The sequence below is a fragment of the Centropristis striata genome, chromosome 7 (assembly GCF_030273125.1).
Source record: "Centropristis striata isolate RG_2023a ecotype Rhode Island chromosome 7, C.striata_1.0, whole genome shotgun sequence".
Taxonomy (NCBI): domain Eukaryota; kingdom Metazoa; phylum Chordata; class Actinopteri; order Perciformes; family Serranidae; genus Centropristis; species Centropristis striata.
This window is the reverse complement of record NC_081523.1, coordinates 14973114-15117292: the sequence shown is the minus strand read 5'-3', so window position 1 is coordinate 15117292 and position 144179 is coordinate 14973114. Positions and strand designations below refer to the sequence as shown.

Genomic DNA, 144179 nt, shown 5'->3' with positions numbered 1-144179 from the left:
AGACAGATTTTTTTGTTAAATTACAAATCAGCTCGAAAGCACAAGCACCCATTTTAACTTGTGTTCTATGCACTCAGACCCAGCTACTGCGAATTAATAGCTGCATGCTTTCTTTTAGGGTGTTTCCACTACAGTCCAATACCCGGAATGAAGCAGGTCTCACTCACCGAAACGCCCCTAATTTGAATATGAGCCATCCAGAGCTGTCTTTTGATGGGACTTTTTTGGCCCCCTTAGCGTCCAGTATGCAAATTGCTAATAGGCTAACAGTTAGCTCTGTAGCAGTACAGTGTGTATGTTCTGCTGCTGCAGGAGGTGTTCACTTAGCGATCAGCGGCAGACTTTCTGCATAGTTAGCAAAGGTGGCCACAGTTACGTCTCCCGTTTTTAAGCCATGACGTATGTGATCACGGTTGAAACTGTTGCTAGGCGATTACGCAATGATCCAAAACCATAAGTCACCTTCGGAGTCTCATAAATCCCTCTGGGGCCTTTTTGTAATGGAGACACGCAGAGTGAGCGGACATTTGAGAGGGCGTGGCCTGAGACTTTCCCAGTGGCCACTCTTCCCCCTAAAGAAAACAGGGCTATTATGAATCAAAAAAGTCTGGATGATGATCACAACAACAAAGACCTGCGTGTTTGAATAGAGTTCTGAGGAATTATTCCGGGTCCTCTCTGGATAATGGGACAGGATGCTCTGGCTGTGTAGGCCTCACCTGCTGGCCTGGCACCAAGCAGACCCCAAAGAAATTATCACGCAGCAGCTTGAATTAAACGGTCTCATGCAGACAAGCTTGTTCCATTAATAGAGGACGACGGAGACAGGCATGTTTCACCGTGCTCATGTTGTGTCTGAAGTTTTAGGGCGCAAAGCTGGATGCCAATTAGAGGCTTTGTAATGTGATTTAGGAGGAAGGGATCTGACGTTTGAGGCAGTTTGGCGCTGCAGAGGGCAGCATTAAATTTGTCAAAAGTAATGGAAATTATGACAATGGTTTTAACTGGTTATTTTTAAGTTATTATGTAATTAATCTCAGCTTTGTTTGCCAGTTAAAGTCTACATTAGTTTAATTCCCCTCAATGCCTCAGGACAACCCTTGGAGATGCATTCATCTGTAGAATACCATAAACCATAATAATAATGAATACAGCTTTTTTAAAAGTCAAACTTTATCCGCAGCATACTAGCCCATAAGGTCTTGTGGCTGCTATGCATTCTGGTTTATAGAGTCTGTCAATTAACATTTTACCACCCATGTTTTACAAGTGAGATGCTCAAACTATGTCCATGTATATAATATGTACACTAATATGTACATGATGTATTGACAGATTAGAAATGTAGCTATAATCTATAACAAAGATTTCAAAATAAACCTTAAAGAATGAAATGGAAACACAACTTTTGTATATTTAAGTGACATTTGCTTTGCTGGTTAACTCTTAGTCACGTTGGTTATTACTACTGATATATACTACAGATATTTATATTGAAATGGTTATATTCAGGGCATTATGTTGCCTTTTCATAAAAAATTAGCTATGTTTGTACTTTCTGTTGAGTTGTTTTAGCTAAATATAATTTCCTAAAAATGATTAGAGCAGTATTTATTTTAACATATGATCATCATATAAAGATTTTGTGACAAATTTGTTGCCAATTTACACATCAAACAACCATTGAGCGAACACTGGAGTTATGTTTAGGCCACCTGATGAATCTAAGTCCAATGTTCACCGTCCTTTTGGCTCTGCTTTGTTTTACCCCAACTTCGGAGAAAAACATGGCTCCTCTGCCATTTACTGCTGGTAGCATATTGTGGAGATATCAGCACTTCTTCTGATGAAAATAGCTGCCTGCTGGTTAGATATGATGCACATGTGAGCGGACAAAGTGATTCAAAACAGCAAAAGTAAAAATAAACGCTAAAATTATCTGTTAAGTTGAGGAAAACTGAAGTTGCATGATGATTCTGAAGCACGTCCTCATAACTTAATGTTCATTTTCCAGTTACTTGCAGTGGCACAGTTTTAAAAATGCTTTAAAAATCACATTAGTCACATGGTTAACAATGTGAAACAATACTACTTTGTTTTGTTTAGGTACCAGAACTACCTGGTTGGGTTTAGAAAAATACATTGGGGCATATTTATGTTGAGTCATGAAACAAAGTCAGGTAATCACATAACAAAACCAACAGTTAAGTTCAAATAACATTGACATTTTGTTGCACATGGGACACAAACACCTGTCTCCTGGGTGAAAGTTCTGTGTTGGCCCCCATTATAGACTTCTGAACCCTTTAAATTCGGTCATTTGAGTCCACCTTTGCTCCCATCAGAACTACTGCGTTTAGAGGTAATCGCCCAACAACAAACATGAATATGTTTGATAATAAGCTGCCAACACTGACGACCTATGCGGCTGTTTTTGGGTGAAGACAGTCAGTAATTTTCTGTGCATTGACCTAGTTATATAATGGATCAATTGTCAACATAAAAAAGAAAATTGCTGCGCTTTTATCATATCAAAATATAGCATATGTGGTACAAAAATTGCTGCTTTACAGTTTGTATTTAACACTGTTAGGGAGGGAAATCCAAGCAGCAAAGTGGACATTCCCTACTTTCTTCTCATGTTGTGGATAATTCCCACTCTAGTATCTTTCTTTATAATGTGAGCCATGAGAACATCAGACAATACATGTGTGAGATAAAACCCAGACCCCGAGGAGCCAGTCCAGGTATATAGAGCTCAAACAAGTTCCAGCATGTGTGAGCGAGGAAGTCTGTGGTGATGATTATGTCATTGAGGTTCATATGATGGTCCATATTTGTCTCTTTAATGCAAAGATACTCTCATACAGTGAACTAAAAATACAAATCGATATCCCTGTAGGGCTGGGAGAGTGTATAGTTCTCTTAAAACCTGAAACCCTGAAGATAGTCAGCATGATAAAACACTGTTCTCATTTGTCACTATCCTCGGACATATGACTGGGTTTTTGTCTCCATTTCTGAGAAGTTGAGTTGCCATTCTGCTGCAGAAGCAGTGAATGGACTCATATTCAAAATGAAGTCATTGAATGTCGCAGCTGATGTCAAGAGTAAGATAGAAGGCTATTAAATCTCTCAAGGGAAAATAATGCAAAGTAAAGAGACTGCAGCACTGAGGGAGCTGATAGCATTTTCCCTGTGGATAGGAAAATGGAGCAGCCTCTGTCCTACACTGCTGGTGGGAACGTCTGTCAGCAAGCCACAGCCGGGTCACATTAACTACCAGTTTTCCCACAATCTGGCCTTTATTAGAAGGGCTAATAGCAACCTTAGAATCAGGTAGATCTGAACTGCCCCACAGAGAGAACAGTGAACACTGCTTAATTCATACAGGACGGCCTAAAAATATCTCCCTGTGTATGACATGATGCCAAGGAAAGCAGTCAGTTCCTCCACTATCACAAAGGATGTTGTTGATGTTGAGTGTGCTGAAAGTGGCACAGCAACAATCTCCAGTTATTGTCGGACTGTTTAATAAAAGGGTTGCTGGTTTGAATTCTTTAAAAATGGGAGCATTGATCCAGAGTTGAGGTGATACATAGCTGCACGGCGGGCCAGATGAGGCTTTGAATGGATTTAAAATGCAACGTGGCCTCTGTCCAGTTTGGTTTGGAAAAGGATCTGTGACTCAACAAGAACACACACCAAACTTTTGCACTCATAACCCAGAGGAAAGCACCGTTCCCTGCTGCCTCGTACCACTTCCACCTTATTCATGTTGAGTCACAAAGCTGCAACAGGGAAGGATATTTCTCACTTTACAAGCAACTCATTGTGGTTTTCTTGGAAGTAATGTTTGACATAGATAAAGTAAACTCCAAACTGTATCACTTCCACACTTTCTTTAAATCAGGCGCCAATTGTAAACTGGCAAATGCTCAAATTAACAGCTCCATGTTGCCATATTAACACTAAAAACAACTTTTAAAAAGCACGTACAAATCCCTTGAAGCTGTTACAACTAATGGCTCATTGTAATATTATAAAGTTACTTTCTGCATTAGTGAAGCAGCAAGGGGGTTAATACTTTTGGTCATCTGCCCATATTTGCAATATGTGTGATATACAGTTGCAAGAATTTACCTAGTTTTCTGCATTAATTTATCATAAAATGAGATCTCCCCATCATAGACAAACACAGCATGCTTAACCTAATACCACACAAACAATTATAATATTTCATTTCTTTACTGAATATATCCATGAAACATTCATAATGCTGGTGGAAAAAGTAAGTGAACCCTTTGGCTAATGGCTCCATTAAGAGCTAATTGAAGTTTGGAGTTAGCAGAAAACTAGGTAATTTCAAAGGGTTCACATACTTTTTCTTGCAACTGTAGATTGAACATGAAGATTTTTATTGTCTCACTGGCCACTTTATTAGGTGAAGTGTGTAACTAATAAAGAGGCAGTGTGGTCTTCTGCTGCTGCAGCCCATCTGCTGACACGTTGTGCATTCAGAGATGGTCTTCTGCATACATTGGTTGTAACGAGTGGTTATTTGGTAAATGGTAAATGGACTGCACTTATATAGCGCTTTTATCCAAAGCACTTTACACTACAGACTGTGCTCATTCACCCATTCACACACACATTCATACTGGTGGCAGAGGCTACCACAACACAGTGGTGCCACCTGCCACCATTGGGTATTCATTCATTCACCGATGAACGCAGCATCGGTGGGCCTTTTGGGGTTCAGTGTCTTGCCCGAGGATACTTCGACATGTAGGCTGCCATGGTCGGGGATCGAACCACCAACCTTTCCGATCAGTATGCAGACGATATACCAACTGAGTATTTGGGTTTCTGTTGCCGTTCTATCATCTCGAACCAGTCTGACCATTCTCCCCTCTGACATCAACAAGGCATTTTGACTCACTGGATATTTTCTCCTTTTTGGATCGTTCTCTGTAAACCCTAGACATAGTTTTGAGTAGATCAGCAGTTTGTGAAATAGTCACACCAGCCCGTCTGGCACCAACAACCATTCCATGCTCAAAGTCACTTAAATCTTCTTTTTTTCCCCCCATTCTGATGCTCGGTTTGAACTTCAGCAGCTTGTCTTCACCATGTGTACATGCCAAAATGCATTGAGTTGCTGCCATGAAATTGGCTGATTAGATACACGGTTGCTCATAAAATTGAAATAAAATATATATTTTTTTACCTCTTTCCATGAAATGATTATGACAATGTGATTTATTCTTGACAGATAAAGTGTATATCTTCTCATAAACATAAATGAAACCGCAATTAACAGAGGATTGTGTCTGAAAACAAAATTATTCCAACTTTATGCGCAACAGTGCATTTGCACTAAGGAGCAGTTGAACCAGTTTACCTCATTGTGGCCGGTGAGTGTATATTGAGGTTCTGTTTTTTGTATTAAATGAATAATCTCTGTACATGACAGTAGTAGTTATTTAGGAATTGACTTTGACATGACTGCAAGAAAAATACAGCTATGAAAATAGCTTCATATTTCTGTAAAAAGTCTGAGTCAGGGAATAAATACACAACAAATCAGAAACAGTATGATAACTGGTTTGACCTGAAACTTTGCATAGTCCAAACTTTTTTCCCTGCTCATTAGTCATTGCAAAACCAATTCCAAGATTATTTTTTTTAAGAATTATTAGGGTCGTACAAGGGAGCATTTGGCTTTTACTAACTGCATGCTCAGTCAACGAGACAGCCAGCATCGTAAAAAAGCCTAATTTGTTAGTTGTGATCACTTTAGAGGACCTTATATTTCTCACTGATTTAATTCCTTCAATGCAGTCTATTTACACCCATCCAGTCCCTGAGCAGGTAGGACAGTGTTATCCTTCATCTTTGAGGGAATCCTACGCCCTTTTACGCTGCCTGCCTGTCGCCGTGACTCCGAGCCACCAGAGACCCTGACTGCTCCTCATACAATGGTTCAGTTTTCAGCATGGAGTAAACAGGGGATGTAGCTAATATTATCTGCACAAAAATAGACTTTCCAGCAAGTGGAGCGCAGAAAAGCAGCTGTGCATCCTGGGAGGACTGGAGAGAGGATGAGTCCCAGTATGAGCAAGTGAGGATTGAACTGCTTTCCAAACACATGGGAACCAACTTAAGTGTGAAAGGGAAAGACTATTTAGTGCAGACTGAAAGGCAAGCTGTTTGAAGTGTTCATGACGGATAGACTCGTAGAGGAAGAAACACAGGATAAACAATGCAGTAACAGCAACAGGAGGAAATGAAGTCAAGTGAACAGGAAGCTGCCCAGCTTCCCGTTGGAGATGTGAATAATTGGTGTTAATGATTCTGAGTGCTGAGAGGGCAGTCGTTCACAGCTTCTTGGTATTTGCGCACATTTATCAGTAATGCTCTCACACATAACAATGTAATACTTTGTCATTTAATTGACATGTTGCCTGTTTCATAAGAAAGACCTTTTATTCTCTCACCTACGCATTTGCTGTTATTACTCCTTCTGCTATGGATTTTTTTTTTTTTTGCCCGAATCATCTTTATTCTCCATCATAAAAAAAACAGACTTTCCACAGAACACAAACAAAGGCGCACTAAAGTGAGTAACAGCAGGCCTCATATTTAGCAAAATAACCAATACTTTCCAGGAAGGTTTACTTGAAAACCTCTGGCACCACACATGGCGACGGGGGAACAGAAAATGAATGCCAGACTTTTGCACCCAATTAAAGGTATAAAAAAAAGAGATAAACTATAGCATAAAAATATCCACTAGAATAAGTAATTACTCTGTAGTGCAGATTGGTTTTGGATCCAGAGTATGACCTTGTGTTATCATGCTTTATTGAGCTATATTCTAATGGCCCAACATGGCATTCGTGAGTAATCATTTTCAGTAAGTATGAGGACATGGTAAGACCTCTTTAAGCTTTTTAATGGCCCACCACTTTCCTAATGTTCTTTATTTTATGTGTGCCCCTTTGCTTCTTTTAGTTGTTCTTTTAATTAGCACTGACCCTGGTAATTATTTAACATTTATGATTCAAATGTATAATCTATTGCGTGCAAGCCGAGAAGACGTCACCCACACGTGATGGGGATTTTTATCCGGCATCGGTCACGGCGACCAGCATCACCTCAGCCGTAGAAGAAGAAGAAGACATGAGAAATGCAAGCGGAGCATGGAGAAATGATGTGACTCAGCTCACACGCGGTTGGCACAATAGCAGCTTTATGGCTGTTCACAGGTGGCCCTTTAAAGTTTGCAAACATCCTCTATAAAGCTGCTAAGTGACTTTGTACTGACTCATCTTCACCAGCACACTCTCTGTGTGCACCTGCATGCTCACACGCAGGCAGACGTTGCCAGGCAGTGAAAGAAAGGCCGCCGTGAAACATGCACACACACAGTAACACTCACTTAATCTGCGATCGACTGAGAAAGTCTTTAACAAATGTTGGAGCGGAGGTGAATTCTGGGCCAGAGCTTCCTACAGGATTAGTGTTGGGCTTATTACAAAGTGAGCCGGGAGCTGTTCTTGTGCAGAAAAACAAAAAAATACAGGGTATGTCAACGAAAACAAATGAGTAGTATTTTATCCAAACAGGCTGGTTATCATCCCAGATGTAACTGTGCTTCCCAGGACCTGAGCTGTTTACAAGCTCATGAATTTCTTAATGGAAAATATTCGCCCCCAACAAAGTCACCGCCAGTGTTGTTGGATGTGTTACTAAGTGCACGCTTCTCCTTTTCCACATAAAACCGCCGTCTCTAAATTGTGCAGTTTTCAGTTAAACCTCCTTTGAATTATCATGTCTCCTCCCCAGCCAGTGCTCTTGGAAAGAACACAGGAGGGAAAAAAACAAGTGAAGAAGAAGAAAAACAGGAGAAAAACAAACGTTAGATAACTTCTTGTGTTGCATGACTTCATTTTATACCTGTAAAACGCTGTTTGAGTGCATGGACACGGATTTTCATTATTCAAACAGCAGTGTTATTACATGTTTTACCAGCGGATTGAACATCAAGAGGGTAATTCTCTTGTGCAATAAGCAGTTTTGTGGCAAAGAAAGACTCAAGTTCAAGTCTCTTTTCTTTTACTCAGTCGATTCAACAGAGTCGCAACCACTAAAGAGAAGGCCAAACTGAAACAACTGCACCACTAATTTCCCTGGGCTACTAATCAAAAGCTTATTATATGCTATTTGAATTAAATACTTTCACATTAGCGTCTACAGGGTCCTTTTTTTTTTTTTTTTTACCGTGATACAATGCAGTATTTCAAAAGAGACTAACGAAAATAGACAAGGATGAATATTTTCTTATTTTAATAACATAACATTTGCTTTAAATTACATTTGAGCTTTTATTATGAATTCAAGTATTTTATAAAATCCTGCCCCCACGCTACTGAATATAAGGCATTAGATTTATGCACGTTGTAAAATCTGTTTGCTCACTTATATGAAAATAAATCTATCACCAATATAAAGGCACCATAGAGAGCACTTCATTATGTTTTCTCCACTCGAGGGGTTCCCTAGAGGGAATTTTATCATGCAACTCTTATTCCAAAAAAAGTTGGGACGCTACGATAAATACAAACGTTTATTGGTTTAAACCACAGACTGTATGAATAATGGCCGTAGTCACCGTAATGTCACCCATTGGTTTGTGGACTGCCAATTTGAGGCATTGAGTTCAGCATTACACTCGTCTCCTTGTTTTTGGATATGGGGAGCAGACCATATTTGGACTGTGGAAAAGCGATAGGGACCTGATGACACTGATTACACGAGAGAAGTTGCTGCTAATTCATGTTAGCATTAACTGTAGCATTAAGTGAGATGTTTTTTTGGCTAGCAAAAAACAAAAACAAAATGTACAATACTTACCTAAGAAAAATGAACAGCAACTCCTTGGAGTGTCTATTAGTCTATTACCAACTAAGCGCTGAACAAGACATTCTTTCTGAACTATATGTTCAAATAAACTGTCATTAAGTGAAAATATAGTGCAAAAGGGTAAAAGTTATGAGATCAAACCGTTAAATGAACCATTTTTATTGTATTTTTTTTACTTTTTTGACACATCGTTATGGATACGCATTGCTTTTCTTCTCTTCTGATTATTTACACTATTAATATCGTATTGTCTTGAGAAAAATGTTTTTCTAGCAATTAAGACCATAGTGATGTCCTAAAAAAAAATCTAGAGTAATAAATCAAGTGAGAAGTTTCCTCATTTTGTATTGAAATGGATGAACCGAAATGCTTCTGCAGCTGCCGACAGCGCCCCCTTTTAGAATTTTTGGTAGAATGCCGCTTAAGCCACTTCCTGGTTTGCCTCACTGCTCAGACCCGGAGGTTACCGAATGGTTTAAACATAAAATATACTGTCTTTTTTTATTATTATTTTCATCTGAATATATATCCCAAGGGTTTAGCAAATTATTGCATTCTTATTTGTTTACATTTCATACAGCATTACAACTTTTTTGGAATCAAGGCTGAACAATAGGTGGAATCTTAGAAGTCACCTTTGGGTAATTTTTTGTTGAACATGGGGGCACCAAGGTTGCAATCGCTCTCTCTGAGTCCACAAGTGCTGAAGTTGTTTTCCTGATCTGAATTGGCACCACACATGTCCCAAATGCAGCGTGGTGGGCTACGGATATTCTTCACATGCTAAGCTGCAGGGCGGAGGTACAAATGTTTGACAATCCTGATATTCAGAACGCTATTTAAAACCCTTGTTGTATGTCATAAAATCTGCAGGAAAAGTAAAGAGATTACGATCATTATACCATAAAAACCAAAACCTTAAAACCAAGCCAACCATATATAAATAATGTGAAGAAAATCTACTTGCCTCAAATCAAATCTAACTATGAATGATGGCCTGCTGCGCTGCCAGCTGCGTGTGTAAACCATCACATCTTGAAACTGCAGGGACCCGAAAGACCTCACCGAGGTCCAGTGAGGACATTTGCAGACACTGTGGTTTACACATTCCCCACTGTGCACAAAGCAATTCTTCAATTCTGCTTTCAGTGCAAGCAAAGCGGGTTTATCTGTCATCCTAGACAAGAATGCAAACACACTCACTAACAAATACCAGAGGAGAAACGCCATGAACGTTACTGGTGGAGTCTGTTGAACTCTAATAATTAACCGAGGATTTTTAATGGACAGCGGTGAGATCATCAATTTCTCTGTGACGTTAAACCAACTTATCAAACCCTTTCTGGAGACTTTAGGTATGCAGGAGCAGAGAAGGAACACACACTTGCCTATTCTGAGCTCAAACACACCTAACCCTATCAAATCTACGATTATGACTTTTAAAGTGCACTGAAGTTAGCGCTACCCACATGTTCCCGAGCAACATGTGAGCCAATTAATGCATCATAGCTCCAGCCCTTTCAAGAGCTCTCCAACTGGGCAGCTGAAATTTAAAATGTCTCAGGGAAGTGAACATGGATTTGCCAAGAATGCTCACATGAAAGGTTACAAGTTAAAAGGACCCCTCTTGTTTTCGTTATTCGTCCCACTCACTGTGAGTGTTCGATGTGGTTTATACTGCAAAGTTATATAAACCCACAGGACCAAAGTGCTACAGAAAAGGAGTCATAAAAACAGCACTCATTTACTTTCCCTTTGACTCACACATATACACCAGCCACGCAAGAAAATACCTTTAGCAAGACTTTCTTGTCCCCTTTCTTCTAAATCTAATGATTGTGGACAGTAAAGAGTAAACTGGTCTCAAACTTTCCAAAACAGGTCTAATGAAAACACTGAGAGATGTTGGGAATATGTGCCAAAGCCACTGGATGCATGGCTTTTAACTCCCTGATCAGGCACGTCCGCCGGACACGGTACGTCCAACTGAGAGATGATAAATCTATAAACAATGAACCATTGACTAATTGTGACTGTATGTGATTTATTTCCATTCATTTCTTACCTTTCATGCAGCAAAAGACCATGCGTGTTTGTAAATTTCTCAACTTGAGCGCTTAAATTTTATAACTTCACTAATCAATAAATCCAGAGTTTAATAGTTAACAATTTAGAGTCTGCCTTCCATCCTTTTCTTGCATTTTAGAAAGGGAAAGTTTTCATTTTATAAAAAATATTATTTAAGCTGTCAAACTGCAACTTATTTTGGCCTAGTTTTAGGATGCAATTTATTTAATCCTAGAATGTTTCTCAAAGTATCTTCAGCTAAGCTGTTTTTTTTTTTTTGTATTTGTATTTTCGGTATTTACAGAGTTTTTCTTCTAAATGTTGTGCATGTATTAAATTTGGTGAAATTGGTGAGATAGTTTTCTTAATTAGCAGTGCATTGAGCTATTTGAGCCACTCCAGTTTTTAGCAAAATAACTTGGGTAAAAAAAACATTGTACTGAAACATAGTGGAGCATTTAGCTACTAAAAACAAACATTTCCCTCAGGAGTTGGTGGAGAACAAAACAGAGCTGAAAGAAGGGTGAATATTGGTCTCGTATTATGAAGCTGTACAGGAATAAAAGTTCAAATGAATGTTTATATTCCTCTGTGTTTGCTGGATGTTTAAAGAGACAACCTTAAGTGATCTCAGTATCCCAGACTTGATCTTGTTCCACTGTAAAAGTGGCCAAAAAAACGTTAAATACTGCTTTAAGTCCAACTCTTAACTGATGCCAGACATTGGAGTAATATGTGCTTAAACAACTTTTTATCACCATGTCTGGAATAACGTGTGGAGAAGCCTATATCATTTTAACGCCCTAGAAAATATCACACCCCTTCAACAGTGGGTGTTAATCCCATTTAAGAGTAATTGTTTTGGTAGGGATGAGTGATAAGAGACAAAACAACTGAGCGTGTCTTTCCTGAATGCATCTTTTCTCTTTGTGTCACCTTTTAATTCGTCTGCCTTATCTTCTATTTGTGTGTTAATATCCGCCCTCCTGCTAACGAGACAAAGAAGAGAGGCTGTGACCCAGCCTTGCCTTGTTTGCACTTCCCTGGCTCTCACAGTCTGATTCAGTTCTTGATGGATCAGTGGAAAATGCATGGCAACTTCACCATCTTTGCCAGTCGATGCAGGAGGATATATTTGGAAGTTGTAAATGGTCTTTCTGTCAGGAGAGTTGACACTGAATAGACGGAGGAAAACGCCCCATACTGTCTACAGACAGCAACTATTACATTTATGGCTTTTAGCTAACTTGGCTTATACAGAGGGGTTTACGAAGAGTGAAAAGACGCAGGTTGGCTCTAAGAGGCAGTTTGACAGGACACATGGCCGTTGATGGACACTTGCCGGCATTAAGCCTGCACCTTTTTGGGTTTAGTCCCTAAACTTCATCCATTTACAAGGGGACAGTCTTCCTAATGTCTTCTTCCCATATGACTCTAACAATTAACAGATGTTTTTTTGAGCACTGCTTGGTGCCTTTGAGACGATGCACAACTGTCCTTCCACTGAACTACACATTCATCTATGTGTCTGCTGGAGAGTCACAGTGGTGTGATGTGACGTCGAAATTGTGTAAAATTCATTTTATATAAATGTATGGATGGTGTGTGGGATGAAAGTTTTTAAAAGACTGGTCAAATTTAAGTGAAACCATACAGTCTTGTGCTTTCTAGAAAAATAAAATGCATATAAATGGATGATGAGGTAAGTTGAGGAGCTAGACATCAATCAAAGTGAGACAGCAGCAAGCAGTGAATAGGTGGCATTGTGCACCAGAGCCTTGGAGAAGATAACTTCATCATGAAGGTTGTTCTCACCCTGTGCAGAGGGAAAATGGTTTCTATTGACAGACTTTATTTATAGCCGCTGGAATGAAAGTCGATGAGAAAAGGATAAAACAAACTTTAAACCAAGTACACTAAATTAAAAGCCTGTTGACAGAGACTAATAGATGTTAGATCATTTTCCCTTTCCCCTGAATAAGATCTTTATCTGGGGCTGTGAATGGAAATTATATAACACTCAAAGTTCGACTGAAATTTTTAATTGCATTTTTTTTGTCTGCTACAACATACATAACTGCTCTGTGAATCACTTGTCCTGTGTTCTCTCTCCAAAAAGGTATATTTCATATATTTTTTTAGTTTTAATGATGGTGCCCCTAGGTTTTGCATTAATCTGATGGGTGAGTATCCATTTACTTAGATGGAGATCTTTTTGTGATACAGCCAATCACATCTTGCATAAAGCAGTTGGCAGGTTAGCGGCAGAGCAAACAGTCACAGGTGCGTTCCCTTCCACCTCTTTTTATGAACAGTTTAAAGTTTCACAAAAAAAAAAACCTGAGTGAAAATGTAAAAAAAACACTTGGTGGAATAGTTGATGTATCTGTGCAATGCAACAGACGTCATCTTCTTGGTTTCTAACTTAAAACACCAAAAAAAACATTCATTAGGAAAAGCCTGCCTTCAATACCACTAACACCATGTTATATGACATGTGACTTTGTCTTTAATGTAACAGTGGCACTATGGCAGCCTACCAGCTGCTGTCAATCAAACACAGACAGGAACTCCCCCTCGAGCTGGCTCCAATTTATCACGACAGAAAGTAGGGATGGGCGGAAGAAACCTGCCAACTCGATTATCTATAACGCTGACGATCAATTAATCGATTAATCTCTGAATGTATACATGTGCGAAATAAAAGATATACATATACATTACTATGCAAAACGCTTTTATTTTGAAAGGAAGAAAAGTGACTTCCTGTCGATCATAAAAACTAACTCAAGTGAGATTAAACTTTAAAGATAATGTCAAGGAATTCAGTGTTTTATGTTTTAGTCCCCCTGAAGAGGCATGAGTTTAGTTCTCACAGTAATTTTGCATATTTAAATGTGTTTTGTGTTGAAAAAAGTTATGGATGAAATTAAACTAAGAAATTCATGCTAGCAAGGTTTGATACAGTAAGCTAGTTTTGCTCAAATTAATACTCTTGCATGTCTGTGTGTTTAATAATTGTTATTGCAGCTTTCAGTTTGCAAACTGTAGCTTTATCCAACCTAATTCTCAGCTCATTGGCTTATTGGCACAGGGCCGCAGAACTGAACGCTCATCTGTGTTTCAGTTTAGTGAGTACTGATACGCAGTCATAGATAAAAATGTAAAATTACACAGATCAAGAGATTAAAATTTCCACGTGATCGAGCAAATTCTTAACGACCATTAGTCGATCATTGATTAATTACTCCCATCCCTAACAGAAAGTGATACGTACATTTGATTTTAGCTGAACTTTAAGACAGACTGTAATGAGGTGTACTCAGGAGAAAGTAGTGAGCTGGTATTCACCAGTTATATTCATCCTTCTTTTACTTCGGTTGTGGTTTCCACCAACTCTGTTCTGATTTTCACTGGTAAATGCTCAGCGATGTTTACCTGCTAGTTGATAACTTTCTCTGTCGTTTGAGCTGTACAGATGGGGACTTGTCATTGCTCCGACATCCCATCGGTTTGAAGCATTAGTATATGGGTTGGATGTCCCAATCGTCCGAAAATACACACAGGAGACGGTGGCTGCAGACATGCTTATTAAAAATAATTATATTTTATGGTTTGACAATGATGTGGCTAAAGAATAGTTATGTTTAGGCACAAAAATCACATGTTTAGGGTTAGAGACGGATCATTTCTTCTGACTATTGGACCATTGCACCAAATAATGCAGTTATTTTATCAGACCATTTTCACTAACAGCTACATCTCTTTGGTTTTATTACTATGACAACCTCTTTCATACATGTCGGATATGACCCATTTAAATATATAAATAGGGATAACTGTGGCCTCAAAACGTACAAATTACAAAAATTAAAAGTTGTAGCTTGCGTGTTGCTCTTGAATCTGGGCACTTAAATGTTCACAAAGGCGACAGTCAAACATCCAACTCGAGCATGAATTACAGTAAATGCCTGGAGGGATTATCTTTGAAATTAAAAAAAAATATCAGGTAGCAATTGCATGCAACCTTGAACAGCTGGGAACTATACCGTCCTCCCTCCTTCCTGAACAGCTGATGGCGAACATCCGTCACAGAAACTGTTGTGTCTATTCTGTTTCAAGAGTTAAAACATGAGCCTTCAGTGCTTTTTTCTCCTCCAGACACTGTCAAGGACATTGCATGCAGATGCAACTCCATCTGTAAAAGACAAGCTTGGGCTGCTGCCATTCTCAACTAAGCATCTAATTTTCCTGATATGGTTCTTGGTACCTCGGGGCCTAACCTGTAACATGGCATATCAGCTTTCTAGCTGCTCCCAGGAGGGGCTGTATGTTGAGGGAGTGGACTGCCATGAGCCTACAGAGGGCCAACAGAGCTCCTGGATCTAGGCAAGCTTCCAGCCCCCAGCACGCACACCAGCCCATCTTCCTACCCCCGGGGCATTCTCACTGATGGCTTAGACTGGCTTTTCACTGTGCCATGATGCTTTCATTAAGCTAGTTTATTCCCCCGTTTTCCATTGCTGGGCATCTCTCCCATCTGCGTTCACTCACAGCGATCGGCCAAGCTGCTCAGGCTCTGGAAGACATGGAGGCTGTATTTCAGTGAGGATGCACAGCGCTTTTACTACAAATCCCATTGCTTTCTCCATTATCCATTGCGGCGGTTGTGTGGTTAGGGTGTCTGCCATGAAACTAGTGGGCTGTGGCTTAGTAAGAAGCTTCTTGCATCTTTTTCGAGCTCAAATTTGCAAAGGCAGGTCAAGGCTGTGCTGTAGAACCTAGATCACTACAGCAGTGAATAAAAGTAGCTTATGTTGCCATTGAGTGAATAATTGTCCTTTTGTAATTACCAGCGATGTTACTATCAAATTCTCCTCTAGTAAGCACTTTGCATAATCCAAAACAAGTTATGTAATCAATCTTAATTAAGCATTGGGAAAGTGAAACCCACACATTTAGCTCAAGCAGCTCAGATACATAAACAGAGCAATGAAACAAGAATTGATAAAAGCAACAGTTAATGACAAACAACTGCGTGCAGAGGTGGCTGCAGAGTCAGCTACAGTGGGCGCAAGATTGGTAGATGTTCTGGAGCGGCATGTTTCTGATGTTATGTGTCATTTTTTTTATTTTTCGCTTACTTTGTCGATCACCACAGCCTCTCAGTCTGTGAGTCTAATAACTTGTAACATCTGTGATGTGCAGTGATGGGAAAGTATAAAACATCCCACTGTAAAAAATATTCCTCTACAAGTAAAAGTCATTCAAAACCTAATTTTAATAACAGGTGTATATAGGAATTCACAGCAAAATTTACTTAAAGTATCAAAAGGAAAATAACTCATTGTGCACTGAAATGTTTTACGATTAAATATGATGTTTTTGGAAAAAATATTGCTGCTGCATTAATGTGTGTGTTGCTTTTACTACTTGATGTTCTAATTGTAACTCCTTTATATAGTGTTGGGTAGTTTAAGCCACAGCAATGCATCATATTCTATAAGATCATCATGTGTTTCTACTATTGCTATCCTGTGAGAACCATGTAAAAGTCAACTTTAAATCGTGTCGAAAAAAAGACAACTTTGTTTTGAGCTTTGTGACCCTACATTTTTCAGTGGATTCAACAAGGGAGGGAAGAAAAAGAATGACCTCAACACATAAAGTAGCACCTCTTCCTTTAGTTTGTCACAATTATTAAAAATCAACACATCTGGAGATCCATGGTTTTCACTGGACAGGTAGAGAATGAAGGTTAACTTTAAGCCTTAATATAATTTAAACGGGTGAGTTATATAAAGCTTCACCCCCTGTAAAGTTGTCATAAACAGGGAAATCAGCAGCAATAGAGTCCAAACCCGCTTTTTCAACCAGGCTGTAAACATGTTTATTTGTGCTGTAAAGTTAGACATTTTAACATAGTGGTCTATGGGGATTGACTCGCTATTGGAGCCAGCCTCAAATGGGCGTTTAGGGGCTGCAGTTTTTGGCATACACGGAGGTTGCTGCTTGGCCTCGACACAGCTTCTACAACACTCTGCAGCTCGTCTGAACACCATTGTCGTAAGAGATATTTCCTCATTTATGTTTTGATGACTGTGGCGGAGAGCAGCGTTTAGTGGGTCACTCATTTGGATTGAGACCTGGTGACTCTGTCGGCTATGGCATATGATTCACATCATTTTCATACTTATCAAACTAGTCAGTGACCCTGATGCTGTAGGGAATCATCTCCACTCACCCAGTCAGATTTTCCTTTAATTTGTCTGCAGAAGATAACAATAGACACATTTGAGCAAAAACAATAATCAATCATGTTTTCTTTGCCAGCATGTGACACAGCACAGTAATTAATGTACATGATGCATATCACTGCTAACACCAAGTTCATTACTATGAATTACTGGAGATGTTTTTGACCATAAGGATGCACTGGCCATGGAAAATTTGGCTGCAGCCAGAGACAGAGATTGTGTACACGGCTGCCCACAAAGCAACAACGCCATAAACATCCTGGCATCTGGCTTATGTTCCCATCATAAGCTATGCTCAAATTCAATTACCAAGTCAACATTCTCTGAGCGATGTTGAAGGGTTCTTGATGGAGTGCTATGTACATAGCCCTGATTAGGAGTTACGCATAGATGTGATGAATACCGCAAGACCATTGAGAAACACTCCATGCATCATAAATCAAAACCAAAACGATCCTCCAGATTTCAAGCTCAGTTCAGTTCTGGTCATTAGAATTAAAGCTGTATATAAAACACATTTAACAACATGGGAATTAGTGTAATGGTGAGACTTATGGCATGCTGGGGAATCTTTATTGACTTTTTCAGCAATACACATAAAAACTCTGGTGCACAACAAAAGCTCCACAAAGAACTTCTACAACTTTTAAACTAATCAAACTACTGGTTTCCAAATGGGAATCAATTTCACTACATAGGACAGACTGTATGTAGAGGTACAGCAGCAAACATGGTTCAGAGCTGCCCCCAATATGAATGGACTATTAAGGTCTTTGTACTATATACACTTCCTGTTTTCCACCTGCAAAGACAACCTTTATGGCCTATTTATTGGGTGAAGATGCTCTGGCCTCACAGAGCCTCTACCCTGAACCAGATTTATTATAAAGCAGTTGCTAATTATAACTACAGATAATCAAACCAGGAGAATTTAATGTGCATCCAAGCCTCGTAATTGCTTAACAAGCCGATGCTTGTTTGTATTTCACTGGCCAACAAAGTGCATTGCTGAATGACACTGCACTATGCACACAAAAGTTGGGCCAGAAGGAACTTTTTTTTTCTCCCGGACGACTCTTCATTTTTGAGGTTGTGCTATTGCAGTTCTGAAGGCGGCCTTAAAACATTTGACAAAAAATATGATGCTGGGAGCTGCTGCAGGACTATTGCAAGATAGATGTGAACGACGGGGACTGGATGCCTGATGGGGAATTTATATGAGGGCTACCACTGTGCAGCTCATATCAGATTAAATCTGCAGTGGTATTAGCATGCAAATTGAAAAAAGGGGCAGTATTTCCTTTGGATTAACTGCCACTGCCTGTGACAATGTATAAGTGCTACACTATAGACCTTATCACACAGCCATGTGAAATACTGTAGCTGTATGAGTACATGCCCATGGGCATCCTGAGGAAGATCTCCACTGGTTCAGTCATAGAAGTCATTAAAATGTGCTGTTGGTCACAATTTAAAATAGATTCAGGTACAAGCGTCACTCTGACACAGCAGAATTCATCAGGATGGATTAATGTGTGAGGATGTGACACACACACACACACACACACACACACACACACACACATACACACACACTACAGAAATGGAAAAGCTTTGTCAGTGATAGAAAAATGCAGCTTGCTAAGATACAAAAAAACTAACATTTGATTTTGCTGCATGTTAATTTATTTGACATATTCTCATGACCTGCAACATATGTTAATGAACAGTTTCATATCATATCATATCATATCATATGAAATATGACAGGTCACTGTCAAACACATTGTTAATGGTAATGTTGTGAACAGTTTCTTTGGGTTCAGGCACTAACACTACTTGTTTAAAGTTAGGAAAAAAGACAGGGTTAGGGCTATAAAAAAAACTGCCCGCAGGACATGAAGGGGACATGAACACTGGTCTTCTGGGACCTACGTGGCCTTTATATTATGTCAACGATCACAATTTTCTTGGATATCTTTGAAATTTCAGTGAATTACTTTGTGTTAATGAGAACAGCCTGTTTATTTGATACCAAAAAAGTGTCAATGTAAAAAATGCATAGAAAAATGTAGAATTGTAGAAGAATGCAAAGCATCCCTCATTCATTTTCTCATTTGCATTAATGCTGCAAATTGGAATAAGCGATGGCCATAAATTATGATTTAGAAATTGGTAACTGATGTAACATGAGTCAGAAATGCATCAATATCAATTAATGTGATCCCAGGGCTTGTATAAAATGTATTGAGTGCTAAAAAGCTAAATTATCTTCAGAGTTTAATGATACAAACCTCAACTACACATAAAGCTAACGCCTTCCTTTTGTTGTGGGAGTTTGTGGAATCGTCCTGTCAGTTACAATATGAGATGAGCTCTCTCTGCATGCTTCTCATCACTCGGCTCTCCAGTTGCTTCATGTTGGCTGAGAGGATATTTGCGGTAGCTCTGAAATCAGCAAACAAATATGTGTTGTGATCCCGGAGTCTGCGAGCTGAGGTTGTGCTTCGGCTTGCAGAGCCGAGAGGCTACACGCTGCTCCCAGTCATCAAGGTGCAGCTCGGCCGACGTCTTGCGTCCTGGTCAACCGTCTCCCCTTTGAAGCAGCTCTTTTAAAGCAGCGTTCACCACCACTGCAGACTAAAAAAAAAAAAAGCTCAATCACTTGGGTTTTTAGAGACATTTAAAATTGAGTAATTGAAAACACTTGTCTGTGTGAACGGATGTGGGCACCCCTCCAAAATGTATTCCTGAGATGCCTGGGCTGGAGACAGATCCAGATGGGTCTGAACTGAAACCAGATGGCTGGGTGAAGGGAACATAGCCTAGGTACTACTGCATGCTGCATACAGACAGACTCCGTCTAAGGTACACGCACTGGGATTTTGCCTGGTGTGTGTGTGTGTGTGTGTGTGTGTGTGTGTGTGTGTGTGTGCGTGCGCGCGTTTGAAGCACAGATGTAAGTGTGTGCTTGGGCGGTGGAATGTAAAGAGGAATTACACTAATTATCTCAAATCCATGAGAGGAAAAAATGTAATTTGATGACATTCATTGAGGTATTACAAAATGTTTACCAACTGATTCAATCAGCTTATCTTAGCATTGGAAAAATGAATGACAAAGCCATACTATAACTTGCATAGATTGCTTTATAAAAGCCAAAACAATCCACCATGTGATTCTTGTTTTTGAGTATTATACTCTGCTGTTCTCAGTTAGAACATGTTGGCTGCAACAGACACTTTGGCATTTAAACATTGGACTGATCCACAAGCATTCAATGTTTAACTGAAGAGCCATGACATTGGATTTGAAAGGTCTGACGCAAAAGATAAATCACTGAAAAAGTTGCAGATTTAAAAATGTGTTTTCATAGTTTCCTGGGTTCACATTCCAGAGTTTGCTCGCCAGACACATCTGTAATACCAGAAGTTTCATAAAAATCATTCTGATGATGGAGTGAGAACATCTAAAGGTGTCAGTCAGCTTTATCTACGGGTGGATGTTACCCAGGGAAATGGTAATATAAATTATCTTTTTGTTGTATTACAACTACTCTTGCTGCTGTTTGGAAACAGTTACTGCAAACACACCTGTGCACCAGATTAATCACAAAAAAACCTACCAGATGGCAGGTGTTCCAAACAGCGAACGCAAAAGTGCCAGTGCAGGATGAAGCTCTCTCTTGGAATGATATTGTGATTCACAGAGCTCTGTGAATGGCTCTGCCCTTTGGGAAATAGTGTGGCTCTGATAAATTAATGCATCTCAAATGTATCTTCAACAGCATGTCTCACGCAAGTACACAACACAATACTTTCCACCATCTTACTTCAAAAGCATTCCCATTAAAAAATGTTTCCAATCAGATTTTAGCTGCTTGCAAGAGAAAACTAGAGTGAAACACGCACACATTATCAAAACCTGCACTTTTTTTGTCCTTGTAAAATGTCTTTGCGCTTCTGATCTGGGTGAGCAACATCCTTTTAACTCCCTGAGTCATTTCAGAAGGTAAAAGAGCAGGAGCAGCTACGGATTCAGTCTTTTCTTACTGATGATGTGCCACGCATGAGCTCTGGTAAAAGAAACTAGATTCTGGAGTCTGATAAGACTCACTGCTCTGTGATGTAACCTGAAGCATGTGCAGAACATCTGGGTAAAGATATATCATTCAAAGGTTATTTCTGTTTTCAGAAATGACATGTATTCATCATCAGGTTATAATATTTGAATAAAATCTTTTCCTGTCAGTGAAACAAGTCCATCACCAAGGTACACTGTAACAGATTGCTGTAAGAAAACAGCCAAATTGCAACAGTAACATACTGTTTTCCATTAAAAAGGCATTATACTGTAGAAAACAATGCATTCTGGGCAATATTTGTAGGTAGCTTGCTGTTTCCCATAAAATATATGATTGATATATACATGATATTTTCCAAGTCTCTTCTTGTCCACATTTTAATGGCTGTATTTATTCAGTATTTGGTATATTAAAATTACTGAGGTTACAGTGAAGACATCGTTAATGCTCTATTTACATAAAATGACTGCATTGTATACTGCAACAATATTGCAACTAGCTTCAGCACTATACTGTGTTTAAGTCTACTGTAAAAATCAAGGAAATGCAGGATTTTACTGTAATTCAGTATATGGTTTTATCACAGTCCATAGTGTAAAGTAGATAACAGTAGAGGAACTGTAGAATTAACAGTAGAATGCTGGAAACCCTGCTGCCAGTATTTTACTGTTAATTTACAAGACAATTGTTTACAGTGTACCCAATGTAAGGAAAGATCAGGTGACAGAGCTTATTAATATTTAGAAAGTCCTCAACTGACTCAGACAAGCTGTCTTTATAACTGTGATTTTAAAAAAAGACCAACAATTAGCAATTTCTATTGATGGCAGCTTTATAAAGCAAACTTTGGCTGTAAAGCTATTGTTGAAATATACAAAAGTCCAAGCAGTGGACAGTTTTCAGTAAAGGTTTTGATTTGAGTATTGCATCTTGATGCCCTAAATCAAACTTTAACTTGATAACTAATTTTAACTTAATATGATTTTTTCATTATGAATGACTGTATGAGCTTAAACACAAGAAGCAATTAAGTGTTTATGGTTAACATGTTTTCAACATGAAGATGGATTGGATTTTGTATTTAAGATCTGTGAGTAGTAAACTGAGGAGTAGTGCAAGCAGCACTGAAAAGGTAATAATAATGAGTTGTAACACCATCCTTATTACATTTCTGGGTTGTTTTTTACTTGACCAGAAGCAAATAAACAGGTTCGTATGATTTCTTATAAAAACTATGCAATGCAATTCGCATCATATCTTGTGAAATAATGGTCACTAGGGATTTGAATAATTAATCAATGATCAAATAATGCTCCTTAAGAATTTGGTCGATCACATGGACATTTGTCGATCTGATGTTGGCATTGAATAAAGAGACAAAACATATAGTATTTTTTGCCCATCTTACAATACATAATATAATAAACTATGCCTTGTTTGTTTTTTGTGTTTTTTTGTTTTTATTTCTTTTTTTTGCCCATGTATGTAACAATTAATCAATTAATTAATCTTTAACTTAATAGATGCTCGAATTGGCAGGTTTCTTCCCATCCCTAATGCTCACTATTTTAAACACGTCACAGTCGCTGTTTTAAACACATGATGATTGCTGCTTTATCGTTGGTAACATCGTGATACAGAACTACTTGGTTAAGTTTGGGCAACAAAACTTCTTGTTTGAGATTGGGGAAAAAAGAACAGGGTTAGCCTAAAAATAACTACTTCTGCACAGAACTAATGGACATGGGCTGCGGTCGAATAGTCAAAAAAATCAGCTCCTAAGTCCTTTCCTAACCACTTTTCCTTAACCTCAATGGAAAACGTCACAAGGTCAAGGAAAGATGAAAAGGAGAATTCATGAGGAGTTAGGAGAAGACGATCGCGGTGTTTAGAGAATCCGACTGCACTTACACTTAGTCTACGTCATCACGCGACGGCGGATGTCGATGACGTCGAATGTCGTGGTGAAACTACAATTTTCCGAAGATGGACTACAAAAATCAGCGTTCTCACGAATATTAGGCGATTACCATGATTGGAAATGAAATGTAACAAAAAAGAATAATAGACCACGCCAGTCACAAAAGTGAAACAAAATGGTGATCACATTGAGAAAGGTTGATCATGCACCTGTCCATTCATATTTATAGACAAAATACCAATAGGTATGATTGAATGAAAACTGATAAATCATGGCACATTTACAACGTTGAGTGCTACAAAGCCACTACTGTACATGTTATTATTATGCTTTCAAAGCATACCTTTATTATTCAGATCTTATTCACATATACACAATCTATAAAATTGCTAAGAATTAAAAAAAATAAAAATTAAATTGGATGAATTGAGATCCTATGTCATTATTCTTCATTTTCAACATATAATTAAATTAAGATGAAAACACATCAGTAACTTACACAACGATCTGCGGGATTTGTCAGTCATTTTGTTCGTTTCTTCTCGTGACCGGTCGGCCTTATATGCTGCTACCGCAAGGAATTGTGGGACGGCATTACCTCCTTTCCTTTCGTAAAGGATGGTCCGGTGTATCCTATGCTAAAGGAGATACTAAAGGAAGCATTGAAGCTCCTTTCCTTAACAGTTAGAGAATTCGAACAGCTCTTATCATGGCGGCTACGATAATACTTCCGGGTCATTTCACTCAGTTAGGAAGGTTCCTAAGCAAATTTGACTATTCGACCGCAGCCATGGTTTTGGTGACAAAGAACACGAGTTAAGAAATGTCCAATTGGGCACAAACATCAGTCTCTTGGGTCAAAGTCCTGGGTATGTTCCATCTACCTCTCCTCACACCCACCTTTAATGCATCTTCTACCCATATGGTACATAAACAGACACAGAATAGCTATTAAATTTGGTGCATTACTTTTTTATTTGAATGCCAATAATGACAACAACCTGCTAGAAGACAGGGTTGTCTATACAGTCAGTAACAAATCAAGAATCAGCATTGTTTATAAAGTATGTAGATAGGAAAGTATTCCTCTGCCATATTCGTTCCATTTTATTGAAACATGATAATTATATCCTCCTATGTCTTCTTGTTTCTTTTCCCCTTTGCAGAGCAGCACCTCATCTGTAGTAACATCTCACACCAGCGCCTGGAGAACGTGAAAACATTTGTAGCAATTAACTTTTTTCTACTGTAATGTTTTGGTCCTTATGTTACAAGAAGCAGAGCTGCAGTGTGTTTTCATTCCAGCCTCCAGATGTATATCCCTTCTATGCTACTCGTATTGGATACACGTTCAGGAATGCAGATCCCCTGAGTTTTTGCGTTTTGTTCGAGTCATGCAGACATCTGTTTGAGGAAAAACACCATCCACCCAGATACTACAGAGGAAGGAGTGAATTTAACGCTGTTAAGAAAACAAACTGAAACATTACACCTTCCATTCTGGTGATGTGACAATGTTTGTCGGTCTAAATCATACTTTTTGTAGGATTTGTGAATTCCACAGGGCCACAACAAAATGAGAGCGGTGTCTGCTAATTCCAGCCTCTATGAGTGGTGAATACCACTTAAAGTAGTAAATGGGTTTAACTGTTCAGTGTGGCCACAGAAACCAAATCTCAGTGTTTTGATAGACTTTCTTCTAACAATACAGATTAAATATGTGGTTTCAATAACATCGAACAGGACAATTTGATTTGTGGAAGCAGTTTTAAAAAGTTTCTAAGAATTTCTCGGCATTCTGAGAACTTTACAAATGGATGTGTGTTCAATTCAAATCTTTTCATGAGGTTTAAAAGTGACTTTGTCTTTCTTTTACCGTCGGGGGGGGGGGTCTCTCAATTTTATGACGGCACCGCTGGGTGCTACATCTAATCCTGATTCTTTCTGTCATTGCTGTGCAGTGCTGCTGCCCACAGCTAACCTCCGGCTCAAAATATTTTCTCAGAAATTAAGTGTTATTCTCATGTGAACACCACAAGCATCTACCGCCTGAAATCAACATCACACATCAAAACACACACGGAAAATTGTAAAATGTAGGTGCAAACACGTCACCGTAGACTGCTTTTACATGTGGGTAACTGTTGTTATAATCCAACTGGGTGTCTGGGATCCTTTCCACTTCTCAGATATGACAAATCATAATGTTTTCCCTTCATCCAATAAGTAAAAAACACCAGAGTGTTTTCTGAAGGTGTTGCTTCACAGTAATAGCTCAGTAACATCTGACAAAAGTCCCTCTTGTGGACACAGGTAGACTAACACTGTCCTTCAGGTGACATCTTGCAAATGCTTTTACATAACTCATTACATTAACTCGTTAAAAAGCTTTAGTGCAGACATTAGCAATATTTGTGATTAATTCTCTTGCGCTTGATAAAAGATCAACCTCCTATTTATTGCATTAATTTAAAATCTCTGGTTCATAATGAGGAATCTCATAATCTCATAATTATAGAGGGAGTTGCCGTCAGGCAAACAGCAATAAACTCAGGGCAGAATTTAACTTACATGCAAAGTGATCTCTAATCAGAGAATCAGTTCATCCACCTCAATGTAAATGAATGCAAAACTCTCACGCTGCAGCAGGCCAGTTTTTTTTACGGTATGTTCACTCTCTGTAAGAGATTTGTCCTTTCCGTGAACTCTGCCCTCTATATCTACAGCGCCCATGCCAATGTTGTCTGTTATATTTCTGAAAACAAGGTGAATCACCTTCTTCTACCTGACAAAGGAATTCATTATCCTTTCCCCCCAGAGGACGCAAAGTGGTCTTCTCAAATGTGTTTGTGGTATGGCTACGCTCCAACAAGGAAGACTCTGCAGTGATGTGCTAACAAGGACGAGACCGACTTCCAAACTCATGAATAAACTCTCAATTCACGTCTTCAGTTTCAGCTGAAACATACCGTACCCCACCCCCTCCGCCCGCCACGCAGCTTGGGAAGGGAAGCAATAAATGCAAGAGCAGCAACATATTCACGGCAAGCATGAATATCAGCTCAACATCTGACTCAAATTGTTCAGATTGTTATTTTCTTCAAGGTTTTTTTTAAGGAGTGCTGACATGACCAATAAGCAAGCAGGTTGGTTTTGACACACTGTTTTCCACATCTAATTTGCAGGGAGGAGAACCAGTCGTCACTTTGGAGACTCCTTTACTGTAACAGAAAGGTAAAAAAAAATGACAGGCCATATGTCTAATGAGGAACGTATGCCCTTCAGGCACTGGGATGTTGATAATGATTGATTGTGACAGCAGATAATGGCACGTTTATTCAGCAGTTACATTCATATTATCTTCCCATTACAAAGCCAATTGGTGCAGCTGGCAGGGGCCCATATTTGGATTCCCCAGCAGAGATAAGGTGCCAACAGCTTGACATAATGCCCAACTGACAACTCTCTGCGAAAATTTAGGGTTATAGCACAAAGATTGCCAAAGACAACCAGAAGAGAGACAAAAAGAGGCCTTTTCTGCGCTGCGAAACACCAGAAGTAGAGACGTGATCTGACATAACATGAAAGGAAAATACCCCAAATCTTTTAATAATGGGGTGATTTATGTTTGGCACACACTGACACCTGAAATTAACCGTATATGTGATGGCAAGAGGCTTGAATCAAAGTTTGTCTGTTCACTTGATTCAGTGCAACCTTCCTTTTTTTCTCTCTTCTTTTTCTTTTACTCCATTCTTATCATCAGGACAATTCAGCTTCCTTAGTGTCTGAATATGTCTGTAACAGTCGAGCGTTGCACTGGGTGAAGAGGCGTGAGGCCTCCATGATTAATGATAGCTTAGAGTCCCACACATCATCCTCTGTATGCCGGCACGTGCAGCTGCAAGTTAGCGGACTCCGAGCCAACATTTCACAGTTTTGGGAAGAGGAGAAAGGAGAATTAGGTCAGTGGCCGCACTTTATGTCACCAGCACAGGTAGTTTATTTCCATGTTTCCAAAATCCCCTAAAGTTAAAGCAACAATGATGTCATCATTCAGCAGCACGGTTCAGGAAAATGCCAGAGTGATAAAAAAAAAAAAGGCATTTGAATATTCTGGGTTGGTATTTGGACAAGGGCGTTTAAGTACAGTATGTGCCACATTTGACTAAAATACACGTAAAATACACTACAGGCTTTGTATTTGTGGCTGTTAGGGACAGTAGAAAAATTATTTGGGGTCGGGAGAACAAGACCCATCCAGTTTTAATTAATATTTTCTTTGGACCTCAACCAAGAAAAAACTGCAGCACTCCTCACATCAATATCTCATAATATATAATAACTACAACAAGCAACTTGTAATAAAAAAAGATTAATTGATATACTCCACTTTAAACATTAAAAATGCTTTATGGAGTGATGATTCTCACAACAGACACCAGTATGCACTTAAGAAAAAGTGAAAATAACACTGCAAATTTATTACATTTAATTTCAGAGAAGAGGTAATATGTTCAAACAAAGCTCCAAATTAAGAAAATTAAGGTGTCAGCCTGTCAAATATGGAGATGTCCTGCTTTTCCTGTTTTATATCATATTAAACTGAATATATTTGGGTTTTGGAGTGACAAAACAAGATAATTAATGACATCAACTTGGATAAACTGAGATGGACTTTTTTTATATAGGCCAAATGATTAACCTAGAAAACAATTTTCAGATTCATACATAATGGTAATAATCATTTGTTTACAACTTAAAAAAAACACATGCATTAATGTGCATTAATGATCTGATTAGTAATATTCAAACATGTCACTTGGCTGTAACTTCCAAACTTAGTTACTGCAAGTTAGCAGCGTTTCATACTGAATTTTACATTCTGAATGATAATATAGACTTACTTTGGAGATAATGTTCTGCTCTGAATAAAGCAAAGCTCACCTTTATTTAGCCATCTGTCACTATTTGATCTTCTATTTAAATCAATTTTACAATAAAAATCCCTTGCCTTTTATTTATGAAAGCATGCTTTCATATCTGCCTGGCTACATAGATATATTGCAGCATGTTTACATTATGGATAATCAGAAAAAAAACACGACTATTCCATGGCAATTATATTTTAACATAACATAACTCATTCATAAAACAATGTATTCCATAAATTTGAGGATAACTGCTGTAGTAATAATAATAATAATAATAATAATGATAATAATCACATGATAATAATAATGCATGTGACTCAGGAAAGACTGGTTGAATCTACTGTGTGGCTCAAGTTACAGTGAAATGTTGATGGAAAAGGTGGAATAATATATATACTATAATAGCTATAGTATATATTTTAGCAGTAACATTATGTCTTACAGTGATTGTAGATGTGATTAAAACAAGTCTATATAGGGTAAAACTAATATATTTTGTTTCTTAGTGTTATAACAGGAAATAATAGCCATAATTCCCATGTTGAGCTGTTGGATCTACAGTGTTGGCCGCTGTTAAATGATTTTATCAATTAGTAGTGGAAAGACCAGGACCACGGTCTTGAATCCTGCGTTCTGATTGGTCCAAACGCAGAACTCGTAATGTTCAGCGCTCCCATATAAACCCATGCAGACTTGACATCGGTGCTATCTGTCATGCAAGTCAAAAGGATAGTGAGGAGTCCAGTGTAAAGACATTGCTGGAAGCTTACTTGTCATAGCCTACATTTATTGTGTTTTCGGGCGCTGCAGAAGCTTTTGGAGCGTCGTTCTTATGAATTACACACAAAGCAGGAGGCGTCTCTTTACATTTAGTTGTATTATCTGTGTTGAGAGGACGATGCCTTTGAGGACCGGACTTTTTCTCCTGATGGTGCTGAACGCATCTGCATATGAACTGGATCAAAACGAGTCTTATTCGCCCAGGAGAGCACGCTTTTCTGCCAATAGCCCTTGTAAGTAACACGCTGCCTCCATCTGCATATCTCAGAGTGCATTGCTTGCTTTTTTTACACACCATTTCCACAATGCACAGGCTTACCTTTGCTCGCTTACTATGTGGAGATTTGTTCCCCATAATTTTCTCTCTTCTTTTGGCCTATGCAGCCTTTTCTGTCTAAACGAGCGCGTTGATTCATGGAGAAGGCTGCGGGATTAACGCTGTGGTTTTTGCCGGTGTCCTGCCGGCAACAGATGAGCATAGAGCTTGGTGCTGACACCTGAGAGTGCAGGCTGTGTCATGCTGGTAGTCTCTTTCTCATGGCTTTGGCTGCTGCATAGGTCCCACTATCGAGTATTATAGTGGACTTGAGGGGGGTTTTCAGTGCATAAAATATAAAGCTTCCCATGTAGTCTTCCTGTGTAGCAATCAAGTCAGAAAATATTCAAAAATACATCACTGGAGCTGTGCTTTTAGAACAAATGCAACCCTATTAGTTCACATTTCTTCTCCATGAAATAAAAGAAAAGCCTGAGTCATAATCCCCCGTAATAAGCATGAAGAAATGACACTGCAAAGCATGAATCTGCATGGCTTCATTCAAATGTTGACTTTTCCTTTTTAACACAAAGGTACAGCCCAGTGATAAAAGGCAGTGGGAGACAGGGATGCTGATTCCCTTCTGCAGGAATTGCTTCATCATCATAAGATTTGCAGCTCACTCTCTGTATTTTGAGAGCAATCTCTGGTCCCTGATGGCAGGCAGACTTTATCTGACTGTGCAGGTCAACATGGGGCCCCAGATTCGAAGTCTGCCAAGCAGGCTTAGGCTCCGCAGTGACATTTCTTAATGGTTATTACAAAGGATTTGAGTCAGGCTGCTTGCCATCTCAGTGGATTCTTGGATGAAGAATAAGGGAAGCCAACTATCTGGATACACTGATTTACAGATTATGTTTTATAGCTCATTCTTGGTGTAATATTTCAAGTCGGTTGCATGGACTTAGAGCTGTGTTCCCTTCTGGCCAAGGTCAGTTTTTGGAAAATGGACTGAATGATGTTGCAGGGTAGATGTTTCATTGGGTTTTTCAAAGATGGGTTACTTGTGGGTTAATCAGCCTAATAACTATTCCAGTCATGTGATGCTCCTGAAATGAATATGGCTGCATTTTGTGAACATGTATTTCATTGTGTAGATGCTCATGGGATCATTTATGGGTATTTAAGTGGACTGTTTTAGTTTATAGTTAAGGATATTAGAGTGGTTTTGGAGTAAGAGTCCTCAAATCCATCTTCACAATTACAGCTTGTGTAAAATTGAAGACAGAGTCTGGTGGCAGCATGCGTTTTGTGCATGTGTGTGTGTGTGTGTGTGTGTGCGCCAGTGGTACAAGTGTTTGTTTGTGTGTGTCTACAGGCACGCCAACAATTTTCAGTAAACTCCTTGGTATTTCTGGTGCTGTTCATCCAAGCTCTACTGAAAAGAACCAAACAGTGGAATATAGGTCCCTGCCAAGAGAAAAGTGCAGTCGTGCCAAATAGCGTCTGAGACTCTTTGAGTTGTAAGGTGTCCAATCTCCAGTCAAGTCACTATTTGCCCCGAGTGACTGTACGTCTTTTGTGAATCACCAAAGTATGAAAATTCTCTTTTGTTCGCTGCATTTTTTAGCTGAGACCCTGGCAACCCTTGTGTAATGAGCTCAGTGAGTGTGCAGTGATTCCCAGTGAACCCACTGTTGGCTCCCCTGCTGATGGTTCATTCTCTGTGCCCACAGCAGATGTGGCACGCTGTCTCAACAGTGCCCTCCAAGTTGGCTGCGGAGCCTTCGCCTGCCTGGAAAACTCAACTTGTGACACAGATGGCATGCATGACATCTGCAAGTCCTTCCTATACAGTGCTGCTAAATTTGACACTCAGGTATACACTTTGATTCATTTCACACAGACTGCATACAGTGTGCCATTCTCTCTATATTTCTACCGTGCACATGAGCTTGTGTAGGATTTTATGGGTGTAACTGTCAGGGCAAGAATGTGTGAAGCACTGCTGTGTTTTTACAGGGTAAAGCATTTGTGAAGGAGAGCCTTAAGTGCATTGCCAATGGCATCACCTCGAAGGCATTCCCCACCATCCGCCGCTGCTCCACCTTCCAAAGAATGATATCTGAAGTCCAAGAGGAGTGTTACAGCAAGCTGGATATCTGCACTGTTGCCCGATCGAATCCAGATGCTATTGGTGAAGTGGCACAGCTACCAAGTCACTTCCCCAATAGGTGAGACCTTCCTCCACTGTGTTTACTTTACAAATGTAAAAAAAACAAGCTAACTGCAGTCATGATCTGGTGTCTTTGTGAAGGGTTTGTTAATTGGCATATCAGGATTAGAAGCTTATAATGTTCAACTTTGAACACAGAGTAGATTTAGAAACAAGGGTTTATTTAACAGTAACCACACAGTAAATATAGCTGTACATTTTAAGTGAATGAGACATATTTTTGAGTCTTTTTTAAAATGGCAGATATACATGACTGGCATGTTGCAGATACTGCATTTGGCCCTGACTTACACAGCATAACAGCTGTCTTAATGTGTATAGGTTTCAATGTTTTGGTTACCATCTGCTTTATACATTCAATACAATGAAAAAACAGGAATCAAGTTTGCATGTTTTTTGTTCCTATTGTTGTTGTAATACATGCAGGATTGCAGTTTGGGAGTGGATACAAAAGGGCTAATAGGGTGAAGGCTTAGCTGTGACTTGAGAAAGGATGGTCACTCCCATATGGATGACGTCAGACTATAGAGCAAAAATATAGAAATACCTGTATTGAACTGTAAGCAGGAACAGCAGGAATGTATGGTTGCCATGCTGTGCATTTGTTTTCCTATTTTTGTTCTAAGCTCTTAAACTTGAAATGTGCAAGTGCCAAAAGGGTGCGAATTATCTGCAGAGGTCTCCTCTACTCCAAGACAAACAGACCAGGTGATTAAAACTGGTAACGACACTGAACAAAGCAGTTTCCCCTTAAAAGTGAGTGTTGCTCCAATCCTGTTCAGCATGTCAGCTGCCAGCCAAACTGAAGCTAACGATTGCTCAGCTTGTTTCTCTGATAACTTAAGATCCAGATGCTCAGGAGGTTTTTTCTTACCAGGGGCTGAATTATGTCTCCACCTCTCCAAAATAAACAGACAAGATGATTTAAACACTGAAGAAAGCAGCTTTACGTAAAAATTCTGTGTTTCTCAAATGCTGTAAGGCACAGTGGTGGAGGGGCACGAGCCAAGCTGCTATTGACGTTTGCGCAGCTTGTTTCTCTGATAACTTAAGATTCAGACATCGGATGACTGAAATCCTTCATCTGATTAAAATATATAGTTAAAACGATGATGATCTAAAAAGAAAAAAAAAACTGTAGCGTAAAACTGAATAAAAATTGAATTAATGACAGCTTCTGGAAGACAAAGGGGATATGGTGCCATTAACATCACAGATTTCTCTGGGTTTGAAAATTGTTAGAAACATTTGTAATAATGGAAGTACTGAACTTAACAAAACACAAGTGTAGTTAATGTAACATATTATACCTTTAATGAGACATTCTGGGATGCTTTGTTTTGTTGTCCTAGGTTTTATGGTAAGCTGCTACAAAGCCTGATGGACTGTGATGAGGACACAGTGGACCGCGTTAGGACCAGCATGGTGTCGCGGCTGGGCCCAGAGATGACCATGCTTATTCAGCTGCTGCAGAACAAGCCCTGCCCATCCACTGCTGTGGCTGCAGCTGCCGCCATCCCAACTGGAGTGGAGGGCCGTGGGAGCTGGCGCTGGTCCATGGGTCCCCATATGTACAAGATCCAGCCTAATCTGCGAAACAGAGACTCTGCCAGTCATTTTGGCAAAAAGCGCTCGGCCAGTGACAGCTCCTAACTTCCACTCAGATTCAGAAACTCCACACACTCCTCAAAAACATCACGAAAGCTCCTCTATTCCCTAGGGGTGATACAAATTCCTCCGCTTGACTGGAAGTAACAGAAATAAGCACCTCTAGGGAATGCCGGAACGCCCATAGAGTCGATATCAGAGTTTGATTGTTGTTATATTGTATATCCTACACTTTAGGCTTGAGAGAATCCCCCTTTCCATCGAGTCCGCTCACAGTTAGTGTTGAACATGTGGCTGTTGCATCTGTGCGACATGGTCCTGTTCACTCCTCTTCACCTCCTCTAACAGAGATGAATCCTTAAGAAGTCTTTTAATGCCAAGTAAAAAAAAAAAAGAAAAGAAAAGAAAAGAAAAAAACAGCCATAGTGGTTCACGCCTCTAGAGCACAAGTTTAAAAGGCAAAAACACAATCTCATAACATAAGTTCATGAATAGAAATCAGTAGCTGGATTGTTATTAGTTCATTGATAGGAATGGGAAATTATCGGTAGATATATCTAATATTTTAGTGATGCGACCAGTCAAATTGTGAGCATGAGATGTGGAAATGAGTTTCATATCTATTTTCTGACTAACAGTTAAATGTACTGTATACTAAGTTATCTGAGACAGCCATAGCTAGCCCTCTATAAAGAGAGTGCTCATACGGAGTGAGGTCTGTAGAGGTTTCATGATAACCTTTGAGAGGTTACCTTAAACTGACCAAAAAACTTCAAACTGCCCTGAATGCTATTCATGAAATACCAAAATAGTGTATAGCTATAATAGCACTTATAATTGTTATTTTCTGATGGCAGATGTAGCCATGGTCATGTGTTTCAAATCATCATCCTGCACATAAGGATCGTCCAGGTCAAGTCTAACCATCAGAAAAAGTCCATTTTGCATATCTTGTATCCAGACACTTGTAATGCATATGACTGTTGAGCTCTATGGTATATGTGGGACCATGTTTAGTGGAATCTGTATCCATGTTCTTAACCGAGCGTGAAGCAGTCGTGTATGTGCAGTAGCTGATTAGCACGTTCACCGATGAGACTGAGAGCAGCCATCTTCTTGGACTGATGATCATCATTCTCTGAGGTGAATAACGTGACATACACACTGGCTTCCAGTGTCAAGATTGAGAGTGACTATTTAAAAAAAAGCCTTGTTGGAATGATATTTATTTTCCTACTTTATTATTTAATGTTTTTTTTTGTTTTTTTTAATGCATTATTGTAGTTTTAATTAGTTTACAGATTTTAAAAAGCAGTTCAGTCATGGCTCCTATTTGAACATGAGCTCTATGCCAAAAAAAAAAAAAGGAAAAAAAGAGAAAAAAAAGTGAGCTGACACTCTGGTGACTGAATGGGACCCATGTCATGACTCTGTGCTGGCCATAGGGGAACAAGGTTGGTCATTCAAGTCAGGTGATCTACTTTATGGGTGTTACAAGGGACCACAACAAAACGATAGCTTCATTTTGACACACACAAAAAAAAAAAGGTCGTCATTGCAGCTGCTAGATGTGCTCATTCAGCGCAGGGGGGTTTGTGCACATTAATGAAGAGTGACCAGGTATAATCACAGTAAAACAAACACCAGCATCAAGACTTTTGATTGTTCTGCACTAGTGCTTCTCTTTTCATGGCCTTAAATTAAGATAGATACATTTGAATAGTAGCTAGTGTCCTTCTCTTGCATTTCTCCCTAGTATTTTCTTTAATGTGTCCATTCTGATACGATACAGTGGAGAAAGAGGAAGGGAAGATGCAAGAGAAAAGATGGGAGTGCACACTGTTCCCTCTGTTTCTATTCTATTATTATTTCTATAATTTGCCCTGTTTTTCTGAATTAATGAGATTATTATCTCAGGATTCTGAGAAACAGGGGAAAAAGGAGCTTTTATGCTTTTACTCATGATCATTTTGATAGATTTTTCCATGAAAAGGAAATTAATCATGCAAAAGTGATAATTCCTTTCCCCTGAAACATATCACGATTGCATTATCCGTCACTCATATACTCTGTTTACTTTTGATTACATAATGTTTTGCTAAGACTGCACTGGGATTTAGCTGCAGGCATGAAGTCAGAGTTAAAAAGTTACCGATGTGTGTAAAGATATTTACAAAGCGCTCTTACCAACTTAGTTCACATTGTCTTGGTGTTACACACGTTCAGATGAAATGAAACCCATGTTAGGCTGCCTCAGTAGGTAAGAAGCTCATGTCAGTTTGTGCATATTAAGGGATCTTGTAACTCCACACCAATGTAACAAAATGTCCTGGTAGACTTCATCCAATAAGCAATTCTCTTTCCAAAAACATCATGTGAAACCTGAATATTTCTGCAGATAAGACTGCATGTTTGAGATCGAGACAATCATTCACAATCAGTAGATTAATAGAGAGTCACTTCATGCTGGTGTTTGTTTTAGTGAGACCTGGTAGATAGATGCTGGTTTGGTGCCGTCAATGAGATAATCAATGGCTTAAGTTGGTTTCTGTTTGACAGTAGATTGCATTTAATGTTTGTGCACGTTGAAAATGCAGATTAACTTGGAACCAGGGCTGGGTTCAGTTCATTTTTGAGCAGTTTGATTCAGAAAACACAATTTCTTGAAAATTCAAAGCTTGCAAATTGGTCGTCTGGACAATAGTTTTGTATCAAAATTATGAAATATAGTTTTGACTTCATGATAGGAACTGAACCCAGTCCTGTTTGGGGGAAAAAAATGAATTTATACATTGTCCTGGATTGATAAGACTGAAGCACAGACCAGAAAAAAAGAAAAGAGATGTCAGTGTCAATTTAACAGCTATGTTAAGAAATCCAAACTATGCAATAATCTCACATACAAAGGATTCACAGCAACACAGAAATTGACCTTTATTTCATTCAGTGCCAACTGATGCTGTGTGAATAAAGCAACAGCGTGTATGCTCTCACACTGCACTCACAGTGTGAAGGCATTGCTCCTCTATATTGCTTTCTGTTCTCTGTGTTTTTTGTAAACTGGTGTTTTCTTTTTTGTTCTGTGAATATGAGCATTTCTTTTTGTGTCATTTGGTGCGAAAGGACAGCAGTTCTGAAGGAATCACTTGTGAAGTTAAGAGCTATAGTCACACTGTAGTATATCCTAGCTTACTATTTTATGTTAAATATGCACTTTGCATCTTAACCACTATAAAGGGCATTGAAACATTCAGCACATGTGCAATTGAGACATGTTTTATTTACCCAGTGAATGGAAATCAGTTTGAATATTTCGCATCCTGAAGGGTCAGGGCTTCTTCATGTACTATTGATACATATGTCTGTATCTTTGTTGTCCATGGGTAAATCCAAAACCCAACAGCTGCTGCTAAACTGTTACTTCCCTGTATGATGCTGTCCAGATGCCCCGCTACTGTGGCCGCTCTGGTCCGTCAACACACAGCGAGCTCAGCATCAGTCCACATTTACATCGAAACATTTGATTGTCTATCAGTGTCTTCATATTTATTTTCTACGAACATTCCTCGTGTCAAATATATTTGGCAAGGGCAAATTGACTGTTTCCTCACCAAGTCAAATGTAATGGTAATTTCAGAGAATGTACCTGTATACTGAATGTCTGTTTCGACGAGGACATGCCCAAGTTAGGTGACCCATGAAGGCTGTTAGGAAAAACAAAAGTGAGAAAAGCATATAAAGTTCTTTTGTGTTTTAGATTTTAATATGTCTAGGGTGCTTAAGGTGGTACTGGAGCATTATTAAATTGACCCATGGTGAATTTCGTGAAACTGTTTCTCCTGTCAACACTAGAGACTAAAGACTCCCTCACTTCTGGCACTTCATGGTACTCTTTCCTCTCAAGACTTGAAATAGATAAATGTTGTGCTTAAACTAAATCAAAAAGCTTAAGTGACTAGTAAAGTTTATTTTGTATTCATATATATAGATATATATATAAGTGACAGTTATTTTACTATCAGATTCAAAAAGTTATCGAGGATTTAAGGAGGTTACTGAAGTTCCTGATACAGATGCTATGTAACGCATGATTGACCCTTGTGAATCACTTGCACTTTAAAATATACCCATATACATATATACCCATACTGTGTATATGTTTGGGTTTTTCCTCTGTACTGAAAAGTCATGAAAGATACAAATGCATCAATTGTGTGTCTTTTGCTGATCAGAAATAAAATATTTATCATATCTGGCATATGGTATGAAATATGTTGCTTTGCTCTTGTTTCACTCATTTGGATCCATCATCGCTTGCAGATTTTTCATCAACGTCAACAAGTTTAAAAAGTCCTTTATGCCTCTCATTCTTCATTGATAAAAAATGAACATTTGCATATCAGTTATTCACTTCATGTTACCTTAAATTCTTGAAGAAAATTTCCTTTTTCTCACATTCCTCCAAGCTGAAGGAAGAACACGTTAACGGAGAAAAACCTTCATGACTTTTAAGTAAATGGGGGTCACATTTAACGACAGCAATCTATATCAAAATATTATTCTACAAACTCTCACACCACTTGTGATGCATAATCCAAGTCTCATTTATCCAGTCATGTGCTCAATACATCCCAAACACATGCATTTTTACTAAAATGTTCCTATTCAAAACACCAGTGCAGGCTCAGCTGTGCGAGTTCAGAGTGGAGGGAAGCAAAAACAAGTTTTCATCAGGAATTCAAGGTAACACAGGGCGAATATTTAATGTACAAATAGTAATTTTGAAGCCTGGTGAGATCATCCTATCATGTGAGCTCAACATTTCTGTTAGGTCTGTGTGATAGTTTGGCCTTTTCCCCATTGAACCTTATTTCAAGAAATTAGGGTGTACCTGGGCCGATCAGGGACAACATCACCGGCCTATTAGGTACTGCGTTGTAGATGATGATGTAAAATACAGGATGCTGCTTGCCAAACAGTAATGGTGGCTCCGAGAGGAACCAGCACTAATGCTACCGTTAGTACAGCTGACATGAATGCAATAACAACCATTAAACATGAACAGGAGTAGTGTGCACTTATAGAGTTTGACAGAGGCAGTTCTACCAACTGGATTCTGCAAAAGCCTAATCTACCAGCTAGCTCCATTGCAAATAAAGACATTTCATTACTCTTTGCACTGATGGAGGACAAATTACATGAGGCATCAAAGCTGGAAGACCATCCTAGCACATGAAGATCGGACTGGTTCGGAGCATAAAGCAAAGGTTGATGTGAACATCTTCACAAGTCCCCTCAAAAACTACCAAAAACATAAAGACAGAAGAAACAAAGTGCGACTCCTTCCCAGTTATTTATGAAAGTGTCAAATGTTGTGTGATGAATACATGAAGTTTGTTTTCTAAAACACTTCTGCAGGATTTTCTAGATTACTCATTCCCTCTTCATCACTACTCCTTCCACCAGAACACAAAATGAACAATAGATGTGTCAAACATGACATCATGATCATATCTAGGGCTATTAGCATTTCTAATTTCCTCAGCAACATATAAAATGGAAACTAGCTCAGTCCTTGGGTCGCCATCATTAAAACACTCAGAGAGCTGCCTTAGTGCACAGCACATTCTAGATTCACCTCTCAAACCTGCTATAAATGCAGAGAGGAGAGTTGCATGTAGTTGTAGACAATTAGGATTGGTTTAAAGAAATACAAACAAGTCTGAAGGTGTATTTCCCCTGTAGAAAAATTATATTTTGTGTGCATATAAACACTAATAGAGATTTCAAACTGCAATTAATGATTTTACAGATATGCATAAGTATTCATTTGGAATCATGAATCTGCTCATTGTAGCTCTGTTAGTTAGTACTGTTAGTCTCCTCCAACTCCTGAGTTGAAATGTGTGTCCCCTTAGCTGCTAAATCTTTCCCACTGTGTACCAACTAGTCCTTCAGTTTGCCTGTCAGCTGTTTGGTGCTGGCCAGGTAGCGTGCAGTGGGATTTTAGTGGTTGTTTTTGCTGAAAACAAAGTCACAAGGGTGATGAGAGCGAGCCAAAAGAAGCCACAATGCTGCATAGAGCTGAAGGGACCTGCCAAGTTGGTGATAATTCCAACGAGTTCTCCAACCTAAAGGCCAGAAGAGATTGTGTGTCAGTACCACAAAGTACAACATGTATGTACGTATCGCCGCTTGCGTTTCATGGCTTGCGGGACAGTGGCGCATTCTAAAAATAGAAAAAAAAAATAGCACACATGCTGCACACTCAGGGTTGTAAGAAAGGCTGCAGTTTCTGTTGATTTATGTCATAAAACCACTGAGGTAGGTTTAGGCCAAAAAAATGATTGGTAAGGTGTTATAAGAAACAGTTTAAACAGTAAATTAATGTACTTAAATGCCGGAAGTGAAGTAGTTAACAGGGTCATGTGACTACCGCAAGTTGCGTAAAAACGGAAGTTAAGTTAAAAAACCGTGATTCACTGAACTTACATAAAATAAGTTTTCAGTTTTCATACGAGGCGTAAACCTGAAAGTGCGCCTTTTGTTCGACTCATCCCGCAACCAAACGCTTTTAAACTTCGCTTGGCTGTCAATCACTACTATGTCAGCAAGGTGGCGGCAGACACATTACAGTGGACAGTGTAATATGTAAATATAGCTTGTTTGTCGCTGCCAGTACACATGACTTACAGTGAAGTTTTTGAGGGGAGAACAGGCTGGATCATTCTCATCACTACAAGGGACCTTGTGACCTTACACATTTATTTCTCATTTCTGGTATTCTTCCGATATTCTAGAGTAATAGCATAGACGGTACGGTAAAGGGACTTGCTTTGTCCTGAAGGTTTATAATTTTCCACTTTGGTAACATTAGAGTGGCTTCTTTGTTGCCCTTCTCTGTTTGTGGCTTTACTTTAGAATGAATGAGCCACATGTGGATACAAATCTATAATTCAGCTTTTCCTAAAGATATTTTATTTATCAATTTCTTTAGTAGGATAACAAAAAAAACTATTTATCATGATACATTTATGGAGTTTCTACAATGCATTGTGTACCTCGAAACAAATTCTTTCCAGCGAAATTATATTAAACACAAATCATGGGCACATAACATTGCTCTGGTTTACCACATCCCTTCAGTACATGAGACAAATCCTCCAGGACCCACAGAGGAAGATGAAGGACACAGAGAGCACCTCCTGATGAAAATGAACTTTCTTAAACTTGAACACAAAACGAGCTGAAACTGCAAAGCGCTCCGTTTGGTTGGAGAGCCTGAGGAAAAGAGGGGGCAGAACACAAGAGGCTCCATGGACGCTAATCTCAGTCAGAGGGAGATATAATTTCATGCCTATTTAGAGAAGAGTCCTGAAGGGCTTTCTCATCAGCCGCTCTCCAGTCTCATGGATAGGTGATGCAGCAGCTCTGCACACAGATTCTATCATCTCCCTCTTTAAAGAGACATTCACTCTCAACTCATCAATGAATTTAGCACAAGCATGATGGACAGAACAAAACGCTTTTCCATATGGTCAGTTTAAACATCTGTCTCTCAGTCGCAGAGTCTTTTTGCTCAGCTACATAGCTGCAGTTATGTCGTGGGCAACTTTTAAAAAGCAATTGGGATAGAATTGCTGCCTTCGACACACAGAAACATCTTGTTGCCAGGAAACATTTGAACAGATTTTTGACCCTGTCTATTCACTTTGTTGCCTGTTGCTTGGACTGCTGCCGAGTGTATCGCCGCCCTGACAATCACAACCAGAGCAATAATGAATAATGACGAAATTAGAATATAATTATGCAGATGCAATTCATACCATCTGCTTGTGTTTTTTCAATTCGATGTTAATGCTTTTTTAAAGCTGGTAATGAAACAGCGCTCCATTTGAGCCATCAGATTCAACGTCATGCTACCTTCTGCTGTGCAACATTGTTTTATTATAAACCTTCTGCACATGCACGCTTGTAAAACACATCTGCTTGCAATGCTCAAAATGTTGCTTGATAACTTGCAATAAATGCATGAATTCCTAACAAGCATTGAGGCGGTATATGCTTTCCTTGCACAAACAGCGTGACCCTGTATGATCACAAATAACCATGGAGCTTCTGCCTACAAGCTGCAAGAAAGCAACAACCCCACCTTTGTTTGTCATTGTTTTAACCTCTTGATCAAATTCTGAGGGTGGAAAGCAATGTATCCATAGTGCATGCATAGTGTCAGCAATTTACTGGGACAAATGAACAATGCACTGTGGTTAGTGCGGTACGGCAATTGCCTCTCCCCTCTCCCAGTGTGTTTTATATTCATTATGTCCTTCTCTTTCCCATGAAACTTGTGGCATATTCATCAGCAGTGTGACAAATTAGATGTGCAGTGAAATGGAGTATGACTGAGAGCAGTGGAAGATTAGATCCACTCCAATCTTACCCAGCAATCACTATCCCTTCATTTCTGTGGGGAAATACCCAAGGACGGGAAAGAAAATTAGATCAAATTTTACTGAAGAAAGCGCTGGAGTGGCAGGGGAAAGAGATGAAACAGAGCATTTTCCATTTCTGCCAAAGCATCTCTAGATTTGCCTTGGAATCAAATGCAATGCAGTTTTTGGTTATGGATATGCTGAATACATTAAACTAAATACTTAGTTAGTTATAGGTTCCATGCATTTTGTCACCATACATCCCTTTTGTTTTATTTATTTGCACAACACTATGCTATTTGTGCACCTAACATCTGCCTTAGCCAATCATGTTGATGGAGCCAATTGAGCATCATATTCAGTCACTTCACTAGTGCAGCTGAAATGCTCTTCAATGCGCTCATATGTTGCTTTCTCTTGCAGCACCTGACTATTTTAACAGCTCTCCAACTGAACGCTGAACACTGAAAAAGATTCACCTATAACAGACAAATTCATGTTCCACATAATATGATTGTTGTTTTAAGCAGAGGTCAATTATGCCTTATTGTAAATCTTTCTGTGAGACATGCTGAGACATCACAAGACAGGCAATAGCTGATAAACTCACATGTAGGATCTTCTTGAGAAAAATTCTAAGTTCAGTTCAACTGTCAAGGAAAGACAATAGACGAGATGTGATCAATATTCATATACAGACTACATTCTGCTTGTGTCTCCTTTGCTCCCAGTGTTAAAAGAGAAAATTGAATTGTTGCAAAGTTGCAGTCGAACATCAAGTGTAAATTCACCTCTGCAGGACACGGAGTTGATAAGTAATAAATTAATGATATTCTCTCACTTATTGATCATCACATGTGGATAAATTCATCCTTTTCTTGAGGCCATTGGAATTAACACAGAGTGGCAGAGACATCTAGTGGCGGAAAATGGGTTATATCCATTTCTCTCTTCATACAGTACACACAGCTGCAGCTAACCATTGTACACCGTCCACACAAAAGGAGAAATCCAGGAGAAATACTACATACTTTGTTTGAATAATAGCATTGAGTTTGTTGTCCCTATGTTCTCAGAATTAATCTTTTGTAATTTGTTTTTTCCCCAAAAAATAACAACCATTTAAAACATGCTGTCATAGAGATCAGTCTGGTATACATTCAGAAAGTCCAAAGATGTTATGGCTGCAAAAAACGGTGCACCTTGTGCAACATACAACCATATAGAAATCACCATAAATACAGCCTATGATTAAAATAAATAAAAATTAAAAAATTAAATTGAACTCTCTTTCTCCACAGGTTCTGTAAGCATATCATTTATTTCAATTTTGACTTTCCAGGAGGTCAGAGGTCAGTGTAACTACTGTCTACATGACTTGGGGATAAAAAAAAATCAAATTGCACTTATTATGACTGATAATATAGTTGAAACGTGATTCACAATATTGAAGGGAAGGATCAGTTTTGAATCATTATTCTCATTTTTTTCTGAAAAACACTATTATAAGCATGGAATTTGTAGCAAACAAATATTTTTTCCTTGCAATTTCTATAAAGTAATTTTGATTAATTGTGCAACCATATCAGTGACAGAGCTTTAGTTAATGTTTTCCCGATAATGAGCATTTTAGCATGGATACTGTGAGGGCTGGTGGTGGTTTTTGGAGTACACCTGTAGGTTTAATTAAGCACCTTTCAACTTCAGAGCCTCTCTATAAACCACAATGCACACCTTGGATAATATAAGGAAACCCTCTCATATCTCTTGACGACTGACTGAGTCTACACTAAGTGAAAAACCTCCACTCTCCTGAAGGGAAATGTCAATGTCACATCACATTTTGTTGAGTATCTTTAGTTGCATATTGGCCATAGGAAGGCTGGGATCAGTTACACTCACTTTAAAACAACACCGTCTCTTCTTTCAGCTGCTATCAGCCTCCTATTTTGCTGTATGATGAATTAGGGGTATTTTGTGGTAAACTGTACTTAGCTAGCTTCTTATGTTACAGTGAGGGGACAAATGGTGGAATCAATAGGAAGGGCTTTGATTTTAAGGAACAGGAGTCACAAAAACTCAGAGGGAGCGTTGCTTCAAGCCTTCACTGAACACTGCTGCAGTGATTAAGTAATTTACTCATCAAACTGGACACCCTGGAATCCCCAAGGTGTCAAACAATTCACAGTTCTCTCTCACAGTTTTTCCCCCACTGCTTTTAGAAGTTCAGGTTTCTAAGTTGGTCAGTATGAGGTGTGCCTGTTTTACACAATATCACAGCTGAGACCTGAAGCATTACAGTATGTTTTAAGTTTCTGTTTAACCATTATTGAAGACGAAACGTTCATTTTACTAAAAGAGAAAAGTCCAGGAAGCAACTAAAGCATACACAGTGGATACAGATGGTGAAGACCACATGAAATAACCCACCAAATGCAAATGGAAACTTCTATTTTCCTTTTTTTTGCCATTTTTTCCCTACTTTTGGAATCAAACTATTGATGCTTAGAACCCTTATTCCACCATGATATGTTTTTTTTAATTATTCATACCTTTAATATTACTTTATTATTATTTATATTAAACTATTTGAACTGTGTAAGTTAATGCCTGGTTTTACCTTCCTTGACTTGTATGGGCTTCTGGCACTTTTGATCACTGGTAAAACCTGGAGATGGGTTAAGCTATTATGAATATGATGGGACTAAACTTTATTATGTTGAGACTTTAACTTCATTAAAGCAGAATTGTCTTAGAGGGCTTTACACCTGTGTCCTTAAAGGAAAAGGGGAAACTTATAAGAGTATAAAATAAAAGATTTCAATAAAATATTTCCTTACAAAATTCTCATAAGAGCAGCCTGACTGGCAGCAGAGGTCAGCACGGAGTCCTCACATGTCAGATGGAGCTGCTGCTGCTGTGGACATTTGGGGAACAGCAGCTAACAGCAGGATGACAGCAGAATCTGCTGTTTCTGTTTCTGTGACTAAAGCAGCTGTTGCTGTGATGATTGCAGGGGGTGCCTTCAGTTACTCATCACTTATGGACACTTTTTTACTTGCTTACTTTTTCGGATGAGCTCACTGAATCTCTCTCCAGACCTGCTGCAGCTTTTAAGCACATAACTGCTTTTACAGTGTGAGGAACAGGAGCTCTTTCTGCCATGTTACAGACAGGGCTGTTTTTTCCATGATGTGAGCAGGTGTTTCTCTTGTTTCTACCACTGTGCTATTATGAAAATGTACTCTTTTCACCACAGCCAAAGCAGTCATTTGGATTGTGTTTGCCATGGCCAGAGCACTTTTCTTGCCGTAGGACAAACATTCGTGTTCTCTGTTTCTGTCCAAGCAGCAGCAGTCACTGCAGCCAGCTAACTTCCAGCTGCAGCAGTGATGAACTCAGGCTGCCCTCATAGTCTTTCTCTTTTTGTTATTCTGAGAATAAGTGTTCATGTTCTGTTCAAGGCCATGCAGAGAAATTTAGAGAGGCAGGTGGTCAAAAAAGGGGCATGGATATAGAACAATATTTTAAAACTTGTCAAAAATGGCAAACTCTTGCTTTAATATTAAGACTACTTGTACTTGTTGTTCTTGTTAGTGTTTGTTGTTGTTGAAACATCTCCAATTCAAGTCAAAATACAGTAAAAAAAAAAAACAAAAAAAACAATGATATCATATGTTACCAGCTTACTATGTTAATATTTGGAATTTTGGAAAATAATACATTTCTTTACCTCCTATTCAGTATATTCAGAGGCAAAATAAAACTTTACATCCCTAGACTCTAAACTCAACTCTGTTTAAGAGGCACTGGTAAAAAGTGAGTCATTCAATTACTGATTTAAATTATGTCTTAAACCTGAAACCCTGATCTTTTTAGCAAATATATTTATATATAACACATGAAAAATGAAAATAAAGTTTGACAACAGAGTGGAAAACACCAATGAAATAGAAAATTGTAAGATGGGTTAGGATACAATGCACATGTCATAGACACATGACTTACACGTGTTTCTTATATATCATATCATCGTAATCATATTAATCTAATAAAATATACAGTACTACAAAGCTCAGCGTTAGCCTGCAGATCAGTAGTGAATACTGAAAAGCTTGATCATAAAAAGCTGATTTAAAGTTCCGTCTTTCAATGGCTGTATCAAGAACATGGTCTTATTACACTGCAAAAAAGCCAACTTGCATTTTTTGGCCTGAAACAGTGATTTAAGTTGGTAAAACTTGGAAACATAAATTATTGATATTTAGGGCAATAATGTAAGTTAGCACAACAAAGCAAGCCAGGTGTATGCTCACAAGCAAGTTGGTGAGTTGTTGTTACTTATAACTTTATTTTGGGGTTCAAAATAAGTGGCAATAGTTCTGCTAACTCTTATTTCTTTGTTGTGAAATGTGGAAAGCCAACTTTCCGAGTTTGCACTGCACTTAGAGTCTCATTGTGGCTGTGCAGCCTCCAGCTGGAGTCCACACAAAAATGACAAAAATCAGAATTCAGAGTTGAGCAAACTCAAAAGCAAAACTTAAAATATTTAGTTTAATTGTCCAACTTAATATTTTATCGAAGTTTGTTGCCTTTTTTTGCAGTGTAGGGTTTATGGCTCATTATAAAGCACAACTTCACTTTAATCCAGGTTGACCAAAGTCCTCAAAGCTACCAACATACCTGCAAAGACTCATTCACCTCACACAGATCAACATCATGAAAGTTCTCCCTACTCTGTTCCTGCTCACTGTTACATCATCTTAACACAGCAGCTTTAGTGTACAGGCAAACCAAACACAGCACAAAATAGCATTAACCACAAGAGTTAAACGCTCACAAACAGACACAGGTGAGCGTCACTGTGAGTCCGAACTATTTATCAGAAGAACCGTGCAGCAGTCAGGAGCGATATCATTTTTGCATAATGCACAATTAGAAAGTGACGCTGCGTGACGCTCAGAAGGATGAATAAAACGCGATAATTAATTGCACAAAACTTACCATCTAAACGCTGTCAGCAGCGGCGTCCTGCGTCACAGTTGCACGTTGAGCAAAACGGAGGCAACGTGACGTCACATGATCCCCTTTCACCCGCCGCAGGTGATCATGTGACGTGAACTAACTGATGGCAGCCAGGTCATTTTATTTATAGCTAAATTATTAGTAGTTTTTAAGTGTTCTTCTTGATCAGGGTTACTGAAAACAAATTAAATTAAATTATAATAAAAAAATACATTAAATCCCCCCCAAAATGATATTAGGACACTTTGAGCAAAGGGGAAAGGGACTGCACCCTTAGCTGCTCAATTTGCACATGCACTCTTATCTCTCTCCAGATCTGCTGTTGCTTTTAAGCACAAAACTGCTTTTACAGTGTGAGGAACAGGAGCTCTTTCTACCATGTTACAGGCACTGCTGTTTTGCCATGATAGTAGTGTTTTCTTTGTTTTTAATGTTGTGCTAGTATGAAAATAGATTGTTTTCAGCATGGCCCAAGCAGTCATTGGCCAGAGCACTTTCTCCGTTTTCTCTGTTTCTGCCAGCAGCAGTCACTGCAGCCAGCGAACTTCCAGCTGCAGCAGTGATGGACTCAGGCTGTCTGAGGGGCAGGGGCTGCTGTCATATACTCTTTCTTTCTATTATTCTGAGAATCAATGTTCATGTTCTTTTCTTGAAAACATGTCATCACATGGTGAGGAACAACAGGCTCCACATATATAATTATTGAGAGGCCTTAATAGGACTACCAGGATTCTACCGACCCCTACAAACTAAGACTCCCAGACTGTCACATGTGATTTTATTGTTCATGTTCACAAGCACATTAATAATTCACTTGTTTGATGAAGTTGCAGGCAATAGGCTAATGATAGACCCCTGCTTATTTACAACGTTTTTATTTTTCAATGTGCATTGATTTATTTACTGCTGCTGTGTGTCTCCTGTCCAAATACACCGATTTGCTTTACACAAATACAACTCATTTACAGCCCACTTTATTTTTAAAATATATCGGTTTTATTCTTCTGTTGGTTTTAAAGGCTGCATTACAGTCAAGGGATTTAATATTCTTGACTAACCTGACTGTCCTAGTTTTTATCTTTACCCATTTAGTCATTATATTCACATTTTATTATTAGCTATTTAACAATCTCACTGTATAAATATGTGGTGAAAGCACCAATAGTCAACTTTAAAATATCGTCACAATATTGATGTTGAGGTATTTGTTCGGATATATTTGATATGATTTTCTGCACGTTGCCCAGCCCTACTTAAAACTCACCAGCAGATTAATTCTAAGGTTGTGAGTTTGAGTCTTAAACGTTTTCTTTTAAGTACATAATTGATAATTAAAAGTATTAATAGTTAAAAAATGCCCATTTACAGTCATTGAAAAAAAATATTAGACCACCTTTGTTTTCTTCATTTTCTTGTTAATTTTAATGCCTGGTACAACTAAAGGTACATTTGTTTGGACAAATATAATGAAAACAACAAAAAAAGCTCATAAGAGTTTAATATAAGTTCTAATATATAGCCATCTGCCATGGTTTTCTTGGTAATAGTCAAAATCATTATCAAGAAAACCATTTTTGTTGTTATCATTATATTTGTCCAAACAAATGAACCTTTAATTGTACCAGGCATTAAAATGAACAAGAAATTGAAGAAAACAAGGGTGGTCTAATAATTTTTCCAATAATGTATATTACTATGAGTAATTGATTAGTTGATTAAACTAAACAACCTCAATCATGCTGCAACTCATGCATTAAATTAGTTAAGCTTGTGTCTGTAACCTCATTATAAAGTGTTAACATTCACCATGCTGCATTACCCATATTTACCTAAACATCCTCTCAATAATTTCAATCAGTGCTTTTAAAAGCTTCCACTCAGGTCTGTAAGTGCCCTCCATATATCTCCCCGTGTCCCCCCAGTGGGACAGGCCCGGTCTGTCCTTGTTCCTGTCTGTGAGGACGCGCGTCTCGGCCTCAGTGAAGCATCGCAGGCTGGCGCCGCCGCCTCTCCACTTCCACAACATCAGGTATAGTATTACTGTTTGTTGTGGCCTGAGAACACTAATAACGCGCCAGGAAAACAATGTTGATGGTAAAGCTGTTCGACATCACCTCAGATCACTCAACCCCCGAGGACCTGTGTGCGGATTAAGTGGCTTTACTGGGCTGACCAGAAGCATGGTGTGAGTACACACTGAATAAATGGCCCTCCTTTAAAAGTGGTTAATTAATCTGGGGCAGTTTCACTTGTTCTAATGGTGCAAAACGGTTGTTTTAACAAATTTTTGGATACAAATTAGATTTTTCAGACTGGCAGCATGTCTAGAAATCTATAAAAAAGTGGAAAGTTAGAAAAAAAAAGACGACATTTTCATAAAAGTTCTAAAAGTTTTTCAGTAAACAACACTTTTTCTGTCACCTTCCCATGATGAATATAAATTAAACAAAAATGTCAAACGTTTCCAATAGTTTTGCAGGAAAATAGTTAATTAACCTTCCCTAATGAACCCTCTTAGTTACACCTTCTTAAACAAACAGAGGGAGAGATGAGTGGATGTGATGTAAGGTGTTCCTGTAAGGTGAGAAGAAAACGAGTTGTGCGCGCAGGCTGGGTGGTGGCCAGTGTTTTGCACAGGGGTGACAGATCTATCTCTACCTCGGCCGGACCCTTGGATGATTTAAATCTCCCCCCATACCCCTCACTCATCAGTGCACGGCAGCATCTCCGGCAGCTCGAACACGGTGCGTAAAAAGGATCCAAACAGTTCTCCAGACATCTGAAAGGAGTTGGGATGCATCCCAGTTCTACGACCACGACGCCCTTTTCTGTGAAGGACATTCTGAAGCTGGAGCACCACCATGACTTCGAGAGTGATTTTTTGATGACTGATCAAGTTGTTCCGATGCATTATCAGCACGTGCACGCTGAGTCTCGGAGCAGGGAGGTTTATGACTGCCAGCCTGAGCCGTGCGTCTCTGGGATGCAGGAGAAGGTCGATACTCACAACTCAGCAGCAGAGGAGGAGATACATGAGCAGGGTGAGAGGATACATACATGGTAATCAGTCTGTTACAGGTACACACACTCTGATGGCTTAGGCCGAGCGACTGAATGGGGCCTTGGGCGCGAGGGAAGGAAAGCATGTCCCATCACTATTCCTGTTCATGTAAATCTCTTAATTTAAAATCAAAATTATGAAGAAGAATTTCTCCTTTAATAATAAGTATAAATACGGTATATGGTGAAGTCTATATATTTGTAATATTTTGCCACCAACATCCAAAAGTGATCAACTGACTTTATGATGATAGGGGGAGGCAACGTCAGTGAGAATCACGATTTTATTATCATTATTATTATTATTATTGTTTTGTCACTTTGATCAGTTATTACGATCTGTATAAATGATCAGGTGCGCACAGTTTAAATTTTCTTACTTTTTTATTTTATTTCAGATGTCCTTAATTCACGAAAAGACCAAATCGTAACTAAGTAAAGGATGACAAAAACCTAGGCTATATACTATTTTGACTTAAGTTTAGCTTTGTAGCGGTTTTAAAACGTCCAAAATATAACTTACTTCCTCTAACTCAGATAGTTTTATTTAACATGTCGCTGTTGTTGTCCTTTATTTTATTTAACAGAAACAAATAAACAAATAAAACTGAGTAACAGGAAGTGCATTTTAATATTTTTGACGTTTTTTTCATTTTACTTTTTTATTAAATCATTATTTTTATTTTTTTAATGAATTAAAAAAAATACGAATGGCAGGAGAAGAAATTATAGTGTTGTTTTTCTTTTTAATGTTAGCAAAAATAATAACATTAAAATACAGGAAACTGCAGAAATACTACAAGTAACGTGGGGTCTCTTTTGATTTAGTACAATCATGGAAAAAGTTATTAGACCACCCTTCTTCAATTTTTTTGTTCATTTCAATGCCTGGTACAATTGAACAGACAGAAATAATAATGATAACAACAAAATGGTTCATAAGAGTTTAATTTAAGAGCTGATGTTTAGCCATTTTCCATGGTTTTCTTGATAATAACCAAAATAATTATAAAATATATATAAAATATATATATTATATTATATATATAATATATAAAAATAATCAAGAAAACCATGGAAAAGTGCTTTTAAATTAAACTCTTATGAGCCATTTTTGTTGTTATCATTATGTTTGTCCAAACAAATGTACCTTTAGTTGAAACAGGCATTACAATGAACAAGAAATTATGACTTTATGTGTAAAAAAAAAAAAAAACAACAACAACAAAAAAACAGTTTTTCTCTTCTTTATTTTTTCTTATAGAAAAATAAAGTATAGACTGTTGCGTTATTTAATAGGGCTATGTGTAGTTTAAAATTAATTACATTTTTTGTTAACGCTTTATATTAAGGTCCTTGTAATAACCATTAATTAACAAGTAATAAGGCCCTTGTAAGTCCTTACAAGATGCTTATTAACATTATTGTGTGTTTATAAGCTTATATAAGTGTTAATAATGGCATTACAAACACCCATGACCCACCCATTATGTCTTTGCCATGCCTTTATTAATCTTATTTTGTTTGCTTATTGATATTGAAATATACTTTATTGCTCATCTATTATAAGTCAACTATGCTTTTTTGCAACTACCGGATCTAAAGCGAGAACAATGCCTTATTACTTGTTAATTAATGGTTATTAAGGACCTTATTATAAAGCGTTACCAATTTTTTTTACTGGGAGACACATTTTTATTACGTTTGAGTTTATCTGACTGATTTTAATTCCTTGTGTCTGCAGACATCAGCCGTCTCGACTGCTCACCTGACTGTGACAGAAACTCTAAAAGCGGACCCAGGCTGCGCAGGAAGCCCCGCGTCCTCTTCTCCCAGTCCCAAGTGTCCGAGCTGGAGATGCGCTTCAGACAGCAGCGCTACCTGTCCGCCCCGGAGAGGGAGCACCTGGCCCACGTCCTCAAACTCACCTCCACACAGGTGAAGATCTGGTTCCAGAACAGGAGGTACAAGTGCAAGCGGCAGAGGCAGGACAAGTCCCTGGAGCTGGCCGGGTACCCAGCTGCACCGAGGAGGGTGGCGGTGCCGGTCCTGGTGCGGGACGGGAAGCTCTGCAGCACAGGTTCACATCCAGCACCTTATAATGTGACTCTGGGACATTATAGTCCCGTGTTTGGATACGGGACCAGCAGCGTGTACGGCTGCAGCTATCACAGTGTGTCACCTGCAGCAGCTCACATGTGTAATAATAACAACCAGCTGGGTGATTTAACAGGTAACAACAACCACGGACACTTCAAGCCTTCATTACAGGGTGTCAGGGGCTGGTGATTATAGTTAAAATAAAATAAAAATGAAATCTATATTATTGCAAATATTTCAATGTAGCCTATTTTTTTCTATCGTATATTTTGTATTGAGGTGTGTCTGTTTGCAGTTTATCTCTTGTTGAAAATTTCAGAGAAAAATAAAAGAAATCAACTGATTGGTTAATTCTCATTGATTATAAAAGTATTTTTTATTCATAATTTTATATATTTCAGCGATTATAGCCTATATACGTCACAGTTTAAATTGATACAATTTCTAAATTAAGCATATGAAATGTCATGTTGGCTCTAATTTTCTTGTTATTTTTATACGTCAATTAATCCACAAAAATACGTTTACATGCTAGTAAATTGGTCCCATAAACTCAAATGAAATTATTTTTTTCTGTGGCATTTTTTTAATTTTAATTTGTGTGTTTTAAACGGCTATCACGTCAAGGAACATTGAGCATTAAAGGTTTACACCTGCAGAAAGCCACAGTTTGTGTTTTAAATAGCCTACTTTTAAAATGTTTTTAAAGGTTATTAATGCATAAACCCTAACTAATTAATGTAAAATGTGTTACTTCTACGTCCTCTTAGGATCTCATTTAAAACAATACCTGATGAGAAAGCCTTCAGTGGTTTGGTGGTTATGGAGCTGCAGTTTTATCAAAGAGAGCCATCAAACAGCTAATGGATGAAGTGACATCTGACCTGACAGCGCTGCTCTATCAAACTGAGCTCATTATTGTCCCATTCACAAATCCGCTGATAAGGCTGGAGAGCTTGTCCTGTCCCGGAGCTCTGCTTGGTAAACAAACCCGCAGACAGAGTGGCTCTTTAACTTTTTCAAACTTTCAATCAAACGGGAAACACTTCCAGTCTGACCTGTCACTCACCGAGGAGCCGCAGATACGACTGAGTCCACATACACTGCAAAAAAATAGTTCTCAATTAAATTGTAAAGCCAACTTGTTGATTTGTTGTTTAACTTAGTCTAGCACCTGAAGGAAATACATTATAAAGAAATGTGCAAAAAGTAAACAATGAAACATTACATCAACAGCTTGTATAAAACAAGGTTTAAAGTTCATAAGTAAGACTATAAGTGCATTGATCTTACAAGGTTTGCATGCTCGACTGTTATTTAATTATATAGCCTATCACAAAAATGACTGAATGAATTGAGTAAAAAGTGAGTGAATCAGTGAGTCAGTTTTAATGGACATGGGTGAAAGGGCCTGAGGAGGAGAAACAGCTCTGAGAGGAGCTGAAGGAGCATCAGCAGAGATAAGGATGAAGCTGTAGACAGAGAGGAGACCAGAGACACTTCAACTGATCAGATTGTGCCGCTGTGCGTGTGTGTGCGCGCGCGCGTGCGTAACAGTTATCTTAAAGGTGGAAAGGTGGGCGTGTTCTGCAAAATCCATGGTTTTAAATTGCGTTAGAATTTTACCTGATATTTCTTATTTACATAAAAATAAGAAATACAATATAATATAATAATACAATATCAATCACGTGTTTGGTCACAAATGTGCAAAATTATAAAATATAAAAAAAAATATGATTTTACAAACCATAATCTGCAGAGAGGAGCCCTGGAAACAAGAAAATATGGTTTAAAAAAAGGAAAAGAAAGCATTGAAAAATCTGTATTTTAAAAAAAATGAAAATACCTTTATCCACAGAAGTTATGTTTTATTGTGAAATCTTTGAAACAGTTTCAGTATTTAGTCATATATTGGCATTTGCACAATAGATACATACAAAAATAGAGGTTAACTGAGGTGCTAAAGTCCATAATTGCCCATTGTTTATTCAGGGAAAATTGACTGAGCATTAAGCTCTTTTACAGCAATGCCCTGAATCCACATTCATATGGGCTAAAAGGATATGCAATATATAATAACAACCGCAATAATGGGATAAAAATTCCTGTGAGCATGCATAATGGCAAATGGATTTGAGTTTCAAAAGGGTTAGGGTGAGATAGAAGGACAACTTGCCTATCATGTCTTATAAACAAAATGTAGGTTGTGTCTTTCCCTTTTCTCTGTGTGTGTGTGTGTGTGTGTGTGTGTGTGTGTGTAAGAGAGATAGTATGAATGAAAGCAGACTACCTAAAAAAAGATGCTTGATTACACTGTGATGATGAGGGTCAGCTTAAACAGAGGATGACGTGAGTCTGGCCATCAGTGAAAGACCCATTATAGTTTACTCAAAAAGGTTTTAAGTCATGCTGTGGCTACGTCATCATTACAAAGACATGGTATGTCTCTGGATGTGTAATAGCCTTTAAACACCACTCTGGTAATCTGGTGTTTATGATCAGTGCTGAGATGATTCACAGACTCAGGATCAGACCCCCTCTGTCACCCTGTAACCACTAAATCATGTAGTTATGAGCTACATGAGGATGAAAGATAACTATTGACGCTGCATAATCAGACTCTCTTCAAACTAATCCTTTGGTAAAACAGCTCATTGTGTGGTTGCTCCTGTAGTCTGAAGTGGCTGCTGGCTTTGTTACTGTCATGTTTGGCTCGAAAGCTCCCTCTAGTGGAAGACTCCTAAAAACTCACTCATGCCAGCATGATATCACACAAATAGGCTCTATAAATACAAAAGACAATGTGGTTTATCTGGGATAGAGAGATTAGCGGGGTTTGTTTTCTATACTTTCCAGTTAGAAAAATGTCATAAAGAGATTCAAAAGGTTAAAACAGACCATTTTGTTATCATAGAGAATTGTCTGTAAACCTACAGTCATGGAAAAAATATTGCTTGCTTTCTTGATCATTTAATGCCTGGTACAACTAAAGGTACATTTGTTTGGACAAACATAATGATAACAACAAAAATAGCTCATAAGAGTTTAATTTAAGAGCTGATATCTAGCCATTTTCCATTGTTTTCTTGATAACAACTAAAATCAAACCATGGAAAATGGCTTGATGTCAGCTCTTAAATTAAACTCTTATGAGCTATTTTTGTTGTTATCATTATTAGTGCAGTGCCCGTAGGGAGTATGTAGTCGTACATTACATGCCACACTACAACGTCTGCAACTCCACAAAACACTTACTTTTCATAAGGTACGCACACCATCCAGCACATACACATTGAACATTGATATTCGCTGGAAACTATTAGAATATTATTGGAAAATCGAACCTTGTAGCGCACTTTAAAACTCCAAAAGATAGGTCGGCTAAATAGACTTGCAGATGAGACGAGTCAGGCGTGGAAATCCAGAGTGAATTAGGTTACTGACCAGGTGTAGGCCTATCACACAACGGGGCGGAGCTCCCCTAAAAGGCGTCCGATCGGAAACAGTGTAATGCCGCAACACGTCCTACGTAAATAATGATATTTTGAAAAATGAATTCAAAAACCTCAAAATCAAGGATGCACACCTTCGTGCAATGCGCAAGCCACATACGAAATCTTAAAACGGTCAGCGAGATATGCTTCTTGTTTTTATATGTGATATTTGTCGAAACAAATGTACCTGTAGTTGTACCAGCCATCAAAATGAACAAGAACTTGAAGAAAACAATGGTCTTATAATTTTTTCCATGACTGTATGAGTGACCTTTTCAATCCGACGACATATTTGTGATGTCATACACTCGGAGTGAAGAATTGTGCAAGAACCCAGGTGTAGGTTATAGTATAAAACAACATTGATGCTGAGCAGATAAAACTACAGTTACAACAAAGTCTTGCTGCTCGTCATCCCCAGACAAAGAATGAGCCGTAACACAGCAGAAGATTGATGGCACAACAACTTTCGGTGGCTCAAAGAAAACATTGTCACCACATAGTTGTACTGCGAAAGACAAATGCCTTCCCAGGCTAAAAGGTCAAAGGCTCTTCTGTGTCACATGTGATGCACAGCTATGCAGCCAAATATCTGTGCAGTGAATGCTCAGGCGACAATAAATAGGAAGGAAATGTCATTGTTTTCAACTGAGAGCAATCATGTGGATTGTCTGAGTATAAAGGCAGAGGATGACAGCATAGTCGGTAGAGTCACTCTCACTGCTTGCGCTGTTTATGCTCTTGTCATTGAGCTCATGTTTCTTATCTGGATTTTGATGACAACCAAACCAAAGCTGAAAAAAATCTAAAAGGTGAAAGCCCCCTTTTTTTTACATTTTATTCCATATTCAGCAGTGTAAAAGTCCCCAAAAATCCAAAGAAAAAACTGTGCCTCGACAGAAAGATAAAAGCTTTCTGTGCTTACAGCTCAACATAGTTTTGCAGACAGACGGTCGCAGACAAAGAATTCAAGGTGAAACGTATCGTCCTGATGATCTTAATACTGTGTTGACAAGACAGCAGCTAATGCTTAAGAGGAACCTCAGTAGATTTAACACAGATGGCTTTTTATGAATGACGATCCACAACACAGGATGGGTCGAAACAGTGATAATACTCACTGTGACATTGTGTTTTTGTGACTGCTTGCTGTGTTGTTGGTGCCAAAGAAGCTGGAGGAGTCAGGGAGGCCAGGGGGCACAGAGAGGATCATGTTTATCATACCTACATTCATGCATTTCCAAATGAAGCATGAACTCCCAGAGGAGCACAGAGTCTGCTAGTAAACGTCTCGTTCTGCTGGAGAAAGTCAGGCTGAACCGCGGAGAACAACAAATAAACAGCCACCGAGGAACGACTGTGTCTGTTTTAGGAGCCGGCACAAATGTGTCCAAGTCATTAGTGCTCCAGTAGGTACGACCACCCACTCTGACCCCCCCTGTCCTCTCTTCTTCCTCTCCCTTCTGCTGCAGAGGCCCTGCAGACGCAGACAACAGGGTTACTACACTGGGCTGATGATGGGGGCATGAAGACAAGACAGAAATCTGTTTAACTACTATGACATTTAATTTGAGGGAGATTATCCACCATGAGGCCTGGAGTCTTTACCTTCTGTTGACATTTTCAAATCTAAATTAATGTCAGTTTTTATGGAAAAATTTTGCTTTTTTTGACATGACTCTTTTAGCACACGATTCCAGTATGATATGTGTCTATTGTTGTGTTTTGGTATGTTTTTTGTTCTGCTGCCCATCTTGTCAGAAGAGATATTGTATTTCAATGCAAACTCTCAAATATTATTACTGTGTGGACACACATATGAAAAGAAAAACTCTTTGAATGTTTTGAAAAAGAAAAATTATTCTCCATAGGAACAAACTTTTGGCCTATGTCATACTGGTTGACATGGTATGAGTAGTAAAGCATATTCAATTAAACTGCAATATACACAGAACATATAATATAATTCCCTTATACAGAGGGTTTTTAATGTATATGTATAGCGTATATACTGTAAGTATACTGTATATATCTGTATAAATCAGTATAATTAGTGAATTTTTACTATATGTTTTATTATAATGACACAATGCAGTTCAATAGTCCCACAAACTAGTCTCCAGTATGAGCTTAATGTTGAATTAAGGCAGTATTAAATCCAGAGCTGTTATATTGGAATGTATTAGTTAAGATGTTTTTAATGTAATTTGTTAATAAAATAATGTCTATTTGAGTATTTTGGTGTGTGGTTTAACCTGCATCAGCCTAGCACTGAGAGTAGAAACACTGTTGTGCAACTTAGTGTATTGGATAAAATCTTTATAAAAAGTGGATTATAATCATTTATGGCAAAATGTGCATATTCTAGAGAATAAAAGTACCTAAACTGTGCATTTTGGAACAAATGTGAGTGTTTTTGTTTGGCATGTCATATCCATAGCATGATTTATACAGATTTTTAAATTATTTAAACATATTTAATGAAAAGGTGTAATACTTCTTATATAATGCGTTATAAGTGTTGAATCTCAGAACCTCTCATCAAGTTGATCTGAAGAGGCAAACAAATGAAAGTTACTAAAGGTAGAAGTATGTGGCCCGCCTCCTTCATTTGCCGGTGCATTCACAGTAAACCCGCCCCTGCTCTTGTATAAATTCAGACTGTATGACTGTGAGGACACACACTGCTTCAACCACGTCCCCTGCTGGAGTCACTGAGAGGCCTCTGACTTGTGGATTATTTGTGGAAATGTCAAAACCTCGGACCTCCTTCCTCATTGAGGACATCCTCTCCATTAAGGAGAGCTCAAGATTGAATGGAAAATGCTGTCCAGAGAAGAAGGAAAGATGTTCAGAGTGGAGAGAAGGATCTGAAAAGTTGCAAGAGCAACTCTGCCCTGAGGAGACAGAGTTTGGAGTGCAGACAGGTGAGCTTCTGCAGGCTTTCTATTCAGACACTGTAATGGATATGTTACCCAGTGAATCCTGACTTTCAAGAGCAGAAAAATACTTAATAATATGGAATAAATCTTTAAATTATGTCTGTAATATAAGAAGTTGTGGCAATGTAATAAAAGAAAATAGTTTTAAGGGGTATTGTATATTCATAGTGGTGTTTTTTTTACCTTAGGATGATCACAGATATCTTTTTGAACCATCACTTCACACCCTGACATGCACTACACCACTCACTGTTACAGAGTTGTTTTCTGCCTTAATGACTTGATCACATCTGCACTTTACAGAGTCTGAGTCCAGCACCTCAGAGTCCAGCAGTTTGTCCTCCACGGGGAAACAGAAGCGCTCCAGAGCTGCATTTACACACCACCAAGTTCTTGAACTGGAGAAGAAATTCAACCACCAGAAATACCTGTCCGCCCCAGAGCGGTCTCTCCTGGCCAGCACCTTAAGACTTACCGAGACGCAGGTGAAAATCTGGTTCCAGAACCGGAGGTACAAGACGAAACGAAAGCAGCAAACATCAGAGTACTGTAAGGACGCATACAGAGCCGAGGGACTGGGCCTGAGAGACGAGCTGGTCCAGTCATCACTAATCAGCTCCTTCTGCAAAGCTTACCAGTACAGACCCTACCTGTGGGACTATGGTAGCCCCTGGGGGCCAACGTTATGGTGAAAGAGAAATGGTTTATGAAGATATGATGTGTAATCATTAACCTATGTTTGTGTTTAGGCTCCATATTCACTATCACAGTTGATTCTTTGTTATTTTAACATTGATTTTAAGCACCAATATGCCATTTTAAATGATTTTGTTCACACAAAAAATGTTTTACTTCATACAAAATCATGCAAATGTTGTGGCAATAGACATGATGTGGATTTGCACAATGAATGTTGATCACTGTCAGTTGTTGCATTGTTGAATAATTCATCATTAAATTAATTTTGATACTTTGGCATTTTACTTTTTTCTTCAAAGCTCTGTGTTTAAAAAAGAAATTCTGAAAAGTTTTCAGATGAAATTGTGAATGAATTAATTAATTAATGAATGGATGATGTGAATTGTTATAACTTGCATTTATTTTATCTTAAGGTCTTTATTATAAATTATTTTTACAAACTATTTTGACACCCCAGGCTAGGCCTGTATGTTTTATTCATGTATATACAATTTGGAATAATCAGAATGAATTTTTAGCTCTATTATATATGACCTATTTTTGCGCTGAGAGAGAAAAACTTTCTCTTGATATGTGTGAAGTATGTTGTATGTTTTGAAATGGACATACTGAAGGACATACACAAGGGGGTTCCTAAAGAGATTTAGCCAATTTTCACATATCCAGTCATACTTTCATTACATATTGTTTTAATACATATAAACGTATGAATATAATAATAATTTGTAGTTAACTGTGAAGCAGCTTGTTGGGTATATATACGCTAAGAGTAACAGTATAATACTGACAATTTGAGTTTTTTCTACTGGCGACATTTAAACTATCTATGTGGAGTTAAAGCAGTAGAACTGCATAAGAAGATAAGACTTGGCAGAGATGAGGGTGATATTGTAAATGAGGGCCAAAGAATGAGATCTGATTCCTTTAAAGAGCTCCTGACCTGATTACATGGAGATAAACTGCTCGACAGCTTTCCTGAAGTGACATCATGAGGAAAGCTACTGTAAGAAACGACAAAACTGTAAATTCTTATCTGAGACTTTTTTTTAAATGACTCAGTGTGGTAGTGAAATAAAGAACCATAAACAGACTAGTTCACAGGGATATTATAGATGATAGGGCTTTAGTCAAAGAACAATTTAGACATAACAGATATGAAAAGACAAAACTTGATCATACATCTTGACATTGGGTGTATAAAGGGCATCTTTATTATTATTATTATTATTATTATTATTATTATTATTATTATTATTATTATTATCATCAAAGTTTCATCAAAGGATGCCAGTTTTGCATGTGCCACTGTGGCATGAAGTCGTGAGGCTGTCACGCAGCTCCTGGATGTGACAATGATTATAACTGCAACAAAACCTGTTTGTTAAGATGGTTTCACTGTGGGTCTCACACAAAGGAGAGAAAGTGATAGGAATAAGAAATTGAAATGTCATCTGACATTGAAGTATAAAAAACCTTGGTCAGTGTTGGTGTTTCTTGAAAAATTATGAATTATATAAATATATTATGACCGAAAGTTGTTTTAGTCATTGTGGCAACAAGGGTTAAACTAGGATTTGTTATGTAAGGGGGGCCTGTTGTGTCAGGGCTGCCATATTTACATGTGTGTGCGCATAGAGATATAATTTGGCATAACAAGGTAGACTACACTCTGCTCTAACCACTAAAATGCTAATTAAAGTCATTTTACAGACTTTTGAGAGAGTGCAATTGGAGGCAACCTGCCACAAACGGTCTTGTGCTAAAGTTGTCATTTGAGAGTGTCATTTTGTGAAAGTGAAACATCATTTACATTCTGTTATCAAACCTGTCCTTTCCTAACATTTTTTTCACTATCTTGCCATCCACCTATCACTCTCTGCCATCTGTGACTTTCTCAGAAAGTCAGATTGCAAACATGGCAGAGTTCACTGAGGTCGCTTCTTCTTCTTTTTTCCGCCATTTTTATATCTGGTGGCAACCAATATTAAAGTGCATTACCTCCACCTAGACTGAGGTCACTGATCAGCTATTGAAGCAGTCTTGAAGCTCTCCCTTTTGTTGTCTTTGGCAGAACCCATGGCGATAAACAGTGACTGCAGGTTTTTTTTGGGGAGGGGGTCTCACTCCCCAATAAGGAGCAAACTCCAGGCCTGAAAAGTGAGGTCAATGCATAGGCATCTTAAACCTGTATTCTTTCTCATAGCCAGCAGGAGGCAAGTCCACTGGTTACAAAAAGAAGTCAGATTGTATGTAATTTAATAGGAAAAAGTATCCTTTTTCTAACTTGATTTGTTACATTAATAAACATTTTCCAAATAAGTTTATGGTCTCAGCTAATTTCAAGTCTTCTTCAACACAGCATAATGTTGATTTTGCAAAATATGGCCTAATATAGGGCGAGGCTACCTTATGATTGACAAGTTGTTATAGTTGAATATTGACCCCTTCACAATATGTTCTCAGATCATCTGAGTGAACTGTAACATTTGGTCCCTCAAAAATGTCTTGTTTAGTGTTCGGTTTGTCTCAAAAACACTCCAAGAAGTCAGATGTTTTAGATAATGATTGCCCTTTGCTCACCTAGCTGGATCTAGCATTAGTTTATTTTATGACATAGCTTTATTTCTGCTTCTGAACAGTTTAGCACATTCACTGGTTGCAAAAAAAAGCCTATATGTCACGGTGACTATGGCCATTATTTTTATACAGCCACGATAAGTGGACATATTTCAAACAATGTACATAAAATGGAGATTAAACCAAGATAGATAAATATGTATAAGTGTACAGTTTGTGTTTTTTCACAATAAAATATTTTTTTTAATGTTAAAATGTCCCTAGTTTTAGAAACTAAAGACCCCATAACTCATCATCACACATCACTGTGTTTGTTTACTCTGGTCTAACCAATAAACTTTTTATATGGCTTGAAAAAAATATATATATATATATATAAATTAAAAATATATATATATATATATGTATATATTAACTCAAATGCATGTCGTCAGAATTGCCTTATCTCATATTTTATTTATTGCCTCTTCCAAAAAAATGCATTTTTGTTATATCATAATTGTCTGCTATGCAATTAAAGTGTTGCTGCACATAATTTTAAATGCACTGCAACTTACAACTTTACTCTCTATCTGTGGCTATGGAGCATCTGTATAACCGAGTCCCGTAGCAATTTAGCTGTTAGCTTAAAGGGTGTCAATCAACCACCTGCAGGTGTGTCAGAATCAAACGATTATGTCCTTGAGCCTCCATGTCACACGTATCACACAGGTAGATAGGCAGATATACAGGTAGATGCATTTTGTTATCTTCGAGAGAACTGAGCCATGTTGTGAATATTGAATGTCATGTCCTTCTGTTATCACTTGGCCATCTGTAAACTCGTGGCCCTCCACAGGAGAGGTCGATGCCTCCTTCACACGAGGCTGAACCTTCAGGTTCAAAAGAGTTTGATTGTGTGTATTGGTGCATTTTCATGGTCCTTTGATGGGCCTGTTTCTTGAGTTGTTTCTTGCTTTAAGTTGTGATGTTCAGAGCATTCGAAGAACACATTTATTCCCTAAAACTACTAAAATATTGCTTTACCTGACTAGTAAAAAAATCCAACCTAGGTCAGGGTACATGGACAGCAACAGAAGGTTACAACCTAATGCCATATTACAATGTGGAAATAACATTAATATGTACTGTATGAATTAATAAAACGTTTCTTGCAATCTAGAGGTGAAATATATCCAAGTACATTTACTCAAGTACTGTATTGTACAATTTTGAGGTTCCTTCTATTTCTACTCAACCACAATTTAGAGGCAAATATTGTACATTTTACTGCATTACATTTAACTGACAGCTTTAGTTAGTTCTCAGGTCGATATTTAACAAAAACATGATCAATATAAAAAATGATTATGCAGTTTCATAAATTAAAGCACACAGCAGTACATTAAGTTGTTAAAATTAGCAGTAAAATGCTGCTACATTTACATTTAGTCATTTAGCAGATGCTTTTATCCAAAGCGACTTACAGGAAAAAAGGGGAACAATCAAGGTATAGTGCAATAACAGCCATTAGTGCAGCAATAAGTGCTAGTGACAATTCTATAAGGAGTCAAATTGTTGTGTGGTGCTACATTGCAAAAAAAACAACTTGTATTTTTTGGCCTAAAACGGTGATTTAATTTGGTAAAACTTGGAAATATAAATTACTGACATTTAGGGCAATAATGTAAGTTAGCACAACAAAAGAAGCCAGTTGTATGCTCAAAAACAAGTTGGTTAGTTGTTGTTACTTATAGTCGGGGTTCAAAACAAGGGACAATAGTTCTGCTAACTCTTATTTCTTTGTTGTGAAATTTGCTTTAATTTGCTTGTTACAGCTACAAGAGTAGCCATTAGCGTATCAATGCTAACTCAAAATTGTGGTCACAACATTAGCTGACAGGAGACCAGGCGCACTGCCGCGTTCTGGATCATCTGAAGCGGTTTTACTGTGCAGTCTGGCAGGCCCGTCAGGTGGCCGTTACAGTAATCGAGTTTTGAGATGACGACAGCTTGTGTCAAGAGTTGAGTGACATGTTGAGTTGTTGAGTCATAAATACATCGATAATAATAATCCAATAATATATTTAGAATATATATAACAATCGGAGCAGGGTCATTCTGCATAACTGAGTTTTACTTTGATACTTTAAGTACATTTTGATGCTGATACTTTTGTACTTTTACTTAAGTAAGTTTTGAATGTAGGACTTTTACTTGTAGTGGAGTCATTTTACAGTATGGTATTAGTACTTTTACTGAAGAAAAAGATATCAATACTTCTTCCACTATTGTTGCAATCAACCCATTAACCTTTACTTTTGTCAGTTCTTCACATGTGTCAAGTGTGTCTCTTTGAACAAACACGAGGGTATAAAACATTTCCTTAAAAGATAATATAATCAAATAAAAAGTCCTCTACTGTCATTTATGAGTTGTCTATAAACTATTTATATAAAAGCAGAATAACAACAATGTGTCCTTCAAAGTGAGCACAGCTTCATGCAGGTTGGCATGCCGGGCTGACACAGTACAGCGCTGATAAGATGGCATGCAGGATTTAGGGCTTTACATATTTAAGGAGGGTGAGTTTGGAGTAACATAACCAAAGTGTGAGCAGAGGACTGATGGACTTGATAGAGCAAGACTTGAAAGCTCTCACGCCAGTAACCTGTCGACTCTGTGGATTAGTTGCCCTCACAGGGATTTGTCTTAAATCTTATGGCAACAAGTGTCGGAGGATTATTATGATCCTATTTTTCTTGTTGATATCTGCCTGTCTCCACATTCTTATGAAATTTTTAAGTGTTTAGTGTAAACTTTTAAATCTCTTTATGGAAAGTTTTCTTCAACTAAACTGTCATAATGTGCTTTCTATAGTTGAACACATAGGAAATGAATCTTGAATCATAACAATTTCCTCAAACTAAAGTGAGTTTCTTATCAACAGCACCATTCATTCTAGGCCCTTGGAGTAAACAGGTAATTAGACATGAAGAGGGCAGATAGCATCTGTTTTGACGGCATTGAAAATCTGACAGTATCTCTCAGTGTCTCTCAGTGTCTCAGGCCATACACGAACTCGCTCATCAGATAAGGGAGCTTGTCGAAGGGTAAAGCTGAAGGTTAGGAGAACTATTATCTTTGCACTTGCCATTGTAATACCTGCACTTCCGCGGGCTCAAAGGGGCACGGTACATTGATTCACAAACGCACAGAAGACTTAAAAACAACATCCTCTTGTCTGTTTACCTCTCCGGCTCGGGGAGTGTCTCTTAATCTGCCTCTGCACCACCTGGATTAACTGGATTTGGCAAGTAAATGATGAAAAGCAGCGAGGAGGAGTGTATAACATTACTGCCTTATCTCCTCTATCCTTGGATCATAGATTTTGCCAGTACATGGCTACATAAAGATTTTCTGGGATATGGGAATAAAGCAGGTAAACTCCAAGAAACACAGCGTTAAGTCTCTCTTCTCAAGAGTTTATCTTCTTTGTCTATATATTCAGGGATCTGATTGTGAGATGCAGTGTGGTCGTGGAGCCGTCGTCGTGCTCTTCAAGGTGGCCAATGATGCTTTGAAAAACAAGCAGATCTTCATAACAGATGAGGAGGAAAACCAAACCCGGACCACAAAGACAGCCTTTGTCAGTGCTCCAATATGCCGTGACTGTCTGACAAATTTGTTGGAGTTGATAAGGAGGTTTAAAACAGCCCTGATCTTTTCACATGGGAACACTCATAAACTTCCTCGGATAGTGTAACTGGATCCCTCATGTTTCGGTACCAGTAGAGCCTTTCTTCTCCCATCAGCAGATGCACCGCTGCTTGTGCGATGGTTAACATTGATTATGTGGCTGCGAGCATGTGTGTTTGAGAGGGAAAGAAACAGGGGGAAGACAGGCAGACAGAGAGAGAAGAGTAATTTTCCAGTGTTCTTATCTGTGGGATAAAGGTATAAAGTAGTGGGACAGTTTACTTCAGATTAAAGTGATTACAGAACAGTATGACAAGGACAGAGGACATGGGATGAGGGGGGCGTTCATTGTGCGCTTCAGATAAACAACCTGCTCACGGACAAGAGGGAAAACTAAACACATCAGGGACAACAACCTCACAGCACAAGAGTACGTGTCCTGAGGCATGCCGGTTCTGCACTGTCTAGATCGCAATAAAAAATCTGATCGGTCTTGTTTTTCTGTCATTACATACTGTATTATGTGCAGGACACACATTTGAAATACAGAATTCACCTTCACATAAACAATAGAATTAAAAAACCTCAGGAACCTAAATTTATAATTACTACATGAACAATACAGGTCAATGAGGGCATGACAAAATGGAAGTATGTATGCATTTAAGCCTATATATTTCATATATATTCACATGGGCATTGTGTGACCACCATTATATAATTAGGTATACTGTCCCAATTTGCAGGTATTCCATGTATAAACGTCTTTTCACACTCTCACCTTGACAACAAAAAGAGCATTTTTGTGGCGGAATAGTTCCGTCACTGCGGCCAGCGGCGCGCGCGCGTACAAACACACGTACACTAACCCGACTACCCATCTTTCCCCGTTCCCCTCTGCCCCGCGCTAAGCGGGCATAACAACAACACACACATCCCCCTTTCCCTCACTGTGCAATAGCGCGGCCAAGGGTGCACACTTGGCAGCTCTAATTCTAAAAGCATGCAAACAAACAGATGTAAAACTTACCGGGTGTATGGAAATGCGCCCGCCAAAACTTACCTGCCCGCTATTACAATGACAATTTATGCACATATGAAAATTACATTGAAACCACGGACCATGTCTTCTTGTCATGTGATGTGATACAAACATTCTGGGTCAACATGCACAATTGGATTAAACAAAAAATCATATTATTTCCAGCTGCTATCTCTAGAGACGACGTCACTTTCTGTATGCTTTTGCTAAACAAAAACGATGAACTATGTTGCAACGTTATCCTTTGCTTAGCAAAATTTTTCATCCACAAGAATAGTTATGAAATCATCCCCCAAATGTATTGTCTTCATGAATGAATTCAAATTGTACTTAAAATCTCAAAAAATTCTAACAATAACAAAGGCACAAAAAGTATATATCTTAAAAAAACTAATTCGAATCCTTGAAAACAACATTTAGACTGTTTTATATGCATTTTATTTTTGTCTATTTATTTTTGTATTTATTTTAATTTTATTTCAACTGCTCTGAATTTACAATATTGATGTTATCATTATAAGTTTAACTGTTGATTGATGTTCACCTAGCATTCTTTCTACACTTATGCAAGGTATGTACTGTGAAAAACGTGCCAGAAATGTTTATTTTTGTAACTTTCAATAAAGCATTGGGGGGAAAAAAAACTTACCTGCCCGCTTCCGGCGGAGAAACAGGTCGTCATAACAGACGTCATTATATAGGAGGATGACGCGCGCTATATTATAAATATAATTATCAATTTGTCCGGGTAGACAGTTTCTAAGAAAGAAAAACAATTATCAAACTGTTGTAATTTTTGTATAATGCTGGTGAGGCTCACATGTGAAAGAAATTGATGTTTATGAGGTTTAAAATATGTTTATGGTATTTTTAAAGAAATGTGGTAGTCCTAGTGGGATGAGCTACCACTATAAAAGGAGCTACTAGAGCCTCAGTTACAGAGGCAGTAACAGTGTATTGAGAGTCTTGTTGATTATTGAGACAAATTCAGTTATTAAAGAACTTGTTTTTTTTCTTTCTTTTTGTTTTTGAACGTGTTTATAGAGCTTTTTTTTCTGACTAAGTCTGGATTTTTTTGAACAAGCAACGAGGTTAGAAAAAGAACCCTGCGACAATTTTCAATTGCAAACTGCATGTGCATGTGAAAAAAAAATATTTCTTCATATTTTTCTTTCCCCCCATCCTTTTAAATCCAAGTTCAAGACATGGCGATGGTTCTTTTAAACTTATTTTTCAATTATCTGTCCGACTATGTTGAATTGAAAACTTTAATAAAATACAAGCCTTTCTGGTGGTTCTTCAAACACCGTACAGACTGAAAATGTTTCCTTCTATGAGACTAAAATAAAAGCAGAGCCTACAATGCTGGACTAATTATGACATCATAGATCAACTTGTCTCTGCTGTTAGGGATTGTTTCTCAAGTGTCTGAAATGATAACCTTAAATGATGTAATACTGCCCTCTAGTGGAGCTGATTAACTCCTGCAGGATACAAGCCAAAAATGATTGGTTTCTAAATCACATACTTTATATTTTAACTTTTAAAATGTGCTGCGGCTGCACTTGTGCAAAGTATGTAGAGTTGCATGTAGTTTTAATAATATTGGGACGTAGGGAAAAAGCAGATTTTTAGGTCAGTGGTTAGGTTTAGGGTAAGGGTTAAGGTTGGGTAAGTCCTCAGGAAATTACACTATGATACAACTACTTTCATAAAGAATTTCTCTCTTTTAAAATTAGAAGCACTGAGTTATGCGGTCTTCTATTTGTATTAAAGACTATATTATTTCAAACTAAAGCCTCATTAACTTCTGTATTTTCATCCTGGAAGAATAAAAACAAACCTAAAATACTGAGACAGGGCATCGAGTATCAAAAGAAATACAAATTTCGTTCAGAGAAAAACGCACACAAAAACAGCACTTCCTCACTTGCATGTTTATTTCAGCTCCAGTGTTACATACTGTAGCAGCATTATCACAATCATTTCATATTTGCATGGTCATACTTCCAAGCTTTCCTGTTCAGGAGATGGCACTCTTTCAAAAATCACCCCAACTCCCATTTCAATCATTTGTGCGTAGTTAGCGTAAAACTATTTACAATATGGAGATGCCCATAAAGAATATGAGCTCTCCTGTCTTCTTTAAAATGTAAGCATCTATTAGAAAGACTATTTTGACACATTAATAGTACTTGGACACAGGTGTTGCAGCACAGTTTCAGAATTATGATTCACTATTATGAATCAACACCTCAAAGGAATGATGAGAAACAGCAAGCAGGGTATGATTCATTTAAAGTCAGAGGAGTTTTGTCAGTAGATCCAACTGAAGAAAAAAACACAATGTGGGTAACAAACTAACCTAACTGTGATTACATTTAGGTTAGAGTCAAACATAACAAATCTTTGCTTATTAAGCCACTTTTATATTCAAGCTGAGAACACATTTAATCCATTCATGTGTTATCTGTAACACATGTGCAAACTATATTTCATACACGTTGTTTATATAATCTAAGCAGACTGATCAGTCAAACAAAATTAGGTCGCCATATTTTTCCAAACATACGTATAGGAAGCTTTCCAAAATATTCACAATAACATATTTCATATATTTTAACTGCTTTTTTTTCAAGTTTAGTAGTAAATTATGTTTACATGCACACTAATATTCCACTTATTATTCCAAATATGACAATATTCTGAATTTAACACAGGTTGTGTAAACAGAATTTCTTGACAGGGTATTCAAAATTAGGCCTTATTCTGAATATAACATTTTCCTAATCAAGACATTAGATATGCGATATTATTGGGTTTTAGGAGCATTCTTTGCACACTGTAAAGTGCATTCAGAATATAAAATCACGCTTCTTTCAGAACATGAGAGAGCTGGAGATCAACAGTTTACGGTTGAAGGAATGATAAAGGGAGGCTGTGTTTGAACAGTGGAACAAGTCCACCACCAGTGGAAAACTCCACTCAGCCATTTAAATTTACCATATTTTGACATGATAGACAAGGTATTACATTAATCAGAGTATGCACGGCTGCAGGTAAACAGGAATATAAGTGGAATAGTCATTGCCATTAGCCATGTAAACGCATTAGTAAGAATGCAGTCTTTTTCAGAATAAGGGCATGTTTTGTGCATGTAAATGTTGTAATTAAGGGTAAAATTAAAATGCTGAGACCGATTAACATACAGAAAATAAGTTAGAATTCAAGTGATAAGGCAATTTCACACTAAATGTGGCATGACAATTTTACAGCAGGCAGACAAATAGCATCATTACTACAGGTGAAATGTAAGATGCATAGAATACAATGCATGTCTTTGGTATATTAACAATTACCCTACTGTACACGCACAATGACTCTGTTGCTTAAAGGGTTTGTGAGACCACTGGAATCTGATGAACTCTCTGAACTGCACCAAAAGGGGGAAAAACCCTCCATAATTAAAAACAAATAAATTGGGCTGCTTGCTGGATTACATCAATATCTGAAAGGAATGTCTTGACTACTGAGTGGAAAATAGTCAAGAAGCTGGAGCGAGCAGTGAGTGCACAGGAAATGTGAAACTACAACAGGATGAGTGAAAATAAAAGAAATAGCACTGCCTGCTCAGAAGCTGATTTGATCAGGCTTTTTACTGGTCTCATGGTAACAAAGAGTGCCTTCAGTTTCAACAACTGAAAATAAAAAGTTCCGACATTACATTTGGATCATAGAAAGTCTCAGTTTCAGTCAAACGTATACTCTGAAAATATTTTATACAGTCTACAACCTTTAGGTTCAAGGTCAATATGACACTCATCAGCAAAACAGGCCACTCAAAAGCAAAACATCACACCAGTACAAATGGAAATGAAGGCTGAGACATGGCCTCCATCCAAAGTAACAGTCTTATTTGATCCACCTTTGACTCTGCATCATGAGGTTTCTCAGAAAACGTCACTCTCAAAATATATTCACGTTTTTGAATACGTATAAACAAGCTGCCTTCTTGCTATGCTTTTTTTTATTGAGACTAATATTGTGCGTGATTCAGGAGCATTGTTTGCTTCAACAAGGCAAATAACTGGACTATATCAGTCTACACATCGTTATACTGAGAGAGGAAAGAGAGTCTCTCAGAGGGAAACAGAATAGAATTGCTGCTGAATGGCTTTTGAACGTTTAATGTAGAAATAATACCTGAAATAACCAAAACTTTAGCAAGTTCAGGTTAACCAGTAATGACATAAAGAGCTACTAAAATGTTTTAATCTTATAACAGAGAAGTATGCTTCTATGCCAGAATTTGGACAAGAAAATGAAACTGGAAGTGATGATATTCTCTGTCAAAATGGCGAAACAGAAAGAAAAGTGTGCAGCAGCGTTTAATATTTATGAGGCACTTGGAAAGCAAAACTGTTCCGTTCGCCGTGGAGTGAAAAAATTGGGAATGTGTTCTAATGTTTTTCTTATATAAATATACAATGAAATAAAAACAAACAAACAGCATTGTGTTTCTTGCGCATCTGAAAAAAAAAATCAAGCCTTGGAAAGCTAACAAAATAAATAAAAAAATCCAATATTAAGAACTATAAACATCATTCAAGACAACTTAACTATAAAGGTCTCCACATGTAGAAAAAGTTTGGAGAGTTGCGGTTGATGTTTGTGGAGTGAAAGAGGAAGAAGACGACCATTCAACTTTTTCTACGTGTAATTACGTGTCCTTTTAAGAACAGTCGTCTCTGTTGCATATCCTGGTTGTGCAACCGCGTCTTGACTTGAAGACACACACAGATTTAGGTACGGGAACAATAAGGAGAGCCATTATCTGCCGCTCTACCACCATGATCACTTCCCTGTGAGACAATAAGTGATGTCATTTCCTCAATCAGCACACAGTGAGCTCAAAGTCTTCTTCTGTCAGTCGAGGTGTGGTTTGCTCCGACACACTTTCCATTACATCGGTCCAGGTCCTGACTCCTGTTCTAGCTGTTGCTTTGTCAGAAAGTACTTGAAGAACTCGTACACTGACCAGGCGATGGCAGTGGAGGGCATCTGGTATATAATCCGAGCTTGAGCCCCTTTAAAAAAGGCCGGCAGACCACCGAGCCGGTACACTGTCCTGAAGGCGTTGGCCATTCCCGATAAGTGGCCGCTGATGTTCATGGAGTTGAGCGCTACATTCTCTTGTGTGTTGAGGAGAGTTTTACATACGTCAAGTGGAGTGGTTACTGCTGCAGAAATAGCTCCTGCTGCTGCTCCTGACACTATGTGGCTGCCTGGGTTGTAATGTCTTTGGGGGTTTAACTGTTCCTGCATCAGCTCGTAGGTGATGAAGTGAACGGCCTGGAATGGGATGTTCATGGTCAGCTGTGTGCTGTAGCTGCGGTAGAAAGCCCCCAAACCTTCAGTGCGCGTTACTGTTTGAAGACAGTCCCAAAGTCCTCGATATGGCGAGTTGTACATTTGCATCCTCTGTTTTACCACTGAACCATGGAAAACACAAGTAACCATGTTAACTTGATTCATCACATACATTTTGAATGCATTCTATACAATAATATACTGATAACTGATGAGAGAAATATCTAAAACAGCAAAGCAAGTAGAGGTGCAATGATACATCGATACTATGTAATGATTGAGTCAATATCATCGAAGCAAAATTACAATATATATATTAGAGGTGGGCTCTCCAAAGGCCTCACGATACGATTTTATCCCGTTACTTTAGTCATGGTATGATATTATTGCAATTTTAAGCATTTTGCGATATGGTGGGTGTTGCGATACATAATATTGCGATGTAACTGTTAAAATGCATTTTGTGTCCACAAAATTAAATTCAAATCAAGAATTGTTTTGTCAAATAGGAGAACATTCTCAGTCTATTCATCTCATTTCAGTCTTTTTATTTCTCCACAATGAGAGTCAAACTCAGACTGACCAACAAAGTATTCAGTCAAACTGGACTTAACTGATATCAAACATGTATGGACGACAACAACTGTAGCATTTTCTCAGACTTTCCTCAACTCCTCAGCAGCTTCACTGCTCTGAATTTTTTTTGAATTCAATATTAAAAAAAGCCTAACTTTGCATTGTTATTTCAACAACTTCCCGACACGATATCCTGACACATGGTGCTTATAGATTCCTTAGATCTTCTAGTTTCAGATGATACCAGTATATTGATATATACATGTTCTCCAGTATATTGCTAAAAGTGAGCCAGCTACGGCCTCTGGGGGGAAAAAAAGGCGAAAAATACTGCTGGCCTGCCGTACCACTAAATGTCAATACTGATAGAATCTACATGATATTGTCACACAAAATATCGGAACACAATACTGCATCGATCCCCAGTGCAACGATGTGGCTCATTGGCATTTTGATTTGTTTATTTGGAACACAATGGAGGCACAGAGGGATAAAAGTCTATGAGGAATTGGGCACACACAATTCTTTTTAGTTAAATCAAATCATTGTTGGTTTTGTTCTTTTCCTGCTGACAATAAGTAAATGATATGGGAATCCTTAACTTTACCCTTCAAGGGACAAGGAATATAATTGTCTTCTTATATTATATATTTATAGTTTTTATGAGGCATTAATTAACATAATAACTATAAGGGAATGCATTCAAATCATAATATTTACCCCGGATATAAATTATTTGCAATTATAACTTGATGTCACAATATAATTGTCTTCTTACCTTCAGCTGGATTCATGACTGCATCATGGAGAACAGTGGCCACACTACCTGCCAAGCCTGTTAAAACATAAAAACATCTTGTCAGGTCTATATTAATGACTGCATTTACACAAATTTTAACATCAAATTAATTTATAACAAACATGAGCCTAATTTAAGGAGATGTCTGGGTATATCACTAGTTTTTCTGTTTAAATGTTATGCTGTTTAAATGTATCAACAAGACCCAGATAGCATGTTTGGAATATGGCTTTATTCTTTCCATCGTAAACAGGATATGGCATTAAAATGACTTATCCCAACTCCACTCCTCCGGGCCTCGTTGCTTAGCCTAGTGTGAAAGCCGTTAGTGTGACGATCAAGTGATTTGTGTTGAGACGTGGGAACATGTACCGTTGGCTAAATGGCTGTTGCCTCCACTCTGAATGACGTCACTTAGTGAGCGTTTGACCCGTTCATAGCAGGCGAAATAGAGTGCATGTGCGGGTCCCGCTCCCATCATGGTGATGTTGAGGCCCCTCAGCGGTCTGAAGATCCCCTCTGTCTGAATGATCCTTCTCAGAGCCTGATACACACCCCTGTACTGTGCATTTGGGTCAGGCTGCAGACTCTGCATCCTTGTCTGAGAAAAATAAAAACAAAAAAAAAACATTTAAAACAGTGTTTTGCTTGGGCTATGCATGAATGTGACTCTAAGTGGCTTTAAAGTGGGCAACTTATTGTTCCCTGTAGCGCTGTCACATTGTTCTGACAGTAAGAGTTCTTGGCAGCAGTGAGGTCCTGACTGAGTGATGCGTGTCTCTCCCAAGGCTGGTGTGGGAGACTGTGGCAGCTCTTTGTTTAACTCAACCATGCCAAGTTATCTGGACACCACAAAGAATGTTTTTTTTGCAAAGAGATCTGGGGCTGACTCAGGAGATAGGCCAAGTCTATCTTCCTCAGCATGTTCCCATGTGTTTCCTTCCTTTGGCTTAACAATAAAATATCAATTACTTTCCGTTTGATACAGATTTGGGAATTTTGGGGCACAGGGCTCGGTAGCCCAGTTTATGTTTTGTGTGACTGAATCTATGCAGAAATCAAGTTCTGTTCGAGGCAGAGGCAAATGTGTTGGTTGTTTTTTTTTTATATTCAGGCAAACAGACAGATAAAACTGTTTTGCTCTCATGATAATCTGAAGGGTAAATTTTGCTGGGTACAAAGCAACCCACAGACAGTTCAAACTATCTTTTGGCTGTGCTCTTTTTAGTGATAAATCTCTGAATTCCTGATGGTAGAAGAAATCTTATGACACCTTAAAATAGATAGGTTTCAAATTACCAAAAGCCTGACATTTAAAGTTCAATGGATGAATTAAATTGTAGTAATGTTAAAGACAGCATGAGCAGGATTTTCCTAAAACAATATTAGAGCCTCCTACGGAAAGAATCCCTCTCAATCATCACAATGTCCCACTAAGAGTGTAAGAAAGCGTTCAAATTTGAATGAATGTTGTGGTCCAACATGAAACTTTAAGGAACTTTTCAGACAGAAGATGAAATAATAAGCACACAGATTAGATCATCATTAGGCTCTCAACGGAATCTGTTGTGTTTATTTATGATGTAGTTGTAAATAAACATTTCAAACATTGCTCTACAGTAACAACTAATAATAGCACTAAATTAAACATGAGATTTGTCAGCATAAAGATGCAATTTATATCCCTATCCAGCTGTAGTAACAAAATCATTTAATGTGGCAGTTTACTAATCAACATTACAGAAGAGCAACTGCACACACACCCATCGATGGATGAGGCTGATTCCAAATGTGCATGAAACCGATAAGTTCCCCCTCCTTGCATTATCACAGGCTACTCCCTGAGTCCTCCTAGCTGTGTCTCGTTCTGTACTGGGAGATTGAAACATAGAGGTCGACAGGTTCAGCCTTGAGTTTGATGCCAGACACCAATTCATTACTTCATCAAACACAGAAATAAATAGATTGGAGTTTTAGACATGCCGTTTCTGTACTGTGCACTGCAAATGTCAAAATAAATAGCATCAAATAGGAGCCATGTTTAATTCTTTCATCAGTTTTAATCCATTGAAATATTTTTTCAAGTCCACGCCTGCAATGAGCAAACTGAATGAGCACCTATAGCTACGAGGTGCTTAAGTGTTGTGTAAACTTGTGTTAACTTCAGAGGAAATGGCTCTGGTTTGTGTAATAAAGGCTCATGGGTTCATTTGGAAAGACTACGACACTGAAACAAAGAGGATGTAATGTAATTTTTCTTTCTTGTTGTATGTTAATGATGATGTCTGTGCCACATCAAGATTACTGTTAGAGCCGAATGCCAAATGATCAAAACAACCCTACATTGTTAGAAAACAAAAGCCGAGCAAAAGAGGAGGATTGCAGGGGCAAAGTTCACATTCTGATCAACTGGTTGCCATTTGCTTTGCAGACGCATACCAATTTTTAACACACCTCAAATGGGCCAATAATTTAATGCAGTTAATGAACATGAACTTCATGAACGAGCTTTGACTTCACGATAGCAATCACTGATGAAAAATATTTGTTTTACTTCAGAGCATCACTTCTGTAATCACTTATCACCTTACTTGTGCATGAATGACGTTAAACCAGTTCTGAAGTTTGTTCGTTTCAAGAAAAAGAAAACCTCAACAATAATGTGGAATCTAAATGCGTTTTCATTTTAACTTGGCATTAGGTCTGCAACTCGCAATTGTTTTTTATTACATGTTTGAGAAGCTGTAACTCACAAGTTTCTAAATCTACCTGTTGTTTAAATGCATGTGTACACAGTTACATCTTTTTACTACTGCTACTAGATTTGCAAACATTAAGCAAGTAATAAACGAGTTATCAACAAATAAATAAAACCCAACTATTTTGATATTCAATTAATCAGTTAAAAATGTCAAAATTCTTTGATTCCAGCCTCTTAAATGTGAATATTTCTTCACTCCTCCATGACAGTAAACTGAACATTGTGGATAAAACAAGACATTTGAGGATGTCATCTGAGGCTTCTTGGGACACAACCATCAACATTTTTCTCCATTTTCTGACATTTATAGACCAAATAACTAATTGATTAAACAACAAAAACCCCAATTGCCACCATATTGGTTTATTTTTCATCTTGTACATTTATTTATTTATTTCAAGTATATATATTTGTGGTTAGATGCCTAACTGTATTTTGTTGCACTGGGAGAAATGACAATGAAGTTAAGTTTAATCTAAAAGTACAACAAATGTTAGATAATGTGTGTGAATGGTTGAGACAATTTGAATATAGTGTAATCCTGGACATTTTACAAGGGAAATAGCTAACTTCCATTTATTGGCCAATGCATCTATGAATGGCAACAAAAGTACACTTTGTAACTGCAACACAGAGTTTAGCAACACTGGAAAAAGTTTGTTTACCCATTATGGGTCGTTTCCTCCTTAAGGGTAAACAAAAACAGGATGGACCGGGTAATATGTCTACTTTTCACGGCAGTGTATCAAATTTTACAGCCAGCTTGACCTTCACTTACCCTACGTATAAGTAATAGGGCAAGTCTGGGGAACTCACTTCGTTAAACAATGTATGAAAAACAAACAGCGACTGAGACAAACCCCGGGATAGCAATGTAAACGTGTTTGCACACAGCAGAACGAGTTAATGTTTAAATTGATGTAAATTTTGCTCTAACCTTGACTTTAATGCGTCTTGGGGTGAATTAAGGTGACACTGGACGTCCAGTAAGCTTGCTATGTTAGCAAAGTTAAGTAAAAGAAGCGGAAAATAGTACAACTCTTACGACTTGCTCGGTTTAGTGTGAACACATGGTAGTTTTTATTTGGATTTAATTCATGGTAGCCTGCTCAACTAGTTTGTTCAGTTGAAGGCAGCAATGCTTAAATTAGCTAACACTGTGGCTAACTAAGGATGGGCAGCTTGAACATTTTACAGCTAACGATCGTTAGCAAGCGATAGCGAGCTGTGTGTACAGTTAGCTCTGTAGCTAGTTAGTGAATGAGCCATAGTGAGAGAAAACTGAATTGCTGCCTGTGTGTGTGTGTGTTACCTTGACAGAGTCCACGGGGTACATCACCGTGTGCTCCAGTATGCCAGCCACGGCTCCTGCTGTCATGTGGGTCGTCACTGAGACATGAGGTGGCAAGCTCTCGTAGTCGCCTTCAATATGAAAGGGCTCATCGTCTTTGCTTTGGACCTGCGACATCTCCAGCGTTGCCACCACCGGGTCCGAGCTCAACTCCATGCGTGGAGAGCTCTCCCCGTCGGTCTTCTGCATAAGATAACAGTCAGAGAGGTGTCGGCGGCATGGACAACCACAACATCATCACTACTTACTGGAGTTCCAGCGCCCGTGTGACGTCCGCAGTGGGGCGTGGCCCGGATTAATATGAGCCAATCATTTCAAGGTACTCAACAAATGGGCGGGCTCTAGATTTGAGGGGGCCAATGAAAAGTTTCCGTGGTAGATTCCTCTGACACTTGACTGTAATTATTATTTCAATCATCCATAGAAATTCTACAACGAAATAGGAATTCAGTGCTTTTACTTTAAAATAGCAGTTTTTCATGTAGTGCATTACTTAGTGATTGTTTGTTGTGATGTGTCTTTGTGTATGTGTTTTGTATGTAAATTGAATCATTCGTTCCAAGTAATATTCACTAAACTGGCTTAATTAGTTGATATTTTCAAGTAAGATGTAATTGAGGGGATATCAGTGAATCTGCAATTTACTTGTGTATTTCCATTTTTTTTTTTTAAACAAGTGGTTCTATTAAATAATAATTACTTACAGCCCGAGTAAAGATTACAAACACTTTCTGTGTGGAAAAAACAGTTTTTTTTTAAGTAAATGTCACTCCAATTTTTTTCAGTGTGCTTGTCTGTTTTTGAATGGGTTTGACAAAAGTGTAATCGCACAGTCCTGCTTGAAAGAGATAAGTAGGTTTGGTCACCTTATCAGACAGCCTCTCCTATAAAGAAATAGTACTAATCTACTTTTTTTTAACAGGACATCTCTAACTTGTAGTTTATTCGCACTGGATATGGTTGTACAAGTAGTTGAAGATCCACAGGCTAGTGGTAATAACCTGCTAAAGTATTAAAATGCTCTGTTATAAAGAAAAGTTTTTCACAAGTAACATTACTGATAAGCTACTCCTTATGCAGAAAAAGAGCTGCCAAAATATCAAAATTCCGCTAGCCAAATTAACTCAGTAACAATATTACTGTGATATCTTTAAAAAATAAAATAATAATTCTAATAATAATAATAATGCATCCAGCTAAACGTATCTTTTGCATTTTGTGCATTTTGTCTCTTTTGGGTGGAGAGGGAGCCGGTACCATAACTATATTACAAAGTGAGAACAGAAAGCAACATAAATTATTAGATGGATGATTTACAAGGTATTATCATATGTGTATTATTAACATGATGTGAATATTTTACTTTAACTCAAATGTCTCAATATAGGTTTATTGCAACACCACTATACAGAAAGGCCCATTCCAGACAATCAAATTAATGACAGTCAAATAAAAAGGTAGTAGGATAGTAGGATAAGTAGGATATTTCTCTCAAAAATGTAGTAGAAGTATAATGGGGTTTCTTTTCTCGTAATTGTTTTGTGCAATATAGAATATAGAGCTTACACACCATCCTCTCACCTTTAACCCTCTTAAATTTGAATATATTGATCTGCGCACATCATCCCTACTACACGTCATGTGAAAAGTCATATGAAATAGCCTAGAGTGAATACAGAGCCTCTTAGCAGAGGGGATCACCACATCCATGCTTCAGCTCCTGAATCAGAAGTATGGCGTTGTTATCACACATTGTTTAAATGTATTATTTATTCAGTTAAATTAGTTCAAAGTGCCTGCAAGAAACTAATCATCTTAATGAGGCTAAATGAAAGTCTGCACATTTTTCTCATTACATTTCTTATTCTTAATAATTTATACCATGTTTGTTTTTGTTGGCTGTGCCATCCTGTCTCTTGTTGCAGGCCAGAAGTTTAAATTTCACCTTGATATCCACCAGGATGGTTAGGTTAGGTTACTTTTTTTTATTACCCGTAGGTTGGTGGTTTGCAATTAGACAAGGCATCCACACACATTTTTACAAATAACAGAGATAATAGACATGATACAAACTTGATAAGAGTACTTGTGGCTTCAAAAATCAGTGAAACCACATAAAAAATTAACAAAATAAATGTCTATAGCCTCCATCAATGTTGCTTTGACTTGTTTATGTGAGTGATGGCTGCTGGAACAATGCTGCTTTTATGCTGCTTTTTTAAGCTGAAGTTCATTGTGCAAAGGGTGGGAGCTGACATTATAATTGAGCCAGTTATTTGCTGCAACAGCTTCCTCGAACATAACAAATGCTGATGCCTATTTTATTGCACATGGCTTCACAATTTGCCTCAAAGCTGATTTTTTAGTCAATAATTGCTTTCTAAAATCAGTTTTCATGTATTTGGTTTAAGATACAATAACTTATAATGATAGGACTGCTCACACCACCTGACAAAGACGTCCGTGATTGGGCTGTAGCTGGTCTTATTGTCCTGGAGTCTACTCATCTATTAGTAACTGAACGGGCCTACCAGGCACAGGTCCAGGGGCCCAAAGTGTCAGAACCCCCCCCGGTCTTTACCTGTGTACCTAAGTATCAACCAGGGTGATACATAAAACAACTACAAAGACACACACAACAACCACAAGGAAACAAAATATGGCTGCAAATAGGAGCCCCAAAATGACTGCAAAAAGGAGCAAAACAGTCACAATAACTAAAGACCAAAACAGCTACAAAGTGACACAAAAAATCACAAAAAGACACCATAAAGAGATGGGTATGGACTACAAATAGACACAAAACTACACCAAAAAGGGACTAGACAAATAAAAAGTGTGTCTTGCTCCTATGTTGGAGAGGTGTCCTTTTGCATATTTGTGCCCAGGGGTCCATTGTCTCTCAATAGGCCCATTAGACTATTAAAATAACAATCTAACAACTCTAAGATTGCCCTTTTTTTCTGACCTACTCTAAATCAAATCAACTACATCAACAAATATAAGTCTAGCATGAAAGTAATTTCCCTTCAAACTGTTTAACAAATGAGCATCCTTTACTCCTCTGTGTGGCTTATAAGCCAACTGCATGATCAATTTTCCTTAAAATTTCTAAAGACTTCTAGGATGTCGGATATCAGCCGATTCACCCATACTAAAGATTAAGTGTTTTTTTATCAATCCCATCTCCTTTCTACAGTACAGAGAGACAACTGAACCTTTGTTTCTTCCAATTTGTTGGACTAAATTTTAATTATCTTCTATTAAAGACAGAAACAAAGTGTTAATTATCTTTACAGCGAATCAGTTGGACTGAGACTATTTACTATCCCGTCACTCACCATTGGGTGAAACACAAGCTCTGAACACAAAGCACCCTGCAGTGTCATTGTGGGTGTGTCGGCAAGGAATTGTGACATATCAATGACTCAGCATTATAGGAGCCTGGCATCTTAAAAAGCAACTTGTTCGAGCAGTGTTGTAACAGCTAGTATTCGCATGTTCGGTGTAGGAAAACTACAGCCGGAGCTCCACCTCCGAAACTCTGCTTTGAACCGCCAAATACAAGTCTGTGACCTTTAACTGACTTGGATGTATAGCAGAACTAGCAAGTTAATCAAAGGCCTTGTATTATAATGATTGAGAACAGACTTAGAATTAAAATATCTTCTAATTCAAATGGCAATCTGTAGGTGTAATGATCTACTGATTTATACGGGCCAAAGTTATTTTACTGTGGAATGATTTAAGGCTACCTCCTAGTGGAGACCGCACAGGTTGGTCTAGTGTGTCCCACATGCAGAGGGCATCAAGTATTAACACTTCTCTCACACAGAGCACATCAAGTGCCGAATGACAGGAAAGGAATGACCAACCCAGAGAATTGTGTAATAAAAAACATAAGTAGAACATGTAAGTGGCTCCTATTAGGGATTCCAGTTAGACAGATTTTCTTTTTCAGCCAATACCAAATGCCAATAAAAACCTGCTTTATGCGGCAAATACCGATAATATAATTAATTGCACATTTTTCTATTTTAAAATAAAGGATAATACCGTGTAGTTTCTGCACAATTGAGGGTAAGAAAGGCTAAGATGTAGCGAGCAAAGATGGAGGATTTATTATTGGTCGTTATATATTGTGCATCCTGTTAAGTTCAATTCCGTTTATTCACGAAGACAAATAAAACACAATGGAGTATCCCTTGCTCCCATGAATACTGGGTAGCCGAGATGAAGACTCACTCTTCTAAATTAATTAATTATATTCCACAGCTGATGACCTTCACATGTGAAGTCTTAATTATAACTATTTAATTTGGCCCATTTCCATTACTGGCAGCTTAGTCGAGGGTCAGATCTGCAAGGATCAGGTTTAACAACACTTCTCTCAGGAGGCCTCTGCACAGCTCTAACACACCATCAAACTGTCTGCAGCACATGAGCTGAGGTTTTATGGTTATTAGTGATTGCATGCAGATTATTCGAGTTGAATGATGCTCTCGTGCAGCACGTCCACTCAGATCACAATTACTGACATCTGTAGCTGACTGGGATAAACTCTCGTGTTTACAATATGCTTTAAAAATAACTTACATCAGATTCAATGCAAAGAAAATAAACAGACAGGCAAGTATACCATAAAACCTTTATTACTGAATTGCAATGTGACAACACTTATTTCGCATTCATCTGTGCAAACATTTCACTATAGACCATTTCCATATAAATAATGGGGCATGTGCTCTCATTAACAATCCCCTCACAGCAGTGATATGACAGCTTCTGAAAATGAAGCCCAATGTAATCATATGCAACGGCATCCAACATAAAAGTCAGATGACCAAAAAGAACTTCAGCAGGGCTCTAAGAGAGATGGAGTCTCTCAACAAAAGAAAAAAGATGCGTTTTGGAGAGTTTCCCAACAGTGACAAGACATGTATTGCACTAGTATAGCTATCAAAGGCTACTTGTCTTGTTGAGGCAGAACATTTAGGAAAGACGCGCACACACACACACACACACACACACACACACCCACACACTGACACACACGCACACACACACAAAAAAACTCCAGCTGGGAAGTGCATCTCAACTGCATCACAAAGTGCTCCTTCCACCAATTATAAATCGTATTGCATTTGAGTTTCTTGTAGAAATGGTGAGTGCTTGTACCATTCAGCAAGTATAAAAACCAAAAAAAAAAAGAAAAGATGTGATCATGGACATAAAAGGCATAAAAAAAAGGCAAATGTCCAACTTTGTCAGATTCAAAGAACAGACTACATAATCATTTGAGTGTGAAAGATTTACTGGCGAGCAAAGTACCGTAGTGTTTGTCTTTTTGGATTCTAAAAAAGACATTATTAAATAAAATAACTTAAATACAAATATTTTAATGGCTCAGGGAAGCCTGAAGACTCACATAATATCTTCCTCATATGCCCAATTCTCAGTACCATTTCAAAGTAACGTTTCAAGTCATAGAAAGGTTTTCAGGGTAGCAGACTTCAAAATATTTAGGAGAAAATCCCTGCACACCTGAATGTGTGACAGGAGGGAAGTGTAATCTTGGGAATAACTCCAGCACACTGTCCATTAACACAATGTTTGGCCCAACTGAGCTTCATCAGGTGTATGAGAGTGTGCAGAGTTCTTCAAAGTTCAGAGTTATTCCCAAGTGTAGCAGACTTCAAAAGCTTACTGCACAAGCAGATGGTCTTAGAGAGAAATTGGTTTTGGAAAAGTTAGACATGCTGTCAAGACTCCAGAAAGTTTAGAGGTTGATAGGGATTGTAGGTGAGCCGAGACCCTCCTCCAACCATGGTACAGATGAAGGGGTGCATCGCTGTGCTGTGCGCCGATGGATGCGGCGGAGTCGCAGTAAGTACAGCATAATAGACAACAACACAATGAAGAAACAAGCCAGGAATAAGTAGTGGTTGTTGACAAAGGAGAAGCTGTGGCGCCAGTGGGAGTGCACTCCTTTTAGACTCTCCAGCGGGATGTCCCTGAAAGAGATTAAAAAACATACATTTTTGATCCTCTTTGAACAAAGAGATACTGTGTATGTATACAAAAATTAAATTTAGGTCCCAGTTCATTATATGTTTAGGCCAAAGGAAATTTGACTTGATAGATGTAATTAGGCTCAAACCTGCCAAACTGCATAGTTCTACAAAGTAGTTTGGATTAGGATCAACAAGTCCATTAAGAAAATCACTAAGATCTGTGATTTACAAATACACATTTTTGGCATTTAAGCCCTTTAATTGCGACAATTCGCTTGCATCTGGTGTAAACACGCTGTAAAAATCTATCTCACCTCAAAGGCAGAAACCGTGTTCTGTAGAGAATAGCTCCAAGAGTCCATTGGACCTCCTTATCGTACACCAACAGGGCAGTCTTCAGGTTTTTATAATTGGTTGGGAAAGAGAAGCCTGAGTGCAATACTTCATACATCCACGCTGATTTAAAACACTGGTACCTGTAGGCATAAACATAAAGCCATTGATCAACATTCTTGCCCAAGATAGCATTTGGAACGTGATCGACTGGTTAGTTGAGCTTTAGGAGCAGTTTGATAATCTTACTTCAGTCTGTGAAGATCAGCATGTGAGGCATACAAGCCAGAGTCAAATCGTTCCCTCAGAGTCTTCCACTGGGTGGAACAGTAACTCTGTAAATGTTAAACGACAACATCAGCAAAGTTCACATTAACCTCTGTTACTTGCTTTGTCAAAGTAGACGAGGTATTTCTGTGTGGAAAATACCTTGGCGGCTTGGGCATATTTCGAAGCGTTATAATCCCCGCCCATGCGCAGCACATCCTCCGTGCAGTAGTAGAACTCGGAGAATCCATAAAACTGGCTGTTGTTGTAGTCAATGGCTGGCTGGTAGACGCCGCTGAGGGAGGTCAGGGTCTCATTGGTGCGGTTGAGGAATGGCTGGAGAATCTGCCTACACTGGTCAAAGTCTCCTGTGCCTCGCAGATGGAGCTTCTGTGTAGATGGACCGATTTCATCCTGCAGGTCTGCAGGTAGACAAGGGTCCATGAGGGGAGACTCTGTGTTCTCACCATTATGCTGACCAAAGAGCCTGGAGAAATCGGTAATACAGTGTAAATACACACAATACTGTGACTGGTTTTGGAAACATTTGCAAAAGAAGAAAAGCGATCTGGCTGTGGATCTCACTTATTTCGCGTGGCTGTATTTCTGATGATGCTCTCCTCATATCTTTGGCGTGCTGCATTTCCTCCAAAACCCAGGAAGGTGGACACATAAACACGATAAACATGCTCTGTGCGATGTGCGTCACACCCCAAGTTGAACTCGGCAAGTAAGTTCTTGGCAACCTCCTCCTAGGAAACAAAGAAAAATCAGCCTTGGAATAATCAGCCTGATATTATACGAATGCGTATACCGTATATGTGTTTAACAGTTACAGATGACGGCATCGTTGACATGCAACCCATTTATTAATCATGAATGTCTGAGGCCACATCTAGTAAAGCTAAATAATTTTATATCTAGTTTAATGCATCTCAAAACATCAAAGAACAGAAGCTGAAACAGGATGACAGATAAAATAAATGGAGCATCATGTGGTGTAATGAAAAACAAATGAAAGCAAAAAGGAAAAGCAGTGTATGCCAAACCTGCTAATGTACTCAACACAAACAAAATATCTTGACATGGACAACTTCCATTGCATTTGGCAGTCTCTATGTATATGACTTATTGTTCTCAGACCAAAAATCCTGCTATGAAGTCATGCAGCAGGCTTACAGTATGCCTTCAATAGTGATGAATGGAGAGCAGATCGTCTCCACGGGACAAAAATGGTGCATACAGGGTTTAACCAGGGAATGACAGAGGTTGGAAGGGGGGAGAAGAACAAAGGGTGAGTGGCAAAAACCAAAGACAGCACAAAAACAGAATTGGTTGTGGATAATAACCTGCTGTGGAGAAGCAAAGCTTACAGTTTTGGGCACTTCGTATGCGATCTGTGTGGAGACCCCACCCATGTCCAGGACACCAGCAGTCCTTTTCCTCACCCGGGCCTCCTGCTGATCGCCGCCTGGGACATGTACCTCCACTACAGGTTCTCCATCTTGAAAAACGTGACAAAAGACAGGTGAGTACATCACTGTGTTACTACACATTTGTATGTGTTGTAGATAAAACAAACATTTGCTTTTTAGAATGACACACTGGTGAAATACTGCTTGAATCCTTACCATTGTGCACATGGTTAAACCTTCCAAGGACAAAGTTAATTCCAATCCATGCATAGACACCTAAAGTCAACAATGATAAATTACAAAGTTAATACATAAACTTTTACCAGCATCTTCAATGTTACCCTACCTTCAAATTGGGATCTACAATACACTGGAGTATCCTTTTTTTTCCTATGTTAATTTGTTGTCGAGGACAAGTGTCAGGAAATCTTTCAGTGAAATGTCGAATCAAAAATATTGCACTGAATTAAATATGTAATTAGCTTGTAGTGAAAATCTGATATTATTGACAGCCCTAGTTTTAGCATATTTAAAATGTGTTATAAAGTCATGAACCTAAATAAAGCTGCAACTACAATACATTTTAGTTGAGCATTCTTATTTATTCCTTTTATTTACCTTCCTGTTTTCCAGAAATCACTTCCACGTGGGAATCGGAGAAGAGGAAGTTGAAGTGGACTGGGATGTCTGTTCGCAGATCCTCAAGAAGCGCTTCTTGTTGGCTGAGATTAAACAATCACAGACACATCATCATAAGATGTTTGACATATTAAAAACTAAATGCCTTTCCTTTTCTATATGAACTTAGTGTTATAGCGCAGCAATATTTACATCTGGGACTTCTGTAAGTAATGCAGGTTAAGAATAAGAAGATGGTGCTCATTAAGCCTGACTGTACCTTTCAGGAAGAATTCTCATTCCAGCTGTGCACAGGATGTACAAGGGTGTTTCTTGGTGCTTATTTTTGGGAATGTGCTGGGCTGCAAAACTTAGCAGTGGATAGATATAATCACTGGCTTTCTCTGGTGTTTTAGCCAATTCAGAGATACCTACAAGCAAAAACAAAAAAAACATATACATATTTTATAGTGGGCAAATAACAAGCTTGCATGTATTGGTGAATTTTTACATTACGCTCATATACTCTCCTTTTATTACTGTGCATCTTACCCGGTTTGATCTTCATGACAACTGGCTTGCGGTGTTGATCTCTCATTTGCCGAATATCCAGCAATTCATGGGGATTACCATTATGCCGGGGCCAACAGTACACAAACACCCTGGAGCCACTGCTGCCACAGTCCACAACCAGGCCATAGTTCAGGTTGGGGTTGCTTGTATCTGTTGCATCCACATCTGTCACCCTTGCCAAGTGCCTTTAAGACAACAAAAGCATTTGTAAAGACAATATCAAGAGATTTTACCTGACTAACTGAATTTCCCCTTGGGGATGAATAAAGTCATTTTGATTTGATTGATTGATTTTGATCACCTGTGTTTATTATAGCAAAAGCATTTGAAGAGCAGCTGTTAGTTTACCTGTGGAAGTGATTTTCCTCTCTGATCCAGCTGGCGGGCCCCTTCCCAGTGACAAGCAGCAGGTAGAGCAGTCCTATGAGGCAGAGCACCAGGCCGATGAAGAGCAGCTGTCTGACGGAGGGTACTAGGAGCCGAGGGAGAACCTGGGACGACAGGCTGAAATGCCATGGGGCTGGGAAAAGGCACGAAAAGCTGATCCTAGCAAAAGATATAGGAAAGGGGAGCCTGAGCATAGTACACATTAAAATGCCACATATATAAGAAAGTTCACAAATCAGTTTACATTCCCACCAATGACAACACAACAAACCTTCCCATGATGGAGATTGTCTTCGACTTGTTGGTGCACTTGAAATTCGTTTAGTTCAAGAATCAGTCTGCTGAAGAGAGGAGCTTTGGCTTGCTCCACGGCTCCATCACGTTTTTCTTGCTTGTCATCGTGACCTTTTATAGGAAAAAAATTACGAAAATTAACATTTGCAAGGCAATTTCTGAAGTAATAATCAGCTAACTAATTTTTTTTAGAACTTAAAAACTTCACCAAAAGTGTAACATATTGGCATAGTAATAACACTGTGTGTAAATTATGTAACTTAAGAAAAATAAATGACTGAGGTAATTTTTTGAACATGCCTTTGTGACTTAAGCAAGATATGGCAACACTTTATTTTGAAGGTGTCTACATAAGAGTCACACAAGCCTGTCAGAAACATGACATGACAAGTACCATGAGCATTAATGTTACTTCAAAGTGTCATTAATGTTTATGACACGCTCATGTCACTCTTATGTAGACACCTTAGAGTAAAGTGTTACCAATATTAGTGTCAACAATAAAACACTGACAAACTAAACTGATAACTAAACAATCTCCCTCTAGCTCTTCTTTGCTGGGTTCTTATCTGATGCCTATGAATGTAGCAAATTGTCAAAGAAGTGATGGTCTTAAAGGGGTAAAATCACATGATCTGATCAACTGAGGATGTAGGCGATTTTTACCATAGGTGACCGGCGTCATGAGGAGATGATTTAGGCAAAAACAACAACAATTTTGACAACAAAATGACTTAGGTGATTATTTTAACAGTGTGACGATATGGAAGGCCTGTCGTTGACGTTAAACGAAGTGGGCAGACGAGTTAACACAACGGTATGTGCTAGCTCCGATTGGAATATATAACTGCTGTAACTGGTGATTTTAACGTATTCAAACTGTAAAAAGAAACGAGCCGAACTAAGAGGGCGCCATAGAAACGCTATTTGTTAAAAATAAAGGACTTTACGTTAGCTAACGTTAGCGCATTTAGACGTTTTTGGAGAGACTTGTCTACGTGTTATGACTGTATGGAGCGAGCTAAAAGAGCTGAATTTGACATATTGTAACTAACCGCCAGTGTCAACACTGTCAATATCATGTTCGTGGCTTAAAACGGATGTCATACTTACTAAGAAATATCTGAATGTCCCCGGTTTTCTGGAAAAGCTGACATTTCTGTACAGCCAGATGCTAACCGCTGGCTAATGTTTAGCGAGTATGTGGCATGTCTCCAGTGAGTGACGTGGAGGTCCCCGCAGCGGTGCGTTTGATTTTAGTCCCCGTGTTTCCCGGAGAGGAAGCAGGATAAGTCAACCCATAGCCGCCCGCGGTATTTTGGTGGCATAGAAGGTAAAACCCGCCCCATTTTGCCCTACTCTGCGTCTGATTCTGGTATTTATCACAAGTTTGACCAATCGCACTCTTCTGTATTAACCAATCAAATTAACAAAGGCATCGAGTACAAGCCAATCAGAGGCAGATGAGGGCGGGTCATGCCATAGCTAGCCTAAAATGAGTGATCCTTCTACCACAGAGATGGGCAACTTAAATGCTGGAGGGGGCTACAATTTTTCATCGACACTACCACAGGGCCACGTATAGGACCGTGCACTTCACCAGATATGATGAAACTGCAATTTTAAATATGTTTACAGTGCAGTAACTTAACACATGTCATGCTCAAATGCATGTATAACAGTATAAATAGGAATACAAAAGGTTTGAAGCAAATAAAAAAGAACCACTTACTGTGATTTTTTTTTTTTTTTTCAGTGCAAGAACAGCAGACCAACATTAATTGCAAGAAGTATGTGCATTTTTACACTGCACTTTTAAGATTTAGATGTACTGAGGCCCACTTCAAGTGAGGGTGCGGGCCGTATGCGGCCCCTGGGCCTCCAGTTGCCCACCCCTGTTCTACCCATACACGACATATATATATACATATACCGGTACACTAAAATACATCTGCTTTAACCCTCCTGTTGTAATCGTTTTTTCAGGAACAGCAATAACCCAGGGCATGTTTATTTAATCATGCAAAAGTGTCAGACACTAAAATCCCAATAAACAGTGTTTATATTTCATTATAACTCAATTTCTAACCATTTCAATTAATATTTAGTGCAATGGTGTTCTTTACTTCTCACAGATCATGGTTCAATGAGGGTAATTCACTCATTTTTCATTAAAAAAAACATACCTAAAACCTACATATAAAATACTATGGTTTTACATGACATTGATTTTTTTTTTAAACTATTTTTTTTTTAAACTTTGAAATGGGTCAATTTGACCCACAACATAACAGGAGAGTTAAAGCACTTTTCTTATTCCAACAAAGGGTTAAAACACGTTTCTTATCCCAACAAAGTTAATTCAAAAGGCTTTTTTGGTTGCATTTTTCATTGACTCCAATTTGACAATTGATGCTTGATATTGATATTTATCTTGGTTCTTCTATGGATTTCACAGTTCCCATTACATTGACTTGTAAAATAAAAATGTATGGCATATAATCAGTTCTTATATATTTGTCATTATATATTACAGTGGTTTTAGCATACATTTATTCTACTCAAGTGAGTATTTAGAGGCACTTGTACTTGAGTATTTTTGTACATTTTGCTCCATCACATTTATTTCATAGCTATAGTTACTAGTTACATTTCAGATCAATATTTTATAGGTAAAAGAAATACCCAAAAGTATATCTACATTGTTAAAATAAGCTTCATGTTGATACATCAAAAAATGGGGTAACACTAAATCAGAATATTCCAATATTTTTGTCAAAATAAAACTATAGTTTGATGCTGCCAATATTTATGTACTTTTACTTAAGTAAGAATTTTAATGCAAGACTTATTTTCAATCACTTCTTTTGCACCTTCATTTCTCTTATTAGCTAAATTACCCTACCACATATTTTAAACCTTGGACAATATACTTGGCAATCATGCACAATAATAACCATACCAATAAAGTCTTGTTATGACATTCTTTCCTTTTGTGCTCCTTTCCACAGATCTCTTTTGAAGGAAATTAATGTCTCACTCCCCTTTTTGTTCCAAATTACTAAAATACAATTCAAAGAAATAGCAATCTGTGCATCCTCTGTTCAGTCCATATCAAATTATAAATAAAAACACTGGAAATAAAAAATAAGTCAGTTGCATTTCTTATAATTTCTCATAGAATGTTATACTCAAAGGACATTATACATATAACAGTGTTCTTCACACATCACCATTTCCTTAGAAAAACATGATAATCAAAAGATTTACTTAAAATACAGCAAAGGCGATAGTTTGTAATTCATTGAAGGCACTATAGGAATAATCATGTTTTGATTCAAAACAAGTTATAAGTACATATTTCAATCGTTCAGTGCAAAACAGTCTGTAAAATCAATCTGACTTTAGTTACAAAAATAAGTTGTCCTTGTGAAAGCTGAGTAAGTAATATAATTGACACTATAAAAAGTGTGCATTTTGCTTTTATTTGAAAGCATTATATTCATCCACCTTCACTACACCCAGACAACTTTGACTTTTCTGAAAGCCTTGCAGTCCAACGACTGCAGCCATGTAATTTTCCAACAGTAACTTACATCTACATACTCGAGTCTCTTGCTCCATCGCATTATACTTTTCAGTGTTGTCATCTGCACATCAGTCCTTGGCAGGTCGAAGCATCGTACTCGTCCAAGTGGCTTGTGCAGGTCCAAGTTACAACCACGCAGTACATTCTGTAAAACGCTGTCCAGAGGGCAGGGCAGGGAGACCAATGAGAGCTTCTCCAGTAAAGGAGAACCGGCCAGGAGACCCTTGAGCACCCTCTTCAGGGACATCCAGGACATGTCAGGCTTCACTTGGCTGTGGTCGTAGGAGAAACTTCAGACAAAGAGAGACACAAAGAAGATATATAACAATCAATTAGCAAATTATAATTTCAAATAAATTACATTTAAGCTGCAAAGAAGTAGAGTTGAATTAGGAGATGAGTACTAATATAGACACAAAGACAGCCATGATAAAAGCATGATAATGGGAACTTTTGAGTCTTGAACTGACCTGTCAAGTTTCTGGGTCAAAGGGATACTTCACATTTACTGAAGTGGAGTCCTAAGAGGAACTTATCCATAGTTATTGTCTGACCTACGGTGGATGACAGTTGTCAGCACACCGTCAGTTTGGAGAAGCAGCCAGAACCAGCGGCATGGAAGCAAAATCTTTTTTTTTTTTAATTGCATCAGTTTATGTGTATGCTATATTCATAATATTTGTTTAATTCAACACAGTTGGAACTGAATTTTCTCTTGTCAAAGCCACCAGACTCGTAATTTTAACATGGTCTACTGCTACCTCAATCGTTAGTTTGCATGTGTTATTGTGAGATGCTTTTAATGTTCCTGTTCCTCTTACAATGCAAATGTATTGCTATAAAATAGTGCAGAATTATAAATTATTACACTGACTTTAAAAGTAGAAGTGAGTGGTTATTGGCTTATCTACCCTCTTTACAACCAGTTCTGTTTGTCTTTATTCTAGCAGAAGCGATAAACATCAATGATTCTGGTGGGGACATTTTACTTCCTTTTATAACTTCCACAGCAAGTTCAGAAGTCAGGATTAGTTAAAGAACAGTGTCTATGTAGCTTTTTTTAGTGGGGTAGATGCTTGATTTTAGATAAGATATGTAGTAGGTATATGACCAACAGCATTAGTTCCCTTGTAAGGCACATCATAGCTGCATCAAAGACATAAAAACAAATAATAAATTCACTTGAACTTAAACAAGGTCAATAGTTCCTGGTGGACCTCAATTAGTAGCCTTACTTGAGTGCGAGAGAGCAGAGGTTAGGCAGCTGTGGAAGATCCAGATCATCTCTCTGATTCTCCTCGTCTTCTTCTCCATGTGGGGTGGTGGGAGGCTCGGCAGAGATGAACAGGTCTCTGAGTCTGGGACAGGCCTTGATGACCTCCAGCAGAGGGGTGTGAGGGCTGGTTGTCACCCCCTCCAGGGTGAGAGAGACCAAAGAGGAGCCTGCGACTTGCAAGCCAGGTAAGAGAGCTACCATAGGGCCTGGGTAGTGTACCAAGAGGCTCCGCAGCTGACCTGACCACGTCTTGAGGCCTGCAGCAAACACAGACCCCTGGCTTCTCCCTCTTGCATCTTCATCATAATCTACGTTCACAGAGATGGAGTGGATGTTTGGACATGCTCGACTTAAACTCTCCAGAGAGTCACATGACAAGCCCTTGACATCCTTCAGGCGCAGGATCAGGTGCTCATCACCCGACAGAGCTCTTCCTCTCATTTGATTATGAGAGCACATCGGCCCTTCATCTCTACTTGCATCTTCCTCACTCTCACTACCATACCCCCCCCACAACATCTCCTCCTCCTCCTCATCCTCATATTCTTCACCTGCCACTGCTCCTTCTCTCTTTTTCTGCAAACTGTCTGTATCCTGCCTGTTACTTCGCTCCCTCCACACCTCCCCCAGCCTGGGAACTCCTTCTCTGTCAGTGAACTCATCTGTTTGGCCGAACTGTCTGTGCTGGATGAGACTACAGGCCGGCCCGAGGCCCTCCATGGCCACTCTCTCCAGGCAGGGCAGAGAGAGGAGGAGGTAGGCTGCTGCTGCCACAGGGTCTCCCTCTTGTTCTCCAAACCCAATATCCATAGCCAGCAGGCTGCCGAGGGGGAGAGGAGGCAGGGGTGCCGAGCAAGAAGAGGAAATAAAAGACTGGGATGCTGAGGTGCCACAAGGTGACCTAGAAGGACAACCAGAGGAGGAGAAGGAAGTCCCACCACCAAGAAGAAGTAGAGCAGCAGGGGAAAGGAAATGACAGCGGGATACATCCAGATGGCGCAGCAAACGACAGCGGTGGGCAATTGTCCTGATTACACATCTGTCACAAGGTGTACCAGCCAGGGAGAGCGAGCGCAGGGCGGGCAGGCAGCAGAGAGTTTCAGACAGGATCTTTGAGGGCAGCTGCTGGGCTCCAGAGAGGTCCAGACTCCACAGACTCTGAGGCAAAACAGAGGAAATACAAAGAGTAAAAGATCCTACCCCTTTAAAGTATTATATCTAGCATTTACTGAGCTGAAGTAATCTTCCAAACTGGTGGGAAACACTTTTCTTTCTCCTTTTCTTTTTTTTTCTTTTTTTTTTTAGATTTTTATTTTATTAATTTCTGTGGGTCATCATATTAGGTACCAGGAAGTACATCAGAACAACAGAAATAAAACAAATAAAACAAATAGCAGTTTCAGAATTTCATCAATATCAGTTTCATAGTATTTCATCAAAATCAAAGTTACTTCAGAATTTCACCTGTCTTATAATGTTCAAGGCTTCCCTCAATATTAATAATTGGTTATACCGAGCCACCCCTCCCCCACCCAACCATAACTTCCACATCCCTCACCAATTCCTCCGCACACCCATTAACCCACCCACCCGCACCAGATACAGCTGAAAACACCTAGTGCACAAGACTACTCTATCTCAGTGCTACATACACTAAGCTACACATATACATACACAAACTTCTTTCTCCTTCTCTAACTTTTTTTCTTTCTCAAATTAACAGATCCAGAGTCTGTGCAGCTGCCTCTGTATCTGACCTGGCAACGTGCAGCAATGTGAGCACAGAGGGCAGCAGTGACCAGACCAGGACACCTTTCAAGAGACAGGGCACGAAGCTGCGGGACCAGCAGGAGGTGGAGGGCTGCCCGGGTCATCTCCTTTCTGGTGCACAGGAGCGACATCAGCTCCTCGACCAGTTCACCCGCTATATGGACAGTAAAAGATGGTAAGTGAGACAGAAGACGAGGTGTGGTAGTGAGATTAGAAGTGATCAGCCACCCTGTAAATCATTTAATCTGTAGATAAACTGGAGTTGTAAAAAGCATATGTGAAAATACACAAGGGAGTAGTTTAAGAAAAACAGCTGCAGGCCCTTATTTAAACTCACCCAGTTCACACCCAAATCAAAAATGCACATTTACCTCTTATCTGTAGTGCTATTAATCAGTCTAGATTGTTTTGGTCTAAATTGCAGAGTTGGAGAAATCAGCTGTTGGGATGTTAGCATTTTCTTTAATGTTCTATACAAAATTTTGCTTTTGGTGCCAAAATCCACACTCGGCAACTCACACAAAAACAACCTATTTTGATAAATAGCACTACAGGAATGAGGAAAATTCCATATTTTTGATTTTGAGGCGAACTGTTTCTTAAAAACAGCCCTGACTCACTCACGCAGTAAGTTGAAAGGCCCCATGATGTATCTGAATGAATAATGGTCCAGGTAGTTGTCAGCATAGTCCTTCACCCACACTTCCTTCATGTTGTCTGCCAGGCTCAGCAGACACAACCGTGTCAAGGAAAGGACAGAGCCATCTTCATCTGTCTTCACGCAGCTCCCTACTCCAAACCTCATCTTCCTCTTCCTCCTCTGCCCGGGCTGAGCCTTTGCCCCACCATGTTCACCTTGAGCCCGAAACAGAGGCATTTCCAGACAGGAAAAGGATCCAAAATCTAGGAGGTTCTGGAAAGACATATTTCTAATGCCAAAAATTATGTTTAACATTTCAAATTTTCTTCTACAGTTTGTCAATGTTCTTTCTTGGAAATGACTCAATGACTCAGGACAAAATTTTCCACATTAGGCCTCACATCCACACCCACTCATACTCCTTGCCTCCCCTGACAGCCGGCCTGGTGCCGAGGGGTCAGAAGTAAACATTGTTTTGTGTTTATGAATCATTAGACTTACAAAAAATATGTCATGTGATTGGTATCAACAGTTCTCGTCCTGTTTCTCACAAATGTAATGTAAAAAAAATAAATGATCACAGACAAGGAGCTGTGCACAAATTCTACTTGTGCAGGAAGAAAGGAACAAAAAGAATCCTGTCTTTCATTGAGATCAATGCATAATACTTTACTTGTGTTTTGTGTGTTTAAAAAGTAGTTTTAAGACTCTTACAAACTGCACTTCATTCAATGTACAGTCCATATACGTATTTGGTTGACTGTGTCACATATCTACGCACTCTGTATGGAAAATGAGCACCATTATAAAGCAGTGACACAGACAGAGCCCCAGAAAAATCCCCCCTTTTTTAATTTAAGAAGAGACAATATGACACACTGTAGGCTAGCCTACTGTGCATTACAGATGGTGCATATGTAGAGATTAGAGTAGTGTAAAGTGTAGAATATCGAATTTAAACCTACCTGCAAACTCACTTAGATGTTTTAGCGTCCGATAATCCAGTAAGAAAGCAGCCAGGGGAGTTAATAATAGACTGTATAAATAAGGTGTTAACCGAAAGTTTTCTGTTTGCTCTAAATGATTCACAGCGACACTTCCTGACTCTACTCGGAGGAACATTACTGCCCTGAGTTCGGTCTCTCAGGCACAACTTCCTCTTAGGCTGCAGGCAACCTTGAAATGATTAATTTAAAGGCTCCTTGTTAGGCTCTGTGATCTGATAAAAAAAAAGACAACCCTGCAGCCTAATCGCGCTATCATGCCTAAATCAACCAAAATTAACCAGTCTATAAATATTTAAAATGTATTGACAAGTTCAGTGCTGAAGTGGTGATGCACAGCCAGTTGGTAATGTCTTCTTAAGGAGCTATTGTTCAATGTTCAAGGCTGACATGTAGTTTAAGCAGTGAACTAAGCACTTTTCCTCATATTTTGCAGAGATAAAAGATCACATTCATAACATTTTTCTCTGGTTCCCTCAAGTGTTCTTAAATAAAATGACACTTCTGACTTACCTATACAGGTATCAAGCCATGATGATAGCTATTTTACACTTTTTCATGTTTTAATCAAAACAAAAACAAACAATAATAGCCCTGGTTACAAGGGACAATGCATAATGACATATCATAATCATATATAATCTATAAATGCCTTGCACATACGGGTACATCATTACTTACTGTGTGTTGATGCTTGCCCATATGATTTCCTGTTGTCAGAGTGAGTCATGTATATGAGTCATAATTTAGACATAGATCTGTGTCCCACACAGAAACACGTAGACCTTCATCTGAACATATAAATCACATCTGGTGAAAAGACACAACAAGTGATGCAGTCTATGGTGAACAGGGTAAAACATTTTAACTAATATATGTCAACACGAAACATCCCCATTTGTTTACTGACATTAAGATGATTATTTATTGTATTATAAGCTTACATTTTTCTCAAAAAGAAATTAATTAGGTTCAAAACACAGTTTATTTTCAATAACTGTGACAAGATATTTGCAACTGCTACCAATTCAGTATCAGAAACTTCCTTGATCATTTGCTTGGACTGCTTGTGGATTTAGGCTTCAGACACAAATAGAAAAATTATAGTAAAATAAAGACTGAAATGTGTATTTTGCATGTTTTCTTTCCACTAATCACTTGCCTCTAGTGTCTTGCCTTAACCGGAAAGCATCTGTACATTTTAACACTGAAATGGACATTGGATTGGAGATGTGCGGTATCTCGTTTGCGGTACAGTGGCTCCCTCTAGCGGCTGTGACTGGTAGCATGACCTTTAGTGCACATACACTATCTGGACAAAAGTATTCGGACACCTGACCATTATACCAACACGGACAACAATAAACTTTGATTTGGAGTTGGTCGCCCTTTTGCAGCTTTAAAAGCTTCCACTCTTCCACAAGATTTCGGAGTGTTTCTGTGGGAGTTTGTGCTCATTCATCCTGTAGAGTATTTATGAGGTTGGGCACTGATGTTGGACGAGAAGGCCTGGCTCGCAATCTCTGTTCCAGTTCATCCCAAAGGTACCTGATGGGGTTGAGGTTAGAGCTCTGTGCAGGCCAGTCAAGTTCTTCCACACCAAATTTATCAAACCATGTCTTTATGGCCTTTGCTTTGTGTGCTGGAGCTCAGTCATGTTGGAAGCATAGCATTGTCCAAATGTCTTGTAATGCCAAAGCATTAACATAGCCCTTCACTGGAGATAAGGGGTCTAGCCCAAACCCTGAAAAACAGCCCCAATACCATTATTCCTCCTCCACCAAACTCCACAGTTGGCACAATGCAGTCAGGCAGGTAATGTTCTCCCAGCATCCGCCAACCATCTGACTGCCTAACAGAGAAGCGGGATTCGTCGCTCCACAGAATACGATTCCACTGTTCCACAGTCCAGTGACAATGCGCTTTACACACCTTCATCCGATGCTTGGCACAGTTTTTGTGCTCATGTTAATGCCAGTGTAAGTTTGGAACTCTTTAGCTGTGGGATCAGCAAAGCGTTGGTGACTTTTACACACTGTGAGCCTTAACAGTCGTTGACCCCGCTCTGTGATTTTACTTGGTCTTCCTCTTTGTGGCTGAGTTGCTTTAGTTTTTAAACGCTTCCACTTTCTAATAATATCACTTACAGTTGGCCGTGGAATATCCAGCAGGGATGAAATTTCCCAAACCGTCTTATTGCAGAGGTGGCATCCTATCACAGTACCACGCTTGAAGTCACTGAGCTCTTCAGAACGACCCATTTTGCATCACAAATGTTTGCAAATGGAGACTGCATGGCTAGGTGCTTGACTTTATATACCTGTGACAAGGGGTCTGATTGAAACAAATGAATTTAGTAATTGTGGCCAAATACTTTTGTCCATATAGTGTGTACTTAATGGTCTATTTGAAGTATTTGAAGAGGTTAAAGTAAGAATAAAGGCATTGATGTCAGGAGGACATGACACAAGCTTTTACCCTCATGTCACCCTTCTGACATCTCACCTTCTCAGCTGTCTGCACCAGATGGTGAAAGTCTATTAAAGAAGCTACAAGAGGGCTGAAAGAGTCAAAGGACATTTGTTCATCCAAACCTTTTATCAACATCCTGGGTTATGATCCTCAATCAGGAGCTACATAACTACACACACACTCACACACCAGACTTAGACTTACAGATGTTGTTTATTTCAGTCGTCCATGATGTGACATATCAAAGAGTACTAAAAGTACCTTTAACATATACAATTTGGTGTCAAAGAGTGATGTGTTATTATTGACATAAATGCCTTTATTTCAGTTACACATTTTATAAAAGATTGTCTTAAATACATTCTCAAGACAAACACATATTCAACAGTCAGTCCATTTTCATTTCCCTTCATTTCTCAACATCTATAAGACACTTTATAATGCTAATATAAATATATACATGTCAATTTAATTAAGGTTGTGCTTAAAATCAACAATTTCAGTACTATTTTTTTTAATTGATGATAAATCTAAGGTAAGGTATGACAAAACTGTATAAAAAATAAAACTGATTATTTCTGATCATGATAAAGCACCAGTTTAAGTGTTATTTCACTTTCCACCGAGTCCACTCAGGATGTGGATTTTGAGGTAAAATGTTAGCAATGCTAAGAAACAATACACAGAGAATAGTCCTATAACTGCAATCTGATGTAGATTGTATATAAACTTAATGAGTCACACTGAGAAAACTGTACAATAATTAATTTTAAACACCTGAGTGGAGTGTACAGTGTAAAAACTGAATGAGCTGTGATTATGACTTGAGTCTTCTGATCATGAAGCATTTTCTAGCTACACAAGCATGAAAATGAGATCACCAAGCCATTGATGATATAATCAGGTCTGTCACTGCAGCAATACTGAGCAACGTTATGTCATCTGTGCAAAGTCCAATGTTAATATGTCACTTAACTTTATGGATAGTTGTCCAGTTTAAATTCCAAAGGCAACACGGTGTGATTGTGATGGAAAATATGTCGAAGTTAGTTAGTTTAAGCAAGCACTTTAGGTAAATATAACAAAAAGTCTACAATTACGTGCACACAAAAATAAAAAAACAACTTTTAATATGCAAAGGGCTAGTGCATCAATGCATTTTAGTATGCAGAAATGACAAACAACAAGCATAATGTTAATGAGTCCCTTATTTCCTGTTTTAAAGCCCAGTCATTATCATTAAAGACTGAATTTGACCTCAGCCGACCACAGCCTTCACTGAACATCATAATCAGCACATCGCCTATTCTGTCCTTTGGATTAAACAGTAAATGCTTGTGATGATAATTGATTTCCTACTTGTTTGTCTTGCCATCACAAGGATAATCGTGCAGCTGTGCAGTTCATACATCAGTAGGCAGTTTCCTGCTGATCCTTTGTGTACTGCACAAAGTGTACCCCTTTATTATATTTTTGGTTGTTAAAATCCACTTCGAGCTGACTTTGGGCCTTGAGACAATGACATGAGATGTTTACTTTGTTGTCGGCTCTGTGAACGGCACCGCCTTCCTCCCGGCCACATAGACTTCTGCTATGTTACGATCATCACCTGTCACACAGGAAGTAACAGAGATACCATAAATGATGAGTGGCACATTAAGAGTCTGAAAAGTCTGGACAAATAAACAGAAATTGACACTCACCCAAATTCAAGAACTTTTCCAACATGATCTGCAATCAAAGTGATGATAAATTAGTGTTACACTGACATAAAATCTTCTGCTTGTATGAATCTGTGTGTATATGTGTGCAGATAGATTAAGACTGAGATAAAGTGCCACTACTGACCTTTGGTTCCTCACACTGGATGAGGTCAATGGGTCCACCAGGAGCAGCTAAATTCACTCTCAGGGCATCAAAATCTTTGCCCACTTCAAAGTTTCCAGTCTGGTCATCCAGGGACAAAGCTGCAACCAAACCACGTCATAAAAGAAACTGTTGTAATCTCCACCGTGCAGTCAAATTGATCAGTCACCATCAACAATATACAACTTGTGTGTTAAATCAGACATTTTTCGTCTGCAGAGCGACTTAGAGCGTGCAAAGACACTTCAGCAATGAACAAAGAGGCAGAACACTTCATGTTTTAATTGTGATTTCTGCACAATGAGACCCCTGTTTGTAAGTGACAGCTGGTTTTGTGTGTTACCTTGGCTGCCTCCCAGTGTGGCCAGTCTGAACACCTCCTCAAAGGTGAGTGTGTGGTGTTCTGGGTCTTGGATGGTCAAGACTTTGGATGTGTCCAGAGTTTTCCTAATGGCGTCCAGCATAGAGGCCGAGTAGCCCCCCGCCACGTCTGAAGGCACACAAGCAGAGCGGATGTGTCACATGAATACAAGCATGCATACAGAAACAAACACAAGTATTTACAAAGACGTATTATGGAAAGGACAGGAAAAGCAGCAGGTCTGGAATTTTAAAGCTGCCACTACATTTTACTGATTTTCTAAAAGTCAGCCTTCCTGTTTTTGCTGAGTTACTGACTAGAATATGTTCAATACAGTTTATCAAAATGTTAAATATTTATGAAGCCGTTTTTTAGTAGGTTGTGGCAGTGAACTACAATTTATTCAATTTAATTTGTTTATTATTATTATTATTATTATTATTATTATTATTATTATTATCATTATTATTATTATTATTATTATTATTATTATTATAGTTTTTGGTCTCTATTATTATTATTATTATTATTATTATTATTTATTTCTATATATTTATTAAATATTTTAATCTTGTTTTAATCTACTTTATTTTTTTGTCTAAATATTTGTAATTATTATTTTTTAATTATTTATTTGAATGTATATGTGTACACCTCTATATTATATATTATTTATTGCTAATCTAAAAAAAATCTGATTTTTAATCTGATTTGTATTCCAGGTGATTTTTATTTCAAGGTCAAGAAAATCCACTTTTAAAAGACAAGTTATAATTAAATGCATGATCTTTCCAGATCCTATGAGTAATTGTGTTGAATAATTGTCATCTCAATATCAAGCAAATTCATTATGATTATGATTTATGCAATAATTGAGCAGCTTTAGCACACACACAGAACGGAAAGCACTCAATTTGACAAAAAGTGTTACTGACTCCACATTAATCCAATCAATGTGATGAAAAGATCTTTATCAAATGTGCTCTAGTAATACAATAATAAAATGTGCACACAGTTGCTATGCTCTCACCTGTTCCCAGCCCCAACTTCACTTTGTGTTTCAGGACGTTTCGGACATCCAACATTCCACTGCACAGCCTGAGCACAGAAAGAGATCATAAATTAATCTGTTACACGTCTTTATCAGTCAGCCAATCATAATGCTTTGTACACTGTACTGATTAAGTGCTATTTTATTGTAAAATGTGGGTCATGCAAATCTTCATGAGACTTCATGGCAGTAGGTCACACATAGTCTATAAAGACACTTACGAAATGTTGGAATTGGGACAGTGAGACAAAGAGGCTCCTGTCTCTCTGAACAGAGTCAGCTCTTCGTCGCTGAGGTGGCAGCCGTGAGCCATCACTGTCTGTTAATCATAATTAAGGATAATGTCAGCATTTTTAACCACATTTATATGTTTCTGCAAAATATCTGCCTGTGTGTGTGCAAGCAGAGATGTGACTGTGTCCTCACCTTGTCAGTAAGCAGGTTGTACTTGTGATAGACGTCTGTGTAAGACTCTGATTCAGGAAACAGCTCCTTTACAAGCTTAATTTCTTCAATGTTTTCACTGATGTGACTCTGGAAGTAAACACAATGTCAGACAATCTGGTGTGTTGTCTTTGACAAAAGCTGCTGATAGAGCCTGAGGGATCGCAGTGCAATCACAGGATGACAAACATGACTCTACAACACTTCTTTTTCATTCCTCCCTGTCAGCAATTTGCTGTGTAAATTGCACGTGCATGTATATATTTCACTGTTCAAAAACCCCGAAGGCCCAACGCTAAAATGTCTCTATGGTAACAGTTCCCTGTGGACATAGCCTGGTTTGGTTGCCACAGTGAGCTCACCTGAATGTGCAGGTTGTTATTCTTAGCGATTGCCCCCAGCTGTCCTAGCAAAGCTCCTGTGCAGGAGGGAGCGAAGCGGGGCGTCACCACTGGCCTCACCAGAGGATACTAACAAAAGAACAAGGACACAGGGGAAAGACAGAGGATTTCAAAGCAGGCATACCATGATTATTTCTTACATCATTTTGTATTTTCTATTATAGAACCTTACCTTTTTGTTCAAGAGCTCTGCAATGAACCTTAAGGGAACAAAACAATGGTTGTTACTCATTTGGCACTGCAACATTTTTAATTTAGAAAAGGCCCAAAATCTTTATCACTACTTCTATACACATTACACCTGCAGGGGATTGTGTTTATGAATATCTCTGCAGAAAATTGACATGCTGAAATTTTTACCGACAAAACAGATGTTTATAAGGCAAATGTACCTTCAGAATAGGCTTTACATTCTCTATGGAGTGTATGTGTGTATTTAAAAAGGTACCACGGGAAGTATGAAGTTGTAAAACAGTATTTAAAAAAAGGAATATCTAACTTAAGTAGGTATGGTTCAGTAGCCCAAACTATTACTATATTCTGACAGTAGAACATGAGATAAATAACCAGTGAGAAAAGTAGGTTTCTCTGGTTCCTCCTTCTACTTTAGGATAGCAAAATAACATTTGCTAGATTCTGCCACACCCAAACAAAAAAAACCAACCTATCAGAGACAAGCAGGCCCTAACACAGTGAGAAAAATAACTGCTTGTGAAATTCAATCAAGCTAGGCAGCACTGATAAAATATCAATCAAAATCCTGACTGCTTAGTTCTTGCCTCAAATGTTTTAAGAAACAATGTTCAATGTACTGTTTAGCTGTGAAAAGAGAAAGTTTGCTTATTCTTCAGCTAAACAGTCACTAAATTATGTTTTACTTACTTTACTATGTTTTAATTACTTTTGAGCAATAAAACAGCATTGCAGTAACAGAATCTTGATTCTTTTTTGCTCTATGCTGCCTAGTTTTACAGTTCAAAAGCAGCCTCTGCCTTGATTGACAGCTGCGTTCAAGAGCCCTCCTGACTACAGGTGGATTCTTGAAAATGCCATTAGGTGAACCAGAAGGCGAGGACCATGATTGTTTCACAGATTATGTGTCTCATGTATACAGAGCCAGCCGTGGCATAGGCCGTATAGGCAAATGCTAAGGGCGTCCATCGGGGGGCGCCACAAAAGGGAAAGAAAAAAAAGTGTAACTTTCACTATTTTTTATAACTAGTTGGTACAATTATTTCTTAATACAAAATAATCCCACGTTAATTTAAATGCAAAGCAAAGCCTATTTAATAGAAATAATATAATATGTTCGTAATGTTATACAATCTTATTTATATTGTATTTTTAATTTGTTTTATGCAACTTGTTGACACGTTTTATTTTGTGTTTAGTTAGATCTTATACTTTATGTAGGCTATTTATGAATGTAGGCTACTGTATGTAAAAATGATTATTTTTCTGTATTCATTTATTTATTTATCATTTTTTATCCTGTTAATTATTCTGATTGTGAATTTGCTTAAAGCAAAAAAAAAGGTCAAAGACAAAGCTATTCGGTTTCTTGTGAGTATATATACTACACTGGCGATGCAAGGGGGCGCCACCTAAAATCTTGCCTAGGGCGCCAGATTGGTTAGGGCCAGGCCTGCATGTATACTCTCATGATATAGTGATATAGAGACATTTTTAACAAATATGACAAAAAATGTTTAGTAGAAGTAATGAACTGAACCATTAAATGTTACATACTTCACAAAAATACTTTCCAGCCATCTTCAACATATCTATCAGACACACTGTGGTAGTTTTAAGTGCTAAAAATAAAAAAAACGGCTCTTCTCCGACACACATTGAATAAATTCAGTGTGACTAAACTTTTTGCTGCGGGGATTTTTTTCTGACTGAAAATGTATTTTATATTCTGCTGGCTCTCACCCGAGTAAAAACCCGAGCATTACACTGCTGAATGTACGCATTTTAAAATAGATGTGACCAGTGTCTTTACATTAAATCAACACACTGTTCAGCTAGAGCCTAAACCCAAAGGCTTCCCTATTAAACATTTGATACCTACCGACAGGTTTCCTCTTGAGACTCCTGACTGGTTTCTTTGTAATGTTTCACAGCATTGTTCCTGTCCATGCACACCTTGCCCACCAAGGCTCGCTGTCCAAAGTCATCTGCAAGAGAGAAAAAAAGAAGATGATGAGTATTAAAGTATTAAAATATACATTATACATTTTTTGGTATATACTACCTAACATAGTATCTGCTTTGGGGTCAAACAAAACCAGATCATAACACTTTGAGAATGAAAATACAGGGTTAACTGAATATTTCATACAGACAGAAATGGGGAAAAAAAAGGTATCTTACAAACAACTTTCTTATCAAATGAAACAGATTTAAGATTAAGATTAAGATTAATTACTTTATTAATTCCACAATGGGGAAATTCAACCTCTGCATTTAACCCATCCTTTTTAACCCAAGACTTTGGTATTGTATTTTATATTCTAGTGTAGCCTGCTTTTTTTTTTTTTATCTTTATTTTATTTACATACCTACTTAATATATATTTCTTATACAGCAGCAACTGTAACAAAAGCAATTTCCCCTCAGGGATCAATAGAATATTTCTCATTCTCATTCTGATTGTGAAAATGAAATAAAAATGAAAATGTAATTTGTATTTTGACTGAACAGTTAGTTTAAAGATGTTGCACTCTGAGTGAATACATTTCAAAGATTTCAAACTTTACAAGCAACAAATTGAACAACAAAAAAACAGTAACATTACAGCATAAGAGAGTTGTTTGATCCCAGAGATTGCCCTTGTGAAGGGACTTCTGGACCAGCTTCCTACCAAGAGGTCAGATTCCTTTTTCCTGGGGAAATTATCTCAGCAGGTGTTTTGGGAACCTATAATTTAAGCTGGTGGTGAGGAGACACGCCTAGCTTCTAACTGCCTTGGTCCTGACACCTATCCTGCTTCCTCCAGCGTGGCACCTGTTGAGAAACCCTGGTATACAGATACCACACTGGCCACGCCCGGTTATGGCAGCTCTCCTCTTGTTGATCTGTGCACTTGGAATTTGCTAGGTTGATTTTAGTGGCTGTGGAAATAAGCCTCAAGGATAGTTAAAATTTATTTGGCTAGGGTAACCAATAAAAACCTAGTTATTACACACCACCTTTTAATACCAAAAGATTAAAAATAAAAAATAAAATCTAAGGTCCTGATAATACCAAAAGATTAAAAGTGAAGATAAAATCCAAGGTCCTTATAATACCAAAAGACTAAAAATAAAAATAAAATCTAAGGTCTTTTAATACCTAAAGATTTAAAAATAAAAAATAAAATCTAAGGTCCTGATAATACCAAAAGATTAAAAGTGAAGATAAAATCCAAGGTCCTTATAATACCAAAAGACTAAAAATAAAAATAAAATCTAAGGTCTTTTAATACCTAAAGATTTAAAAATAAAAAATAAAATCTAAAGTCCTTTTAATACCAAAAGTTTAAAAATAGAAAATAAAATCTAAGGTCCACTACTTCACTTTAAATGCAATTGGAAATTTATTGATAGTATAGCAAGGTGCAAGCTCACAGCAAAAATTGATTTCAAAGTGATTACTTAAAATATTCAAAAATCTCAATAATAAAATGATTATAAACTACTGATTGTCTTACCATAATCCTAACTGTCTGTGTTGAATGAAGCTGTAGCTGGGTATTAAACTTGAAGGTTTTGGAGAAGTAGACGTGAGAGTTGTCTGGCCAAGAAACTCTTCTGCAATGCCAGGCTGCAGGCCTCAGTTGTGACTCTCCCCTCTGGTCAGAGTTGGAGCGATCCTGGACTGGTCCCTGGGTCCTGGCTTCAGTGTGGACTTGGAAAGAAGACTTCTTTAATCGATCATCGACTGGCTTTGGTCTGGTCACCCTCCTTCTCACTCGTCTCTCGTCTTCACCGGTCAGATTGGAATCTTCTTTCTTGATGTGGATGTCCTCACTCTGTCTTCTTCTTGCTTGTAGAACTGGAGTCTTTTTCCCCCGATGTGGTCGATCAGGCGTCGTCCTCAGCTCTTGAGAGTCGGTTGAAGAGTCTTGCAGCTCCCCGGGAAGGATGACAAAGATTATTTCTTGTGTTACAGCTTTTATCCTCTGCGGCTCCTTCTTTCAGAGCACTTCCTCCTTGCCACTCCTCACCAGTCCTCTCATTGGTTACATCTCTCTTCTGGTTTCCACTGTTGCCATGGCACGATCTCTCGGACCGTCCCTCTCCCCTCTTCTTCACCTGTCTCCTTCGGCCCAACACGTTCTGCACGTACACCATGTCTTGGCCCGATCCTTCCTCTTTGGAGTTCCCCTTTGTCTACTAGCTTCGCCCTGTCTCAATCACCTTATTACAAAATCTCCAACGCTCAATCCGGTTACCACACGTTCTGATACTGACCTTACTGCATTCATTACACAGTTTTTCCATCAAGTCACATCAACATTTTACACTCATCATTTTACATACAATCATCATCAACTTTTTCATTAGCATCTTTTTCACAATAATCATACTAAATCAACATCAATCATTACAGTGCCATTTGTGCATCACATTATTTATTATGGAAGCGTCCAATTGTCCCCCACTGTTGTTACCCTGCTGGAAAGTCCCTGATTTCCAGTCTCATACCACTTAGCTGTGTGTGTGGCCAGTAGAGATCTCAACTCACTTGACACCCCCTCCTTGAGATCACTCATAGCCTCATTCTTCCTCAGATGAGACATCCCAAAGGTATTTGGCTTCATCCACTGTGATTCCACATTGGATACAGCTGACTTCTTCCTTAATGATAAGGCAACATAGGTTTTAATTTCAGTAGTTGCTCAGCGTAAGCAAGCAATGATTCTGTTTCTGTCCCCTGCCTAAGGGGCTTCTGGCCGCACGCCTCTAGGCCCATGAGGCCAGCCATGGTGCTTTACACTTCCTCTTGCTCCTCCCCTTCCCGGAGGAGTGGTTTCCTAACTTCCTTTCTTGATGGTGCTGTGGTCTTTCTCCTGGCACGTACGGCTTTTCGCTCCCTGGTCCTTCCCACTGGACCGAGAGGGTCGATGGTCTCATGCATACCACACATGAGTTCTTTACTTCTCTCCATTCCAAAATCTCCTTTTCTTCCGACAGGAATCTCCTCTTAGCGCACTCCAATTTTCTCAGTCCTCTGCCTGCCCAGAGTCCCGATGTTGTTCTTCTTAAGGTAACCACCCCATAGACAGTGGCCACTCTGACGTAGGGTGGTAGGTTCGGTGTGTTGCTGGCCATTTTTGGTTCCTGGTTCCCCCTCTAGCTGGGAATCGGTTTAAGCTGCTCAACTCCTTGGATTCCTTTCTTCTTTAGTAACACTGTGTTACTGTCTAAGACCTTTTCTATTATGTCAGAAAACTCGTACTTAACTTTGACTGCAGCTTGGGTTGGGCGATCTCTGGCTTTGATCCACACTCTCTGTCCGACCTGGAATGGGACTTTTGGTTTAGGGAGTTCCTCTTTGTACTCCTTGTTCCGTCCCAGGTTAGCACAAGTTTGATCTAGCATCCCCACCATGCTGCTGCCATTAGCTTTCTTCACGGGTTTGACACTCACAAACCCTGACATTGAGTCCACTAGCACCAAAAGGTATTTCTCACCTCTCTTTCCCGTCACCCCCAGAGGGCCGGCTACGTCCATGCATATTGATCCCCATGGAACGGTGCTCTTTATGGTGAGGCCTCCCACCCTTTGTCCCCTTCTCCCTGCGTTGTATCGACCACACACCTCGCAGTTCCTGAGGATTTGGCGGACTTTGCCTCCAGGAATCTTGAGTCGCTGCTTCTCCAACTCCTTCCGTGTGGGCACTGCTCCTACATGTCCTAAATCTTCATGCACGGCTCGCACTACCCCCTCCACGGACTCTTCTGGGACTACCCTTCCCTTGGGTGTCTCGTCCCACTTCTCGATCCCGACGAACACAACTCTTCGTTGCTGAACATAGCGATCCACTTCGTCATTTCCTTTCCAGTGCATCCCCTCTTTCCCATGGGCTTTCTGGTGCACTACATCGAGATACATATTTAGCCGCATTTCGGCTATCTTTTTCCATAGGTCTTGGTGAGCTACAACTTTACCCTTGGCACCTTCAAATCCATTCTCCTCCCAGATGGCTAGGTCTTCTTTTAAGGCCTGGGCACAATAGTGACTGTCTGTCACTATCCTGGCTTGCTTCACCTTTCGCTTTGCTAGCTCAAGGATTCCTTCCAGGATCGCAGTGACTTCACCGGCCTGCGCACTCCCTGGTGTTCGGCCCTTTTGCCTAAACCTCTCTTCACCATTCTGCTGGAGAATGTAGCCCCAATAGGCTGTGTTGTCTGGCCCTTTTCTTGACCCATCTGTGTACATAACCCATTCATAGGGTTTTTCCTCTGCCTGTTTTGCTTCCATGGCCTGTTTCTTCACTGGTTGGGCTGGGCCAATCTCAAGGTCAGGGTCCAGCAGGATATCCTCCCATCTTCCCCATCTTGCGTTTGTGGCTTTGGTACTTTCCACTGTTCCTTTTCGCAAGTATCGATGTACTTGGCTCTGAGTGATGACTCTGATTCCCTGGCCTTGGGCCAGCTCCTTCGTTGTTCCCCAGTACCTTGCCAGGACTGCTAGCTCCTTCTCTTCCTGGGGATACTTCTTCTCCACTGAGGACAAAGTGTAGCTCCACATGCTCACCAGTCCCCCTCCTTCGTTGCTGACCTTCACCGTTGCATCATTGCCATCACAGCTCACCTCTACCACCAGCCTGGTGTTAAGGCTTCTCCGCTCCAGCCTTACCGCCTCCAGTATGGCCTTCTGCAGTTTTTCTAGGTTATCATGGTCCGTAGCTGTCCAGATCAATTTTTTGGCAGACTTCACATTCAGGTCTCCTTCTTTAGTCTTCACCTCTTGGGGATTTTTCAGTATTATTAGTGCTTGGCCATCTAGGCATGTGCCTGCATAATAGAACCCCCTTTTGTCCAGCATGTTGTGGATCTGTTCTTCAATTCCTTCTAAACCTCCCTTCACATGTTTCAGGAAGTGTTGCATGATGTCTTCGCTCCAAGTGGAGAATCCATCTCCAATTAAATATACTCGATGTGGAATTCTGGCCACTTTCCTGGCCTCTGGATCACTTTGTCCTCCCAGATTCGGTTCTTGGGCCTCGGCCCCCGCTGCTGCCGCCATCTCGCGGTGCTCTGGGTCTCCTCGTCGTCTCGAGTCGTCTGCTCTTCAAAGCCTCCCTTTGCGCCTCGGGTAGGGATGAATTTCAGACTCTGGGTTCCTCAGCGCCGCCCTCAGGGACTCGATCCTCTGTTTCCTCGGTCGCTCCTTCCTCCGCTTCCCTGCTTCGGGTTCACTCACGGAGCTCTGGCTCTCCTTAGCTGATCACCAGACAGCACTGCTTTCCTGCAGAGTGCTTCTTTTCGGCTCTCGGTCAGGTGTCTTCACTGCCTTAAGCCTCTCTCTCTCTCCTGGGTTGCGTCACACGAACAGCGGCGGCTTGTCCCCGCTGTGGTTCTTCCGGGGGCACGACAATCTTCCTTTTGTCACGCCCCACGTTGGGCGCCACGTGTTTGATCCCAGAGATTGCCCTTGTGAAGGGACTTCTGGACCAGCTTCCTACCAAGAGGTCAGATTCCTTTTTCCTGGGGAAATTATCTCAGCAGGTGTTTTGGGAACCTATAATTTAAGCTGGTGGTGAGGAGACACGCCTAGCTTCTAACTGCCTTGGTCCTGACACCTATCCTGCTTCCTCCAGCGTGGCACCTGTTGAGAAACCCTGGTATACAGATACCACACTGGCCACGCCCGGTTATGGCAGCTCTCCTCTTGTTGATCTGTGCACTTGGAATTTGCTAGGTTGATTTTAGTGGCTGTGGAAATAAGCCTCAAGGATAGTTAAAATTTATTTGGCTAGGGTAACCAATAAAAACCTAGTTATTACACACCACCTTTTAATACCAAAAGATTAAAAATAAAAAATAAAATCTAAGGTCCTGATAATACCAAAAGATTAAAAGTGAAGATAAAATCCAAGGTCCTTATAATACCAAAAGACTAAAAATAAAAATAAAATCTAAGGTCTTTTAATACCTAAAGATTTAAAAATAAAAAATAAAATCTAAGGTCCTGATAATACCAAAAGATTAAAAGTGAAGATAAAATCCAAGGTCCTTATAATACCAAAAGACTAAAAATAAAAATAAAATCTAAGGTCTTTTAATACCTAAAGATTTAAAAATAAAAAATAAAATCTAAAGTCCTTTTAATACCAAAAGTTTAAAAATAGAAAATAAAATCTAAGGTCCACTACTTCACTTTAAATGCAATTGGAAATTTATTGATAGTATAGCAAGGTGCAAGCTCACAGCAAAAATTGATTTCAAAGTGATTACTTAAAATATTCAAAAATCTCAATAATAAAATGATTATAAACTACTGATTGTCTTACCATAATCCTAACTGTCTGTGTTGAATGAAGCTGTAGCTGGGTATTAAACTTGAAGGTTTTGGAGAAGTAGACGTGAGAGTTGTCTGGCCAAGAAACTCTTCTGCAATGCCAGGCTGCAGGCCTCAGTTGTGACTCTCCCCTCTGGTCAGAGTTGGAGCGATCCTGGACTGGTCCCTGGGTCCTGGCTTCAGTGTGGACTTGGAAAGAAGACTTCTTTAATCGATCATCGACTGGCTTTGGTCTGGTCACCCTCCTTCTCACTCGTCTCTCGTCTTCACCGGTCAGATTGGAATCTTCTTTCTTGATGTGGATGTCCTCACTCTGTCTTCTTCTTGCTTGTAGAACTGGAGTCTTTTTCCCCCGATGTGGTCGATCAGGCGTCGTCCTCAGCTCTTGAGAGTCGGTTGAAGAGTCTTGCAGCTCCCCGGGAAGGATGACAAAGATTATTTCTTGTGTTACAGCTTTTATCCTCTGCGGCTCCTTCTTTCAGAGCACTTCCTCCTTGCCACTCCTCACCAGTCCTCTCATTGGTTACATCTCTCTTCTGGTTTCCACTGTTGCCATGGCACGATCTCTCGGACCGTCCCTCTCCCCTCTTCTTCACCTGTCTCCTTCGGCCCAACACGTTCTGCACGTACACCATGTCTTGGCCCGATCCTTCCTCTTTGGAGTTCCCCTTTGTCTACTAGCTTCGCCCTGTCTCAATCACCTTATTACAAAATCTCCAACGCTCAATCCGGTTACCACACGTTCTGATACTGACCTTACTGCATTCATTACACAGTTTTTCCATCAAGTCACATCAACATTTTACACTCATCATTTTACATACAATCATCATCAACTTTTTCATTAGCATCTTTTTCACAATAATCATACTAAATCAACATCAATCATTACAGTGCCATTTGTGCATCACATTATTTATTATGGAAGCGTCCAATTGTCCCCCACTGTTGTTACCCTGCTGGAAAGTCCCTGATTTCCAGTCTCATACCACTTAGCTGTGTGTGTGGCCAGTAGAGATCTCAACTCACTTGACAGAGTATAAGAGAACACTATAGTAAAAGAGAAAGGAAATCGTGCACCCCCTTTCCCAAATATTAGAAGAAAACAAAACAACCCAAAACACTGGAGTTCAGTGAACACCAATTAAATATGGTAGTTCACAAAGGGCATGCTGCTGGACCTGTCACTTGCAACATATTACAGCATTCCTTGTCCTTCACATGTCAGATTAAAATCCTGCTGTCACTCACAAAACTTCTTCCACTCTTCTTGTATGAATGCACACACAGACACACATTCTATGCATACATGCATCACATACAGCTACATACACACACATGCTACAAGTGCACACACTCTTACACAAGTTCATACACATAAAAAGCTATAACATCTATAACTGTCTTTCCAGCACTGTTTTTGCAATTGGATATTGTTTCAGTAATGTCCTGCTATACAAATGTATGCAAGGAAAAAAATGCCATGATGACTCATGAAGTGTGCTGTTTGTATAAACCTAAAAAGGTGTTACGTTGGTTATGTTTATAGTGAATCATAATGCCAAGATGATAGTCACACACAATGTTTCATGTATGGACATGAATGTGCATGCTCTCAGGACTGTACAGGCGCTCACACAGCTTTATCAGTCTCATTGGTACATACGTCATTGCCAGTAGAGTTCACCCCACCTTCAGCCTGAGCAGATGTCTGAGAGACCTTTTTTTTTAAAACATTTTTTACAGCAGACACTTTGGCATGTCATAGCAGGAAAAGCACAGGTACAATTGGTAACATGAAAAATTACCACAATCAAATTTTCTTTTCTTTTTGAACATTTTTTTTTATTTTTAAATATTTTTTTTTCTTTTTTTCTTCTAAAAAAAGTAGTTTTTCTTTTTCTTTTTTAAATAGAATTTTTAATATACTTTAATTTTCTTAATTCTTAATTTATGGTACTTAAAATTGTATTTTAATTGTATTTTTTGTATTTATTATTACTATAATAATAATACTAATACTAATAAATAATAATTATTTGAATTATTATTAATTTAATTTTTATTTGAATTTTTTTTGTATATACTTTTATTATTTATATATAGGAGCAGTAAGACTATAATAGGATCTGTTAGAAAAAGAGACATGGGGGGAGGTATATTGTATGCATCCAACTGTATCTTTAACTGTATCTAATTGAATTTCATATTACTTTAAATGCCAGCAAAAAAAATCTATTCAGACAACGATTAACAATCTATTGAAATAGGGTAGATTCAAGGTCCTGGGACTGTGCATGCTGGCTCACTGGAGTTGTCTGTACTATAAATGATCTACTAGAACAAGAAAAACTTCAAATGACTTCTATGACCACAGATGCAGCACTCAGTAATGGCCAATAGGGGCATATTACCCTGAATACTTTTTAATCATCATTAATACTGTTAATTGATCGTATTTCTATTAATCACATGCAGTACAGATAGTGTGTGTTATTTGGGAGATGATAAATATAGTAATCAGGATTTGCTTGAACTAGTTTGGTACTCCAGATACTGTGCATAATCATCTTTTCACTCAGGGACTGTGAGAGAGCTTTGTGTTACTGTGACCGAACATTTACAGTCAAATCAGGCAGAAAATGTGCATCCGTATCAGATTTCCATGAGACCTTGAACTTTGGGACCCTACAAGATTCTTGCCTGAGAAAATATATAGTACATTGGATTTTTTCATCCGTCTTTATTTTTTATTCTTTACATAAGACTTTCAAAAAATAGATAAACTAATGTATATGTGTAATGTGTGTTAATGTGCAGGACATTCTCAAACATGCACACTCATTTGCTAACGCTGAGCAACAACAGGCTTTCTACAAAATGCAACAGCTGCTCAGAACAGGACAAAGGTGAAGGTTCAACAACCCTGATGACACGGAGTGACTGTGAAATGCTGCCAGTGAAAACCCAGTTAGTTCAGTGTCATTACCCATTTATGTGACGGTGTGTGTGCGCATGTGTGTTCAGCATTACACAACACGACACCATATAGATAAGGACGATGCATAAAGGTGAACAAAGTGAGTGTTTCTAAACCAGACTACAAAGGGGAAACATGAACATTCTGAATTTAAGGATATATACACTATACATATATATATATATATATATATATATATATATATAGAGAGAGAGAGAGAGAGAGAGAGAGAGAGAGAGAGCTCTGTTTGACTGTAATGAAAGTCTCTTCAAACAGTAAACAAAGCACATAATGGATCCAATATCACACTGTGAGCTGCTTCCCTGTTAATTAAACCAGCATGGCCTATTTTTGCACATCATCCCTATGAATACATCCTGGATATGTTACTTATTTGTATTTCTCTGTTTTTTTTCCCTCTAGCAATAGCTTCTATTTAAATGATATATGCTCCTCTGTAGTTGTGTCTGTGCTGCATGGCTCATTTATTTGTTGGGTTATATCACCATTTTACAGTGTATTTTTAAACGTTTTTATGATATTTATGCAGATCTCCACCATTTGCTGCTTCGACTTGCTCTGCACGGCTTGTGCAATATCATGAGAATCCTTAACTGTAGCTATTGTTGTCTTTATTGTGTGGAGTTCACCTGACCACTATCTTAATATCTCACCAAAGGATTGCAGTTCATTGCAGATAATTAGCCAGCTGGCATACAGTGGCACCTGGACAGGAATGTTGATTCATGTGTGTTATCTTTGTGAATAAATAAACACAATTAAATTCTTCATTAGGGGCACGGAAACACAACTAAGGGCATTTGATAAATTAATTAATCTGAATGCACCTAAAATATATTTTTTATTATGGATGCTCACAAAATAAGACATAAAGAGTGCTGACCGTTACAATATGGAACCCAGGTGTTTACTTCATGACTTCAGATTTATAAACAACACAATCCTTTGGTTTTAAACTTGTTAAAATAAAACTCTGACCTAGAAAAAACCTCTTGCACATTAACCAGGAATTACAACCCTAGAACAACAAGCCATGCAAAACATTTTCTCTGCAAATTGTGTAGTTGACGTGCAACCTGACCCTAAGCAGGTCAGCTTGCAGGTCATGTTTGCTGAAGTCATTTAGAAGCTCTCCTCTACTTCTTGGCCGGATTACAGCAGTTCTTTTCCCACGCTTTCTTTAGAACACCTGACCTATTCAATTGCCCTAAAGGTGAGGCGAGACAAGTGGTGGAATTAAGCCATTCTGATGAAATGTATTCACAATCTCATTTCCATGGTCAATGCTCAAAGCTTTGGCCATGCCTTAGGGTTTCGATTGCAAAGTGACTGCACAGAGCTAAATTTGTTGGTTTTTCCATGACAAACCCGATGTTTTTTTGTTTGGTACAAGGCTCTTTCCTATATTTTTGTATCGTTTTGTGTTGGTGTGTGTTTGAGTGTAGGACATCTTACTTGCAATCTGACCCAACAGAAGAGAGGCATCTGTATGTATGGTAGCAAAGTAACACGCAGTCGTTGTTCCGTTTCTCAGCGTCCTTTTCTGTAAAGCACAGGGATCATATTACAGGATTAAGAAGCCATTCAAACATTTTCTTTCTTTTCTATATGTTCTTAAGCCAATGAGCTGGTCACACCATTCTCAGATCATAGGCTGTGTGACAATGGAGAGAACCTCTCTGAATTTTCCACTGTTGCACAAAATCATAAACATATCAATCCTGTTGTACTTGAGGTGTGCCACAAAACTTAGTTTTAGCTGGTGTTTGATGCAAAGCAATGACACATTTAAACAGTCACTTATGTCATGATTCCAGTAAAACTCACCACTACTTGGGAGTACACGCGGTGGGCAAACTCCAAGTCCTTGAAGTGTGATTCCACAGGAAAGGTGTAGGTGTTAAGCCACTGCAGTAAGGGCATGTCAAGGGCTGTGCCAGCATAGCTGTACTGGGATGCATGGATGTGGGTGTCGACCAGTCCTGGCATGAAGAACTCACTGCGGTGCAAACATACAGTATTGTGTGGCATTATGGCATTGCAAGAACGAATATAATATGTAAATGTAAATATATTCAGTAATTCATTTATATATTTTACTTACTGTTGTGCCAGTTGAGTGACATCAGAGGGACTGAATCTGAAGGTCTGAGACAGTCCGTCCAGCTCTGAGCCTTTCCCAATGAAAGCAATCTATCAGCAGAATGGAAATCAAGAATTTGCAATTAAAGAGAGTAATCTGTGAGGTCTGTGAACATATGTTTTCTTAAAGGGGCAGTCCCCCCAGAATAAAAAAAATACCCTTTTTTATCTCCCCTTTAGTGCAATTTATAAATCCAGATTTTGTGGAAGTGAGTTTATTCTGTCTGTCTTCTCTTGAATATAATGGAACTATCTGGCTTTAATAAAAATTCTGGCATAGTTTCTACATGGAACTGTTCAAAACAAGGTCTGTGGATTATTTTAAGTAAACAACAATTCATACCTGCCCCATTAAGGGGTTTTCCCTCAGGACAGTGTGCTTAGCAGGGAGGAGAGCTGAAGAGCAAATATAGTAATACCTTATGAACCCATTAAAAACGTCTGTAACAAGATACATGTACTCCCTGTGAGACTTTAAATAGGACCTTATTTATGTACATGTCTTTGATGATGCTGTAGCTCCTTACCATGTCTCTAGATCCTCCTTAATAACCAATGTATGATCTCCACAATGCCCACTTATTGTATTGCCTTATTGATAACAACAGTAAGGAATATTGCATGCATGCTTCAGGTGGTTTAAGGATGCCCTATGAATTTGAATCCCACTTGTATTTGAAGAGGGTACTTAAGACTGTCATTAAGGTTTTTGTGTCTGAGAGCTTTGTGTGGGCCAAATAGTTAAAGTTGCTCAGCAACAGCTCAGTGTAGAAGACAAATTAGGTATTATGTAACAAGTTTACGTCTCGGAAAATCAAACTGTGCCAGTGTTGCATGTTTAGGCACGGTTTAGGGTGGTCACACTGAGCCATAGTTATTAAATTATACATAACACATATTTTTACAACCATTAAAATGAATGAATCACACAAGAACAAAATTTGTTTTTAGATAATCAAAAGAAAACAAACAAACCTTTCCGTCTGTATCCACTCCCAGGAGCTCATCCTCCAGGATTTGCAGCGGTGTTTGAGGGGTCGAGTGGATATATGTTCCTCTGTAGACGTGTGCAATTTCGCTGGAGGGTTCATTAGAGTTTGCCATCCTTTGAATAAATCGGTCGGAGTCGAGCAGTGAGGTACCTTCAGCACCAGCAGCAGCAGAAGAAGGAGAAGAAGAAGAAACAACGCACCGGGTTTTGTCCTCTGACACCTCCGATCACTAAGACGCACCAGGACGCATGACTCCACCTGACTTCACACGCATCCTGCAGCCAATGAGAAGATTTGTGTGTGTGTGTGTGTGTGTGTGTGTGTGTGTGTGTGTGTGTTCGGGTTTGACCGATCGTCCCGTTATTTAATTATTGAGCCGGTTACCAGGTCGGCGTTTGATGAATTACCAGAGTCCCAAAAACAAGAACAATGTACGCAATACCAAGACATTTCATTGGTCAAAAAAAATAACACCCTAACATATGCAGGAAAACTTCCTTTGACAATGTAACTATTTATGCGAGCTGAGACGAGCAAAGCTCACATCACTATGACATCCACTGTTAATGGGACAAAGCAAAACCTATGAGGATGGCATTTGTTTATATTATTCAATAATTTACTCTAGAAAATGTTTCAAGTCTCAAGTAAAACAAAACTGTTTCCAGCCTGTGATTGACTGTATTAACAGCAGGATGTGGACTATAATGGCATCTGAGGGCAGCAACAAATATTAATAAAAATTTGTTTGGTTTTCGACGGATTCATCAAAAAAATCCTCAAATCTAAAATACAAAAAAGTGTGTGCATCACTCGTTTTCTATATGCCTGGATCACACACACACACACACACACACACACACATATATATATATATATATATATATATATATATATATACATATACATACATATATATTTATATACATATACATACATACATATTTATATACATACACACACACACACACATATTATATTAAAATTAATAAATAAATAAATATAAATATAGTGCAAGAGATGACAATCACACTTCCCATTACCAACATTACAATTAATTATCATTTACCACTTTTGTTATATTGTTATATGCACTAAGCATATATGGAAGAAAGACTTATTTTAGTTGACCTAACGTAATTACCAACATCTGGATCTCTGTGCTCTTATAGGCGGCTATATGACCATGCTACCAACCCATTGTTTTCTTCACTCCTCATCATAGATATCTCTGATTGTCATCTTGGGATACAGTCGGTATAACAACAAAACATCATACACCATGTCTGATCACCAAATTATTCTATTTACATGGTTTGAACTCCCTTAGATTTCAACACTTGTGCCTGCAAATCAAACTGCATTTTGGGTAGTTAGTTGCACATATAAAGATACATGAAATATAATGTTCTGTATTGTCTCTCTGTCCAGAGGCAGCAGGTTTATTTACAAGGCATACAAGATATGAACACTTCCTCCTGAAACTGAATTTGAATATCACCAGTCATATTCAAGTATTTTACAAGGTGGATTTTCAACCTTCTCCATCACCTGTACCTGACAGCTCTGATAGGTTACATATTTATACTGTTGCTCATAAAGTTGGAATAAAATATTTTTTTTTACCTCTTTCCATGAAATGATTGTGACAATGTGATTTATTCTTAACGGTAGTGTATATTTTCTCAGAACTTTATTAATCAAACAAAATTATTCCAACTTCATGGGCAACAGTGTATATACAATATAGATTATATTAGATGTTCTTGCTCTGGGGGTGATCCTGGATGGGAGGTTGGGTGATGGACCAATCCCCTCCGATGGGTCTGGGGATGGTCCACTGCTACAACTCTCACCAAAAAAACAAAACAAAACAAAACTAAACTAAAAGATGTTATTGTGCTATACTGTCCTACAAAGTCTAACTGCAGTAACTACACAAAGGGTAAAACTGAGAAAAACTGCTTTAAAGTTTTTTAACATGTTTTAACTGGGCAGCCAAATGGGTTATAGGTAGGTTAGTGATATGACACTTATTTCTGCATGTATTGAGATGTAATTTTTATGCTAAAAAAATCATGATTTATTTAACCTTTGACCCCAAAAATGTAGTTACTGCACTCTGGTTTTGCATTGCTGTAAAAGGATCTAATAGTAATGCACAAACACAGTGCAGTAACAACAAAGTTGTTTTAAAAGTGTTTAACAGTGATATTCAAAGATGTGTGTTATAGACTTATTATAAAGTAATGTCATATTTTAGTCTAAATATAAATGTATCTACTTTTCTTACTTAATTACTATTTACATAATAATTTCCCTAACAAATAAACTTTTATTCTTGTACTCACTATTCAACACAATGAATAAATACAAGGCTGCACTGTATCACAGTATCATTTATCTGAAAAAAAAGCAAAATTTAAATCTAAAACTTTGTCACAAGACAAAACAGGCGTCAAGGAGTTCATTTTTAGTTATAACTCAATTTCGACCAAAAATGTAGTTACAGCAGTTAGGCTTGGTAGGGCAGTATAAACAACCCAAATTCTGTTTTGAGACAGCATTCTACAGCAAGGTGACACACTTTCATGTGTCAAAATACATCACCTGTTTGTAGGTAGACTTGGAATCCTATATTACCTCAATTTTAAAAGCAGTTTCAAGTACTTTACAAAAAAAATCCAAGCACGGGTTTTCCACACCTGTAACCCTAATACCAGATAAATATATAATATTCACACAATTTTATATTGATAAGAACAGTAAGAATATTTGGCAAATGTTAGTTTCATTTTTGTAAGTGGGTAATAACTGAGCAGAAATACTTAGACTGGGCAGAACTTATTACAGTTATTAGTGTGGTAACAACAGGTGAATTTACAGTACAATGAGGTAATAAAAAGGTTATATTTCATCCACAAAGACAACTGATATTTCCCCTCCTTTACCTTTCCCATTCCCAATGTTCCTTTTTTTAAGCGAACACATTCTCTACATTTTTTGCCATTTAAACAAAGCAAGTAGCTGCTAGTTCAGTGAACCCGACTACGGACATAACTGAAAGTCATGAGTGTAGAAGCAGAAAAAAGCCATGTGAGAAACACATCAGGCGACATCATGAATGGAAATCATATGAGCTCATTGATCGATTCCGCTTTATGTTACGACGCATGAGGAAGTAATATTGCCACATTCTTTTATATTTATCAACACCACATGATGAATTACAACACACGTGCACTTAGGATGACTTCAGATGTTACTGCAGGTTATCCAGTGACAGGAAGTTTAAATGGCAGCTGAAAATAATGGAGAAAAAGGAGAAGTTGTGCATGATAATTTTATCACTACACCTCTTTAGAAAGTCTCTCAGCTGGAAAGTAGTGAAGAAACATGTTAAGAAAATATTACTTTTGTACTTGATGGCAGCATTTTTTCAATGTTTTCAACACTTTGGAGTTGAAAGTGGGTGGGGGGTGGGGGGGGGGGGGGGGGGTGATCCTCTGGCACGTTCACCTTAAAATAAAATATATTAGAGATGTGTTTCTATTTTTTAATGTACAATCAGTGATATTATGCAGTGGAAAAAATATTAGACACACAATTGCATTGTTATATGCATCGCAAACTACAGCCTCTATAATTATAGAGTTGAATCAGCAGCTCTAAAAGAGATGAAACAATACTGAACCATAAAACATTCATGAATGTAGGATTTATTGCAGGATTATTGTTTAATGAGACTCCATTAGGGTGGACCTAATAACCCACCGACTGAGTGTAAATATAGAATATGAGTGTGCATGACAGAGTCAATAGTTCAGAGTCTTTACTAGCGGAGCCTCTACTTCTGCTTTTCGTCATACTTCAAGGCCACTATTACCTCAGTTATTGTGAGAAGAATTGGTAGATTAGACACATATAATTAAAAATGAATGTACATGATGTGCAGTTTCTTTTTTTATTACAGTTCATTCAAGTGATCAGCTGGCATGGTTTGTAAATGGCTTTGGGAATTTAAAGTACATCGTATAGGCCATTTTGTTAACTCTTCTATATACAAACCTTATTTTGTATATATGTTAAAAAAAGGAGAGAGCGAGAGAGAGAGAGAGAGAGAGAGAAAAGAAAAGAAGTACACTTAGTACAACAAGCACCCTCTCACTGTCTTTAGTCTTTAACGTTGACTCTGGACACATCTGGGAGGACATCAGACTTGTTCTGTGTCTTCTTAGCATCTGAGTTATTATCAAGATCATCTCCCTCACCATCATCGTCGTCTTCAAGGTCACTTAAGTCATCATGGAAATCATCATCACTGTCCGAGTCATCCAAGTCCTTCTTCCGTCGTCCACGTCCTTTCTTTTTCTGGGCACCATCTTCTTTTTCTTCCTCCTCCTCCTCCTCCTCTTTGTTGTCCCCTTCTGAGTTTATTCTAAACAGTGAGAGAAAAACAAAATGAGGCCATGTCCTTTACTTTCATTACACACGAGCAAAGGGGAAAACCCTCTGGCACTGTTTTGAATGTGATAATTTAAAGACAAAGATAAAATGCTACATGGGAATAAACAGAGGCCAAAATACTGACTGAGAACAATTTGTAAAGACTGAAGTTAAAATGTTGTTAGTGAGCAGTTCTGCATTTCCCCCAAAATCGGTTGTAATGTATCTCATTGTCCACTAGGTGGAGCTCTTGCACTAAAATGTAATAAATGAGATGAAAACTATCCAGATTGACTTGCCTTTTTAACCATCTTTATATGATTAATTCCATGAAAACTGTTACATGTCGGCCAAAAACATTTAAAGGGGAAAAGCAAAGCAGTATAAAACTGTCAATAGTGAATTCCATGCCGTGGATAGTGGACCTATTATCATGAAAATTAAAAAAAAAAATAATAATAATAATATATTTATATATATATATATATATGTACACTCTTCTGTGTTGTGTGAGGACATGTGAAATTAATGGCATCTTCATTAGACTTAATTTCATGAGAATTTACTTACGGTCAGAGCTCAAAATTATAGTCATTAATCCTTTGTATGAATTAATCTGAACACACCAAAACAAACACACTCGAGCCCAATAGATATATCGGTTGCCAGATATTATTGGATATTGGCCTATCAACGGCCTACCTGTATCAGTGTTTATGCTGTCCGACATGTGACACAATGTTTAATGCAGAAAATGTTTCTTGCCGTGATTTAGAAATGGTGATAGCTGGAAATTATTTTATTCTTTTTTTTTTTAATAGTCAGCAATTGGCTGACACTGAACAGTAATGATGTTTATTTATCTATTTATTTTAATAAATAATCTATTATCAATAATAATCTATTAATAATAATCTATCTTTAATCTATTTGTTTTGCTATTTATTCTTTATTTTCTCAGTTACCATGAATATAAGTGGCTGACAATGTTATACATTGTTCGTATAGTGTATAATAATGTTGAATATTATTTAATAATGTTTTATGTTTCAGAAAGTAGCTCTCGGGTACCTTTGCAGAAATGTGAAAAATCAGAGCGAAATCCACATAAAAAAAAGGTATTCTTCATTCCAGTAAAAAAAGACTATACTGGCAACCATATCAGTTTTCAATGAATTTCCCCCCTCTAAAATCAGTATCGGCATCATTCAGGCTCTAAAACACACACTCTTTCTTTCTTTCTCTCTCTCACACACACACACACACACACACACACACACACACACACACACACACACACACACACTTTAATAATAGAGGACCACTCACGGAATAACAATGTCCTCTTTCTTCCCACACTTGCAGCAGATCTCTAGCTGAAGAGAACAGGGCTTACAAACGATGTGATATGCATCCCTCACTGTCTTTTGAGAACACTTTACACTGAAAGAAGAAAAAGTGCACACATGTCACCAATTTTCACATTGCAGTCAACTCCAACTGTCTTAACATCAAAAACTAAATTCAAAACGCTTTACTGCAGATACGCAACAGAATGACACACCTACAGAGACTGTATACGTCTGATTGTTGCATCCCTTAATTAAGAGGGTAAAGCAGCAGTTTTAGTTGTAACTGGACATACGCAGGACACCTATAACTTTCCTGATTGGCAGGAGCACAGTCAACAAAATGCCCTTTTAATGTAAACTCTGTCTCAGAACTCAAAGTGATGACCTAACATTTTATATGTAGCCAAAAAAACAAAGTTATCTGTTGTGAACCTGCAACTTGCATGTGCTTAGTTGTGAAATGCATCCACTTATTAACTAACTGATTAAGTGTGAGTTTCTCTTGCTTTATCAGTTACTAACGGCTTCTGTGAGACATGTGCAGTCATAAGTAGGCCCAGTTGTAGCAGTGAATATGCTTTCTGTAATGAAATTAATGTCTGTAGTACATTTGAGTACTCACTCACCATTTTTTGGGCTGTGTCAGTGTCTTGTATTTGTTGTACTTCACTTTCCACTCAAGGACACCCTTACAGTGTTGACAGAGACCATCATGGGTCTTTGATTTTGCCTTCTATAATAAATAAAAATAATAATGAGGTTAAAGAAATGCATTATCAGTGACAATAGTGACAGAGGCAGAAAAGATAAATTGCTGAACAAAGAAAATCGCAATTTTACTTCCAAACACATGCTACGACAATATAATTTCAGGAGGAGTAACGTAACAGACAAATGTTGGTCTTTATATTACATTAGTTGGTTCTTGGAGTCCCCAGGAACCGCGTTGGTTTATTATGGAAGTTAAATATGTTGGTAGAAATTTAACATCAACTACAATACAACGTAAACATTAATGCAGCAGTAATAAAAACATAGTAGTAACATACTGACAGGGATCACCATACAACAACAATAACTTTAGTTACTTTAAATACATTCTGCCTATAATGTGTATAGTTTTACTCAGCTAAAGGATCTGAAAACTTCTTTTACCACTGCAGGCGAGCCACACACGACATATAACATAAATGTTCACACACCTTCACTTGTACTGTCGTTCCGTACTTGTCGTTTCTGAAGGCAAAGGTGTTTTGATGCTTCTGACCCCGCGACCGAGATACATTACCTTTCTGAGAACTCATCTTATCTTACAGTTTTTGGTAACACATGTTATGTTCGAGTTTACAAATCTGAAAACCATGCCGGAACTAACCCGGAAGAAGTACAGCGTGCGCGTAATGAAACGTCATCGAGGTCAAAACACGAACAATGCACTTTTACCATAGACTTTTACCCAAGAAAGTGGCTTAAATAAAACATAAAAAATACCTGTTTGTTGTAATAAAGTACAAAAACTGGTTTACATGTACAAACATGCTTAATAAAATAGTTATAAACCGATGATGTCACCCGCTTGAACGTTAGAAACAACTCAATCGGTTCTGATTGGACAGCGCCTCGCAATAGTAACCTCCGGTTGGTTCTTCTAAATGTCAATCAAAATACTACGTCACCGCTCTGCGGCGTTGTCAAGGACCGCCCACAATTGTCCACACGTCGTCTCATTGGTGGGTTTGTTTAATTAACTTCTTTGCTATTGGTTCATAAGGCTGTCAATCACATCCCCTCCTTCCTTTCAAGATAACAAGCAGAGTGGTTTTCACAACGAAAGCGGTGATGTTTCGGAGGCAAGTCAAACGGCTGTGAACTGATTGCCAAAGCACCACGGACGTGAGACAAGACTTTAGTTATTTTTTTTAGACCTTTATTGAATTTACCCATGTCGCTGTTAAGCTGTATAGACTTGGACGTTTTGAATGAACCCACCTCGTTATCATTCAGGACCATATGTTGAGAAAACCGAGTGGAGAAGAAGAAAAAAAAGAAACGACAGTTTCGGAGGCTGTCTGGATCCGGAGGACGAAGCGGCTATAGCTAATAGTAACACAGCTGTGGAGCCAAGAGGGATATTCACACTCCAAGTGACATCGCCAACAAATAGGACACGGAACAGAGGATAATCTGGCCGAGGATAACCTTGTCAATCTCCTGGCGTCGAGAAGAAGATAAGTTAGTTTGCTTGGTGCGAAGATAACACCTGACTACGGTGAATACTGTCATCTCAAAATAGAAACGAAACAAAACAAGCTTCCAGCTGCCGTCAAGGTAATGTTGTGATGGTATCTGTGTTGATAAGGAGCACTTGTTTAGTGTTGCTGGCTAACTGGCCTATTACACTTGGCAAAAATTGTGTCCAGCCACTAGAAAATGAAACCTCCACAAACCAGCCTTGAATCATTGTAATCTTTCTGAACATATTGCTGCCTCCACCACCATTTTACAGTAATTCGCTTTGGGGCTCCATTCTGACTCCACGGCTGAGAGATTATGGACTATTTTTGGGAATATAGGGAGCAAATAGCTTCCGCTATGTATTTTCTAGCTGCTGCCAGCTCCACTTTGAATGTCACAGCATCCTGCAGAACTAACATTCAAAGATCACAAGTGGCCATAAAGAGTATGTCCTCTCTGGCACAGCAAATTATATGGAAGTGGCACACATGTAATTAAGAGAAATTAAGGTTCAACACACGTGTATGTGGAAGGTCCAACAACTTGTAATCCATTTTTCTTACACATAAAATGAAGTTTGAAAAATTTAAGGCAATTGTGTTTTTCACACAATTTATTAGATTAAGATTAATTACTTTATTAATCCCACAATGGGGAAATTCAACCTCTGCATTTAACCCATCCTTTTTTACACACAAGTGAACACACCATGCAAGGAGCAGTGGGCACATTACTGCGCCCGGAGGGGGGGTTAGGTGCCTTGCTCAAGGGCACTTCAGTCCTTGACCTGTCAGTACTGGGATTCGAACCAGCGACTCTCCAGTTACAAGCCCGATTCCTAGGCCACGGACTGCCTGTTAGATGGGGAACATGTCTATATTCCCCGGGTCCCATGCTCCCTGGGTCCCATGCTCCCCGGGTCCCATGCTCCCCGGGTCCCATGTTCCCCGTGTCCCATGTTCCTCGGGTCCTATGTTCCCCTCTTTGTATGAGACTGGGGAACATAGGACCCTTTTCCCCTGCTTTTCCCAAAAAGGGTCCTATATTCCCTGGTCTGTTACTTTTTCCACCATTACTGCCAAATTCCATAGCAAATAGGCCTAACCCTAACCCTATTTATAAAGCCAAAAAATGAACTGCAAAGTAACCAGAAAGTAGCTGCTGCTTGAGCTAAGGTTCGCCATGCGACGGTAGGCCTGCCGGCCATGCTGAGAGTCTACCGTAAAGATTGATAGATTGCGGGGAACATAGGTCCCGGGTCCCCGTTAAATGCTAAGGAAGCAGTAAAGTTGCATTTCATGGGAGGGGAAAAAAGCAGGAACAAGCAAATAAATATCCCCAGTAAGTAACGTTTTATGTTCTGACTTTAGTTTCAGCAGACCTCATGTATTCAGACCTTTTCCACAGGTGGGGGGCACAGAAACAAAAAGCTGCTTTACCTCACTTGGTTTTGATCCTGAGAACACTCAGTAAACCAACGCCCAAGTAAATCAGAGTGAAGTGCAGACATTTGTAAAATAAGTTATCAAATCTGTTGTCAATCTGATAAGTGCAGAAATTAAGTGTTCGGGAATAAAGTGCTGCCGAGGGATGTGCTTTATTACTCAGTTTCTAAATTCACTGTTTAAAAAAAACAACGCTGCATTATAGATTAAGATGCTTTTCTGCAGCAGACCTGCAAAGCTTGCAGAGGCTACACTAAAATAAATTAGCAACATGCTGATGTATCCTGGCACAAAAAATAGCTGCTGCAGGCTGTTAGAGAATTGCATATTTGCATAGACTCCAGGATGTAATTGCAAAGATGTAATAGCAGGGTGTAACTTTGTACTTGGAGCAGCTTCATCGGAAATCCAATCCACTGCACATTGTCATAACCTGACAGTGATGTGTTTGGGCCTATTCAAAAGGGCATGTGTAGTAATGCAGAGTCAAATTACATCCTCATACAGGGCATTCCCGGAGGACATCTTGTCAGGTTGACCAGCTTCGGTGTCGCCAAAATGAGCTCTGCTGACATGTCTAGTGCTGCCTGGCCACTGCAAGTCAAAAGCACCTGGAATATCTAAAAGATAGCCTAAGGTAGGGGGGGGTCCAGGTGCAGGGTGAAACAAGAAAGCCTTTTAAGTCAATGCTGTCTGAGTGGTTGTGGAGCCTCAAGGCAGACAGAACAAACACTCAATCAGGGTCAGAAGAGCTATATCGTTTTTATAATCCTGGCTGAAGAGAGCTATGCATTCTGGAGAGGGGAATTGATAGTGTATAAAAAGAAAGGGCAGCAGCCTTGCTTTATCCCCCATTCCAGGAACACCCCCCTGCTTTTCCACTTAACAAAGACAACTGTTTATATTCTTGCAGAGAGCATCATTCAAGTGTTCTGTGACGGAACTTCCCTTGTGGTATTTTCCTTGTGATCAATCTGCAGGGGATGCAGAAGCAAATTAGTCTTTCAGTTCTTTGAGAGAGCCCAGATGCTCTTGTTTGATGAGATTATATGAGGTTTCTCTCTGATTCTTTGCTCTCAAAGGCAATTCTTTCTTCTACTCTACTGATGGAATGTACCTGATTCTATTTTCTCTTTCTCTTCGTCAGTGTTTTGAGGATGAACCACTTATCGCTCAGCGAGCTATGTTGCCTGTTCTGCTGTCCACCGTGCCCCAGCAAGATCGCCTCCAAGCTGGCCTTTCTGCCCCCAGAGCCCACCTACAGCCTCATGTCTGACGACAGCGGCAGCCGATGGACATTGCACCTGTCCGAACGCGCCGACTGGCAGTACACATCCCGCGAGAAGGACGCCATCGAGTGTTTCATGACACGCACGTCAAGAGGGAACCGCATTGCCTGCATGTTTGTCCGCTGCTCGCCCAGCGCCCGATACACTCTATTATTCTCCCATGGAAACGCAGTGGACTTGGGCCAGATGAGCAGCTTTTACATTGGCCTGGGTTCACGGATCAACTGCAACGTGTTCTCCTATGATTACTCGGGTTATGGGGCGAGTTCTGGCAAGCCATCAGAGAAGAACCTGTATGCTGATGTAGATGCTGCCTGGCAGGCACTCCGGTCACGGTAAGCAGAGGCGATGATGGATGGAGGGGAGATGGGAAACCTGTACACAGATGTTGGCTTAGCCTGTAGAGAAAGGATGCAGTGATTTATTAGTGGTAAAAAAAATTCACTGATTAACTGAAGGTGGCACAAGGTGGTTGCAAAATAAAACCTTCATGAACACATAAATCCATACCATCATTTTTAACATGCATGCAGTAAATGGTGCCACACAAGGCTGCTAGATTTTCTTCACTCACCAGTGAAAAACAACCAGTTATTGTGCTGCTATTGAATTGTTGGACGATTTTGGAATCCACCAGCCACAGTGACTGTTGAATAAAAAAAGTTAATTGCCAGCCCTGGTGCCACAACCCAGCTTTGGGGGAAAGGGATCTTAACATGCCTGTAAATACTGTAGGCAAAAACAAATTAACAATCTGCCTGTACAGTAGAGGTTGGCAATGTGACCAAAATGTTTTATCACAATATATTTTAATTAAAAAATGGTTCAAAATACCATATGATACTTCATCACAGTTAATTTTCTTTTATGTCAAGACTTTCAAAGGCTACAAACCAAAAATAACTACCTCATGAGATAAGATGTGAGTTAAAAAAATCAAGACCTACAATAGTAAAACTAAAATCCTTTCAACACAGAAGCTTTAATGTTCCTGAAAATAAGAATTTCGAGTGTTATAGTTTTAAAGGTTGACATTATGCCTCCTCCTCTATATTGACAGCTTCACTCCTCCATGTTTACTTGAATCACATTGCTTGCAGTCAGCTGGATTCACAAGATCACGAGACTGCACAGGAATAATAAGACCACGCAAGAATAATTACCGTAGTGAAAATGCCAAATCTCTACTGGTGGAAACATTTCTACCATTGCATGGTATATAAAGTCATACCGCCCAGCCTTACTTGCTTGAGTAGATCTTTTTCATTTTTCCATTTTACACATCCCAAGCTGTGAGGAAAGAGTCATATTAATAGCAACTCTCTGTTAATGTCATCCTCCTGACAGCTTTGCATCAGTAGTGAGAAATAATGTTGTGAATAACAACAATATGCTGTGAATGTCAGTTTACAGTTATGGAGAAGCTGAAGTAGTAAATAAAAGGGGACTACTGAAATAAATGTAAAGTAAAACCTGAAGAAACCCTGCTGTAAAAGATTGATATCTAAAATCACAGAGACATGAAGAGATATTAAAAAAAAAGAGTTGGGAAAAGTGAGATAGGAAGATAAAGTCCACAGAAGGAGCTGGGAGGTGGAGGCATGATTAGATTGGACCTGATAAAATCAGGGGTGGAGATGCTGAGGAATGGTTGACATGATGTTCTCGTAGGCGGTAATAAGGAGCGTGTTTTCTATGATTATGCTGGCCACCCATATGTAGGTGTGAGTGGGTGCTCTGCTGCATCTTTTTGCTCGGTAGGCTATGAATAGATAGATATTTATTGGCCAATGTTCGACTTCTACTGATTTTCCTTCTGATGAAACTTTACTTATTTACTTCTCGTTGATGATATCTGCCCCAACATGCATCTCAGCTTTTTTGTGATAGTGACACTAGCAAGACCCCTGGGTTTTCACAGCAAATTGTCTTGAGGAATTTGGTGTCAATTCCTGCTCTATTACAGTCCATTAATTAGTGTCATTAAATAGACACAAGCACATTTAGTAAGCAAGTCTTGGAAAACATTAAGTCTCTTCTCATTTTCTTTTCACGATGAACAAATCTTTTAAAAAATGTTAATAAAATAACGACAAAAAACACACCGAATATGGATAGATATTGCTTGAACTCTGAATATTTGACATCTTTCCAAAATATTTGCTGCAAGCACAGACTCTTCTCCTAGCTTCACTCCCTTCCCCCAAACCTCTCCACCTGAGCAATGTTTATCAGTCTGTCTGGTTAACCCGGCGTCCCTCACTTCCTTCCAGGCACGTTTTAACCCGCTCGTCATCTCCTCCTTTTGTCCTTTTAAAACAGCAAAGGCAGAAACAGGACAGCCTCTGTGTTGGTGTCCCAACATTCGATACATTTCTATAGAGCTAAAAAAGCTTTATATGATGGCTAATACAACAAGAAAGCCCACTGCCACTCACCTGTTCTGACAGAGAACAGGATGTGGAGGAGGAGTGTACAGTGTTTATCTGAGTGCGAGGGAAAGTAATGTGTCCATCATATTTGTGCATTTTTTTGTTTACATGTATAAGGGGTAAATAAAAGTTCATCTAGCCTGTTTTTTTTTATACTTCCTGCTGGAAGACAAACAAATGACTAAGAGAGGAGATGGGGAACGATGGGCTTGGGAAAAGTAAAGGCAGGAAGAGAAGAGCCAAAGTAATGTAAATCAACCACGAAGAGAAAACCTTTTTGTGGAGTGCCACTTCCGTGTCAGTGCCCACTGTATGTGGGTGTATGTTCTTTCTGTGGGCGATGAAGGTGTTGGCACTGCAGAGATTTCATAGTGCAGATGGGTAACAGTGGTAGGGCCTCTGGCAACAAAATGTTAGTTTCTTATATACTGACATTTTCTATTTTTCTTTGAATCTCAGCCAGCACTTCATTTATATTTTTAACAATCCGGCTTTTCACTAAATATCCTCACTGGTCTTGTGTAAATAAGGAGTTTTTTTTTAAATAAGGAAGTGGGCAAGTTAAACAGGAAACTCTTGATCATAAAGGTTGTGCATACAGGAAATTGGCCACTGCTGTGGAGAAGAACCTGCTTTTCTGGTGGCCAGACACTCAAAGTTTTCTGTCACTTGTTTTCAACTAAGCATGCTTCATTGCCTTGAATGCCCCGCAAACAGTTTTAGCAAAGCTTTAATCACAATGTCGAATGTGACAGAAAAGAGATGAAGGCATAAGAAAGGGCTTCCAGACAGTCTGGTGCAGTGAATAGAAAAAAGAAGGAAGAACCGTTTCAGACTGTTTGAAAGAGAAAGGACTGCTTAAAGTCTGCTGTGTTGTTTCTGCTTTTTCATTTTTTTCCCTTCTTATTTTGTAGCTTACTTATTTATTTTTGTGATACGCCAAGGAGTCTCCTACCCCCACACATAGTCGTGACCAGCGCTGAAATTTGCTTTGAAATTTCATTTAATCTGAGCGAGGCAGAGCAGACGCTTCAAATAATATCAAATTATGTGGTGACTTGTGTGTGTAGCAGCAGGTGGTAACAGCAATTTTTGACATCAATGGAAAACCTGTTGGCTTTTATTTTCATGCGAGCTCAGTTATACAGTTTAGATAAAAATTTGCATGGCATATCTTCTGTGTCTGTCTTTTACACACTGTGTGGCCTGGGCTCTGTCTTCACTGTCTGTAGCGATGCATGACGTTTAAATATTTTACCAATAACTGATCATTTCTATGATCCATTTTATAGTTGAACACCACATATACTTTCCACTGGTGAAGTTATTTCTATGGAGTCGTTCATATTGTAACTGTAATTGGGGCTAAAAATATTATTTTTATATTTTTTTCTCATATTCTTCTATTAAGATGTAAAACAACCCAACAACAGCAGTATTTACGTAAATTGGATGAGGCTTTACATTCTAATACATCCTTGCAATTTATTATACATGCATACATACATACACACACACACACACACACACGTGTATATATATGAAATAAACTTTAGCAGATTGGGATGATTTCAGCCATATCGTTTGGCACAATATTAACTGGAAAAAGTCACGTTTGTTCTTTTACAGCCCGACAATCATATTCAGAACCATATTGACACCACCTTATTTGTCTAGGCCAACTGAATTTTATAAGGTGCGCTGGCTATTTGCGTACCAGTGTTACTGGTTTTAAAAGCTGATGAAACCATTTCTATACATGTTGAACAGCTGTTTTCTAAAAGAGGCAGTGCAGGTATTGACTCAACATCAGTCTCATGCAATTTATGTAACATGTGGTTTCGTAGGTTATTCAGGGAAGAAGGCGCTCTCAAAGAAGTTTACAGGAACGAGGAAACAACTTCAAAGATTAAAAACCTTCTCTGGCGTGCTTACTGTAACACTCTCAAAAGCTGTTGCAAAGTTGCAAGTCTGAATGCCAGCTTGTCATGACATCTCCTTTGGGTATTCCCAATTTCTGCTCATGCCACAGCAAGAGAGCTTAAAAATTTCTATCAGAGCAATAATGTATAGCGATCTTATTTGTATGTGATGGAAAAATGCAGATGCCACTTTTCACACAAAGATAAGAAGAAGGCTTCATTTTAGAATATACCTTTAAAGAAATCTAAACAATTGGAAACTTGTAAACGCTACATAATGGACTGACAGACTGTAGAAGGGTTAAAATAGCACAACAACATTATGTAATACGTTATGTGGCTTCTTGCACAGTGCAGTTGTCATGATAGGGTTGGACACAAAGACATCCAGTTTGTGAAGTATACTCTGTTTACTTTTTTATAACCAAAAGTCATCAATTGCAGTAAGCCCATAGGTTATGGAGACTATTCTGCATTTTTTTTGGCTTGACCAAATGACAAGTCCCAATGCAAAATTTGTGGTTGGGATAACTGATGACTGGCGACAGTAGCCCCTAGTCTTTTCCTTTTATTGACATGTTAGTGTCACTCTCACTGTCTGTGGGAGCTGTCAGGATGGCTTCACACTTCTTGTGATACACCACTAAGGCCTTCAAACCTCTGGCTTTATATCGGCTCAACAGGCACTCCAGTTTAACATTAATACTTTGTTATAACGTTTCCATTTTCTTACACAAAAATAATTAATTCACAGCAGTTAGACGTCAGCCCAAAATCAATGTTCAAGTTCAAAGAAGTTTATTGTCAAATGCACAGTAGAAAACTGGTTTCCCTATACAATGAAATTATTTCATCGCTGTCCATAATGAATGCCAAACAATAAGAAATATAGAATAAGTAAAAATAACATTACAAATTAATTCTAAAAGGCAGCACAGTACAAATGTAAACTATACATGCATACATTAAGAGCAAAGTAGTTTGTGCAAGGTAGCGTGCAACTGTGCAAACTAAAGAAAAATGTAAACAGTCAGTACAGTTTAATGAGGGTAGATCATGATTATAGAAGCCTGTCAGCTGTTTAGGAGTCTGATGGGAAAGAGAGTTATTTATTCTGGAAGTCGTAGTAGTAATCAAATTCCAAAAACGTTGGTATGCTGCATAAATGTGACTAAAAACCAATTCAGAATAATTCGATAGCTGCAAATCTTGGAATCAGGGTTATAATGCACATTTTCCCTTTTACCTGTAGTGCTATTTATCTGCCTAGATCGTTGTGGTTGGAGCTGTATTGGTAGTAGTGATATCTGCCTTCTCTCGAGTATAATGGAAATAGATGGCGCTTGGCTTGTGGTGCTCAATGCGGCAAAAAAAAAAAAAAATGTTTTTGAAAAACTCAACAGCAATGTCTCTTTCCAGAAGTCATGACTCAAGATGATCAACAGACCTTGTTGTGATTATGTCACAATGGAACTATTTTCTTTCTACTATAATTGCCACGTGAAACTGCTCACAAAAAAGTCTGTGGATTGTCTTTAGTAACTGAGTGCTGGAAAGAGACATTTTCAAATGTACTTTTTGGCGCTTTGAGCACCACAAGTGCCAGATTTCGAGTTTCAGATGCCAGTTTCGTTGTATTCGAGTAAAGGCAGACCTCTCTCTATGGCCAATAACTCCAACACTCTGTTACTCACAACAAAACAACAACAACAACATTGATAAATACGCTACAGGTAAGAAGAAAAACATGCATTTGTGATTTTTGGGTGAGCTGTCCCTTTTTTCTAAAGGATTTTTCAAAACTACTCAGAGCTAATTGCTCACTAATCACTAGAATTAAAATGTGGGATGTCAAGTCTTATTCAAGGGCACAAATTACAAGTTAAGAGGGATTTATTGAGAAAATGTGAAGGAAAAATTTTGCACAATTTAAAAAATATAGTTTAGGCCTTCTGTTTTTTTCTAGAGAAACTTAAAACCTTCATGTTAATAAGTCCCCCAGTATCATGTATTATCTGCCTTTTTCGGCTCCGCTGTCTGTGTCTGCTGGTTTGAGGGCTGTGCCAGATCCATAATTGACGATCTGTGATAGAAAGAGTGTACAACCCAGCCTTTTGACCCTGCCAAGCATGAATCAACTAGATTGTGTTTATCACATCAAAAGGCTTCTCTGCATGGCCTCACATTAGTCGGCTGCCTACATCCCTCGTGTCTGTCTCTCATGGTAGATCAGACGCACAGCCTGAAGAGGAGAGCGCCTCTCACATCTCTCTCACTGTCTCTGCCTGTTGGACTGTGTCTTCTTCTTCTGATTGACATTTTGAACACACTAGATTCTGTCTCTTCCTTTTTTCTTTCCTTTTTTTGTTCTGCTTATGTTTTGACTTTCTGGGCCATCCAGTCTTTTTCTCCGTGTGATTCAGCAGTCAGCAAATTCCCCTTCTCTTGAGTGGTGACACACTTGTGTAGGCTGCTTTTGCTTTACTCCACGGTCATATGACACAGAGCAGCCACCCGTCACTTTGCTAACAGTCGAACAGCAGCTGCTCAGCCAGGCACACAACATACTTACCTCCTGTGCTCTTTTGTTCAGCCACGGTGGATGAGACACTCCCTTCACCTGAGCAGGGAGTGGATCAGGTGATTTGGCAATTGTGTGAGTCAGCATGTTTACATAATCACGCAGCCTCCATTCTCATAGCAACGATTATAAATCCTAATAGAAAAATGAGTCAGGTGTACTATTTGCTCTTCTTCATTAGAAGAAATCGAGCTTGAGGATTGGTGGTTTATTGACTTAATTGTGACCAAGCTCATGAAAGCCGTCAGACCACTTCTTCTCTTTGACTTAGTGTGTATGTGTATGTTTTCCACTACAGAACGCCACTGTATCATTTTCTTTTAGCTCTGACATGGAGGCGCGCCAGCAGTCAATCCTGCTAGTCTAATATTGAGCGGTAGCCTAGCAACCCCTTTTCCAATGAGCTTTCAGGCGGAGGTCTTGCCACACTAGGGCCAATAAAAACAAACCAGAAAAACTCACTTCCTGATCAATCATCATATTGATCCAGAATAAAACGCTGTCCGTCTTCTCAGGCATTCAGTAGTGGGGAGAAATTCTCATTGGACACAGAAAGGCAGCCCATCATGTCTAGGCGTTGTTTGCTTTACTTGAAATATCAGTGGCGGTTAGACCGATGGGGCCAAAGGTGGACAAAGGCTGCTGTGTCTGTTGGGTGGAGGGCGATCGCTCACCTGACAACAACAGGAACAGAGCTTAGAGATGGTTCCTGCTGATTATATGCTTGCTATCCTTGCATCTTAAATGCACAATATGTAATTTTCTGTCACTCCAAACAATAACAAAGGTGGAGTTAAGCTTGGAAACAAGGGAGTTGTAGTCCTCACCACCAATTACGATTCCTTGAGTGTCCATCATTTAGTAGGGTTTTTTTTATCGGCAGCCGAATCATCCACAGCGGCCTTCTCTTCTCCAAAACCAATGGACCCGGAGATTAAAACCAGTAAAAATTGTGAATAAAAAATTAGTGTTTTCCTGACACAGTTTGGTGGACAAAGGATGTCACAGATGGGCTCCGAGCTGAGCTGCTGCTAATATTTGCTCAGCTTGTTTCTCTGGTAACTTAAGATCCAGATGTCAAAATACTCCATTTGGTTCAAATATATAGGTTAAAATCATAAAAATTTTGCTTATAACTGGATAAAAAGTCAATTTATGACATCTTCGGGCAGACGACCACATTGCTGAGGAATGAGCAAAGAGGATATAACACCATTGACAGTCAACCAAGTAAAATAAAACATTACCTTGATTCAAATTACAGATTTCTCTTGACTGAAAATTGCTGGAAACTTTTGGGATAATGCAAGTACATAACTACACAATATATGACATAGGTCTTTGTTTTTCAGACATTTTGATGTGGGAAAAGTTCCATATTATTCCTTTTTAATATTTTTAAATCATGCTCACTGTTTTTGAAAGTTTTATTTAAAAAATAGATTATTTTAATGTGTGGACATTGAGATGTCGGCATGTATTTTTTATAATCTGAATACAATGGAAAGACATGAGTAAAAAGGTGCTGAGCATAACAAGAGATCATTGGCTTCAGTGCAGGATCCCCCTGCTGTAATGCAGATGGTACTCTAATCTGTTAAAAATGCCTGTACATATGTTCAGGATATCCTAAAATATCTATTAGTCATAGTGACTGCTGTGGGATGAGAACATTTTTGGTCTTCAGAGGTGGGCAGCCAAGAGGGAGCGAGACAGAATAGGGGAACGCGACTCGGGAGGATGTGATGCATAATAGATCGGATTTGTGTCAGGGGACTAAATTGATGAAGGTCTGGGGGAGGGGCGTAACCATGGAGCATGGCTGGCAATGGCTTGGTGAGGTCTATTCAAGCTGAAATGCAATGGAGTAAATTGCAGGCTTGTGTGCCGGTCCTGGGGGGGTTGTATCTTGTGTTGAAACGCTGCTGTGACAGGCTTTGACCAGCCCAGTTCCACACAAGTGCAGCTGCAGATCTGCACTGCGATTGTCCTCCTCTTTCCTGAATGTGTGAGCAGGAGCCACATCAGTCCACCTAACAGTGCCAAGAAAACAGGATGGGTTAGAGGTTAGACTGACCTTGTTGTAGGCGGATGGTCACAGATGCCTTGCATTATTCATTGTGTTTATATGTGTGTATTTGAGCAAAACACTCCTGTATACACAATGTTTGTTATGCGTAAGGATGTAATTAAAGCATGCAGTGTTAGGTTTGGGGAAAGCCTTGCTGCAGTATTCCATATCCCTTCACCTGATGACTAAGCAGTCAAATGGTTTCAATTTACACTCTCTGTATTGACACTGCACAAGCTTTATATTGTAGAGACATCCCTGTGGTGAGTGTTTTGTGCATTAGGATTGGCCAGCTTTAGTGGCCTGATATGGCAAAGAACATTGACTAGATAAGCATAAACAAAACAAGATAAGCATAAGTAATGCTTGATAACAGCTAAAGGTCTACTTAAGGTCCACCTGATAAAGCTGTTCATAACAGTAAACAAATAACAGACTGTTGTGACAGGAAAGTTAAATCTTTAACTTTTTTTGAACAGGTCACTCCCTACGGATAGCCGTGGACTCTTCAGCATGACGGTGGAGTTATGAGGCCTAATTAAAAGCACTTATTCAAAATTTCTTATGATCGGATGCTTCCTTTGAACAGTGACAGAAGTAAGAAACCAAACCACTCCCTTGTTCCAAGCCAGTTACTTAAATCATTCCTGGGAGGATTATTATTGAACATCTAATCCTAAATCAAAAGAGTGGCGGTCATTGCTTGACATCTTCTATTACTTGTCTTCGTTTCATGATAGACTTCCCTGCCTCTGAAGGAGAAGGGCGGGTTTGATTTTTACAGAAGCCTCTCGCCCTCAAGTTCTGTTGCTCTGTCAATTTTTTTTTCTTCTTTCCAGTATTGATGTTGTTGTCAAATTAACACTGGAATCTAGCTTGTGTGCTCCTCATTGAGAGTGAAGGTCATTGTTTTTTTGTTTTGACAACAAGTCATTAGGCTTGCACTGAACTAGTAGGGTATAAAAGCATGATGGCGTTAATACTGCAAATGTGAAACAAAGCTGTGCCAGGGCAGTGACCTTTTTGATACACATTGTAAAAAGATTTTGGCCTCTTCCTCAGTGTCCCTCACCTTTCTTAAACCGCTACATTATGTTGTATAATGGAGATAAACTTTCAGACTATGAATTGTGAATATTGTCGTCCGCCAACCTTGAGAGTTAATGAGGCTGTTAACGCCACAGCACCCAACAGTCTACAGTAACACTTTCCCAAGCCGTGCCAGTATTTTCACCCCTATTTATACTCTGAAGGCCAGCTGACACACCAATGATAAACCGGTCATATATTCCTGCTAATGACTACACATTTACATGTTCTGTCTGAAGTTAAAGTTGCAGTATGCAGGGGAAAAAATATAGCGCCAGAATTTGAAAATACAGCACTTCCTCCTTCCTTATCTGGTGTGAAACCCCTCCCACCAGATGTGTCAAGGCATATGCATGCACTTCATACAGTAACATTCACTCACTGTGAGCTAGTAGTGTGCATTTGGCTACAGTTGGCAGAAGAGTAAGCTATTAGCAAGATTTTTTGCCATTGAATCAAGCTTTTGCCATCTGAAGAGACATGCACGCACATCTGCATTTGTGGAACAGTCAAAAGAAATGCGCTCTGTCTGAAATGAGCCAAAGATTCATGTCTTGATCTTGTCCAAACCCTGAAAATGGAGCCTAAAGGAGATGAAGAAATCTAGTTTTCTCCCAGACCACTTAAAATTACAATATGATGAAAGGTTGTTATGGAATTTTTGCCCAATGACGCAAAAAAACAAAGCTGCCTACTGCAGCTTTAAGCCTAATACCCCTTTGTAGCAGTAGGGGTTGTGTTAGACTTGTGTTTGTGGATTTCCTAATTATAATAATCCATCACAGCAGTGTGGAGTGCTGTCAGACTTTGGTGTTGATGTATTGTTCATCACTGTGTATTATAGGACTGCAGTGGCAGAGGCTGTACTGTTAAGCCTGTAATGTTAGTGTTCCTAATTTTAATAATAGAGTAGAGTGGTGATTTTGTCAGGCTGGTTGTAGCTGTGTACTATGCAGTGCAGTAGCACAGACACTGATGCAGTGTTCTCACACTCGGTTCAGGTTGTCAGCTGACTGCCGGCTTGCTAGAGTGGGTCACATAATCAGCTGTGGAATGTCTTCTCTTCCGTGTTTTTTTTCTCCCTTACCCTCAATACAGTATCGGTGTCTTTTTTTTTTTTTTTTCTTGCTCCCTTGCTTGTTTTGCTCTTATTCCCCCTCCTTCCTTTTGAATCACGAGACTACACTGATGGTCCACTCTGTTCAGCTGCTTTGAAAAACAGTAGACAGTCACTGAACCATGGCTGTTTCCCATCTTTGTGTGCTTGTTTTAGGAGGCCGTATAATCACTGAGTCACTGTGGCATGACGCTTCAGCCGATAATAGAGTATGAGTAAGTCTCAGTTAGCACACAGGTGTGTGTGTTTGCTTGTCGAGCAGCATGTGGGGGGAAATGAGGGAACGATGGGAGTCTAATTGGCAGTGTGGGTGTATTTTGCTACGTGATTGCGTATCAAGATTTACAAAAAGTAGCCCCTTTTAACTTGAAAAGCACTTCAACCAAGTGGTGGATTACAAAATACAACATTTGCTGTTTCTATTTTGCCAGCCATGCTGCTTTTTCTAATTAACAAAAGGCCAAACTGGCTGCCTGCCACACCTAGTAAAGCCCACAAGCTTTACCCAAATATGTCTACCGCTATATCTATGGCTACTGGTCGTGTTAATATCCTGTTCATGATAAATGAAAGCGTGATATTCAGATAATCTGTGTCCTTCTTGTAGGTATGGCATCCGGCCAGAGAACGTGATCGTGTACGGCCAGAGCATTGGCACCGTGCCCTCTGTGGACCTGGCTTCTCGCTATGAGAGCGCTGCAGTCATCCTCCACTCCCCGCTCACCTCTGGCATGAGAGTGGCCTTCCCTGACACCAAGAAGACCTACTGCTTTGACGCCTTCCCAAAGTGAGTGCACTGCAAGGGACAGATGGCATGTGTGAAAGCCAAGCTAAATGTATCACAAAATATCCACGGAAAGGCACACACACCCTGCCTGCACAGATATTAAAATAACAACAGTATTGTATGAATGAATCTGCAAAAGGAAAACACACATTGCTTACAAACACGAACCTATATGTTTAAATGTGTCAAATCAATAGAGTGAGTGTTCTTAATGAGTCACAGCATTTAGAAAATATTCTCAATAGCTCCCTCTGGTGGCCAGTTTGCAAACTATCTCTGCCTCAGTTACTTTTTGTCTGATTTCTTTTCCCTCATTTATTTAAAAAGAAATGTAATTGCTTGATTACTTTTATTCTTCATCTGCGTTTTACATCCCTGCCTAACTCTGTTTTCTTATTTTCTCACTCCAAAGCATCGACAAGATTTCAAAGGTAACGTCACCGGTACTGGTGATCCACGGCACGGAGGATGAGGTCATCGACTTCTCCCACGGCCTGGCGCTGTATGAACGCTGCCAGCGCCCCGTGGAGCCGCTCTGGGTGGAGGGGGCTGGACACAATGACGTGGAGCTATACGGACAATACCTGGAGAGACTTAAACAGTTTGTCGCACATGAGCTAGTCAACTTGTAGAAGAGCTATATAAGAATAAAAGAGTGGAGAGGGAAGAAGAGAAGAAAGCAGTGGTTTTCATGAGCGGTTGGATGATGGAGAAGGGGTACAACTTTTCCTTTTTTCTGTGAAGTGATGCAGGTAGAAGTGGTGTTTCTCTGTGTAGTACTGAAGTTTCGGTGGCAGTCTCCTCTCATAATCGAGCACCTCTCCCCCCTTGGAGCTCCAGTTCGGCCAGCCATGTCAGTACTGTCCACTCCACGTGCTGCAGCTGTGAACTTCCAAGTACCCATCATTTTGTTTTGCTTTTAGATTTTCTTTTAATTACGTTGAAAATTGCACATCGTGTAAAAGTGTGAATGAAAGAGGAAGCAGACGCGTGCACAGACAACATACCATGTGTACATGCAGCATATGAGAGAGTGTGTGAGAGCTTGTGTGTCACGTTTTTGCTGCCTTTTAAGGAGAACATGGTCCACTGTTAACGGAGAGATTCATGAGGCTTTTGAGAAAAAGCCTCACTGCAAACTGGACTCGACCAGAAGTGGACCAGACTCTCCCTTATCCAACTGAAATCCATCTGACTTCGAGGTCAGGTTCAGTCCTACACTCAGCAATCACCATTACTTTTTTTGACTACTGTTTATTATATTTTTTTATATTATACATGATATTTGCACGTTATCAGCTGTCGCTGAAGAACAGTACAAGACAAACTGACTTTATCTAGCTGTGCCAGTGTTGCCAAATGTTTAGTATAATATATAGCAGAGTTGGATACACAAATAACTTTGTACTCTGTGCAAAATACATCTAGAAATATCTCCAAAGCTCTGTAAGCTGTATTCAGTCTCTACTTCTCTGTTTAGTCTTAAAATGGTACAGTTTGATGTTACAATCTATAAGAATATGATGCAAGATGGGGCTGGATATCATTGACCATTATAGTGCTGGTTATTTCCTCTCATCTTTTGAGAATATTTCCTATGGAGATAGATTGGTCTCATTATTTTCTTTCACAGGTGGAAAATCCCTGTGTGAAGTGTAAATATAAAACTCCTTCCACAAATAGAAAAAAGATTGTAAAACGTTTTTAATGGATCTGCAAATGCAAAAATATATTCCACAAATGGGGGAAGAAAACCCGGATTAAATTACAATAATTTAAAAAATAAATGAAAAGCATTTGCAAATCCAATTATTTGTTTGTGACCCAAAGGCATTAGGGGATTTTGTTTCCACGCTTGCAGATTTGCATTTCAAACACACAAAATAAACAAAAATGCCTGTTTGAAACCAGTAAATGTTCAGAAGCACGGATGCTTTTCATCTATTTGTAAATTTATTTAATGATTGTGGATATGCAGATCCGTTTTAAATGTGCAAAATATTTTTGTGGGTTTACAAATCCTTTTTTTGTGTGTTTGTGGAAGGTGTTTTACATTAACAGATTACAAATTTACACACAGATTGTCAATCTGTTTACACTGATAATATTGGCACAAATCTATCTCCAAAGTTTCTACCAGTTCTTACTTCAAGATAAACTCAGAAGTATTGCTGCTGTTAGATCTGTATCACTTTGAACTGGATGTTTTCAGAAGATTAAAAGGCTGGACAAAATATCTGACCCCTCTTTGGAAATAAGTATTTGCCTTGATATAGTAACTATTATGAAACCCAGTGTTGACAGATTTTTTTCCTGTCTTTGGGTCTGAAGATATCAAGTTAAATATATATGTAGTTGTTATTATTAGAAATCTCTCTTATGTACCTGAATCAGATCTTTATAGATGTCTTTTTTTTATATCGATAGAAAATTATGTTAACTACTGTGACAGCAGCTAACGGTCTGTGCTCTGATATAGACTTAATACCACTAATGCCAATCAGGACTGAATGGTGAACATTATTAACACAGCTGGTGTCACTTCAGTTCAGGAAATTGTTTAAAAGTGAAAATGTTATGTATTTTTTAAAGTTATCGAGAAGCATTCACATCAGTACATTTGAGCTTAAAAAATGAATGGACGATGGGTTATGACAGCATAAGTGGCTCGGCATTAAAGGCCTCTATCATAGACAGAATGTTTTGTTTTTGTCTTAACGTTATATTTTTGTCTGCATGGTATTTCTGGATCCATTGTCGTCTGTTGATTTGCCCTTTTAATGCTGAGTGGGACAAAACATTAGCGAGCTGATGGCTCGATGAAGGCCCTGTCAGAGCCCTCAAAAGCAAATGTCAATGTGCTACTGCATGCCATGAATGGCTAGTTTCTCTTCATGTTTTTGGCCTGTATAACAAACTCAGAGTTGCATAAGAAATCTCAATAAATTGTTTTCTTATGGGTATATCTAATACCTGCATTACACTTGAACCTGTGTTCACAAAAGGGGTCAAATAGTGTTAAGTGACAATTAACCAATAAGCAAAAGGGTGCTACTGTAAACCTTCAGGTCTGATTACTTACAGTTGTAGAGAAAGCAAAGATGGCTTGATGTTTGTCACATTAACCAAGATCCACATCAGGGTTGGTAACTGTTCTTTGTCAGGTGATGGTCTGTTGTTAAGAAAGTTACTTTTTTTTTCACAACTCATTTGTCTTACAAACACGGTTATGCTTTTTTTTTATTTTCACTTTGTAAATAATATTTGTACTGGACATGCCATTTTTTTCTTTTTTCTTTTACAAGCTTTTGTCATCTCTCAACTGTCTTTCTTCTCTAACTCTTGATATGACAACTATTAGACCAAGGTAGATGACCTTTGTACCGGTCACTTTGACTAATGTCATCTCTGATTTGATTAGATTAATTTTGTATAGCATATTTCAATACAGAAGGAACTTATATGTAATAACAATATTAATGAAGTAATTCTAACATGGATAGAGCAAATAAAATGGTCTTTGAGAAGCAACCAAATGTGTGACTAAAGTGTTGATTTTTTGGGGGGGTGGGGTACTTTGTTTCTTAACCCTCCTGTTATGTTCCTTTCTAAGGAACAGCAATATTGTTCATGGGTCAATTTTATGTTGGTCTATATTTCATTAATAACTCAATTACTAACCATTTTAATCAATATTTAGTGCAATCGTTTTCTTTACCTCTCAGATCATGGTTCAATGAGGATAATTCACTCGTTTTTCATAAAAAATGCATGTTAAAACATGTATGTTAAATCTTTTTCATGTACACTGGAAAGGCATACATATAAAATTCAATGCTTTACCATGGTGTTGTGTTGTAAAAAAAATGTGTGCAATTGTACCTACCAGGCATTAAAATTAACAAGAAATTGAAATACATATATATATATATATATATATATATATATATATATATATATAATTCAATTTCTTGTTTTAGGAGGGATAAGTTCAGTTCTGTATTATAGAGATGGGTCTCATCTCATGCTCTTGATAGTACAATCCAGTGTAAAGAAGTGTTCCTCCAGAAGGGCAGGGGACTTCCTCTTGATAGGGAAGAGCTCATCTTCTCAGGACAAGCGGATGCTTCTGTTATTGCAGAAATGTAATTTGGCTCCACCACAACAGAGCCAGTTAATATTTACTGTCAATAACACATTCTGCACTCCCTCTGTCAGGATAATTGCTATGACCAAAACAATTTCTCTGGGATTAGTATGTGTTTGGGGTAGCATACTTCTTCAAATCTGTAAAAAAAATGTCTGTCTTGTGTTTTTAAATAGAGCCAGTGAGCAATTCACAACATTGGATAGTAAGACTCTTAAAGGGATGGACACAATATCAAACGCATGCAAATATATAAGGATATCTTGCATAAAATACTAGCTTTAAGGACCAGAGGCAGTTAATAGTTGAGGTAGCATATTGTGGTTTTACTGTATGTTACTTATAATACTAAACCATCCTTGTTTAGTTGTGCATGGTATGTTTCAGAGGCATAACGTTTCCCGTTTCCCAGGTGAACTCTGCTGCTTAGACTCAGAGACAGTAACAGCATAGAGATGAGCAGACGACTGGAAGATTACAGATGTTGAGAGGAAAGGATGCGGTGGTAATCCTGCACTATGATAATGTAATAACAATGTGAGTTGTAAATATTATGGATGTTATGCTGTGTTTCTCAAAAGCACATTGTATTTGCGTAATATTCAAGAAGCCGTCATTTGGAAAATCAAGACAATGGTTTGTTCTCCTGTCTGTCTCCAACACGCAGTAATAGAGTACTTTCTCTGTGGCACCAGCAGGCGGCAGTGTGGCCCAGGTTTAAGCCCCTCCCCTCAGTTCATGCTCCTCAAGTGCTCCTGGTGACCCATTCAATGACTCCTCGGATACCCCTATTTCCTCAGTTTGTCCTCCAGCTGTACATTGCTAGACTAAGACAAATAATATATTAATCTAAAAATGTAAAA

At 38.7% G+C, this 144179-nt stretch overlaps 9 protein-coding genes across 13 annotated transcripts; 4 read left to right on the top strand and 5 right to left on the bottom strand.

Annotated features, from left to right (window-relative positions):
- Positions 1-28912: 28912 nt before the first annotated feature.
- stc1 (stanniocalcin 1) lies at positions 28913-37341 on the top strand. The gene is made up of 4 exons (XM_059337953.1): positions 28913-29204; positions 30964-31106; positions 31250-31461; positions 32816-37341. Exons 1-4 carry the CDS (start codon positions 29024-29026, stop codon positions 33114-33116), a joined length of 837 nt encoding a protein of 278 aa, XP_059193936.1. The 5' UTR covers positions 28913-29023; the 3' UTR covers positions 33117-37341.
- Positions 37342-49322: 11981 nt separating this feature from the next.
- nkx2.7 (NK2 transcription factor related 7) lies at positions 49323-51877 on the top strand. The gene is made up of 2 exons (XM_059337916.1): positions 49323-49569; positions 51333-51877. The coding sequence occupies exons 1-2, from the start codon at positions 49323-49325 to the stop codon at positions 51875-51877; spliced, it is 792 nt and encodes a 263-aa protein (XP_059193899.1).
- A 5973-nt stretch (positions 51878-57850) lies between these two features.
- nkx3-1 (NK3 homeobox 1) lies at positions 57851-58819 on the top strand. The gene is made up of 2 exons (XM_059336711.1): positions 57851-58144; positions 58433-58819. The coding sequence occupies exons 1-2, from the start codon at positions 57851-57853 to the stop codon at positions 58817-58819; spliced, it is 681 nt and encodes a 226-aa protein (XP_059192694.1).
- A 9226-nt stretch (positions 58820-68045) lies between these two features.
- Positions 68046-77216, bottom strand: slc25a37 (solute carrier family 25 member 37). Its single transcript, XM_059337807.1, has 4 exons — positions 76942-77216; positions 73241-73469; positions 72848-72904; positions 68046-71615 (listed from the first exon to the last, which is right to left on the bottom strand). The coding sequence occupies exons 1-4, from the start codon at positions 77167-77169 to the stop codon at positions 71086-71088; spliced, it is 1044 nt and encodes a 347-aa protein (XP_059193790.1). The 5' UTR covers positions 77170-77216; the 3' UTR covers positions 68046-71085.
- A 4398-nt stretch (positions 77217-81614) lies between these two features.
- On the bottom strand, positions 81615-88128 carry entpd4 (ectonucleoside triphosphate diphosphohydrolase 4). 2 transcript variants are annotated; one of them, XM_059337270.1, is made up of 13 exons: positions 87995-88128; positions 86859-86992; positions 86549-86746; positions 86180-86385; positions 85908-86058; positions 85628-85731; positions 85226-85285; positions 84944-85098; positions 84180-84346; positions 83757-84081; positions 83577-83662; positions 83309-83470; positions 81615-82994 (listed from the first exon to the last, which is right to left on the bottom strand). In XM_059337270.1, exons 2-13 carry the CDS (start codon positions 86864-86866, stop codon positions 82760-82762), a joined length of 1857 nt encoding a protein of 618 aa, XP_059193253.1. In that variant the 5' UTR covers positions 86867-86992; positions 87995-88128; the 3' UTR covers positions 81615-82759. The 2 variants fall into 2 exon arrangements, with proteins under 2 accessions (XP_059193253.1, XP_059193254.1); XM_059337271.1 differs by having other exon boundaries at positions 84968-85098.
- Positions 88129-90033: 1905 nt separating this feature from the next.
- si:ch211-214j8.12 (uncharacterized protein LOC100000539 homolog) lies at positions 90034-95460 on the bottom strand. Of its 4 annotated transcripts, none has more exons than XM_059337267.1 (5): positions 95122-95460; positions 94141-94445; positions 93504-93670; positions 91706-92904; positions 90034-90760 (listed from the first exon to the last, which is right to left on the bottom strand). In XM_059337267.1, the coding sequence occupies exons 2-5, from the start codon at positions 94439-94441 to the stop codon at positions 90397-90399; spliced, it is 2031 nt and encodes a 676-aa protein (XP_059193250.1). In that variant the 5' UTR covers positions 94442-94445; positions 95122-95460; the 3' UTR covers positions 90034-90396. The 4 variants fall into 4 exon arrangements, with proteins under 4 accessions (XP_059193250.1, XP_059193251.1, XP_059193249.1 ...); XM_059337268.1 differs by having other exon boundaries at positions 94141-94429; XM_059337266.1 differs by lacking the exon at positions 95122-95460 and having other exon boundaries at positions 94141-95088.
- Positions 95461-97840: 2380 nt separating this feature from the next.
- gda (guanine deaminase) lies at positions 97841-116665 on the bottom strand. Its single transcript, XM_059337508.1, has 14 exons — positions 116387-116665; positions 115374-115462; positions 115097-115268; positions 114725-114812; positions 103830-103935; positions 101928-101955; positions 101717-101824; positions 101337-101444; positions 101132-101229; positions 100890-100957; positions 99842-99988; positions 99481-99599; positions 99336-99363; positions 97841-99241 (listed from the first exon to the last, which is right to left on the bottom strand). Exons 1-14 carry the CDS (start codon positions 116513-116515, stop codon positions 99165-99167), a joined length of 1365 nt encoding a protein of 454 aa, XP_059193491.1. The 5' UTR covers positions 116516-116665; the 3' UTR covers positions 97841-99164.
- A 3441-nt stretch (positions 116666-120106) lies between these two features.
- c7h9orf85 (chromosome 7 C9orf85 homolog) lies at positions 120107-123639 on the bottom strand. The gene is made up of 4 exons (XM_059337375.1): positions 123404-123639; positions 122828-122934; positions 122179-122292; positions 120107-120841 (listed from the first exon to the last, which is right to left on the bottom strand). Exons 1-4 carry the CDS (start codon positions 123503-123505, stop codon positions 120577-120579), a joined length of 588 nt encoding a protein of 195 aa, XP_059193358.1. The 5' UTR covers positions 123506-123639; the 3' UTR covers positions 120107-120576.
- A 364-nt stretch (positions 123640-124003) lies between these two features.
- Positions 124004-141948, top strand: abhd17b (abhydrolase domain containing 17B, depalmitoylase). Its single transcript, XM_059337174.1, has 4 exons — positions 124004-124529; positions 127029-127505; positions 138990-139169; positions 139582-141948. The coding sequence occupies exons 2-4, from the start codon at positions 127039-127041 to the stop codon at positions 139799-139801; spliced, it is 867 nt and encodes a 288-aa protein (XP_059193157.1). The 5' UTR covers positions 124004-124529; positions 127029-127038; the 3' UTR covers positions 139802-141948.
- Positions 141949-144179: the final 2231 nt, after the last annotated feature.

Excerpts from the sequence above, each read along its gene's own strand:
- nkx2.7 (XM_059337916.1), top strand. The coding sequence starts at position 49,323 with ATGCATCCCAGTTCTACGACCACGACGCCCTTTTCTGTGAAGGACATT. Across the intron at positions 49,570-51,332 it reads GGAGGAGATACATGAGCAGG|ACATCAGCCGTCTCGACTGC; the intron begins GTGAGAGGATAC and ends TTGTGTCTGCAG.
- slc25a37 (XM_059337807.1), bottom strand. The coding sequence starts at position 77,169 with ATGCAGAAGACCGACGGGGAGAGCTCTCCACGCATGGAGTTGAGCTCG. Across the intron at positions 73,470-76,941 it reads ACCCCGTGGACTCTGTCAAG|ACAAGGATGCAGAGTCTGCA; the intron begins GTAACACACACA and ends TATTTTTCTCAG. Across the intron at positions 71,616-72,847 it reads AGTCATGAATCCAGCTGAAG|TGGTAAAACAGAGGATGCAA; the intron begins GTAAGAAGACAA and ends TCCATGGTTCAG.
- abhd17b (XM_059337174.1), top strand. The coding sequence starts at position 127,039 with ATGAACCACTTATCGCTCAGCGAGCTATGTTGCCTGTTCTGCTGTCCA. Across the intron at positions 127,506-138,989 it reads TGGCAGGCACTCCGGTCACG|GTATGGCATCCGGCCAGAGA; the intron begins GTAAGCAGAGGC and ends TCCTTCTTGTAG. Across the intron at positions 139,170-139,581 it reads TGCTTTGACGCCTTCCCAAA|CATCGACAAGATTTCAAAGG; the intron begins GTGAGTGCACTG and ends CTCACTCCAAAG.
- c7h9orf85 (XM_059337375.1), bottom strand. The coding sequence starts at position 123,505 with ATGAGTTCTCAGAAAGGTAATGTATCTCGGTCGCGGGGTCAGAAGCAT. Across the intron at positions 122,935-123,403 it reads GAACGACAGTACAAGTGAAG|AAGGCAAAATCAAAGACCCA; the intron begins GTGTGTGAACAT and ends TATTTATTATAG. Across the intron at positions 122,293-122,827 it reads CTGACACAGCCCAAAAAATG|TGTAAAGTGTTCTCAAAAGA; the intron begins GTGAGTGAGTAC and ends TTCTTCTTTCAG.
- si:ch211-214j8.12 (XM_059337266.1), bottom strand. The coding sequence starts at position 94,471 with ATGTTAAACATAATTTTTGGCATTAGAAATATGTCTTTCCAGAACCTC. Across the intron at positions 93,671-94,140 it reads GGGGCCTTTCAACTTACTGC|CGGGTGAACTGGTCGAGGAG; the intron begins GTGAGTGAGTCA and ends CTGTCCATATAG. Across the intron at positions 92,905-93,503 it reads ACATTGCTGCACGTTGCCAG|AGTCTGTGGAGTCTGGACCT; the intron begins GTCAGATACAGA and ends GTTTTGCCTCAG.
- entpd4 (XM_059337270.1), bottom strand. Across the intron at positions 85,732-85,907 it reads ATGAGAATTCTTCCTGAAAG|CCAACAAGAAGCGCTTCTTG; the intron begins GTACAGTCAGGC and ends GTTTAATCTCAG. Across the intron at positions 85,286-85,627 it reads GATTTCTGGAAAACAGGAAG|GTGTCTATGCATGGATTGGA; the intron begins GTAAATAAAAGG and ends TGTTGACTTTAG.
- stc1 (XM_059337953.1), top strand. The coding sequence starts at position 29,024 with ATGAATTACACACAAAGCAGGAGGCGTCTCTTTACATTTAGTTGTATT. Across the intron at positions 29,205-30,963 it reads CTTTTCTGCCAATAGCCCTT|CAGATGTGGCACGCTGTCTC; the intron begins GTAAGTAACACG and ends CTGTGCCCACAG. Across the intron at positions 31,107-31,249 it reads CTGCTAAATTTGACACTCAG|GGTAAAGCATTTGTGAAGGA; the intron begins GTATACACTTTG and ends GTGTTTTTACAG.
- gda (XM_059337508.1), bottom strand. The coding sequence starts at position 116,515 with ATGGCAAACTCTAATGAACCCTCCAGCGAAATTGCACACGTCTACAGA. Across the intron at positions 103,936-114,724 it reads TCTGTTGGGTCAGATTGCAA|ATGACTTTGGACAGCGAGCC; the intron begins GTAAGATGTCCT and ends TCTCTCTTGCAG. Across the intron at positions 99,989-100,889 it reads GAAGTTGGGGCTGGGAACAG|ACGTGGCGGGGGGCTACTCG; the intron begins GTGAGAGCATAG and ends GTGTGCCTTCAG.
- nkx3-1 (XM_059336711.1), top strand. The coding sequence starts at position 57,851 with ATGACTGTGAGGACACACACTGCTTCAACCACGTCCCCTGCTGGAGTC. Across the intron at positions 58,145-58,432 it reads AGGCTTTCTATTCAGACACT|TCTGAGTCCAGCACCTCAGA; the intron begins GTAATGGATATG and ends CACTTTACAGAG.